The 144,179-nt window shown below is 42.7% G+C and overlaps 2 long non-coding RNA genes across 4 annotated transcripts; one reads left to right on the top strand and one right to left on the bottom strand.

Moving 5' to 3' along the window:
* Positions 1 to 60,552: 60,552 nt before the first annotated feature.
* Positions 60,553 to 109,173, bottom strand: LOC128342570 (uncharacterized). 3 transcript variants are annotated; one of them, XR_008315086.1, is made up of 8 exons: positions 109,036 to 109,173; positions 102,191 to 102,300; positions 84,586 to 84,687; positions 72,117 to 72,260; positions 71,884 to 71,945; positions 69,966 to 70,020; positions 61,046 to 61,148; positions 60,553 to 60,727 (listed from the first exon to the last, which is right to left on the bottom strand). It is a non-coding gene; the product is annotated as an uncharacterized LOC128342570 (long non-coding RNA). The 3 variants fall into 3 exon arrangements; XR_008315085.1 differs by lacking the exon at positions 61,046 to 61,148; XR_008315087.1 differs by lacking the exons at positions 61,046 to 61,148; positions 71,884 to 71,945.
* A 4-nt stretch (positions 109,174 to 109,177) lies between these two features.
* Positions 109,178 to 114,338, top strand: LOC128342572 (uncharacterized). Its single transcript, XR_008315088.1, has 3 exons — positions 109,178 to 109,478; positions 111,493 to 111,563; positions 113,946 to 114,338. It is a non-coding gene; the product is annotated as an uncharacterized LOC128342572 (long non-coding RNA).
* The last annotated feature ends 29,841 nt before the right edge of the window (positions 114,339 to 144,179 follow it).

Genomic DNA, 144,179 nt, shown 5'->3' with positions numbered 1-144,179 from the left:
CACAGCTGCCGCACACTGAATAGACACTTCCAATGAGCTGCCCACCACGACCCCAAGATCTCTCTCCTGGTCAGTCACTAACAGCTCTGATCCCATCAGTGTATATGTGTGTGGGGGGGTGTGGTCTGCCCCAATATGCATCACTGTACACTTAATTTGAACCACATTTGCCATTTTGTCGCCCATTCCCCCAGTATAGAGAGATCTTTTTGGAGCTCCTCACAGTCTGTTGTGGATTTCGCTACCGTTAAATAGTTTGATGTCATCTGCAAATTTGGCCACTTGGCTGCTAACCCCAACTTCTAGCTCATTTATGAACAGGTTAAAGAGCACTGGTCCCAGTAGCGATCCCTGGGTCACCCCACTTCCTACCTACCTCCATTGTGAAAACTGTCCATTTATTCCTACTCTCTGTTTCCTGTCCTTCAACCAGTTTCCAGTCCATACATGAACCTGTCCCCTTATCCCATGACTGCTAAATTGACTCAAGAGCCTTTGGTGGGGAACTTTGTCAAAAGCTTTTTGGAAGTCCAAGTATACTATGTCAACCGGATCATCTTTATCCATATGCCTGTTGACACTCTCAAAGAACTTCAAAAGGTTAGTGAGGCAAGACCTGCCCTTGCAGAAGCCATGCTGGTTCTCCTTCAGCAAGCCCTGTTCTTCTATATGTTTAACAATTTTGTCCTTAAGTTTTCTTTCAATCAATTTACCTGGCACTGAAGTTAAGCTGACTGACCTGTAATTTCCCAGCTCCATTCTGGATCCCTTTTTGAAAATCGGAGTTACATTGGTTACTTCCCATCCTCTGGTACAAAGCCTGATTGTAGGGACAAGTGACATATTTTTGCTAGGAGATCAGCAATTTCACATCTGTTCTGAGTTCTTTCAGAACTCTTGGGTGGGTGCCATCTGGCCTTGGAGATTTGTTAACTTTTAGTTTTTCAAGAAGAACATCTTCCCTTGTCACCTCAAATTGACCTAGTTCTTCAGCCACAACACCTGAAAAGATCAATTCCAGAGAGGATATATGGTCAATATCCTCCACCATGAAGACAGATGCAAAAAAAATCATTCAGCTTCTCTGCAGTCTCCTTATCCTCCTTAATAATCCCTTTCATGTCCTCATCACCTAAGGGGCCAACTGCCTCCATGGCAGGTTTTCTGCTTCTGATATATTTAGAGAAGTTTTTGTTATTCCCCTTGATGCTTCCAGCTATATGCTCCTCAAACTCTCTCTTTGCATCCCTTATTGTTTCCTTGCATTTCTTTTGCCAGAGTTTATGTTCCTTTATGTTCTCTTCATTTGGTCAGGACTTCCATTTTCTGAATGCAGTCTTCTTCCCTTTTATAGCTTCCCTGATTCTACTGGTTAGCCATGCTGGTGTCCTCCTGAACCTGGTGGTACCTTTCCTCCTTCTTGGTATACCTTCTAACTGAGCTTTTAGTATTGTGATTTTAAATAAGTTCCATGCTTTCTGGAGTGATTTGACCCTCCTGGCTTTCCCTTTCAACTTCATTTCCCTTTCAACTCCCCTCCTTTTTGAGAATTTTCCTTTTCTGAAGTTCAATGCATCTGTGTTGGATTTCCTTGACAATTTTCCACTTGAATATATGCTGAATTGGGTCACACTATGGTCATTGCTACCCAGGGGTTTTGCAACTCTGACATCTCACACCAGCTCCTGGGCACCACTCAGGATTAAGTTCAAGGCCTCCATCTCTCTGGTTGGTTCAGCGACTAACTGTTCTAAGGCACAGTCATTGAGCACATCTAGAAATCTGGCCTCTCTTTCATTACATGAATTTGAATTTACCCAGAGTACGTGTGGGTAGTTGAAATCACCCATTATTACTGCTCTGTCTCTCTTTGACACCTCTTTTATTTGCTTGTCCAACTCCAGGAGAGATATTGCATTTACATTGCTTCTAAATATTGCATTTATTACATTTATTTAAAAACATATATTGGATTTATAAATATTTATTACAATATTGCAAAGCAGGGATTGTTGATTGCATGGTAAATGTGTCATGGGATACAATCTGTATTGGGTTCAATTTTCACAGTACTGAGTTGTGGCCATTTATAATCTCACTGCATGCCTGGCAGCCAGGCATCTGTGACTGACCAGATAGCAAAGATGATGTTACAGCCCTCTTTTTACCCATAATCAGAATGACATTTTACAATAGGCTAAGACACAGTGTGCTAAATTCACTTTTACATCTCTGTGTGTAACTCTTTGCTTAAAATATAAATGCATTGAGGTAATCCAAATTCTGTGCCAAGAAAAACTGAAGTATGTGATCTGTATGCATTAGGCAGCATAATCTGTAAGAAAAAGTCAAAGCGATGGCTTAGTCAATACATCTATCAGTTCATCCTAATTGCATGGGATTGTAGCATGGACATGCACGTCCCCCTCCCTTCTGATATGTTCATCCTAATAACATGTGGGCAGTTTGAATTGCCCCACAATGCACAGATCCAGGGGCGTAACTATAATAGGGCAAGGGGAGACAGTTGTCTGGGGGCCCACTGCCTTGGTGGGGCCCCCAGAGGCAAGTCACATGACTTACTCCCCCAGCCGTGCACCCGCCCGGGCTTCCTTCAGTTGTATTCATCCTCCGAAATTGATGTGAGTGTTAAGACCTGGAGCTACCAGAACAGCATGTCTTTCTCTAAAATCTTGTCTCTGGGCCCACTCCAACCTTGCTACACCCCTGCACAGATTCATGCATTGAGGAGCAATTCAGACAAAAAGCCTCCCCCATGTGCAATTAGGTGAATGTGGGACAGCACACCAGATGATAGAGAGATGTGCACGCACACACACACACACATGCTTTTTTTCTCACGTGGTTAAGACAGGCTAGCTAACTCTATCATCTGAACTGACCCATGGCCAATGACAGGTGAGAATGCAAACCTAAAAGTGTTAGCATCATTATTTTCAACCAGCCCCGAGTCTGTCTGCAGCTCTTTCTGCTTCCTCCCTTGGGTGGAAAGCACCTGGACTGTATTTGCAACTAGCAGGGGCCAGAAAAGACTGCCCCCTCTGTGGTGATTATCACAGTACAGGGTTAACATTTTGTTTTTGCAGTGCTAGAGAGTTTGGAATCTAGAAAGCTATCAAACAAAATAGGAGTGAAAAAGACAATTGAAACAACAGTAAAACAGTAAGAGTTTGGGGAACGGGGAGAGAAAGACTCTGGTAAGAATCTCTCTTCGGGCTCAAAGAAAAGTCAGCTTTATGCATAAGGAAGGGCTTGAAGTGATCTTTCTTGGTACATGTGGTGAATAACCTATGAATCAGTGAGGCTATTCACACGAGCAGCCCAACCCAGGGGTTTCCACCCCCTCTAACCTGGCTTTTTAACACAACATTTAGCTGACGTTAAACAAGCCTGCGGTTCATTTAACCTTGGCAGGTAGTTGTGAGAACCATCACCACCAGATTAGAAGGCTTCCTGCAGCCCGCCACCATTTCTGGCAGCAATCTGGGGGGAAGGAGCAGCTACATCGAATGCAGTGGCTGCTCTAATGAGAGCAGCTGCCATGCTCGTACTGTGTGGCACTCTGGGATGCAGAGTGTCCTTCCACTCCCAGTTCCTGTTGCTGCTGTGTTGCTGCTCATGTGGGCACACAGCGCAGTGGAGGAGAGGGTGGCCGCTGCTTGTCTGCTGGGGATGGCAGGCACACACATCCTTCCCCACAGCCCTCAGCAGCAGCAGCTGGAGGTCATGTGCACAACCACAAGATCTGTTACATGGAAATCTAAATATCAGTAAAGTTAAAGAAGTTGTGAAGCAAGCCAAATAAGTTTGGGTGATGAATTAATTTTCTATGCTTGGGTTAGTGGAGTACTGTCCTTGTGCTGTGACAAAAGAAATGTGGTAACAAGCAAGCATAAACACCCTACGGTTTTGTAGCAAAACAAATCTCATTGAAAACCTTCTGTTTAAAAACTTTTTTCTATTTACACCAGACTGAGTGATGTAACGCTACCTACGCTAATGCTAAGTTACGCAAACCCAATTCAGTGTTATAAATACCAAGGCTTGAAGTGAATTTTAAGGTGGCAGCCAGTATAAAGTCTAACTGAAATCTTCAGGAACATTTATAAATCATAAATAATAGTGAATATAACCTCCTAATGGCACTGGGACGTGAGTCTCACACATATCTACAATCATTGTCTCTTGTATAGAATTTAATTGTAGACCACAATGGAAACAGATTTTGGCTAAGAAATGGGATATATATGTGTGCATGAATAAATAAATAAGTACTAGCATGAAACTAATGAGGCTGTTCTCACACTCAGCCTAACGCAGGCTAGGGAAGCCAAGCCTGGGTTAGGCTGTGTGTGAGAACCACCAGGATAGGGCCCGATCCGGTGAGGAAGCACTGCCTAGCCCCGTTTTCAAACACGTCCCTTATCCAGGGTAAAGGGGTCAAGCAAGCCCTTAACCCAGGCTCTGGGATCATGTGTTCGCTGGAGATATGTTTAGCCCCAGCAGACAAAGAGATAGGCGCCTAGAGCACCTGTCTCCCGGGGGAATCCCCCAATGCATTGTGCATGTCACACAGTGCACTGTGGGATCCCCAGAGGCCAGGACGCAGCATACCAGCCTTCGTGCTCATCTGGGAGCATGGTCCACACCCCCAGAAACAAGCCATTGCTCATCCGGCGGGGAGGGGGAAGGTAGGCTTAACCAGCCTCCCCACCCACCCACCCACCCGGTCATATGAACAACCTCAATGTATTCCAGAAAGTGTATTTATATTAATTATTTATTTTAAAAAATATTTCTATACCGCCCAAAATTTGCGTCTCTAGGTAGTTTACAATTAAAATCATTTAAAACATTAAAATCATTTAAAGCCAACATTAAAGTTATGTTGGTGTCCTCAGTTCCTTATTTTATTTATCCATCATATTTGAGAGTTACTATTTGGTCATACCTAGGCATGGCAAGTCAAACCAAGGTCACCAAAGCCAAGAGTCAGGAGCTAGGAATCAGTCCATCCAGGACAAGCAAGGTCAAAGTCAAGCAAGCAAAGGGTCAGAAGCCAGAGGTCAGTCCATCAGGAGTAAGAACAGTCAATGTCAGATAAGCACAGGTCAGAAGCTAGGAATCAAAGAAGAGCAAGGAACAGGAACAAGGCAAAACACGCCCACATTACAGTTGTTTTAGCAAAGAGCAGAGCCAAACTGAAGCCTTAACTACAGAATCGGCAATACAGCCCTGCCCATACCTGGAATGTCCCTTTGAGTCATCATTGTCAAGGTCAGGCCCAGGGTTTATGACCACTTCATCCTGAGACTACTTAGTGTCAGATTTGGGATTCATGACCCCTTCCTCCAAGGAACTCAGGCCAGCACGTGTGGATTTGTCTTATGTTGTGCTCACAACAACCCTGTGAGGTATGTTAGGCTGAGAGGCAGCAGTTTCCTCAAGGCCATTCCCATTCTGAACCATGGCTGTTGAACCTGGATTCCATGTTCATACCTTTATACCACACTTGCTCTCATTATACTTGAATCACACGACACCAAAATAACGGGAATTGTTTTAAATCATATGACCCTGAAATAATGGAAATTGTTTACAAGTTAGCTTATTTAGGAATGGTGGCCAGCATCCTCACTAATGCTGCATGTGTGCAGAAGCAACAACAACAACAACAACAAAAAGCACATGACCAGCACATGTGTACCTGCTTCTGAAGGATGTTATGGGTGCTCACACAGGGAGGAAGGGCAATTTCCCTCTATACAGTTTTCCATCCTTCACTTGGAAGTGCTCTGTGCAACACACAAATATTTCCCTGGTGGTTACTTATCCCTCAGGGGGATATTTGTGTGTTGCATGGAACACTTCTGGGGGAAAGAGACAGGCAGAAATCATCCCCAGCCTGCAGAGAAGCACCTGCCCTTCAGAAGTGGGAATGAATCTTCTACATGTGCGCTTCTTGGGGCTGCACATGTGCAGCATTAGGATGCTGGCCAGTCTCTTGCAATTTTAATAAAACTAAAAGCAAAAAACATCTCCAGGGTAGATGTTAATGTTTGATTTATACTCACATGAAGACCTCCAGCCCTTTAGCTTCATGAGATGAATTTTAAGCTCTGCCTCCAGGGACACGCAGGAGACTATCTAAAGTTCTGCTCATAAAGAGAGAAACAGAGGTTCCATTATACCTAGGGCAGGGTCATCTTGGACACAAAAGATTTGTCCTTCACTCTTTTTATGCCTGTGTTCTTGAGATCTTATCTTGACACTATCAGAGTAGAATAATTTCCTCTTACAAACAGTGTAAAGAAACAAAAGACTTTTGCTGACTGCTATCTCGGCGGCAGCACCCTCATGCTTTGGAGACCTCAGATCAGATCACCTAATTAATTAAATTATTAAACAGTGAAATAGATAATAGATTATTTTAAAACTTGTCCAGAAGAGTTACATGCATCACACCATGCTATGAAGGAATACTACGGTGTACAAGGACAAGGAGCACTCACTCCCTATTCTTTTTTGAAGATCGGATTTACTTTGGAGTTCTTGGCTTTAATGCTTTCCCTAAGGTCTGTCAGAGCCAGCAGTGACAAAAATGGCACCTGCAATTTGTTTATCAGATTAAATCAGTTTATCTGGCTGTCCCTGTGCTGCTTTCATGAAGCCATTTGTCCACAGAGTTTGAGAGAAAGGTAGTCATATTATCATAGCCCTGCTAACTGGGCAAAGAGGCACCTTTTAAAGTGATGGCACTCTTATATGTTGTAGGAACAGATCAACTATCATTCCTCCCAGGGTAGTGTCCATCCCAGTGGCTATTGCTGGTGTCTATCTTGTGTCCCTTTTCAGTTTGTGCAGTTCTCTGGGACAGGGAATCATTTTCTTACCCCTTTGGCTATATAAACCACTTTGTGAACTTTTGGAGTTGCATAGATGTCAGTGTTCCCTGTTACAGGGATTCCCAGACATTGTTGACTACAATTCCCAGCATCCTCAGCTACAATGGCCTTTGACTGGGGATTATAAGAGATGTAGTCAACAACATCTGGGAATCCCTGCAAAAGGGAACGCTGATAGCAATGTGTTGCTGCTGCATTTGATAACAATCATATATCAAAGTGTTGACTTTTATTTATAAGGTCCTTAATGACCTGGGCAGTCCTCCACAAACACACACACACACACACACACACACACACACAGGCGTAGCAAGGTTAGAGTGGGCCCAGAGACAAGATTTTAAAATGCCCCCCCCTCACTGAAGCTCAGCTCATGAAGTAAAGAAATCTTAAATGAGGCTGAATAGTGGTAACAAAAAGCATATATACTAGGGAAAGACATGCTGTTCTGGTAGCTCCAGGTCTTAACACTCACATCAATTTTGGAGGATGAATGGAACTGAAGGAAGCCCGGGCGGGTGCGTAGCTGGGGGAGTAAGTCATGTGACTTGCCTCTGGGGGGCCCCCAAGGCAGTGTGCCCCCAGAGAACTGTCTCCCCTTGCCCTATTATAGTTACGCCCATGTGTATGTGTATGTGTGTATATATGTGTGTGTGTGTATTTGTGCCATTACAATAACAGCCTCCATTTAAAGGATGACAGCTTGTTTTAAGGACAATTGCAGTTAAAAACAAGGAGGAAAGTGGTGACCTCCCCCTTCCCCCTCTTTTGGAAGTGGGGGTGGGTGGGTGGGGACGGGATTTGGCCTGCACTGTGTGCCAGCAAAAGTAGACAAATAAGTAAAAGTAAGCCCCCCATCATAAGTAAAGCTAGCTATAGGGCTGAATCTGAGACCACAGTTCCCAAAGGACTGCCTCCTCCTATATGAACCTTCCTATACATCTATTCACTCATCTTTGGAAGCCCTGCTTCTGGTCACCCTGCTTTTGGAGTTTAGGTGGAGTTTAGAGATTGACTATAGAATAGAACCCCCTGGAAATATGTGTTCATCTTTTGTTTGGCCTTAAGGCAGCAAGTTAAAACCATTTTATTTGCTTGGGCTTTTGATGAATGATTTTGCTCTCTGCTCTGCTGCTGTTAATTGGTTTATTTTAGGACCAAACTACATATTACCTTACATTTGTTATTAACAGATGAGCTGAAAGCAGAGAATGGAGAGGAAGTGGTTCTTTTAAGTCACAAAACAGTTGTGTGGCCCTGCTTTTGGCAGGAGTACAATGTTCAATGAGGGGAGAGTTGGACACTCCATTTTCGTGCGGAAATATTCTCCCCCCTCCCTTTGAGGGAGCAGGATTTGATATGGAAATGGTAAGAGGGGAAGGTTAACTTTCCCCCCACCCCGCACATGCCATATCTCGGGATGGGGCTGTAGCTCAGTGGCAGATAATCTGCTTTCCATACAGAAGTTCCCATGTTCAAACCCACTATCTCCAGGAAGCTTTTCACACGGGGCTTTTGAAGCCCTTTAACTCACATCTCCCCTGGAATGGAGGCGGTGCATTCACATATCGGCTAGATTTACCCCGAAGTCCCTGCAAGTTATTGGGGAGCAGTTCACACACAATTCAGGTTTTTCACTGTGCTTTGGAGTGTAACCTGATTTATATCCGGGGTGAAAGGATCCACTATTTTTGTCGGGGTTTTGAGACAACTTCGAGTTCGCAGTAAAGCCTCCCCGTAAATCTGCAGTAAAGCCTGCTGTGCGCAAAAGCCCCAGGTAAGGCTACTACTAGTACAACTACAAATATTTATAGACAGGAGGACCTCATAACTCACAGAACTAGCATCTGTAGTTTTGCTTATCTGTGGCCAAGTAATTGACACCAGACCACGGTATTTGTTTGGGGGGGGGCTCAGGGAGTGGGAGGGTTAAACCTGCAAGTCCGTGGATCAGGGTGGCTGGAAATAACCTCAGAGGTCATTTCCAGCTGCCATTTTGAGCTCAGAAACCATTTTATGGCTCGTTTTAAAAACATTTTTAAAATGTGATTTTTTGCCCAAAACATGGCAGAATTGAGACTCTTGGGAGGTATTGGGCTGGTCCCCAGCTGGATCGCTGGGGACCAGTGGAGCACAGTAGGCCACATCCCCCTTCGTTTCTAAAGCCATTTTTGCCAATTTCTTCTTCTTCTTCTTTTTGCGAATCTAACCCCTGAGATCCTATAGATATAATGATTCAGGATTCACAGTTTCATTATCCTCAGTAATTGTGGAGACTGGAACCCCTGCAGATACTGAGGTCCTCATTTACCATTTTCCAACCCAAATTAAAAATAAATGATAAATAAGATGGTACCCTATCCCCAAAGGGCTCAAGATCTTGAGCGCGCGCGCACACACACACACACACTGCTGCACTGGGGTTGAACAGGGCCAGATGCTCTCCCCCTGGTAAATAAAAATGAATTACCACTTTTGAAGGTGACTCTTTGCTCAATTAGCAGAGGATTGGGAAAGACTCCTGCTTGATACTTGGGGAACTGCTGCCAGTAAGAGTAGACAGTACTGAGCTATATGGATTAATGGTCTGCCTCAATATAAGGCAGCTCCCTGTGTTCTAGTACCAAACAGGGGCTCCCTGTAGATGTTTTGGGGTTTAAAAGGAGTATTTCATGTCCACTGTCTGCTTTAGGTCTTTTTAATAACAGAAGTAAGTAATGTATAATATGGCCCTCAATTATGGTTGTTATGAGATTTTATTGTATAGGATTTTATTAACTGATCTCCAGTTCTGTCCTTGTCCCTCAAGAAGTTGTCCCTGGAAGCTATATTTTTTGCCAGTTATTTTACCTTTGGAAAAAGTGAAGGACAGGCATATTAACATGGCGGCTGAAAATGCTCACAGGCAACACCACCACATGAATATCGGGAGCAAGGCCCAGCGTGCCTATTGTTTGTTTCATTCTGGCCTTAATTGTTTATTTTATTCTGGCTTTCATGTAGAAAATATCTGGGTCTCTTGACACTGCTCATGCAAATCCTCCCTAAAAGAATAAGCCCTGAGTTTTTAAAGGAAACACATCAGTCAAAAGCAAAACGTAATAAACTCAGGAAGTCTTTATGAGGAATATTAAATTCATATTGTTTGATGAAGTAAATCGGAAGGAAAGGCCTGCCAGTCTTGAAATTTCTGTTTTAAAAACTGCATTATGACACAATGACCTTTCTGTGGTTCCACTGCAAGTGTTCACAAAAGAAGCATCTTTCTTCCCTTCAAGCATTAATCACACAAGTCCCACTGTGTCACCTGTCTTAATTAAAAAGAAAAATACAGACTCCTCTATGAGCTTTTGGATAATAACACTGCATTGAAAGCTGTCGAAGAGAAACGAAAATACTCAGTGCATTTCAGGAAAGAACGATTATAAAATAAATCTTATTTTGCCACTGGCAAAAAGAGAAAAAAAGATTTAGGGGGAAAATACAGAAAAGTAATAATTGAACAACTTATCTTTACTGAATGTGACAGTATTTTTCCTGTGCATTAACCTGCATAGATATTGTTCATGTTCATTTAAGAAGGTGGAGGGGGCATGTTACATTGAAGCCATCAGCCTCTCCAAGGACATAAAATGAAAAATGTGGAAAAAGCAGCTCTGTAAAATCAGCTAAAACCTAGCAGAAGCAGAAGATGAATCTTGCTTCTAAGTCACTCAAATTATTCACAGTTTTCAAACACATTTCCTAAACTCATCTCCTTGATCTAAGGACATTTCTCTTCTTTCCAGCCCTCTCACCTATCTTAATTGACCTCATCTCCTATTCTCTGCATGAAATATCTGGGGGTAAGTGCCTTCTAGAAGCATCTTTGTTGGCTAGGATTAGCACATGCAAAATATATTAGGAATAATTCTAGGAAGTATTAGATTTTGTACACAGAAAAACAGCAGCAACAACAACAATAATACCACCCCCAGTGAGGCACTACCTTGGAGTGGTTATGGGGCTTGCATGCTCTGAGGAAGGTGACAGCTATGCCAGAGATCCAAACATACTGGACAGGTCTCACCAGAGGAGCCATACGAAGAGTGCCTCTCCCATCAACAATATGATGAGACCGCACCAGGTGCTGGAGTCCCTGGACATCTGGTGGCAAGTGGGCTACAGGACTCAGGATCTTCAGTTGAGCAACCAGGGCTGGAGACTGCAGGGTTACTGGAAGAAACGTCGCTTAACCGAAAAAAATATACAGAAAATGCCAACAAGGAAATAATGATCTGCTATTACAAGTCTAGTCCAACTAGAAGAGATTATTTAAAAAGAATGTACCAAATCTGGAAAGAGAAGCATCCAGATACAGAAATAACAGAACAAAGGCTAGCAGACCAGAGAAGATACATAATAAGAAATAAAGTATTCACAGGAGTTGAGCTGGAAGAACTGCAAAGAGCAACACAGGCTCAAGATATGGAAGAAGAATTACCACCAACTGAAGAAGTTGCTCAGGTGCAGGTAGAGGAGGTGTTGGAAATAGAGGATGCCACTGTTGCTGAACTCTTTCAAAATCAAAACTAGGCAACCTCCCCTTTGCCTTCACCTCAAAAACCCAAATGCCTTTTAAAAGAAAGGCAACAAGAACTAAAGCAAAAAATAACTGAACACATGAACCAAACAACCACCAGGGTTCGACTTCCAGCTCTAAAAACAACCAATAATTTGCAAGAAACAAACCAACTAATGTACAGTGCAGTGCAGCAACAATAACAACACAAGAACTCGGATATAAGATCAGTAGACCTGTAAAAAAAGAAAGTAGTACATCACCTAAATGGAAGATTAGATTAGAAAATAAAATCTCCAGGCTTAGAACAGATGCTAGTAAATTGAAAGATATGAAAGACAAGAAGCTGAAGAATGAAAACACCAAACAGTATCTGATCCAAAAATACCACCTAGATTCAAGGAAAATTAGAGAAGTCTTGGAAATAATAAAGCAGCAAATAACGACAGTGTCAAAGAAGATTAGCAGATATGAAGCCAGAATTACACAACACAGGCAGAATCTCCAATTCCAATCGAATCAGAGACGTTTCTACCAAAGCATAGAAGGAGAAACTACAAGAAACAAAGAAACACCAAATAAAGATGAAAGAGTGCAATTCTGGGGGAAATTATGGGACAATCCAATGGATTATAATAAAAAAGCAGGCTGGGTGAAAGAGGTCAAAAAATGTAAAAAACAAATGCAAGATCTAATAATAACACCAGAATTAATAAGCGAAAGAGCAAATAAAATTAAAAATTGGATTGTACCAGGCGACAATGAACTGCATGGCTTTTGGCTTAAACAACTAACAAGCCTTCATAAACAACTATCAAAACAGTTCAATCACATTTTGCAAGGAGGTGATATTGAACAATGCCTAACAACTGGGAAAACTCATCTCATCATGAAAGACCCAGCAAAAGGTGCAGTTCCAAGTAATTATAGACCGATAACCTGCCTGCCAACCATGTTCAAATTATTAACTGGAATAAAAGAAGATGAAGTAATACAACACTTATTAACAAACAAAGAGCTTCCAGTTGAACAGAAAGAAAATTGCCCGAACACCAGAGGCACAAAAGACCAGCTGCTGATTGACAAAATGATTTTAGAAAATTGCATGAAAAGAAAAACAGATCTAAGTGTTGCATGGATTGACTACAAGAAAGCCTTCAACTCATTGACTCACACATGGATACTAAAATGTTTAGAAACAACTGGTGTCAGCAAAAACATTCAGATATTTATTTAAAAAGCAATGAGCATGTCGAGTACACAGGTAACAATCAATGGTAAGACACTTGGACAGGTTAGCATTAGAAGAGGTATTTTTCAAGGGGACTCACTGCCCCCTCTGTTGTTTGTGATCGCCATGACTCCACTTTCACAAATACTGAACAAAACAGTCCTCAGATTCCAAACATCTAGAACATCCAGTAAAATCAACCATCTGCTGTACATGGACGATCTGAAGTTGTATGGAAAGTCCCAGTCAGAAATCGAATCACTGCTAAACACTGTCCGTATATGCAGTAGCGATATAGCAATGGAGTTTGGACTAGACAAGTGTGCTGCATTAATAATGAATAGAGGAAAAATAAGAAAAACAGAAGGAATAGAACTGCCCAATGGAAGCAACATCAAGAACCTGGAAGAGAAAGAACATTACAAATACTTGGGCATTCTCCAGGCTGATAACATCGCACACACTGAAGTTAAAAGAAAAATGGGAAGTGAATACATCAGGAGAGTTAGAAAAATCCTCAAGTCCAAACTCAATGGCGGGAACACCATACAAGCCATAAACACCTGGGCTATACCTGTTATCAGATCCACTGCAGGAATAATAGACTGGACCCAGGCAGAGCTAGAGACGCTAGATTGTAAGACCAGGAAAATCATGACCATCAATCATGCTCTGCACCCCCGCAGTGATGTAGATAGGCTATACCTCCCTTGCAGCTCAGTTGGAAGAGGAATGCTGAAAGTCCATCAAACAGTAGAGGAGGAGAAAAGAGGCCTTGAAGAATATATCAAGGACAGTGAAGAAGATGCACTTCAAATGGTCAAGAACAAGAAACTATTCAACACCAATGAAACAAAGCAGGACTACAAGAAAGAACAGGTCAAGAACCAAGCAGAAAAATGGAGAAATAAGCCCCTGCATGGTCAATATTTGCACATTATAAGTGGAAAATCAGACATCACCAAGACCTGGCAATGGCTTAAGAATGGCAACTTGAAGAAAGAAACAGAGGGTTTAATACTGGCTGCACAAGAACAGGCACTAAGAACAAATGCAATAAGAGCAAAAGTTGAAAAATCAACCACAAACAGCAAGTGCCACCTTTGTAAAGAAGCAGATGAAACAGTGGACCACCAAATCATCTGTTGTAAAAAGATCGCACAGACTGACTACAAACAAAGGCATGACAAAGTAGCAGGGATGATACACTGGAACATCTGCAAAAAATATAAGCTACCTGTAGCCAAACATTGTAGCCAAACATTGACCATAAAATTGAAAAAGTTGAAGAAAATGAAGATGTAAAAATATTATGGGACTTCCGACTACAAACAGACAAACATCTGCCACACAATACACCAGATATAACTGTAGTCGAGAAGAAAGAAAAACAAGTTAAAATAATCGACATAGCAATACCAGGTGATAGCAGAATAGAAGACAAAGAAATAGAAAAAAATCACCAAATACAAAGATCTACAAATTGAAATTGAAAGGCTGTGGCAGAAAAAGACCCAAACAATCCCAGTGGTAATTGGCACCCTGGGTGCAGTTCCAAAACACCTTGAAGAGCACCTCAACACCATAGGGGCCACAGAAATCACCATCAGCCAATTACAAAAAGCCACTTTACTGGGAACAGCCTATATTCTGCGACAATATCTATAATAACAGCAACAACATTGATAATAAAATTCAGCCATCCAAGGTCCTTGGAAAGGACTCATTGTCTGGATAAAACAAACCAGTCAATAACACTTGTCTGACTGTGTAAATAAATTATAATAATAATAAAAGCTATATTTGTTAGCCACTCCATAATAAATCATTCTCTTGGTAGCTCACAGCATTAACACATCAAGTAAACACATGAAATTGCAACACACCCAAAAAAATGCAATACAAATGCATAACAATATAAAACAATGCAATACAATTAAAAAACTTTTTAGAATTCAATTTTAAAAATCAAATGCAAAGTTGGCAACAACAACAATATATATACCATTTTTCAACAATATTTTCCAAAGTGATTTACATAGAGAAATAATACATAAATAAGATGGCAATGAGTAGTCAGTCTGGTTCTGCAGATGCAATAGAATATATAATCTTTCCAATCAAAACTCAGTTCCCACTTTCAGCATACTAAATTGTATCAAATGAACAAGGATACTAGTTGTGCTAGTAGTAGTAGCAGAGGAAGAAGTAGTAGTAGTAGATGACTCATACACAGCAATTCCACTAGTTGTACTGTCAAAACTGAGGATAAGATTTTGCCCAGTGAATAGAACTGTCTCTGGTCAATTTCAAACACGTGTTTGTTTGGTGCTAATGCACCAGACACATATTGAAGCTATTCTCATGAGTGAGCAAAACTGGGCTAAGGGAGCCGAGCCCAGCCCAGTTTTGCTCGCTCATGAGAACCACCAGGCTCACCGGCTCCACGGCGGCAAGTTCACCTAAATATCCTCCCCCTTAAATGAGGTTAACGGGGCAAACGCTCCGTTAAACTCTTTTCTGCAATTGTTTGTCAGCTGCACCTGCTCACAGCCGTGGCAGGCACACTTGGGGAGGGGGGATCCCAGGAATGCACTGCACACTCCCGCGATGCATTACTGGGGCTCCAGGCGGCAGGACGCAGTGCGGAAGCGCTTTTTTTTTGCCTGAAACTCAGAGCTGCCAGGTGAGCCGTAGCCGGGTGCGGGAGCACCAGAGCCAAGCCACCGCTCATCTGGGTGGGCAATCCACCCACCTGAGGAGGGGTAAGTGATTTTCATTCACTATAATTTTTAATAGACACATTTATTCACCCAGCCTTTTAATTGGATTTATGGTTTTTAATAATTTTAATACTGTGTTTTAAATGTTTTTAATCTTTTAAATGATTTTCATCGTAAACCGCCCAGAGATGAATGTGTTGGGCAGTATAGAAATATATTAAATAAATAAATAAAATAAATAAATAATGCAGCCTTGCGTCTAAAGATAGCAACAGTGACTGACATCCTTGCCGCTGTGTTTGCACAACTTACAAATTTGCCCTAGCACAACAAGATCACATAGCTGTGTGAAATCAACAGGGATGTTAGAGATTGCACTATTGTGCATAAGGTTCCCTGCAAAACATATGTGGTATGGCAGAAGTTGTAGACCTTGTTGTCCAATCACAAAGATGTTTGTCCTTGAGCAACACTAGTCTAGAATGCAGGCTCCAGACGTCGTGCAGCTAAACTTCTACAACAGCCTTTCTCTAGTACAATCTCCTTGTGTAAGTGCTGCATTAGTCAGGATGTCAGTCATCCCACAGGGTGTGCACAAACCAGTTCGAGCACCGGTTTGGCACGGCAGGGGAGGGGAGCGGGGAGCAGGAGCTTTAAGAAAGTGAAGAGCTGATCCTTACCTGCTCTCTGCTGCTCCCTGCAGCTTCCTGATGGGGCAGCATTTGGCCCAAGTACCTTCGTGTGGCACCAGCATGCGCAGGCACCATTTGTGTAGTCAGCATCGTATTGCCAAACTATTGCTCAAACTGTAGTTCATGCACACCCCCATCATTGAATCTTGTTGCAAAATACTTTGAGCATTAATTAATTAATTAATTAATTACATTTTGATACCATCACACACAAATGACTCATGGAGGTTTACAAACATAAAACAACAAAACCACAGTTAAAAGCCACACATTAAAACAGTTTAAAATTTAAAAACAGCAATAACAACAATAAAATCAACTTACAACTGGGTAAAAACTTGATTAAATAAATGATTCTTAAGAGCTCTTTTGAAGGCTATCAGAGATGGGGAGGCTCTTACACCCGCAACGAGTTCATTTCAAAACTTTGGGGCAGCTATAGAAAAGGTCCAGCCTTGAGTCGTCACGAAACGAGCTGAAGGCAACTGCAGGCAGACTTCTACAGAAGATCTTTTAATAAGGATTTTTATTAAGAAGTAAACCAAAGGAAACAGAGACAAATCACCATAAAGATGGTATAAAACAAATCTTTTTCATAATGAAAAACATCATTTTTCTAATTAATTGCATCAGTAAAGAAAAGATATCTAGAGCAAGACAAAGCAAAAGAAATTCAGACTCTTAGAGAGTTGTAAAATCTCATCAGCTTCTTGTCAATTACATATCGAGAACACTATAAATCAAATCCAGAAAATGGGAACAAATTTTGACCATACCGGATATTATAATTTATAAAGGGTTCCCAGACAGACATGAATGATTCAGTAGATATACCATGTACATAAGCTGAGACTTTTGAAATTGAAGCATAATCCCACACTTTCAAAAACCAATCATTTAAGGAGGGGATTTCTAAAATACGCCAATTAGGAGCATATATAATCCTAGCCGCTGCAATCATATATAAAAACAATTTGTTTAATTTGGCAGGAATAGAAGGTTTTATCATACTTAAAAGAAAGATTTCTGGAAGAAAGGGAATCTTAACTTCTAAGATTTGTTCAATTTTATATGAATTTGTTTCCAAAACTGTTGAGCTTTACCACAACTCCACCACATATGGTAAAATGAACCTAAATGTGAGTTACATTTCCAACATTTCTTAGAAAAGGAATCATCTATTTTGTTAATAGTCAAAGGAGTTATATACCATCTAAAGAACATGTTATACTAACTTTTAGGGGTGTGCATTTTGGAATTTTCTTGTTTCGATTTGTATCCAAATCGAAACACCCCCATTTTGTTTTGTACCCAAATTTTCTGAATCCAAATCAGCCTGTTTTGTTTTGTAGCCGAAATTCCCGAATCCGAATCGATTTGGATTTTTTAAAAGGGTCCCAGGGCAAAAAGAGTGGGTGGGGCTGGTAGTGTCCAATGGGTGGAAGCTACCACCCAAATTTCAAAGGAATTAGGCAAAGGGCTGATTTTTTGTGAATTTTTTAAGTTTACACATCTTTAAGAATTTTCACATTGGGAATAATGGGGATTCCAGCAAATGTATCGCTTCAAATCAAGGGGAAAGGGATGACCCAGAGCAGAGTGTGGTGGGTGGTAGTGCCCAATGGGGGCAAGGAAACTTCCAGAATTATCTCAAAAGAATTAGGAACATAGGAAACTGCCATATACTGAGTCAGACCATTGGTCTATCTAGCTCAGTATTGTCTTCACAGACTGGCAGCGGCTTCTCCAAGGTTGCAGGCAGGAATCTCTCTCAGCCCTATCTTGGAGAAGCCAGGGAGGGAACTTGAAAGCTTCTGCTCTTCCCAGAGCAGCTTCATCCCCTGAGGGGAATATCTTGCAGTGCTCACACATCAAGTCTCCCATTCATATGCAACCAGGGCAGATCCTGCTTAGCTATGGAGACAAGTCATGCTCAACCACAAGACCAGTTCTCCTCTCCATTGGGCAAAGGGCTGATCTTTTGTGAATTGTTGAAGTTTATGTGTCTTTTAAGATTTCTCCCATAGGGAATAATGGAGGTTTCAGCAGCCCCATAATTCCACTGGGGGGGCACTGGGGTTTCCCAGAGCAAGGGGTTGTGTAGTGCACATAGGATGCCAACCACCTCCATACCCACAAGCCCTTGGGGTACTGGGTTTTGTGTTTCTGAGGTGTTCATTGTAGATTCTCTGGTAGTGAAAAACAAGAATCCACTCTCATATGCTACCAGAGAATCTACACTCAGAACACCACAGAAACAACAGAACCCAGCACCCCATGGGTTAGCAACCCTTCCCCTGGCCAATGTGGGGTCAGTAAAGAGTGGCAAGAAGCAAAAGAGCCAATGGGGAAAAAGGAGGGAATTGTCAGCAGGTCAGCCCATGCTTTAGGTCACCGATCAGAAGGCTGGAAGGGTGGGAAATTCAAAGAGATGTCAAACACAAAATGGAGACTGACTCAGAGATCACTACAAAATGGAGGTCCGAAACAACAAAACGTTTTGTAGCCGAAACAGGGACGTTTTGTTTTGTATACAAAACTTTTGTATCTGGAAAATGGGTGTTTTGTCTTGTCTACAAAACACCCGAAACAGGCTGTTTTGGGTACAAAATGTTTTGTATCCGAAATGTTTCGCACATCCCTACTAACTTTCCCTTAGATTGGTACACAAAGTAAATTTAACATTCTTTTCCCATTGGTATTCCCAATCAGAGATATCGATCAATCTATTACAGTTCTGCATCCATTTTATCATACATTATTTGATCTGCTCAGTCTCCGTCTCATACTTCAGTAGTAGCTTATAAATTCTGCCTAACAAATGATCAGTATTTTGGGTGATTAATTCTTCAAAATCTGTCAAATCTCTAAGTTTCCCACCCTGTAACTTTAATTCTTTCCAAACTATTGAGCTGATCCAAGCTTGTTGGAACCAGGATGGTTGTTGAGTTGATTGCCCAGAGGAAATTGATTTGTCCAAAGCTAAATATTGGGCCAAGCTTTGTAGAGAGTATAGACTGCCTCTCCAGAAATTATACTTAGAAGAAAATTCTTCTTCATGAAAATAAACATTCAGTATTGAGGCCAAGGGTGATAATCTGGGGCTTATTATTTTCTGATATTTGTCCCAAACATTAAAAAGACTATGTCGGAAAGTATGTTGTTGTATCTCCAAATCTTTCCTCAAACCAGAAATCCATAAGTAGTTATGCAATCCTCTAGTAAGACCAAATTCCTCCATTCGAGTAAAACTTCCATGAGGAGATAAAATCCAGTTCGAGATCCAAGTCAAGCTACTGGCATGATAATAAAGCTTCAAATTAGGAACTCCAAGACCACCTCTTTTGCATCACCTTAAATAGAATCCTGGGTTTTTAATAATTCCAGATGAATGAATTGAGATGACTCTGCCATTTGTTCAGTAGCTTGTCATCTATCTTTATAGGGATCATTTGAAAAAGAAAGTTCATCTTAGGTAATACATTCATTTTTACCGCAGAGATTCTACCAAGCCAAGATAGAGTTAGCCTCTTCCATCTATTCAGATCAGCCATGATTGATTTCCAAATTGGAACATAGTTATTCTTAAACAAATATTTATTGCTCCTCGTAAAATTAATCCCCAAATATTTTATTTGTTTCTTCGTTACTTGTAATCTTAAAACTCTAGAGAAGTATTGTATTTCTCCTTCAGAAAGATTCCATGTCATAATCTGAGTTTTATTTCTGTTAATCTTATAGCCAGAAACTGAACCATACTGATGTATCTGTGTTATTAATGTATCCAGGGAGTCTTTGACTTGCGTGACAGTAAGCAATACTTCATCAGCATATAGTTTTATTTTATGTTCACAATCACTTATTTTAATACCTTGAATCTGCTGCTCTTGTCTAATTTTAGCTGCCAAAGGTTCAAGAGCAAGTATAAACAGCAACAGAGAAAGTGGACATCCTTGTCTAGTACTCTGGGCCACCCCAGTGACCGTCAAGTGGAGTTATGGGACTGCAGAAACCTCCATTATACCCTACGAGGAAAATCTGAAAGACACGTAAGTTCATTAATTCTTTAAAAATCAGCCCTTTGCCAAATTCCTCTGAAAAAATTGTGGTAGATTCCTTGTACCAACTGGGCACTACCACCAACCACACTCCACACTGGGCCACCCCACCCCCCGCCGGCGTGAAGCTATACTTTTCCTGAAACCTCCATCATACCCTATGAGGAAAATCTGAAACACATGCAAACTTCAAAAATTCACCAAAAATCAGCTATTTGCCCAATTCCTTTGAAAATTTTGGGGTAGCTTCCACTCATTGGGCACTATAACCCTCACCCACTCTTTTGACCATGTGACCAATTTTTTAATCTGAATTAATTCAGATTTGGATTAATTTGGATACAAAACAAAACTGGGGTGATTCAGAAGGCTTAATTTCAGACAAAATACAAGATGGAGTTGATTCAGATTTGGTACAAATCGAAACAGAAAAAATACAAAAGGCACAACCCTACTAATAATGTATCTGGCTTACTACCTTTCTCAAAATATCTCTGTTTCACGTAAGTCATATTCCTAAATGTCTCTTTGGATTCTATGAGATCCATTTGCTTACGAAGTTCTCTAATATTTTGCCAAATATCTTGGGAATTATTAATCTTGTGAAGAGCTTCTAAATGGGATAGATCTTAAGAAGTGGTCAGGGTCTTGAAGCAGAAGGCACTCTCTTAACTACCAAGGAATTTAGAGCTTTATATGTAATAAGGAAGCAAGAGTCACCATGAATTCATACAACTATTGCTTTGATATTTGATAAGCTCTTTTTTCTTTAGCCTATGGTGCCGGGATTTTTTTTTTTAAGGTGTGGCCAATCTTGAGGTTGTTCCATGGTTTCCCTTTCTCCTGACTAGATTAATAAGACAGCTAAAGCTAAGCTCTAGCAATGGCTGAAATCCAGAGGATCCCATGTGCTTACAGAAAGGACTTGTGCTTCTCAAGCCCACCCCTCCCTTTTCATAAATTATCCCCTCCTGCTGCAGCCTCCATGCCAGATCCCATAAACTGACAATCCCTTGATCCTCGGGTGCAGCTATTTGGAGGCACAGGGAAAACCAGGAAAGCTTCATTGCACAAGTAGGGCTCCACTTGTGATTCTCTGTATTCCTCTAGGGCAGGGATGGGGAACCTTGGCACTCCAGCTGTTTTTGGACTACAACTCCCATAATCCCCAGCCACAGAGGCCAATAGCTAGGGATTATGGGAATTGTAGGCCAACATCTGCAGGAGTGCCAAAGTTCCCCATCCCTGCTCTAGGGCCAGCCTAAGGAATGTATGAGCTGGGTAACCAACCAACCAGCCAACCAACCAACCAGAGGGGGTGCCAAACTGAGCTTGCACAACCCACACAACTCAGCAGCAATAATAAACTAACCGGGGTGGGGGGGCAGTGGTGGCTGGTGCAGGCACTGCTGGAGGGTGGAGGCACCTCTAAGTGTAAATTAGTAGGAGCTTACCTCCTGAACTGCCACACCTGAAAGTTCTCCACTGCAGCAGTGCACCACCCAGCACACACTGTGGCAGAGATCGGCTCCACCACTCAGCTGGCAGAGGCCATTTACATGGCTAGCAAATGGCCTTCATGCATGTGCAGAGGTCAGCTGAATGGCAGAGCAAATCCTCCACCACAGCAGGTGCTGGGGCCACGCTGCTGCTGGGGAGAGCTTTCAGCTGCAGCAGTTTGGGAGGTAAGCACTTACTAATTTACACTTAAAGGTGCTTATGTTGGGGACACCCTGACCCCAACATTAGACCCAGAGGTACCAACCCAGAATTATATGGAATTCAGGCCTGTGTCTGATTCCATTTAATTAAGGAATCAATTAATGCCTGAACTCAAGGTGAACTGACACCCAGGTCTCATGACTGCCTCTGCTAACTGCTCTGTGAAGGAAAAGGCAATCCAGCATTGTATTGTGAAATGGGTACTCAAAGAAACACAAAGGCCAGGCCTGGTCTATCCAAATGCTAAAATTTAACTTACTATCAGATAATGTCTGTGGAAGAGGCAAGGAGCTGAGCTCCCATTTCCTCCTGCAAGAAGTCTATGTTAATCCTTGTCAGTGATTGCTCTGCTATGCCCAAAGGGGATACTCAATTGCTGTCTATAGAAATTCCACTCTAGGTAGAGGCACACAAAGAAAACACCTATAGATTTTAATTCTTATTTTATTAACAGCTTTTAACACCTTCTGGGACCAGGCACCAGAAATCTGGAGACAAGAGAAGATGCCCATTTGCAGCTCAGAGATGCAGATTTGCTTTGGGCGAAATAGGACATCCCCTCCCCAAGATAGCAGCTAACAGAAGATGGGATTCAGATCTCCCTGGACTGAGCTAATAGCCTGAATAATTAAAAGACAATATCCAGAAGGTAACAGCAAATGGTCACCTTTTGGGGACCCAGGAAGGATGAGGACATTTTGAATAGATTCTATGGAGATCAAAGGGAGAAGCAACTACAAAAATGGAGCAAGCCAAACAGAGAGCTAGCAATCTTTGCCTAACAAGCATACTTGCTCAAGATCCATCCCCGAGTTTGCTGCCTAAACCACAGGGCAACAAGCAGGAACTCTGTCCATAGACAGGAACTGTCTGTGACTTCTGCTGCACAGTGAGAAGTCAAGACTTCCCCAGCCATGGTACTCTCACTCTCTGCCTCGCTCTGAGCAAACTGCCTGCTTGACCAGCCTACTTGACTGCTAGAAGCCTGCATCTCTCCCAAGTTCCTGTTCTCCAGCTACAGCATCTCTTCTTCAGCTGAGCCTCACCGCTCCCAAACCTCTGACCCTGGTAATATGCTGCTTCCACAAGCCTTGGATCCCTCTTCCCTCCTCCCTACTAATCACTGCCATCCCTTTCCTAAGCCTCCCTTCCTTCTTTCTCTGCTTCTCTCTAAATGTTTTTTTAGGATTTGTTAGATTATTAGATAGCTGTAATTACTGGTTGCATACACTTATGTTAGTTAGGCACATTACACTACACTTTGAATCGGAAACATGTTTTTAATTTGGATTATTTTATCCTGATGAGCAACTTAGGGAACATAGGAACATAGGAAACTGCCATATACTGAGTCAGACCATTGGTCTATCTAGCTCAGTATTTTCTTCACAGACTGGCAGCGGCTTCTCCAAGGTTGCAGGCAGGAATCTCTCTCGGCCCTATCTTGGAGAAGCCAGGGAGGGAACTTGAAACCTTCTTCTCTTCCCAGAGCAGATTCATACCCTGAGGGGAATATCTTGCAGTGCTCACACATCAAGGACCGGGTATCACAATCAGTCAGACCCGGTTTCGTCCGGTGAGCAGGAAGAGCGGGCTAAGCCTGCTCTCCCCACTCACGAGCGAGCAGGGAGCCCTGGGTGGCTGGATCGACTGCCCACACAATGGCCAGCTCCGAGATGGAGCCGGCGGGGGCCGGAGAGCTCGGGGGCCGTGCAGCCACTGGAAGCCCCAGTATGCCCTGCACAAGCACGCAGGGCATACTGGGGAGACCCCCGATCCGGGAGTCTACTTGTGAGAAGGCACAGCACGAAGCCATGCCATGGCTACTCACGAGCCTAAAAAGCAGGTTTGCTAGAGCGCTCGCTCCGCAAACCTGCTTTTTAGCAGGGGTTCTCGAGCGGGTTACCCGCTCAAGAACCACCAGGCTCGGCTGCGAGCCCGGTGATTCTTACGACCAACAAAAATCGGGCTAGGCTCTCCTAGCCCGATTTTTGTTGGTCGTGAGAATCGCCCCCAAGTCTCCCATTCGTATGTAACCAGGGCAGACCCTGCTTAGCTATGGGGACAAGTCATGCTTGCTACCACAAGACCAGCTCTCCTCTGCTTCCTATAATAAAGCCCATTGAACTTTCTGAGTGTGTCTCCCTCTATCTCTGTTTGCACGCCCAAATCCTACATGATCACCATCTCCAAGAACCAATTCAGTGTGTATCTGATATGACTTTGCCTCTTTCCCTCTGAGCATATACAGAGTGCAAAACCAGGTGTAGTTCACAACACTTCCCCTCTGGTGGCACCCGCTTCAGCCGCCACTGGGGTGGGGGGGTGCACATTGAAGACACTCCTTGCCCAGGGCACTATTCATCCTAGGGCTGGGCCTGGATCCATCCCATAGTATTTTTTCTATATATGTGATGCCAATTGGCTAGAAGACACTTATATTTTTACTGCTGCTGCTTTTATCTTTCATTTTTTCACAGTTGGGTTTTCATATCTATTTTCAAAAATACAAGTGTGTGCTTGTATTATTCCTGTTCATTTCAATGGATTCTTCACAGGATAGGTTCAATATGAGCTGTGTCCTACGAGACTCTGATAAGGTCATCCTGTTTCCACTCTGTTCAGTTGATTCATGCTCTCTAAGTGGGCATTTGCTCTGAATGAAAGTGTGCTTACATTTTACCTACAGGAATTGCATGATCTAAGGGAGTAATTAGTAATTGCTATAACATGACATTAATTTTTTTTCCCCAGTGGAAGTACTTAGATGTACTGTATATATAAGAACCTAATCCACATTTCATCATATAAATCAGAGCTGCAGAGTTCATGAAAAGTGAATAATTTTGGAAGGGTTCTTTCCCAAGATGAATTCATCTATCTTGCTTTCTCAGACCTCTCTTTCTGTCTCAGTTACTCACTCACTCACTCCAGGCATAAGATAACTGATGAAGTATCACAGAAACAGTCTATATGCTTTTCTTTTATACACAAATTGTAATCCCAACTCAATACATCACGAGGCCCAAATGAAAATATAACATATATGTTTATATTAATATCAAAGGTTAATTTGGTGTCTATTCATCTTGCAAGCACAACACATATAATTTAAAAGTTTTCCCACACATGGGTCTCTAAGCTTAGGAGATTTTCAGAGTGTCTTTCAATAGATTCAGGAAAGACTATAACAGAACACAGCAAATTTCACAGCAATGAACACAGCAAACTTCACAGAACACAGCAAACATCCTTCAGAATTGATCTTGCATTGCAATGTTAAAGTCTACATTAATATGTGTCATAGTCTAAGAATGTTTACATTTTACCAAACATAATAATGATAATTTTATTGCTCTAATACTTTCCAGCCATAATCATAGAAAAGAGGGGTGGGGTTGAGTTTTTTTCCCCTTTCAATTTTTAAAAAATCAATATAATATGAAAGAAATTTATGGAAAGATTCCTCATACCTTAGATGAGTGGCTTTTGACTCAACATGTTCCTCTTGCTCCTATGCAGTCAGTGTAGTTCCACTCTCTTTGTAGTCTCATGTAGATTGCCATGATATTCCCTCTCCCATAAGCATTCGTACCTGGGCTGCTTGCTGCTGTTAGTCCTGCAGTAGTCAGCCATCTTATCTACCAACATACGTTCCCAGTTTCTGAGGGCCCAACTAGACATTGCATTAAGCTCATTATGTTAGTGCTGCTAAACTTAACTTCTCTTTCCAAATTAACGCTTGCAGGGCGACCCAATCCAAATTGGGAGGCCTAGGTGGCCAGATTTGGCTTGTAAAAAGCCAAATTCTGGCTTATGGCCCATTTGACTCACGAGTACAGTGGTCCCTCGACTTACGTAAATAATCCATTCCGAACGCACGTTCGGAGGTCGAAATTTTCGTAAGTCGAGGAGCGCACCACGGAAGTCTCAAAACACTCGTAATTCGAGGAAGCCGCATCTAAACATTCGTAGGTCGAGTAAGCTGATTCTAAACCGGCAACTACTTCCGGTCTTTTTTGTCGCTCGTAACTCGAAAAAAACGTAAGTTGAGTAGTTCGTAGGTCGAGGGATTACTGTATACCCCTTAGGTTCTGGCAACCCCAATTTGGGACCATGGCAGATGGAAGGGGATTTGTTTGTCTCTGCTATGGTCCAAGTCTGTATCAGTCCCACTGCAGCTGCTATTTGAAAAGTTGGGGGACGCTTCCATTGGCACCAATGAGTGGCTTTCCCCCTTGCCAAGTAGAAAATACAGTCGGACTGATCCCGCGTAGGACTGTGGTGGGGGGCAAAAAGGTAAAGCCATCTCCTTTCCGCCGCCCTCCACCATCCAGTTTGGGATCAGGGCCTCCATGCAGCTGTTATTTTTGGAAGAAAAGTTTGGCACTAATCACAGACTTAGCACAATATATAGTTTAGATTCTTAGAGGATCTTGCCATTCAAGCTTTGCCCCCACTTTGGCTAGCCCTTTGCTCTGCTCACATATAACCAATACAGGTTGTAGAGCCTGGTTAAATGCTGTTTAACTGCAGCAGTTTAAATGGGATTTCCTGGAAATTCTGGGTTCTCATATTCATGGTCCATAGGCACATGTGGAGCTTGCCAGTCCCAGTTAACTCTTTAACTGCACTCCTCATCATTGTGAGAATGTGGCCAGAGAACAACATCACTGAAAACAATGTGACAGAAAACATAAACATGTAAAATAATTACAAGCATCACATCAAACGAGCACATAGCATCATCTTAGCCTTAAAACACAACTGTCAGAGGTCAAAAGGCTGCTGAAACAAGGCAGTCCTGATTTCCCATCTGAAAAGAAGCAGCCTGGTAGATCTTTCCAAGGGGAGGATTCTGCAGTTTAGTTATGCCTGACCACCACAGCTCTAGCGCCAACCTCTGGAGTCATTGGATTACAACATTACTGAGAATAGTATGGATCAAAAATTAAAGCATTCATATTATAACAAGGTAGAGTATTGTTTGTTTGTTTGTTACATTTCTATACCGCCTCATACCAATGTCTCATGGTGGTTTACAAATTAGACAATAAAACCAAAATTAAAACCAAACATTAAAGCAGTTAAAAATTTAAAACAATCATTTAAAACAACAGTAGCAACAACAATAAAAACCTATAGCTGATCAAAAGCTTGATGGAATAAATGCATTTTGAGCACTTTTTAAAAAACTGCCAGACATGGGGAGGCTCTTACAACAACAGGGAATTTGATCCAGGGCCTTGAGGCAGCAATAGAAAAGACCCGGCCCTGAGTCAACTCATCAAGCAGATGAGTTGGGGGCAGATATTAATATGAGGCGGGAGTCCTGAAGCAGAAGGCGCTCTCTGAAATACCCTGAGCCCAAGCTGTTTAGGGCCTTATAGGTAATCACCAACACTTTATAATTTGCCCAGAAATATATGGACAACCAGTGTCATGTCATGTCGTGTCATGTAGACTAAGATCCATGCAAAATGTTTTATTTTGTTTAAGCATGGTTTAAACAAATATATATATGCCAATTATTTCAATAGAAGTATGTAACATCTGCTGCTAAGTACTTGTCCACCTGGGAAGTTTTCCTTTTGGGGCATGTCCTAAGAAAAGCACAGGGCTCTGTAGGCGCCAAGAGTTGAAATTGACTTGACGGCACTTTACCTTTACCTAATTGTGTAATTCTTTTGAAATGCTTGATCTGGCATTGTAGATGGGGTGAACACCTAAGATCAGTGATGAATGACCGCTATGCTGCTTTTAAAAGGGCTTTAAATGCCAAGGTCAGTCTAACTACAAGATCAATGCTGAGGTGTCTCAGCTGTTGCCATCTTTCAGCCAATGCTGGTTAGCCATTTGGTCAGTCCCTCCTCTCCAAAATGACCAAAGATCTACGATCAGCTATGATCTCATGCACTTTTAGCATACAATGAAACTCTTGTTTAGGTCTCCCTTTCCATGTTCATGATGTTCTACCTTATTTCCGTATTTAAATGTGTGTGCTATGCATCCTTTAAGCAAGGCTTTGCGTTGTAGGTTTGCTGTTTCTTTCTCTGTCTGTCTGCCTTGCTTCTGTTTCTGTTGCCAGCGTATTGCACACTTGACTGAGCCAGGAACTCAGCCAGTGTAAAATCTATCTAGCTCCATTGACTTTGATTTACACCAGCTGATGATCTGACTTGATTAACTCTCAATCCATCAACCATGAGAACAAGGGGGAAAATTACTAGTAAGATGGCAGCTGCAAGCCACCAAACCCTGATTCTGCAGTAGTCTTGGGGCTAATTCTGACAATGCAGTTTTCTATCCACAATTTGACATTCATGTAAGGAAATGCATCAACTCAAATGTCTGCATTTGGGGGAGCTGTGGCTTTTCAAAAAACATGTCATGAACATGTCTCTCAAGGCTGATCCCAACTTCTAAATCCAGGGGTTTATACTGGGCTGAACAAATGAACGAAAATATGGAAATATATCATCAGGAGCAGCCAGCCCTCCAGAAGCTGCTCTGACATCTTTGGGAATGCTTTTGTGAGTCACATCTGCTAGGAGAACTAGACAGAGAATTGCTGAGAATGTTTAGTAGCTATAACAAGCAATATTCTAAGTTATCAAATCAGATCCCCTAATGATCTGACTTTATTCAACATCTGCACCTTTAGCAAGAACATTCCTAGAGGTTTTTGATTCAGTGCATCTCAGAGGATTGCAAGTTGATAGTGACTTTAAAAACCCAGGAGAGAGAGAGAGAGAAAGAGAGAGAGAGAGATCAGATGAATGCTTAAATCTAAACCCACGAGCTATATTTGTGAGCTTAATCTTTTGTCTTATCATTGAAAACATAGTAATCTACTGAAAACAGGGCGGAATGATGTTCTAACAAATAAGAGGTGATCTCCCTCAATTTAACCAGTTGCTTTCATGATTTTATAATTATACCACAATTGATGGGCATTTATTTTCTTCTCTCTGTCGATGGAGACTCAATGGGAATTGAAATGGTCTATCCTGTGCTGAAAGGAAGGACCACCCACCCAGCCACCCAACTTTTCTACCCCCTAACTAATATATTCCAGACCAAATTGTGCCATATTCCTAAGAGAATGGCTGCTTCCCACTGTCCACTGAGGTCATCTGTGGAGGTCTGCCTGCAGTTGCCACCAGCTCATTTAGTTGCCACCAGCTCATTCAACCCATGACTATGGGTTGGCCTTCTCTGTAGCCATCTCAGGGCTTTGGAATACATTCTCTGTCAAGATATGAGGGTTGAAATCTTTGGTGGCCCATAAGAAGGCCTTGAAAACATATTTCTTCTATCAGGTGGTATACAGATGTACTAAATAAATAAAGGCAGGGTATAAAAATAAGTAAATAATAAATATTTAAAATCATTAGCTTCTCTTCAGAAAAGGTGGTGGTAGAACAACTAGTTCCAGATGACTGAAATCCAGCAGTACACAAGGAAAGACATCTTTGTATTCTTCCAAAGATTTACTTCTGCACTTTTAGTAACAGGGAGCAAAGTAAACATGAAATAAGGGGGCAGGGGGAATATTGGTGGCAACTTTTAAAAAACTACTTGTTTATGTATTTTAAAAAATGCATCTTGCCTTGCTTTAGAAAAAGGCCACAAGATAGCTAACAATAATTAATATCTAAAACAAATATAAAATTAACTATGATACTCATAACTGTTTTTACTGTAACTCTAATGAATGGAAATTGGGGGGGAATGGAAAAGAGCTCATAAAAATTATCAGGGTTTTTAATTTTATTTTTAAATATTACTTTTTAAAAAAAAACTAGGCACATAACTAAAATGTATATATACAAGGATATTTATTTATTTATTTATTTATTTATTTATTTGCATTATAGATGTCCTGCTTTTTAAGCTAATTTTCAAAAGTGGCTAATATTAAAAATGAAGATATAATAGCAGCAAAATACAACTGAAAAATCAAACTAAAACACTAAAAATACACAGTAGCATTAAAATCCTGCAGAACACATTGGCTGACATCCATACTAATACAGAGTGGACGCTGCAGGAGAGGGACAATTTTCACATATATCTCCTTCCCTCTGAAGCCCATTGTGCCTCCCAAAAATATGTCCCTGAAGGTTGTGTAGTCCTCAGGGACATACTTCTCAGAAGGCACAATGGGCTTGAGATGGAAGGGAAATCCAGCAAAAAAACACAATGCCCTTCCCCCATAGCACCAGCGCTGCATTAGTCTAGATGTCAGCTACTAAACATGCAGAATCAGTCATAAATCACTTCTGGAATAAAAATGTTTTCAAGCACTGTCTAAAACCAGGAACAGAAGGAGTTTTTGGAATCTCCCAGGAGAGAGAATGCCACAGTTCTTGCACTGAAAAGACACTGTCCCTGGTACTTACCAATCAGAGTTCTGCTAATAATGGGCCAGAGAGTAGGGCCTCTGATGCTGATCTTAAAGCTTATAATTTAAATCTAGAGTCAGCAAGTCAACACTACAAACTGAAACTGCTGTGATGATTTATTGTCAAGTGTTCATTCCTAAAGTCTTCCTGTTAACATTAAGCCATTAAACCTTTGCACTACTTGGAATCAAAGCAACATCTGTCTCAGGCTCTATTCTCCTTCATCACCAAGTGACTGAAACAAAAACCCTTTGTCCTTCAGCTAAAAACCTTATATAAATAGTTTTATTGTTGGGATAAAAATCTTTAAATTGAAATCACCTGTAAACAATTGATTTTTGTTTTAAGGCTGAAGTAATTGGGTTTAACTGCTTATTTGTACAGAGTATATCAAGGAAAAGATGAAAACAGACACAAGAGTTATGAAAACAGTCAGACACAACTGTGATCAGTTTTTTGTCTCCATCTTTCTGATATTTTCTAAACACATTATCACACAGCTTGACAAATATATTGCATAGATGCTTATCTGAACCAGGATATTTAGTTATAAGCCAAAATGCAAACTCAACCTTAGTAATTTTTTCCTTCAAAGTAATCCTCAAAAAAGAAATAAATATTTCTGGAAAACAATAGTATTTCTGCCCCCTGCACCTTCACTCACTAGAAAAACTGGTTTCTCCCTTTCTTGAATTATTATCTAACTTCTCCACTATGTCTAGCACATCTATACAGACAACACTTCCATATCCACTTTCTTATCTGTATCTAGCTTCTTATACTTTTTCATAAATCTTATACTTATTTTATTCGTATAAATTGCTACTATTAAAGCAGTCCAGGCAGAAATGTAGGAATTAGCTAGCCCAGGATGCCATAATCACCTGAGCCAATAATCTCAATGGTAAAGGAGAATGGTAAAAGCAAGTAACAGCCCTCTCTTGGTCTTGTTTAGTCCCACCATTGATTTAAAAACAAACAAGTCATTTGACACTGGCTTGTTTGAATGATTTGTTGTTTCTCTACTCCAGTTTTAAGCGTCTGCCTTAACTCAGTTTGATGGGAAGAGTGAATCATGGCCATCAATGTGTCCATTCCACTCCTCCAAACTCTGATGACCTTCTGCTGCCAGGTGAAGACATGTTGGCCTCACTAGATGGGGTACTGCTGTTTTATCCGCTTTTAGCAGCTGCTGATTTTGTTGTTGTTCCACTGCTCTTTTTAGTGAGTTTTTATCTGGCTTTAATTCTTTGCTGTAATATGAACATTGTTAGCAACCTGGTTAGCAACTGGACAACCACTGGATAGGAGGGTGAAATGCAAATTAAGTAATGTTATCATAAAGAGGAAATCTGTAATGCTAATATAAATAATAAAATATGAGTGACTGTCATTTACAGTTGTAAAGAATCATGAGTATTCATGTGAGAGATCTTTGCTTTAGTGGAATTATCGGATATAGATAATCTTTACAGTTACAGTTTATATCCTCATTATTCCTCTTCCTTCCTTCTCCCTCTCTCTCATATATATACATGGACCCTTTCTTCTGTATTTCAAAATTACTGAATAACAAAAAATAAATTCCAATTATTACTTCTGCTTCTATGTCTAACTTTCTTTTTTGCAGGTGAGCAGTGAGCGTGCATGTGCATGTTGTGTATGAGAAAAAGAGGGAGCAGCCAGTATTACAAGGAGTGCAGGAACCCATGACCTCCGCCTTCATCCTGCTGCAAAGAATTTTTCTGAACAAAGGTTATCCTGCTATTAAAATAACAAAAAATCAAGTCGCATTAAGCATTCACACTCATATGGGGAAGAAATGGCTCAGTGCTTTTAGAAAATCTGATTAGCCAACCATACTCAGCCGAGGCTGCCTGCCTCTATTGTGTGAAGCCTGCTGGCTGGCTGCCAATGTTCACCTTCCTATGACACAAACCAGCAGGGACCTCTGTGCATCCAGACTGAAATTAATTCCACATTACAGTGAACAAAAAAGGGAACAAAACCCTTATTACAACACACATTAAGCTCATTATTATAGAAATCCCTTTTTGGAAGAGGAAGCTAATCCTCTGTCTCTAAATATTAAACCTAACACTGATATTACAGTAGAGAGATAATACCCTTCCCTTCATCGTGGTCAGCCCTTGTCATTTTAATGAGGCAACAAATGTAGGAGTCTGGGTGTCCATGAATGAAAGAGGCCTCACACTAGATGAGGAATCAGATTCCTTTATCAAGCCAACCCTCATTCTCACACAACAGTGTACTGCAACTAAGAAAAGAAGGAGTGCCTTGCTGGATCAGACAACTGAAGGCCCTCCAAGTCAGTCCAGCATCCTGTCTCCCTCAATGGCCAACCAGGTAGCCAATATTTGGGAAGTCCACAAGCCAGACAGGAAGGAAATAGCCCTCTCCCCTGCTACTCACCAGCATCTGGTATTCAGAAACATACTGCTGGAGATGGCATTCAGCTCTCATGACTAGAAGCTGTCTAGTTCTTTCTGTTCTTTTTGGTCTCCTCATTTTTGACATTTTTGAAAGAATAAATTCAATTTCTGAAGACTGTCTGCTGTAAGTTCTTTGACTCTGATTGCTTGCTAACCATGCTCACAACCTCTTGAACTTGATGGTATTCATTTAGCAGAATTTGTATTAATGTGGTTTTAAATAGGGGTATGGAGACTGGTTCGAATTGAACCAGAATTCGAGTTAAACCAGCCTGGTTTGACCGGCTGGAACTCGAACTAGACCGGCCCTCCAGAAGCAGGGGCCAGTCTGAGCTCGAGCCCAACCGGGCCTGGTTTGGCCAGTTCTAGAGCTTGTAAGGGTTAGGGTTACATACATACATACATACATACATACATACATACATACATACATAAGGGGTATATTTTAAAATATTTATTGGAAGGGTTTGACAACTATCATCCCACACATGCAATGAGCAGAAGAATGAACTCTATGTGGGGCCAACCTTGAAAATATTCCAGAAACTACTACAACCGCTGCAAAAAAAAAAAAAAAAAAAGGCAGCTTCTTGTCTATTGACTAGAAAGAAGAAATCATATCCTGCCATTCCATTGTCAGCCACATGGCTTAATTAAAGTTTGCCTGTTCTGAATGTAGTTTAACCTTTTTTTGATCTTCTAGCTATTTTAATACTTAATGGACCACATTTTAAATTGAAATGTGCCAGTATCTTCAACAATAAAAAGATGTAAATAATAAACTTTTAAATATCTTGACATTCTGAAAAGCATCCAAAGAACCATGAGCAGAATGAAAATGGGCACTAGTGCTATTCCATAAACACTTATTTATTTATTACATTTTTATACTTCCCAGCCTAATAGCCCTGGATGGTTTACAACTTGTACTAGAGTTCATGCAGTGCTATAACAAGTAGGCTCTAGAGTAGTTCTCATGCTGCATATGTAAAAGGTTCCACAAGTGGAAGACTGTCTTTGGATTTAGTTTCACTTTTCTCATCTGTGCTCTAGCTCAAGGTATAAAACACCTCTGTGAGTGGAGGCCTCCTTCCATATGCTGACTGCACCTTCCCCCCTGCTAACTGAGCAAAGAGCCACCTTTTAAAAGTTGTGATTATTTTGATTTAGCAGGAGGAGAGCAACTGACCCTGCCCACCCCCAGCATAGCATCTTTCCAGTTGCTGGTGTCTATCTTAAGGTTCAGGGATATAGATAGATAGATAGACAGATATACAGGTAGATATAGATATCTCCTAGGATTGCAACATATATATATAACCCTTATGGGCTTAGAACCGATATATCTCCAGGATCGCCTCTCTTGGCTGGTTGTATTCCATCCTGTGAGGTCTTCTCAGCTGGCCCTCCTTAGTGTCCCGGGCCCTGGTGTAGTGCCTGGGCCCATAGGAGGGCCTTCTCTGTGGCTGCCCCTCTTCATTGGAATATGCTTCCCCCCCAGATTCATTCAGACCCATCCCTAGCTGCAGTTAAGGCCCCTTTTAAGGGAACTTCTGTTGGAAAGCGGTATATAAATATTCATCATATATGCAGAAGCGTGCCTTTGGATCCAAGCCTTATTTGGTTGGTTGTTACAAAATCATCCAAAAGAGAGAGAAAAATCCATATAATTAAAATCTGTTGTTCGTAGTTATTTGGTCTTGATTCACAGTCCAGTCTTCTGTCTTTATCCAGGTAAGTAAGAAGACTAGAGCTTAAAAAAAAGCCCTAGCAAATAACTTGTCCACTATTTATTTCCTGGGGATGAAAATATATTAGGCTGAATCCAAAAGTGCCTTGAGTGGGCCGAAAAGCAGCTTTGCTTGTGTGAGGCCTCCCTCCAAAATCCCACCCATTCCCCCCTCCTATTGCAGCCCACCTATAGCAGAAACCCACCTCATTCTGTTGAGAGCTGAGGGATCCCTTGTAGGGGTGTACACAGAACCAGCTAGTCTGGTTTGAGTCCAAACTGGACCTGAACCAGATTGGGCCAGTTCAGTCCTGCACCCACTCAAGCCCCCTCCCCCGTCTGGTCTGGAGAGGGTTGCAAGTTATTTATTTGTTTGTTTGTTTGTTTGTTTGTTTGTTTTCTAAATTTACTCCCTCTGGGGGAGTTGTCCAAGGCAGAGGGGGGGACTGTGGTGGTCCCCCCCTCCCCCACCGGCCTCCCTTATTTCAGAAATCGGCCACTCTTCAGCCTTTCCCCCTCAGAGTAGTGGCCATTTTGCCAGACCATGCAGAGGCCCATTGAGCAGGTGTGGCGGCCTCCAAAAAAGCCACTGCACTGAGGAGGAAAGGCCAAAGAGCGGCTGAAGAGCGGCAAAACAGCCAATTTCTGAAATAAGGGAGGCTGGCGGGGGAAGGGGGAACCTCAGCAGTCTCCCCCCGCCACCTCAGACAACTTCCCCAGAAGGGGCAAATTATACACACACACACACACACACACACACACACACACACACACACACAACTTGTGAACCCCCATGGTGGTTTGGTTCGGAAATCGGCCACTCTTCAGTCAGACTGAACAGGGGGTGGTTCGGTTTGACCCTGAACAGTTGAACTGAACTGGTTTGACGTTGAACACGTTCTACGTTGAACCTGCTTGCCTATCCCTAATCCCTTGATCCCCGACAGTGAATTTTTAGGTGCCAGAGGGGGCTGCAGTGGGGAGGAGGGGCAGAAATTCCATGCTTCTCTGGATCCTGCCCATTCTTTGGAAATATCAGCTAGGAAGTAAGCCAGGAATGTGAGGGTTTATTCCTCTGTGTTTCACACTTGGTTGTGCACTGCTGGTATCCTTCAAATAGGCTGCCAATCGCACTGGAGAAAACAGTGCATCACTCTCAATTTGCCATTTTATTGTAATAACAATTATATGACTTGTTTGCCAAGATAAAATATTTGTGGGACAAGCAGCTAATTTAAAACAGGACCCTAAAATGAAAGCAAGTGGCATAGCTAGGTCAGAGGGACAAAATACATATACTGTATCAAACTTTTGCTTAAAAGCTAACTAAAGCATTTTTGTGCCCATGCACCTCTGTATTTGTATCTGATGGAAGAGAAACCACACAAGAGCAATGGCAATGGTTCTTAGACGGTACACCTAGATTGTTAACCTTGTTAACATTATAATAGCCCTTTACAGCTGAGCTACTGCTGATAATGACTTTTGATTATATGTCTGTTCAATTACAAGAAGTGTCAGTCTTGTTCTTTGGTGTGTTTTCTCTTTCCCCCATGGCTCACATTTTTAATACTTTGGCTGTGATTGAAAATCTCTGTCTTGGCCAATGAAATCGGGTCATATATTCCAGGCTAGACGGAGGACTTGCAGCATAAAACAAGCACTGTAAAGAAGGACCAAGAGCTTCATGGCATCCAGTGCGGGTAAACATAAATCACTGTGTCACTAGGAGGGTCTAGTGACTGGGAACCCAGCATTTTTGTGTTTGTAGTGAGTCCATTCCTTGATCCAGGCTAGGTTCTAGATTAGTTACAGTTTTAGTTCAGACAAGAGGCAGGGCAGACAGACAACAAGCAGCAGAAGAATAGAAAGCAGCCTGCACTTGCCTTTCTGAAATCAAGACTTCTTTCATTAAACTATTAATGTTTTTAATTATATTCCACTGCCTGGTCTTTGTGTGCTATAACCCTTACATAGGAAACTGCCATATACTGAGTCAGACCATTGGTCTATCTAGCTCAGTATTTTCTTCACAGACTGGCATCGGCTTCTCCAAGGTTGAAGGCAGGAATCTCTCTCAGCCCTATCTTGGAGAAGCCAGGGAGGGAACTTGAAACCTTCTGCTCTTCCCAGAGCGGCTTCATCCCCTGAGGAGAATGCTCACACATCAAGTCTCCCATTCAGATGCAACCAGGGCAGACCCTGCTTAGCTATAGGGACAAGTCATGCTTGCTACCACAAGACCAGCTCTCCTCTCTCTCCCTTCTCTCTCTGAATTCTACACACATGCACACAGTTTCTGTACATCTACAGTACATCTGAATGCAAATAAAAACCACTTACACAATTTCTGTTGAATGAGTGTAGGTATCAAAATGGGCAGTGGGCAGCCATCACAGAGTAGTTAAGAAATTCAAATTTGGGATTCAGTGGACTAAGCAGGGAACCAGGAGCAGAGGTGCACCAAGGCAATTTTGGAGCCTGGACCTAAAGGCCTTTGGAGCCACCCCCCATCCCCTGCAGATTAAATGTCATCATGCTTGGCTGGGCAACCACACCACCCAGCACAGACTATAGAGGATTTGGGGGGGGGGCAGGGATTGTGGAGGCCCTGGACATTGGTCCAGAAGTCCAGGGGTAAGAGTGCCTCTGACCAGGAGTAAGGGAACATAACAGGAGCTGCAGTCAGGAGGCAACCCAGAAGTCACAGCCAAGCGGACAAACCAACAACCATGATCAGTCAATAAGCCATAAGTCAGAGCTAAAGCCTAGGGTCAAAGCCAAGCAGACAAACTAGGATCACAGACAGCAATGCAGTAGGACAGAAAGAAGAAGAAAAAGGTATTGAGGCACAGCCTCAAAAAGGAAGGTTTTGTGCCCTTCCTGTTCCAGAGAGATCCAATGAACAGCTTGGCTGAACCATTCAGTCCAGAGACTGAGAGCTCTCTGTTCTGAATGTGGTTCAGCAGTCTGTCATATGAGGCAGCTGTCTATGGCTCTCAGTGTCAACCCTGGCAGTTTCTTACAATAGGCTACAGGTGAGATCAGTAGGATCTCACTGCTTCCCTCTCACGTCATTCCCTAGTGAAGGTAAACTGTGTAGCTCCTCAGGGGTAGTTCTGATTTTACTTCATATATTCTAGACCCCAGTGAGCTCCAGCTTGAATCAATCCATAGATCTTTGACAATATTTTGGAGTTCTCAACCCAAATATAATCTGGAATGAGTTGGAAACAAAGAATTTGTTCAATCGAACAGCTACAGGAAACCTGGGTGGTGATATGCAATGTAGGAATAAGAAAAGGTGCCCTCAGGCAGAGCAGGAATGAGCTAACAGGAGTTCAGAGCTGAAATATCTCAGGTGCTGAAGGCAGAGAGGGATGCATTTATGAATATCAAGGGAAATGAGGAACCAAATGGAGGCTACAGCTCATTAGCCACTATCCGCCCAAAGTGCCAAGGGGCCAAAATGCTGAAAATGTTCCTCAGAAGCACCAGTAATGCTGGTACAAGACACACAAGGATCTCTAGCGCTTATATTTAGGCAGCTAATAAATGGCCCTGAGCATGTCCAAATAACAAATTGCATGTGAGCATACAAATATGCTCCTGACTTTACCAGTCTGGTCCATATAGTTGCTATTAATAATAATTAACCTATTAACTGCTTTTCATGGAAAAAAAATCTGCTAAAACGTACAAAGGACTGGTTAGCCAGTGGGGATTGCCATGATAAATGCTGCTACAAGACGGGATGTAGTCTTCAGATGTAAAGACAATGTTGTCAGAAACCAGTCTACCTCAACTTGCCCTCTGTTCAACACTACTCTTGGGATGCACTAAATGCTTCCTCAGCTGTAACAAGTGAATAATTCATCTACTGTATTTCCTCCCACAGACTAACATGAAAGAGAAAAGGGTCTTAGAAAGTTCACTAGCTAGTGAATAATGAAAGTGCTTACAAATGGGATGCACTGCAATGCTTATTAAATATGCAGTGATAGTGTCATGAATCTCATTTCATTTGAGCCTGAGTTGGTTGCTGGCTCCTTGAAGCACGGCACTTTGATTCATAAAGCTAGTCTTATCACCACTAGTAGTGGTTTCCTGGAGAATTTTAAAGCAGCCAAGAAGGGGTTACAAACATATACATTTTATTGAAAGAAATTCCATGGGGGTAGCAAGACAGTGAAAGAGAGAAATATTTCTCTGCCTCAAAATGATAAAACTCTGGGGCATCCAACATTACTTATAGGCAGTAGATTCATGACAAACAAAATGAAGTAATTATTCACCCAATGAATAATTAACTCATGGGTTTCATTGCTACAAGATGTTGCTGCAGTGAGTGACCACTAGTTCCAGTGGCAGTAGAAAAGAATTCGCTAATTATGTCTATTAACACATACATACCAAATAGTATTTGGACAAAGTATCAGGAATAGCAGTCTTCATAGTGCTCTGCTTACGAGCTTCCTAGTAACATCTGTTGACACTATTGGAGGTGGAATGGCAGACCAGAGATACTTGCTTTAGTTCAGCAAGTCAACTGTTATATTGTTTGGCTTTCTAGAATTTAAGAAAGGGACGTGACTCAATCCAGAACTTCGAAAGGATAAAGTTCTGAAAACTGATAACGTACAACTAACCTTTTACAAAAAAACAATGTAAAGATTTTTGTTTTTTACAGAATATGGATTGATATGAGCCTGCTTAAATGAGCCCTCTTCAAAGAAAGCTCAAAGTTTTAAGGAAAACAATATTAAAGTATGGATCTCACACATTCTAAAAAGGGCAGGTTTCCAGCAGTCTAATCTGGGGACACGAATCTGGCAGCAATCTAATGTGGGAGGTCCACTTTATCAAAATTTCAGGGAAGTCAACCTAATTTGGTTCAGCATCCAATTATTGATCCTTTGGTCCCAAGCACACACACACCCCCAGATTTATCTTCATATCCTGAGAGTGAAATACCATATTTGATTAAACCACGACTACACAATTAGCACAATGGATGCTGGTAGGAACTGCTAGTATTTACATTCTGCACAGTGAGCTATCCATTGAAGAAGCTTCCGCACCAACCAACAGCCCATCTGCACTGCTAACAGAGTTGGGGGCTGCTCTGTGCCTATTAAGCTATATGTCAGTGTAGTTGTGACTTATTCCCATCATTCCCAATGGGAAAATGTCACAACTGTGCTGATGTATTGCTAAGTAGGCATAAAGCAGGCCCACTTTTTCTAGCAGCATGGACGGGCTGTGGTTGGCATGGAAGCAGCAAGCACGCCTCCCTCTTTGACGGGCAGTTTGCTGTGCAGAATGTGAGCCAGTATTAGTTTGTATTCAATCCAATTTTAGACAAGTAGGTCCGATTTCTGTGTGCAATACTTCAACAACTTTTGCAAGCATCAGGGGAATAGTAACACATCCGCTCTTGAAGATACTTCTCAAATGCAGGCCCCTGCATTCTGTCAATATTTAACCACCTGAGCCCTTAGGAAAAGAGCAAGTAAATTAAAAAAAGGTACTAGATTGGCTGCAATCCAGAGCACCACATGCGCATGGAATTTCCACTGCTTTGGTAGATAGAGTTCTGTCCTGGTGGAAGGTGCTTTTCCCTGCCATCACTGAGTGTGAACGATCACTGTTTGCATATATGAGGCTGCATTGCTGAACTGGGACCTTTTTTAAAATTTCTATCGAGTCTTCAGAAACCACAGTGCAGGCACATTTTTCATTTCAACGACCATTCATGCCAACTTAAGCCAATGTACATTTAGGAGACTTGCAAAGGAACCCATTCTAGACTCTGTCTTTTTCTACAAGTAGTAAATCAGAACCTTGCATCCATCTAGCCATCTCTCTTTATAAACACGCTTTGTACATACACAGAGTGAGAGAGATACTGCTGTTTATTAGTTCATTACATATAAATGAGATAATATTTCTAATGCGCTGCTCTTCAGGTTAATAAGGCAAAATTGGCTGGTCTAGAGCCTAATGAGTTGGCTTAGTGCATGCAACTTTGATGGTGCTAAATTAATTCACATGAGTGGAAACCTCAGATTTCATGTGTTCCAAGTGCTGAGACTGTCAGCAAGCAATGGAAAGCTCTGAGAAGCATTTTTGTATTAGGATGTTGCAAGCTTAACCAAGTTCCTCTTTTAGTCTTTTGGATTCCATGGAAAAGGATTGCATGTCATGAAGTCTTCAAAGCCCATCAAGCATTTAAAAATGATGCAAAAATGAAGTTCCAGCAACTGGAGAAATGAAAGTCATCTGCAGGGTACACAGTGATGAAAAATTAAAGAAAGAGCCAGCACATAAACTGAGAAAACTTACTAGGGAGCCCTGAGGGGGCTCTTAGCAAGATGAACATAACCAAAATGCAAAAGCCATAATGTGACATGATATCATTATAATGTCTAAAATAAGTTAGTTAATTACATTGTTCCACCAGGGCTTCAGAATCCAATGCATAAAAAGGCACTTAAAGATTCAAAATGCTTCATCACAATCAGCCAAAGAAAGCAAAAATGCTTTCCTTTAGAAGCAGCATTTTTGACACCATTCCCTGAGAGAGTTAAAGTTTATCATATCTTTGCATTCTGTAATAGTAGCTGTAGTCCCCTACAGTCCTTCCTAGTAGCTAGGAGGGAACTGACTAGTTATAATTCTGTCTTATTATATGTTGGGACAACACCAGAACAAATGAGGTAATGATAGCAAAATGAATGAACTAATAAAATTAGTATACTCTTAGAAGTCATAAGGGCAAGGGTTCAATGAGCAGATGGTGAAAGCATCTGCTAAAATACTTGGACAAGCTCCAGGAAAGATCTTTAGAAACCTACTAAAATAATTCATTTCTATCCAACAAAGTCTCTAAAGCAACTAATAATCAACAAAATGACTATCATAGCCAATTTTCACATACTGTTAATCACAGAAATGAGCTGGTCTTGTGGTAGCAAGCATGACTTGTCCCATTAGCTAAGCAGGGTCTGCCCTGGTTGCATGTGAATGGGAGACTTGATGTGTGAGCACTGCAAGATATTCCCCTCAGGGAATGAAGCCACTCTGGGAAGAGCAGAAGGTTTCAAGTTCCCTCCCTGGCTTCTCCAAGATAGGGCTGAGAGAGATTCCTGCCTTCAACCTTGGAGAAGCCACTGCCAGTCTGTGAAGACAATACTGAGCTAGATAGACCAATGGTCTGACTCAGTATATGGCAGCTTCCTATGTTCCTATGTTCCTATGAGATTTGGACAAAATAGTTATTCAAATAGAAGAACTTCCCTTGAGAACCAGAATTCTGAAACTGTAACTCTTTTTTTGGTGAAAAACTCGATCATGTGGTTTCCCCACCTTCCATTTTAAGTCCAGACAATTATTCTAGTTACTGTCCTATTCCAAAGACGTCGTCTGTCAAGCTAGAATGAGACACTATGGCCAAATTCAGATGTAACATGAAACTGGAGTTAAACAGGGCAGAGGTTGGAAATCCATTATGTCTGAATTCGTGCAACTGTGGTTTTGAACCAAAAGCGACATACGGTTCGCCTCACCAAACTCCAGTTTGAACCTTCAGTTTGCACAAAGGTTCTCCGCCAAGACCTCCAGTTTGGCTGCCGAAGGGTTACGTCTAAATCCATATGCCACCCATTTTGGAACTACAATTACAGAGAGGGGGGCATAGACTTTCTTCGATCATGAGAAAGGGTTCATTGGTTTATAATATCAGTGTGTGTGTGTGTTAGAGAGAGAGAGAGAGAGAGAGAATGAGAATTAGGCCAAGGTCACACATATTTTCTCAGCAGAATGTTTGCAACCCTGCACAGAGTTTCTCATTGTTCTTAGACTTAAGGTATTTGTGAGATGAATTGTATATTTCCCAGCTGATGATGTTGCCTTAATTCCATTTTCTTGTTCCGTCTCCAAAAGTCAGAGATGATTGCTGAGATTCCACACAAAGATATTTTTTTTCCCTGAAGGGTATCCTTGACTTCATGGCAAAGACTTCAGTAACACATGACTTCAATTTTCTAGTTAAACTAAAATATCAGCCAATATTCTTACTCTCAGTGGATACATTGGTCTTTGCTAGCTTGACTACTCACGGTTATTACTCTCCTTCAAGTATTTGTATATGTTGACAGACACCGTCTATTTGGGCGTCTCTGGCTGGCATGATATGCAGCCTTATGAAGGTGGAGCAAGAGCTCCCTCCTTGCCAACTGCCTAAAAACTCGGTGCAGGCAAGGCTTGCCTCACAAGCACAGAGTGCAGGGAGCAGAGGCAATTATCGCTCCCCTCCCCTCCCTGCAAAAGGCCTTTTCATTGCCAGGAATATGTTTCCTTCAAGCCCCATTCAAGGTCTGGACAAGCTTTCTAAGCCTAGCCTACTTCAAAGAGTACTTGTGAGAATAAAATTGAGGCACCCATTGGCATCACGAATGGAGTTACTTGAAAGAAGAGGAGAGAAAAAAGTGTGCAAAATTCCCGAGTGCATTTCACCACTGTGAATGCTTTGTGGTGCTTTCTGTGCCTAGTACTACATGTGATTTATAAGATATCTGCACAATAGGAGGTGATATAGCTCAGTGGTACAGCACATGTGTCTTGCAATACATGCAGAAGATCTCATTTCCTGGTATCTCCAGGTACAGCTGGGAGAAACTCCTGCCTGGAACCTTGGAAATGAAAAAAGCAGGAGGCACCCAAACAGACAAGCAAAAAAGGAGACACTTCACGGTGCTGTGAAGCATTGATTGAAGCCCAAAGCGTTTCAGCCTAGAGGCCTTCTTCAGGGGCAATACCAAAATAACCAATGGTCCAACTCCTTATAAGGTAGCTTCATATGCTAATTTTCAAAAATAAATTTTAAAGGAGAACTAATGACTGTTATGTTATTTTCTTCCTCCATGTTCTCAAAATTAACCAAAATCTCCTAGTTTTTGAACACATAGGAAATGCAGATTTGCTTTTCACAAATCATTATAGATGAGTTAATGGAAGCTATATGCAGTATTTCCCAATACTGAATCATGGTAAATTTAAGAGAAATCCCCATGCCCCCAGAAGTATCTGGTCTATCCAATAATCTGCTCACTCACTCTGAATACTGTATTTAATTGACTCCAGGGTCTTTCCCAAATGGTGGCTTTACCACAGGATAAACTGGGGTAAAACAGAGCATGTTATGAGGGCATATGTTAGCCACTTATACGTACAGTAAAGATAATTTGGAGAAAACTAGGGAAAGTTCACATTGGTGTTGTTTTAATAGGGTTCCTCTCCATTTCTTTCAATTTTTTTCTAAGCAACATTCATACCATTTAGGCAGATCTGGCCACAATTACCCATACCTTGGTCACATCATGGCTGAATTACTGTAACAAGCTCTACGTGGGGCTGCCCTTGAAGAATATTCGGAAACATGCGGCATCTAGGATTTTATCTGGAGCTGCCTGCTGGGATCACATCACACCCATGTGGCAAGAGCAGCACTGGCTGCCAATCTGTTTCTGGGTTCAACGTGCTGGTTTTGGCCTTTAAAGCCCTTAATGGATACCTGAGGGACCACCTGCCAAAGGTTGCTGCCCACTTGATGAGGTCATCTGGGGGGTCTCTGCTCTGGTTGCCGACAATGAGGGAGGCTCAGCTGTTGTGCACGCAGGACAGGGCCTTCTCAGTTGTTGTCTCCAGACTCTGGAATGATCTCCCAGTGGCCATCTGCTCATCAGTCTACACCACAGTTTTTAGAAAATATTGGCTTTTTGCCCAGGCTTTTATGTGATGGTTCCTGTTGCTGTTGCTTTGTATCTTGTGTGGTTATATTGCACTTGTTTTTTAATCTTTTAACCAGATCTGTATTTTTATATTCAAGCTGATATTTATTGTGTACTTTTTATGTAATTTTTGTAGTCTTGTTTTTAACTTTTGTGTGGACTGCCTTGAGATTGTTTTAATGAAAGTGGTATAGAAATTTAACAATAAATAAAACATAATAAAATTTACTCCCCAGTCTTTCTCTGGCCCCTTCTGGCCAATTGCTTACTAGAGGATAGGGATACGCAAATTGATTCAGGTACAAATCAATTTGTACCCAAATCTAGCTGATGCGGGTGATCTGCAGACAAAACAAAGCACCCCTGTGGTCCATTGGCTAGATTCGGGTACAAATTGAATCATGCCTGATTCAATACAAATCAATTTGAGATTCTGATCCCTCCTATTAATTCCCTCAGATTCCCAGCTTTCATTTTTTTAAAAGCTAAGCTCTAGCCCTTGTAGAAGTGGAGTTATGGAGCAAAATGTGTGGTCACTGTTTTTCAAGTGTTTGGATTCTTTGGTGTATAACTTTTCCTCAATGAATCCCTATGAGGATTCATTACACACCTTCATGTTTTACTGTCTTTTTGACAGTGACAACTGTCAACTGCCATGTGCCTGCCAACTACACCCCACTCCCATCTGCAAGGTAGTGAGGTACTACTCAGTTTATGTTCTAGGATTTTCTCCAAGTGTTTAGCTCTTTGTTGTCTAATAACCTCTCCTCATAATGAATCTCTATGAGGATTAATTACACACCAAAGAGTCTAAACACCTCAAAAATTCCTAAAATATAAACTGTGGGGTAGTTGGAACATGGGATGCCACTAATCCCCCATCCTCACATACAAAGTAGTGGGGTCAAAATGAACAGAAGAAATGAAGGTGTGTAATGAAGACACCAAAGAATCTAAACATTTCAAAAATACCTTTAAAATAAACTGAGTACGTGTGTGTGTGTGTGTGTGTGTGTGTGTGTGTGTGTGTGTGTGTGTAGTTGACACATGGCAGCTGATAGTCACTGGAGGTACTGTGCTGGGGGTGGATGGGGTCACTTGCTCTCCCCCTGCTAAATAAAGAGAATTGCCACATTAAAAAGGTGCCTCATTGCCCAGTTAGCAGGGGACAGCTGGGATGACATTCCTCCTCTTTCCTTTCTGTGCACGTGTGGCATGTGTCTTTGGAAATTTTCATCTGGACCCCTGAACATTTATTTCAATTTCCTTTTTACAAACAAAAAACCATTTGTGGGGAGACTTCCACAAGACTGATGACTTGCCTGATCAACCAGGTCTTGTTCCTGGTCTTGTGGTAGCAAGCATGACTTGCCCCCTTAGCTAAGCAGGGTCCACCCTAGTTGCATATGAATGGGAGACTAGAAGTGTGAGCACTGTCAGATATCCCCCTCAGGGATGAAGCCGCTCTGGGAAGAGCAGAAAGTTTCACGTTCCCTCCCTGGCCTCTCCAAGATAGGGCTGAGAGAGATTCCTGCCTGCAACCTTAGAGAAGCCACTGCCAGTCTGTGAAGACAATCCTGAGCTAGATAGACTATTGGTCTGACTCAGTATATGACAACTTCCTATGTTCCTAACCACATGGACACATTTTCCCTGGTCATAAAGCCTGCAGTAAAAATTCTGTCTATTGCCAGCAGGTGACACTCTTCCAGGGGCAAATCTGTAATCTGGCACTTGGCGGCGGCCCATAGCACCCCTTTTCTCCCCGACATTCATGGCAGGGTCAACTGCAGTGCCAAGGGAGGCAGCAGTCCGAGATAGGCTGCCCTTCACCCGCCACTCAGCCGCCACCGCAGAAGCCACTGGCAATTCATCACACATGCAGGTTCCAGTCTGATATTGCCTTACACTTGCGGGTGGGGGGGGGCACATATAGGCCTCCTTGCACATGCCCTTTCCTTGCTGACTCTTGGGTGTGCTTGCATATACTGCTTCTTCTCATTACATACATACACATACGTATCTTCTTCTTCTGCTGCCGGCACAGGGTGTCCCTTCTGTCCCTGCGACACACACGGTGGCACAAGAGGTGGCAGCTGAGCAGTGAGGGCAAGACAGCCTACCCAGGGTTGCTCCCTCAGGGGGGAGAGAGAGAGGCACCATAGAGGGGGCACCACCAGGTTGGAGGGAGGTTGGGCAGCCTGAACATAGGCTGCCTATGCCCTCCCTACTCCATTGCATTCTTCTGCTGGGTTTTGTGTTTGGATAGATTTATCTGAGTTTCTACCCCCCCCCTTGCTCTTTTTTTTCTTTTTTGCCTTTTTGCTCTTGTTTCTTTTTGCCTTCAGGCACTCAATCTTGTGGAAGATCGCCAAGATAAGTGGGTGCATTGTTCCTCCTTCAGGCAGTCAATCTTCCACAAGAGCACCAAGTAAATCTTTTTTTTTTTTTTTTAAGTGAGGCTAAGCTCCAGTGCACAGAGGAAAATCCGAATCGTGATTGGAGGGCACCTTGATGTCTCACAAGGACTAAGGTAAATCCCCCCCACCCCCACCATGTATGAATGCACACTCACCCTTACTGTGGTGAAATGAAGTAAAATCACCACTTGGGAAGGATCCAGGACTAGGTTTTCCCCATGTGTTTTGATATTAGAAATCAGGAACTCGTCTTAAATTCAGAATCCTGGTCCTTTCGAGTAAATGCAAGTATAACTTGTATTTAACCTCTACTTTTTAAGGGGGCCATCTTAAATTCAGAGTCGACTTTGATTTGGGTAAATACGGTAACTACCAAAACAATAATGTCCTTCATTCCAGTATCTGAGTGCTTTATAATGGAGACACCTGAAGCAACTTTAAACAATAATCTCTGGTATTCATGAAACCTTAAGAAGGGCAATTTTAGTAGATATTTTTAAAGCACATAGATGACATAGTTTAGTAGGAAGATATTTTCCCATTTCCAGTGCCTTTTCTTTACTATAGACAAGCAATCCTGGCTAACACACTATATCTATCTATCTATCCATATGACATTTACTGCCTGTAATATTAGATAAAGGCTAAAACCAATAACATGTTGAACCACAAGAAAAATAATATTCTCCCAAATTATTAGATTTTGTATGACTTATTTATTTTTCACCAACACTGTTCACTTGAATATTTTGAGGTGTGAAATTTTCCCCCAAGGATCCCCCGCCCCCGATTCCTCCTGCAATTAAAAAAAATATATATCCTTCTTCCTGGTTCTTTTATATCATCTTTCAGACCATGATCACTTTTACAGTGACAACCTGCATTTGTATCTGTTCCTTCTTCAGGACTTTTTTCTGAAGAAAGTTGCTAATTGCCTTTCTGCCATTCCATCATGAACATCTGGGCATGTTCATAAATTTAACCTTGTTTTCCCGTCTGCACTCACCTGTTTCTCTGTGCTTTTGAACTTTATCTATCTTATCAGTCAGCCTTCCACTCAAGAATATAACCTTGGCACAAGTTTTGAGTCCTCTTCATCCTTCACTCCTCCGATTCAATCCACTACAAAAACTTGCCACTTCCATCTACACAATATCTGTAAAATGCTTTCTTTGCATTGATACTGCGCTTATAGTGGCTGTCTCTCTTGCTGTTTCACACCTGAACTGGGTTTTTCTTTTTTCTTTCTTTTTTCTTTCTTTTTAAGCAACTTTTTTTTACCACCTGACTTCCTTAGACTCAAGCTGGTTTACATAAATGTACAGATGTAAAACTGTTGCAATATTCTGTTCACTGGCCTACCTGTTTTGCACATCTAGCCTCTCATTGTGTTTGACCCCTGCTAACTGGGCAAAGAGGCACATTTTTAACATGGTGATTCTCTTTATTTAGCAGGGGGAGAGTAACTGGCCCTATCCACCCCCAGCACAGTACCTCCAGTGACTTTTGCTGGTGTTTATCTGATGTTTCTTTTTAGATTATGAGCCCTTTGTGGACAGGGAGCCATCTTATTTATTTATTTATTATTTCTCTGTATAGACTGCTAACTTGGCAAAGAGGCACCTTTTAACGTGGTGATTCTCTTTATTTAGCAGGGGGAGAGTAAGTGGCCCTGTCCACCCCCAGCACAGTACCTCCAGTGACTGTTGCTGGTGTTTATCTGATGTTTCTTTTTAGATTGTGAGCCCTTTGGGGACAGGGATCCATCTTATTTATTTATTATTTCTCTGTGTAAACCGCCCTGAGCCATTTTTGGAAGGGCAGTATAGAAATCCAATCCAATCCAATCCAATCAATCAATCAAATAAACCGCTTTGGAAACTTTTATTGAAAAGCGGTATATAAATAGTTGTTATTATTGTTTTCCTTCTGCTGCTCAGCTTGCCTTTTCTACTCTATGTTTAGCAACTCTGCTCTGTTTCTCCATCTTCATGGCTTCCTTATTCTTTTGTATGGAATGTATTAATTTGCTTTTTATCAGGATCAGCTTCACCTTCTGTAGCAATCGGCCCTCTATAACCCTAAAGAGTTAACCAGAAGTGAACCCTGTCCTGACTGACAGGCTAGGGAGCAGCCACTCAGCACATGGTGGGCGGGCTCTTGCAGCAGAAAGAAAGGGGGTTCTTTGTCCTCAGCTGGAACCAGGTAGGGTGGCAACCAGGAGGATTGTAAGGGCCAGAACTCTCTGCCATGGATTTGGTGAGTTCAGGAGAGAAGTCAGGGCTTTGGCTTCAGCTTCAGGGAAATGCTTAATCTAGGGAACAGTTTGTTAGTTAGCTCACATTAGACTTCTTATTTACTTTGGTGTACTTTTCAAATCCTTACAACTGGTCTATTGAGTTTTATCTGTAACATAACAAACTAAGAAGCACTAGCCTGTGCCCTTTCTATCCATCCAGGAGTGTTGAAAAAGTTGCTGTAACCTTTGAAGGTGCTTTTACAGGTTCCTATATTCCCTGTTCCTTGCAACAGGGGTGCTTTTTAAAAGTATTGTTGTAACTACTGAGTATCTTTACCTGTAACTAAAAGCTGAAAAAGCCTCAGACTGAAGCAGTCTGTAGTATTTTGTATAAAGTTTTATATTTTTGTTATTTGTATTTTCCCTGCCTATGAGTGGATTTTTAACTCAGGGAAAGGGGTTTTACTCTGGTGCAAATGTCTCAATGTTAATTGCTCAGCAACCTACCAGTTTTTCTTACCACGTGGAAGCTGCACATGGAGGGTTTTTTTGGGTCCACCCTGGTTGCATATGAATGGGAGACTAGAAGCGTGAGCACTGGAAGATCTTCCCCTCAGGGGACGGAGCTGCTCTGGGAAGAGCAGGAGGTTTCAAGTTCCCTCCCTGGCTTCTCCAAGATAGGGCTGAAAGGGATTCCTGCCTGCAACCTTGGAGAAGCTGCTGCCAGTCTGTGAAGACAATACTGAGCTAGATAGACCAACGGTCTGACTCAGTTTATGGCAGCTTCCTATGTTCCTATGTATTTTTTCCATTGGCAAAGAGAAAGAGAGTTTCCCTGGAATTACACCCACACCAGTGGCGGGGGGATAAACTCTGTTAAAGAGTGGGTGTGGTGGCAGTGATTGGACTACTAAAGGGACTGCCTTTGTTGAGCAAACATGGAGGGAATGATTCAGAATTTTTGCCCCCCCCCCCCCCGCCCATGTGGCCTTGCTCTGAGACAAAGCCTGGGCTTAAATCTGCTACACCTTCAATCAAACGGTCCATCTAATCCAGTAATGCCTGCTCTGGACTGGATGTATTACACAGGCACAGGAATCCTGTGTGTATTAAAGGTGAATGGGTAGAGATGTAAAACAACATTCTATAATGTTATTTCACCCAACAGCAGAAGTTGAAAAGCACATATGAAACCCCAACACCAATTATACCCAGTTGGTGGTGAATATCCAACAAACCTCTTGGGTCAGCAATGTAAAGATGCACTGCTCAGGTAGCTAGCTAGCTTACAGGGTTGTTGCCGGGGATAACCAGGGAGTGGAAGGAAACCAGACATAAGCAGTATATTTTCTCTTTCTGGCTAAGTTACCTTACAAGTTTGTTGTTGGGGATAAGTCATAGTTTGGGTATTTTTGTTTTGTTTTGATAATCCAAGTGTAAAGAAGCAGTAGTTTGCCCTGTTATTGTGAGGTGTGGGGGGGGGGGCAGGGTTGAAACCCAATAGTAACCTAGGGTCCTTATAGTGTTATCACAGTAATATTATTATTTAAAAACTATTTAAAAATTATTTTTAAAAAATTAAAACAATGCAACCAATCAAAAATGCATTGTGTGGACATTTGCCATACAGTAAGTATAAGCATATTTCACTTTTGTTATGTATGACGCACAGGGCAGTAGTTAATGTACTCTTGGACACCATTTAACCTTCACGAGATGTCATGAAAATGCAAACGTTGTTGTTATGTTGTGGGGTAACTATGTATCCCAAACCCGACATTGTTCTGATTATGGGGTAATGACCTCTCACACTTAGCCAATGAAAAACCAGTGACAGTATTAAGTAACCCGGCGGGGGGGGGGACTTTATTGTCTTAGAACTAACTAACCAATGAGAACACATTAACATTTTTTCATTAACTCATTAAAAAACATAATTTCCAGGAGAAAGTTTCTTAGCAAAATAGCACAAAAATATTAGAAAAAACACATTAAGAATATTAAATTATTAGCAGTAACAATTCAGAGGGGGAAAACTTATGTCAGAAACACAAATCAATACTTCTGTTTTACAGTCAGCACACAGCTGCATTGTATTGAGGTGAACAACAAAAACAGCTTTAGACTTCCTGGGTACATAGGAAACCATGTACACTTCCCCATCAAAAGCAAAAATAGATAAAAACTGCTCCCTTCTGGAACTTGGATGCATTTCATTAAGCCAGGTATTCCTTTAGCAGACTTTCTGCTCTGTACTGGTGAAAAAATTATCACCCACCACTTTCCTTCCTGAATGGTACCATGGCTGAACAGGTTTTTCTACAACACAGGTACCTAGGTGTTTTCCATCCTGCTCTCCAGGGGTGTCCAGGGGTGACACAGGAGTCAGATGTTAGGTCAGGTGCTGTTAGGTGTTAAGGGGTAGAAATTCTGAGATTGTTCCAAAGTTGCCATTATGGTTAACTTTGAATGCACCCCTGACCAATAGATCACCTTCAAAACATATTGAGGGGTTACACAAGGGGCGGTCATTGCTAGGTGCCAAGAGGTAAACATTCCAAACATTATGGTTAACTTTGAATGAACCCTGACCCATATGTCAACCAAATAAAACTTGCAGAGGCAAACCAAGTCCTAGAATAATATATTGCATTAAGATAGTGGGTATTATGCAAGTCAAATAACTCAGGAGTATGACTGTACCCCTAATGGGGCACGCTTGTACCCCAGATATTTTTTCTTTAAATCATGGTGGCAGAACCATTTATGGTAATAACCTGCTCTTTGCAGGTTTTGTTTACTGGGGTGTCACTGACAATGTCCTGAATTGACAAAAGTTTAGAATTAAGAACTAACAATTAATTGTTTTGAGCTTCTATGAAAACTGAAATACCCCATGCTAGCTGGTGAAGTTTAAGACAAGCCACAACTTTATTTGATGTTCGTCAAATAAAGTTGTGGCTTGTTTAAACCCGAGCATTCATGGCTGCCTCTTTATTACACCTGGCAATACTAAAGCAGTATTTTCACTTTCCTTGTACTGAAGACATTTATATGAAATGTGGTGCATATGGGATCCTCCATTTTAAAAAGTGAGGAAATTAAATAAAAGCAAAAACATTTATTTTATGAGGATAGTTATAGGAGCTCCAACTGAACTGCAAAAAGTGAGGAAATTCAATGGCCCATGACATTTGTGCCAAGAAGGTATGAGATCTGATCTCCAGTCTGAGATATTGTACTGGCCGAAAAAGTCATAACCATGGAAATGCAATTTGGCTAGGTCCTCCATGCTCCAATCCACTACCTGCATAGGTTGGTGTCAACAGCAAAAGGTGAGGCATCTGTTTTCATGTGCCTGAGCTTATGGTGAGTGAAATTACCTCTCTTATTAATTGTGCTGATTGTAGTTGTTGCCTACTAAGGTAAAAGCATTTACCATATGCTCAGAGGCACACATAACCAAATTCTTCTTAAACATTGCTTTAACATTAATCCCTAGTTATGATTCTGTAGGCCAGGAATGCCTACACTTGACTGGAAGTATTCACCATTAAAAAAGCCAGCATGGTGTAGTGGTTGGACTAGGACTGGGGAGACCCAAGTTCAAATCCCCATTCAGCCACGATACTTGCTGGGTGACTCTGGGCCAGTCACCTCTCTCTCAACCTAACCTACTTCACGAGGTTGTTGTGAGGAGAAACTTAAGTATGTAGTACACCGTTCTGGGCTCCTTCAAGGAAGAGCAGAATATAAAACGTAAAAAATAAAATAAATAAATAAATAATAAAGTTCTTAATGTTTAGATCTCTCGACTTTCTTGCTTTCTTCTGTTTGTCCTCCTTTCCTTTTATATCCCTTCTAATTCTCTTCATTCTGTTAGTTCTAATAATCTTCTTAAATCCTCTCTGTTCCTTTTCACCAGTTTCTTTCTACTGTGACGTCTTACTTACAGAATGCCCTTCCGGAATATTTGCACTGCTTCATTCATTCTTAATACTTTCTTTCTCATATTTTTTCCTATTTGAATTTTTTTTCCATATCTTTGTTCCCCTCTTCTCAGACCCTTATCTTGTTTTCACTCTTCCTCACAAATCCCCCTCAAGCGTTTTGTCTACTCTAGCTTGTAAACCAGTGGAAGGAGAGCCCCGTTTGGACATAATCCCAAACCAGAGGAAAATATACTAAAGGTTTGAGTTTGTGGTAATCCGAAAGCATGAAGCCACAGTTTCATCACCCAACCGCAGTTCCATTTTCACACCCAAACCTGAATTTGAACCCTTGGTTTGTAGTGAGTTTTGCTGCAGAAACCCGAGGTTAGAAGGCAGCATTGTGTCATCAGAATTTTGTCAGTGCTAAAAGCTGAGTTTTCTGTGCAAGCTCCTCTTGCCACCAGAAAGAGGCCATCTCAGAGCATCCCAGAAATGCTTCAGTTCTATGGCAGCCACGTTTCTTGCTGGCTGCCTCTTGGAGCTGATGCTGTGCCCTCTGCCATCTCCTTGTTCTTCCTGTCACTGCTTGGCAACAGGGATGCAGTTCTTGCACTTAAAGGGATGGAAGAGTATTGGGGAAAGCATGCTTTAAATACAAGAAGGAAAACAGACAAATGTGCAAGGAGCCCTTTCATTGACCTAACACCTGGTCTAGCCCTGTTCCTGGGCCTCTCAGATGTTACCAATGGAGTGTAGTTCATTGGTCTTTATGTACACTAATGTGTGGAAGGGAGAGGAACCAGACCAAGAGACATGCCCAAGAATCCCAGGGGAAGACTGTCCCCAAAGGGCTCACAGTCTAAAAAGAAACATAAGATAGACACCGACAACAGTCACTGGAGGTACTGTGCTGGGGGTAGATAGGGCCAGTTACTCTTCCCCTGCTAATCAAAGAGAATCACCACATTAGAAGGTGCCTCTTTGCCAAGTTAGCAGGGGTTATTGAGGTTAAGCAGAATCTCGGCTGGTGGTTAAAACAATGTTTAAAAATCAACACAGGTTAAAATACACGAAACAAGAAACACAGTAGCATAAAACAATGATTAAAATTAATTCTAATTAAAAGCCTATGAGAACAGGTGAGTCTTGAGGGTCTTCCTGAAAACAAACAGAGAAGAAGATTCTCTTATTTCAGCAGGGAGCATATGCCAAAGCCCCAGGGCAGCCACAGTGAAAGCCCAGTACTAGGTTGCCACCAAACGAGCCGGTGGCAACTGTAACCGGATCTCTCCAAGATCGTAACAAGCAGCAGGGCTCATGTCAAAGGAGGTGCTCTTAAATACCCTGGACCCAAGCCCTTAAGGGCTTTATAGTAATAACCAGCACTTTGTTTTTCACCTGGATAATTATTGGCAGCCAGTGCATTTATTTCAAAAATGGTGTTATATAGTCTCTTCGTGTTGTCCCAGAGACCAGTCTGGCTGCCACATTCTGTATCAATTGTGATTTCTGGACTATGTACAAAGGCATCCCCACGTAGAGTGCATTACAGTAGTCAAGCCTGGAAGTTACCAGCATATGTACCAGTTTTAAGGTCATTTACCTCCAGAAATGGACGTAGCTGATGTATCAGCTGAAGCTAATAAAAAGCGTTTCTGTACACTTCCTCAACCTGAGAAACCAGGGAGTGCTTTCAGTCCAGAAGCACTCCCAAGCTACGTACCTGATCTTTCAGCCAAAGAAACAGAAATCATTTCAATAGTACTCATCATCTACTCCTTCCCCTTCCACCCCATCCTTCCAGACTTCCAAGTAGTCCAGGCCACCTTGGGTGTTTGAGTGGTTTCGGGTTGGGTGGGCAGACAAGTAGAGACAGGGGATGAATCCCACATCCCAAGTTGGGCTCAATGCTGTGGTGAATGCAAACAAGCTACCATGGTGCACTCTTGGACAGGACACCCTAGGATTAGAATGGTCCCTGGCTAGCCAGGTGACTGTGAGAAGTTAAACTGAGCATGGAGATATGTTGCAGGAAGACAGGACTCTTTAAAGGAGCACTTATATTATTGGTTCCCAGCAGTCACCAGGACAGGGAGTGGTGTTGTTGAGGGTTGCTTTCCCGGACTTGTGCAAGACAGTGGTCTAAATTGTCTTTGCCCTGCTGAGGGCAGGCAGACACTGCCAGAAAAGCATGACTGCACTGAGCACAACCCCTCTAACATCATAGCCAATGGCTGCAGCTTCTCTGGAATGCTGATGCCTTGTCCACAGTCTGGCGACATGAGCGGAACAAAGTTTGCAGGGATGCAGCCTAGCTGGACAAGGAAGAGGGAAGGGTTCCTCTGCCCAGAAGCAGGAGGTTGCAAAACTGCAGTTGAATGATCTGTGGCACGATTCCTGGCTTTACAAATTTACCACAGCTTTGTCCACCTGAGGTTTCACACTATGTCCAAATGGGGCCCTTGTCTACTTACTTGTTCTATGTACACCCTGTAGAAAGATGTTTGGAAATTTTTAAAACCAGTTTAAATGCTATAGATTCGTGTTTCTCAATGTTTTGGGAGTCATGGGCTGGTAGATTATCCATGCATAGGTTCCTGGACCAGCAGTTAGTAAGGGGGTCACTCCCCTTGCCCCCAACCCCAGGCACCCCCCCTCAAAAAAAAAAAACAAAAAACCGGTTTTGGGCAGTTCTCTGGAGCTCATTTCCAGGCAGCCCTCACTGCTGGATAATGTTCATTTCGAGGAAGTGAAATTGATGTTATCCAGCAGCAAGGGCTGCCTGGAAATGAGCTCTGAAGAGCTACCGGTGATCCCTGCTGGCCCAACATTGGGTTTTTTTTGGGGGGGGGAGGTATTAGTGATGCCTCACGGACCAGTATGCAATGCCTCGCGGACTGGCACTGGTCCACAGAACGGTGGTTGAGAAACACTGCTATATATCATATTATAGATTATATTACTGTCCTATACACTCAACTTAAAACCCAAGATGTTATAATTCAAGAGGAGTGAAACAAGTGTTATATGTGTATGTCAGATTTTGGCAAATGAAACTTGCTTCTAGCTGATTGTGTGGAGAGAAAAGGGGAGCTGTCAATTGTTCACAGAGAATAACTTGCTTGTAGCTAGAAACCAGAGTATTCTTTCCTAAGATAAACATATTCCTTCGTTCTATATCTGTCTGATTAAATAAGTCTCTGTATTGCTCTGTACACCTCTTGTCTCAATTAAGAGTGACTTGCTTTCTTGGAATCCTTTCATCCCCTGATTCAGTTATACTTTACTGTCTACTTCAGTTCAACTTATTGGCAAGACTAGATGAACAGAGGACAAAGCCAGAAAAGAAGAAGAGAAGGTTTCTATAATACCAAATATTGCAACCCAGCTATTCGCCCCCCCCTTTCACTCCATTAAAATGTGAATCCAATCTAACATCACAGCATCTGTCTTATTTCCCATTCTTATTACTGTATATAGAATAGATTGCACTTCTGCACATTTTCTCTCAGCTGTTGCATCAATAAATAGATTACTCTTTTGCAGATATTTATAATCTAGCCAAAAATAGAGTGGATATTATTTTTATTTGATTGCAGTTATGCACAATTCACAGGCCAATCACTAAAGAAAACTCTTAGTGTATTCTGATTTTTATGTTTGTCATGGAAAGCACTTCTCTCAATTTTGCACACATAGGACATAATCCACTGAAATGTAAGGGAGCCCTAGAGCAACTCATGTAGTAAAGTCATCCCCCTTTCTTTCTATAAAGGCCTCTAAGCTTTAGTCCAATGACCAGTTGCTTTTTAAGCCTCCAAATTTTAGAAAGCCACTTATGAGGCATGGGAAAGAAGGAAGAGCTTGCTGCAAAGAAAAAAGGAAGGAACTGTGTAAGCACATTGCACATTATATGGCAACTATAGCATGGATCCACTCAATTAAAAGATAGCAAAATGGCAAAAATACATGTAACACCCTGACATCATTCACACAATTGAAATCTGTGTTCTACCCAGGTTTGGTAGCTGTGTGTGCTCCCAATTTTTGGTTGTTAAGCTAAGAGGAAACCCTGTATAGAAGTGATTGTGTTGAAGCAAGGCAGGAAGAAAAGCTACCTAGATTTTGTTGGAGCTAGGACCCTGGCAGGATCAGTTCCCAGCTGCAATCTCTCATAGTGACCACTGGGAGGCAGGGGGGGTTAGAGACATGGATAAAAGTGCTGGACTCCTCCCTTCTTTGTTCTTCCAGTGTTAGTCTCCATTTTGTCTCTCCAGAGATGGCTGTTTGTTTTGGTCTCTTTCCTCAGCCATGAGCTACAGCTGAAATTAAGCTGCAGGCTTATTCACATTTGTTTGTAACCTTTTCCTTAAATAAATCCTTGTAGTCCTTCAATACTAAAGAACTGTCTCAAGACCTCTTGCGTTGCTGCATTCTCACCAAACTGATTTTGCTTTGCTATTTGAAGACTGAACTGCTATTCTTCCCCTACAAACGGTTATGAAGCCCAGAAGCCAGTAAATAAGAGAAAAGCCTAGAGAGTTAAATAGAAAGCAAAGAGAAAGACTTTGAAAATGGAGACAGCACAAGGATTCCATATGACTGAGAAGTTGCAAGGTCCTGAGTATGAGTCTTTCAAGATGGAGTTGCTCCTCAAGAGTCACGGACATGGCAGTGTTCTGCCATGCAATTTGTTCATGCAATGGTTTTCAGACACTATTTCAGACACTTTTGGAGTGTGAGGACACAAATTGAAGTATATGCGCTCTTGCACAACAGTGAAAGAATGCTGGCACTTTGTTAAGAGCCTGCAGCAGTGTGGGTGGATCAGCACCACCTGCATTATGGTGTGCAATATTTGGGCCAAAGCCTTTTCTGCCAGTGAAGCTTGGCAAGCTTGGGCCTGGTTATACATGTTAAGGCTTATAATGCTCACCTCAAGAAGAGGTGATATTTACAGAGCCTCTGAATTCTTTTCCAGTTCAGACTGAAATTAAAGCTAAAGAATTATTCCTGACTTATCTACTCCACAGCCTCCCAACCTATCAACCTCCTGCTCACCCTGCCCCCAAATCAGCAAAATGTCATCTCCTTCCTTTAAAACAACATTTACCCAACTGGGAAAGCACAACATTCCATCCACAGGAAGCGGGAAGTGTATTCCTCCATGCCATTTCCAGAAAAATTGAGGTGCTTAGAATGAAAGGCCCTGGTAACAAGACCCTGGTCGCCCTTGGAAAGTATCATTCCCATAAGGGCTACTGCAACACTTCAGGGGCTGAAATGGGGTTTGAAATAAGTCAGGCAATTTCCCCTGATGCAGAAAATTATAAAATGGAACACAGTTTAGCATATTTCCAACCCAACCCAAGGTGGACTAGGTCGATGATGTATTTTTCTAGTCCCTTTCCCCACTATATTCAGCAGACACAGGCATCTGTATTGTTTACATACCAATAAAACACATGTGTTCATCTAAACTTTCAAGAGTGTTTGACTAACACAATGAAGTCATTCGCACAATCAGAAACTGTGTTCTACCCAGGTTTGGGAGCTGGGTAGCTTTTCCTCCTACTTTGCTTCCACACAATCACTTCTACCCAGGTTTTCCTCCTACCTTGCTTCCACACAAGTGATAATTGGGAGCATACACAGCTCCCAAACCTGGGTAGAACACAGTTTTGATTGTGTGAATGACCACTAGATCAATTAATCTTGTAGCTTCTCTGTTGTTCATTGAGGCTCTAGGCATGGTGAAGTTGATTATTGATTCTTTTCTGTGGCTCCTCTACTTGACTGATTGTTGGATTATGTTGTTGTTTTAATGCATTGTATTGTTTAATTTTGTCAGCCACATTGGGGACCCAAATTGGTTGGAAAGATAGGGTATAAATAAATATTGATGGGGGTATAAATGATGGGGTATAAATATTTTAAATAAATACTGCTTGCAGATAATAAGAAGGCCATGTGGTATCATATCTAACTCTCCATTTATTTATTTTTCAAGCCACCAAGTTTTAACATGATGATAAAAGCTATAGGACAGTAAAGGAGAAGACTAGGCATAAACTAAGTAAAGGGCACTGCAAGAAGAAGAATGCACCAATTATTTCTGAAATCAGCTGCACCGATAGTGAATGGACTAAATGGTCATTCTAAATTTTAATTGAAGGTAATGAGGGGTGAAATGGTTTCTTGGTGTTGGATGGAGTAAGCATGCAACAAGGGGGTAATCTGAATGTGAAGAAAAGAGAACACTGAGAAAGCAAAGGAAGATATAAGAAGGAAAGGAGAAAAGCGGGGGAGACAATAAGCTACATCCTATGCAGTCTCCCATTGACGCTGAGAACCCACCGGGGCTGCTGCACAACTTCAACAGCAGCCCTGATGGTGTAGCGATGGGGCTGCTGTGCCATGACTTCAAAGCAGCACAGCGCTTTCCCTCCATTGGTTCCCAATATTTGGAAATGCATCTTTGTCCTCTCCATCAGCAGCAGCCCTGATGGATCCTTAGCATTGGCAGGGGACTGTGCAGAGTGTGCCGAGTATCTGATGGTGTGACATGTGAGGAGAAAGAAAAACAGAGGTGGGAAATAGAGCACAGTGTGGTGGTGGTGGTGGTGGTGTGTACAGAGGCGCTCTTCCCCCTGGACTTCCAGGCCTCCACACCCCCTAGGGCCCCAAAATCCTCTTTAGTCTGTCCCAGGTGATTTGGTCTCAGCGCTGGCGGCCTCTGCTACACTGGGCAACCAAGCGTGACTGTGACCTGTGCTGGGCGGCCAAGAGTGGCCTCTGCTTAGAGCGGGGAGTGGGATGGGAATATGTGGGATGGGAATATGTTAAGTTGCATGTTGAAATGTTTCTGCTAATGCATATTTGCATAAATATACCTGTTTTACATTCGTTCATTCTCGTGAGTGCAGTTGCTGTTTGTGCCCTCAAGAACCCACATGCTAAAAATCTCTCTCTGTGTGTGTGAAGGGATGATGCTTAACTTGTGGGGTGGGGTGAGGGGCTCCAAAGGCCTTTAGGTCCAGACTCCCAAATTACCTAGGTGCACCTCTGGGAGTATATGCGAAAACAAACAATACTCAAGCAGCACCCACATTTCATGGGTGATGAATAATTTCCTTCAAGTGGTAATTCATTAGACAAAACCAGAGCTGCTTTCTCCACACAGTGAGAGTGATCCACAGTCCCAACCTATGGAAAGGCTCATCCATCTCCTCTTTGAAAGGAAACAGCCCATGCATAAAGTGGGCAATTGTGTGCCATGGCTTACTGGGCACCCAGTCTTTTGCACTCCTGGTTAAGAGCATGCTCTCAGAGATCATGGTGGGAGGAGGAGGTTATCTCATACCTGCCATGTCCCTATTTTCCCATGTACCTGAATGGGAAAATAGGGACATGTTGGTAGGTATGTTATCTGTAACACAGATGTGGGGCCAACCCAATTTACTTTTTTGTAGATCAAAACCTGCTTTTATTTACTGTTATATTTCAAAGTGTCAGCCATGCCAAACATTTTGGATTGAAGGAGCAGTGATCCTTTCAGTAAAGCTGATAGAATCTCTAACAAGAAGGTTGCATTAATATGGTTTTCACTAACACACATTTTTATTTCATTTATAACTTAAAGTAGAAAAATATTTATTAAAGTGGATACATTTTCTAAAGAGTGCTACAGAAACCTGTACCATGGTCATTTTCTCTTTAACAAAAGGCAGTCTCTTATTCAACAAGATTTTGGGATTGAAAATGTAAATGAGGTCTCTTTCAATTACAGATTATTTCTCCATTCCATGCTGTACGCAGATACCATAGCCTTATTTCACAATTCTGTAATAAAACCCATAGAAAGTTGATATGCTAATTTATCTAATGTAAAAAAAAAAAGATGTTATTATACACAACATTAGTGTGGTCTATTTCAATTCAATCATAAGAGCAGAATGTTATTTTATAATAAAGAGGGCTTACAGCGCTAATTAACGGTGTAGCACTTTCAATAAAATCTGCTAAGTACATTCTACTGCACATTTAATTTAAATTGAAAGTGATAAATACTGTAGGTTAAATCAATACTAATTAACTCTTACAAAACATCTGCCAACTAACAAATCTTAGGTTGTAGATGAAGTTAAGGCAAAAGCAAACCTGTTTCGCAGCTCCTTATAAGGAGCAGTGATTGTAAGGTGGGTAGACTCCTTTACGGAAGAGCACTTTTGTCACAGGGCAAGACATCAATCCATATTTCAACCTGTGAGAATGCTATCATTAGTCAGGCCATGTGTGCCTTGACATCAATTATTGTAATTAGAGTAAAATTAAACCATTAGAAATGGGTGTGAAGACCCAAGAATTATTTACAGCTTTAGACACCTGCCCACACAAGCAGATTGTGCCAGAAAACCAGCTTGTCTTTCATAAGATTAATAACTTCAGCAAGTTTTTATTTGGTGCTCCAGTACCATAAAACATGCACTCAAGTTGAGTTCAGCATCAGAAGTGTGTATCATACACAGACTCTGATTTCGACTAAACTAGCCTAATACCTGTAAAGAAAAAGGTCACATGAGCAATAACCTATCAATCAATCGTTTATTTCGATCAAAGATCAAATACTGTACGATTACCATATGAAAAGTTTATACATTTCTTAGCTCCCATATATTCAAGCAGCAGCAGTGAATGAAAGTTAAGGGTTGATGATGGGCATCAAAAATGAATTAACTTTGGGAAGAATTTCCTTCCTTCCTTTTGATGTGTAGACTGCCTTCTCCCAAGGCATTCAGCATGTGACTATATTATTAACAAAGTAGTCACATATATATCACCTGCATGGAACTTTTAGCCTGCCTACCAGAAAGAACAATAGTGTGAGGAACAGTACCTGAGAAACGGGGATGCAGGCTGATGTGCAGTGCAATCTTACAGGGGTGGAGCAAGAGCTCCATCCTTGCAAGCAACCAGTAAACTAGCTGCATGCATAAACTAGCTTGGCTTGCAGCCCAGTGTGGGCAGAGGGGGAGGGGAAAGTGATCTTTGCTTCTCTCTCTTCCCTGCAAATGCTCATTTCTCTGCCAGGAATATGTCCCTGAGGGTCACGCAGCCCTTAAAGACATATTCCTGGACACAACTGCTCTTGAAGAGAGTGAAGTGAAGCAAATAGCTTCCCCCTCCCCCTCCACTATCCCAGCACTGTGAAACAAGCAGTTAGTTATATTGCTCCTTGTGAGGAGAGAGCTTTTGCTCCACCATCGTAAGGCTGTGCAGCATGTCAGCCACACTGTGGCACAAACCTTCACATTCAGGGCTGGTGTTAGGAGTGCAACTGCCAAGAGCCCAGGGCCTCCGGAAGAGCTGACCACTGATCTCGTAGACCACCTCTGTGGTCTCCTGTGCAATGGTACTTAAGGGAGGTGCCTTGCCAGAGCTGGGCTGGGAGGGGCTGCTGTGTTACTTGGGCTTGTTGACACCTGGAAGCTGCAGTGAGCTCATTCTACCCCTCCCCTCTGCAGGTAACAGGACTTAAGGGAAGTAGTGTAGTGTACTTACGGGAAGTACAAAGGCTCTTAGCCTGGGGCTCACAGCCTGAGGCACAGAGGTTGAAGAGTGGTAGTATCACTAGGGAACACCTGTGGTCTGCAAGGATGGTGATAACAACATGATAAGCAATCCTGCTCATCAAGTAATACATCTGATGCATGCAGGAACCCACTTCCCAGTGGTCTGGGGGGTGAATAGGACGTTTGCTTTTAGTACAGTCTCTGTACTATTAATTGTACTTTGCCTTTTAATTCTGTCCACTTGTGGTGTTCTAGTATGTGCCTGGGAGAGCAGGGAACTGGAGGTAGTCTGGGGGCCACTATTTCTCGAGTGACGGGCAAAGGGAGATATGGCGGTGAGAGCTGCACAGGGTCATTACAGGGGGAAATGGTCTAGGCAACGGAGGCCTATTCCCTTTCCCAGCTCTTTTCTCAATCCTATAGCTCCAGGGAGTTCTGGGAACGCTCCCTCAAGGATTAGGGTTCTGTTGTTGAATGCCAGGTCAGTAAATGCAAAAACATCTCTCATCCATGATTTAATTGTGGGTGAGAATGCTGACCTGGTATGTGTGACTGAGGCCTGGTTGGGTGAGCTCGGTGGCATGGCTCTTTCCCAGTAATGCCCCTCCAGGTTTCATGATCCTACAGCAGCCCTGCCTTGAGGGGCGGGGAGGCCCACCCTCAGGGGCAAACACTCAAAATTCTGATATTGTCTAACTGGGCATCTGGAAAAGAGATGACATGCCTCGGCAACCATCTGGTCTGATTGTGATGGATTTTTTTCAGTTAGTGCAGCCTGAGGAAGTGGACAAGATCCTAGGCAGTGTGTAGGCAATAGCATGCACTCTGCACCCTTGTTCTGCATGGCCAGCAAAATCTGCTAGCTAATGGACAGGTAAGTGGTTGGAGCCAATTATTAATGTTTCAATAAGAGAGGGCAATATGCCATCGAGCCTCAAGCAGGTGGTGCTAAGAAAAAAACCTCGCTTGATTCCACCAATTTTGATAACTATCAATCTGTTTCTAACCTTCCCTTTTAAAGCAAGGTGATAGAGCATGTGGGGAAGGTAACAGGGGAGCAGGGTTATTCCATCTACCTTGCTGGGACCTACCATCTAGCCCCTTTGCCTCCTGTGGACATTCCAGCTCAGACGGAGTGCAGCCCGCTTGTTGGCTGCCAAGTTCCAGTTGGCTGGTTGCCAGCCTCCCAGCTTACTGAAGATTGCTGAAGTTCCATCACCTGCCGCCTGTCCTGGGAGCTGCTTGTGTGAGGAGTGGCTTCTGGGGCTTGCAGTGTGGGACTGAGGGCTGGGGGGTTGGGTTGGGCCAGGCCTCTTGCAGACATGTGTTTGGGCTCTCTTGGGGGGGGGATGGTGCTGGGGGTGTGCCTAGCAGTTCAGGGGCAGCTATTACTGTAGTGGTGGGGAATAGAAGAATTGGCGCTGGCAGAGCAGCTGGCCGTTACAGGGGAAGGGAAGTCAGTAATTTAATAACTGTTTCCAATTCAAACTGTTCTGTCAACTCTTCGGCCTTGGGAAGCAGCTCCAATGACCAACAGAATCTGGCCTTGCTCCTTTGCAATGCCAAGTCAGTTCAGAATAAGACCGAAATTTTCCACGATCTGATCGTGGATGAGGGAGCTGACCTGGCATGTATAACGGAGACCTGGTTGGGGGAGGCGAGTGGTCCAGTGTGGGCTCAGCTTCTCTCACCAGGTTACTCTGTCGTGGAACAGGCCAAGGGAAGTGGGCGGGGGTGTGTGTGGAGTGGCTGTGGTCCATAAGAATACAATTTCACTTACCAGGGCCCCTGTGAGACAGCTGACTTATATTGAGTGCATATTTTTGAGGCTGGGAACTAGGGATAGATTGGGGATTCTGTTGGTGTACCGTCCACCCCGCTGCCCAACTGACTCCCTAACTGAGCTGACGGAGCTGGTCGCGGAGTTGGTGTTGGAGTCTCCTAGACCTTTGGTGCTGGGGGACTTCAATATCCACTTTGGGGCTGGCTTGTCTGGTGCAGCTCAGGAGTTCATAGCAACCATGACAACTATGGGCCTATCTCAACTAGTTTCTGAACCAACTCACGTTGCCGGCCATGCACTCGATTTGGTCTTCTGTTTGGATCAGGGGGGTGTTCCGTGGGTGGGAAATCCAGTGGTTTCCCCAATGTCATGGACGGACCACTACCTGGTTAAGGTTGGTCTCACAGCTGCAATCCACCCCTGCAGGGGTGGTGGACCTATTAGGATGGTCCGTCCGAAAAGGCTGCTGGACCCAGTGGGATTTCAAAAGGCCTTGGAGGATTTTGACGTTGGTGCGGCCGGTGATTCTGTTGATGCCCTGGTGGGAACCTGGAACAGGGAACTCAACAGGGCAGTAGACACGATTGCTCCTAAGCGTCCCTTCCGACCTGCTGCAAAAAGGGCCCCTTGGTATACTGAGGAGCTGCGGGGGCTGAAGCGGTTGGGTAGGCGACTAGAGCGCAAGTGGAGAAGAACTCGGTTCGAATCTGACAGGATTCAGCACGTGACCCATTTGAAGGCTTATGTGGTGGCAGTGTGCGCAGCGAAAAAGAGATTCTGGTCTGCGCGCATTGCAGCTGCAGGTTCATGCTCGGCAGAGCTATCCCGGGTTGTGAGGAGTTTGGTTTCTGCTCCTTCTACTTCCAATCAGTCCCCGGGGTTGCTCTGCTGTGATGCCTTTAATGGGTTCTTTGCGAATAAGATCTCCTGTATTCGGGCTGACTTGGACGCCACTATTTTTGCAAGGTCTATGGAGAAGGTGTCCAGCAATCCTTCTTGCAGTATTAGATTGGATCAGTTTCAATCTGTGACTCCTGAGGATGTGGACAAGCTGCTTGGGGCGGTGCGGCCTACCACCTGTTCTCTGGATCCTTGCCCGACTTGGCTGCTTCTATCTAGCAGGGAGATTGTTGGAGATGGCCTAATTATTATCATAAATGCATCACTGAGGGAGGGTAGGGTGCCCCCCTGCCTGAAGGAGGCAATGATTAGACCACTCTTAAAGAAGGCTTCCCTAGACCCCTTAGCGATGGACAGCTACAGGCCACTCTCCAATCTCCCTTGGTTGGGCAAGGTGATTGAGAGGGTGGTGGCTGACCAGCTCCAGGCAGTCTTGGAGGAAACTGATTATCTAGACCCATTTCAAACTGGCTTTAGAACGGGCTATGGAGTTGAGACAGCCTTGGTCAGCCTGATGGATGACCTTTACTGGGGAATCGACAGAGGGAGTGTGACTCTGCTGGTTCTTCTGGATCTCTTGGCAGCGTTCGATACCATCGACCATGGTATCCTTCTGGATCGCCTGGGGGAGTTGGGGATAGGGGGCACTGCTTTGCAGTGGTTCCGTTCCTATCTCTCGGGCAGATTCCAGATGGTGGAGCTTGGTGACAGTTGCTCCTCAAAAAGGGAGCTGTTATATGGAGTCCCTCAGGGCTCCATTCTGTCACCAATGCTTTTTAACATTTACATGAAACCGCTGGGTGAGGTCATCAGGAGGTTTGGTGCTGGGTGTTATCAGTATGCTGATGACACCCAAATCTACTTCTCCTTTTCATCTTCCGGAAATGGCACTCACTCTTTAAATGCCTGCCTACAGGCAGTAATGGGCTGGATGAGGGAGAACAAATTGAAGCTGAATCCAAGCAAGGTGGAGGTGCTCATTGTGGGGGCTCAGAATCTGAGGGGTGAGTTAGATCTTCCTGTGCTGGGTGGGGTTACACTCCCCCAGAAGGAGCAGGTGCGTAGCTTGGGAGTATTCCTGGACCCAGGCCTCACCCTGGTATCTCAGGTGGAGGCCATGGCCAGGAGTGCTTTCTATCAGCTCCGGCTGATTCGACAGCTGCGCCCATTCCTCGAAGAGGATGACCTCAAAACAGTGGTGCATCAGCTGGTAACATCCCAGCTTGACTATTGCAATGCGCTCTACGTGGGGCTGCCTTTGTATGTAGTCCGGAAACTTCAGTTAGTTCAGAATGCGGCAGCCAGATTGGTCTCTGGGGCAACCCGGAGAGACCATATGATGCCTGTTTTAAAACAGTTACACTGGCTGCCAATATGTTTCCGGGCAAAATACAAAGTGCTGGTTATTACCTTTAAAGCCCTGTATGGCTTGGGTCCAAGATATCTTAGAGAGCGCCTTCTTTTACATGATTCCCACCGCACGTTAAGGTCATCTGGGGAGGTCCGTCTCCAGTTGTCACCGGTTCGTTTGGTGATGACTCAGAGGCGGGCCTTCTCTGTAGCTTCTCCTGGACTGTGGAATGCACTCCCAGTGGAAATTCATAATCTTGATTCTTTACTGTCCTTCAAGAGAGCCCTTAAAACCTATCTGTTTGGCCTGGGCTTTCAGGGTTTTTAATTACAGTGGTCCCTCGACTTACGTAAATAATCCATTCCGAACGCACGTTCGGAGGTTGAAATTTTCGTAAGTCGAGGAGCGCACCACGGAAGTCTCAAAGCACTCGTAATTCGAGGAAGCCGCATCTAAACATTCGTAGGTCGAGTAAGCAACTACTTCCGGTAAGCAACTACTTCTGGTCTTTTTGTCGCTCGTAACTCGAAAACAACGTAAGTTGAGTAATTCGTAGGTCGAGGGATTACTGTAGTTTTAATTGTTTTAATACCTGGTTTTCAGGGTTTTAATTGTTTTTTAAGTTGTTTTAAATTGGTATTTATATTTGTATCTCTGTTTTAATTGTTTTTAATGTTTCCTGTTTTAATTGTAAACCGCCCTGAGCCATTTCGGAAGGGCGGTATATAAATCAAATAAATAAATAAATAAATAATAAATATTCAGCTGCAAAGGGTCTTGGAAGATACAGATTATCTAGACTCTTTACAATCTGGCTGTTGCCCTGGGTTTGGGACTGCCACTGCTTTGGTCACCTGGTGGATGACCTTCACCAGGAACTAGAAAGGGGGAATGCATCCCTGTTGGTTCTGCTGGACCTCTCAGAGGCATTCAGTACCATCAACCATGGTATCCTTCTGGACCACCTCTCCGGTGTAGGGATCAGGGTTAGTGCATTGAAGTGGCTCCGGTCCTTTCTTGGGAGGAGGTTCCAGAAGGTGGTGCTGGGGGACTTCTGCTCTGTTCAACTCATTAGCCTCTGGCCTCTGAGGTCCCACAAGGTTCAGTATTGTCCCCCATGCTGTTTAACATCTACATGAAACTGCTCGGAGAGGTCATCAGGAGGTTTGGGCTGCAGTGTCATCAGTATGCAGATGACACTCAGCTCTACCTTTCCATGACATCAGATCCTAGGGAAGCAGTGGATGTCCTGAACCGAGGGCTGGATGTGGGCTGATAAACTGAGGTTGAATCCAGACAAGATGGAGATGCTGTTGGTCAGTAGGAAAACCAATTGGGATAGAGTGATTCAATCAGCTCCGGAGGTGGTTGCACTCCCCTTGAAAGAGCAAGTGTGCAGCTTGGGGGTGCTGCTGGATCCGGCTCTGCTTTTGGATGCTCAGGTGGAGGTGTTGGCCAGGCTTGCCTTTGCACAGCTTTGGCTAGCATACCACCTGTAGTCCTTTCTTGAGAAGGCAGATCTGGCCATGGTTACCCATGCCTTAGCCATGCCACAACTGGAAAACTGCAATGCGCTCTATGTGGGGCTAGCCTTGAAAAATATTCAGAAGCTTCAATTGGTACAGAATGCAGCTGCCAGGGTTATCTCTGGAATTGCTTGCTCAGAGCATATTACACCTATTCTGAAAGAACTGCACCAGTTGCCAATTTGTTTCTGGATCCAATTCAAGGTGCTGATTATTATCTTTAAAGCCCTTAATGGTATGGGCCTTGAATACCTGAAGGCCCACTTGCTTCCAAGGGTTTCTGCCCACTCAACAAGATCATTACGTGGGCCTTTGCTCTGTGTGCCAACAGAGCCAAAACGGATTGTGAGGAGCTCAAAAAGGATCTCTCCAAAATGGGTGAGTGGGCGACAAAATAACAAATGTGGTTCAGTGTTGGCAAGTATAAAGTGATGCACATTGGGACAAAAACCCCAATTTCAGGTATACGTGGATGGGATCTGAGCGGTCTGTGACTGACAAGGAGAGGGATCTTGGGGTCATGGTGAACAGCTCTTTGGAAGTGTCGACTCAATGTGCGGCAGCTGTGAAAAGGGCCAGTTCCATGCTAGGGATCATTAGGAAGGGGATTGAAAACAGAACTGCTAATATTATAATGCCCTTATACTAAAACGATGCTGCAGCCACACCTGGAATACTGCATACAGTTCTGGTCACCACATCTTAAAAAGGACATTGTAGAACTGGAAAAGGTGCAGAAGAGGGCAACCAAGATGATCAGGGGCCTAGAGCACCTTCCTTATGAGGCAAGACTAAAACACCTGGAGCTATTTAGTTTAGAAAAAAAGATGACTGCAGGGAGACATGATAGAGCTCTATAAAATCATGCATGGTGTGGAGAAAGTGGATAGAAAGAAATACTTCTCCCTCTCCCATAACACTAGAACCAGGGCTCATCCCATGAAATTGATTGCCAGGATATCTAGGACCAGCAAACAGAAGTACTTTTTCACACAATGCATAATCAACTTGTGGAATTCTCTGCCACAAGATGTGGTGACAGCCAACAACCTGGAAGGCTTTAAGAGGGGTTTGGATAACTTCATGGAGGAGAGTTCTGTGAACGGCTACTAGTCAGAGGGCTGTGGGCCATCTCCAGCCTCAAAGGCAGGATGCCTCTGAGTACCAGTTGCAGGAACAGCAGGAGAGAGGGCATGCCCTCAAGTCCTGCCTGGAGGCTTCCAGCAGCATCTGGTGGGCCACTGTGTGAAACAGGATGCTGGACTAGTTGGGCCTTGGACCTGATCCAGCAGGGCTGTTCTTATGTTCTTATGAGAGAGGCTAGATTATCGTGCACATGGGACAGGGCCTTCTCTGTTGTTGCCCCTAACTCTGGAATGCTTTCCCAGTAAACATTCTTTCTGTGACAACTGTGGCTGCTTTTTAAAAACAAAGACCTTTTTAATTTACTGAGGCTTTTACTTCCTAGGGATTCCAGGTTTCTTGGCTTTCTTGCATTTGTTTCTAACTGTTTCTTGTTTTATGGTTTTAATGCTTTCTCGATTTTAAGGTTTTAAATGTATTTAATGTATTTAATGTATTTAATGGAATTGTATAAATGGAATTTTTAACTTTTGTAAACCGCCTTGAGATGTGTTATGAAAAGTGGCATACAAATTGAACAATGAATATAAATAAATAAATAAATGGTGGCAGAGTAGGAGGTAGGAGGAGGTCCATGATGGGCAGTCTGCTGTGGGCCCCTTGAGGGCCCTATAAAACCTGCAGCCAGTCCTGGCTCCTTTCCCTAATTGTATTGTGCCTGAGTGCCATTTAGGGAGGGAGAGTACATCCTCCCCCATGTTTTAACACCATGTAATGATATGTCACGAGCACTTCTATCTCTGCCCAAGCCTCAGATCATTGAACACCTGTTGTTATAAATAATGAGATAGGCATATGTACTTACTATGTGTCCCAAAGGCACAGACTGCTTTCCCTCTTCAAATGGTGACCTCTTTGTCCTGTGTTGAAAACAGTACTATGCATATTACAAAGTAAAAATATAATCATAAGAAATACTCTTAAAATGTACTGCTTCTTCACAACTTCAGCATATCCTTTGGTCCTTGCTGAATCCTATTTACCAGACCAAAATGGCAGCCCACAATTTCCTGCATCCTTTCTTCACAGCATTGAAGACAAGCAGGGGAATCAGAGGTGTGTGTGCACTCGTGCTGTGTGGTTTGCAATTACTTGAAACATTGAATTGCTGCACATATACCTAACACAAATGGATATGCCCTTGCTCTCCCCTAAATTCCCATGCTGAACGTGGAAATATAAACGTGGGGAACTCCAAATGCTTACCAACTACTAACTGTTTAACCCCTGCTAACTGAGCAAAGAGGCATCTTTTAAAAGTAGTGATTCTCTTTTATTTAGCAGGGGGAGAGCAACTGGCCTTATGGAACCCCAGCACAGTATCTCTCCAGTGGCTGTTGCTGGTGTCAACCTTATGTTTGTTTCTCATTCATTCATTCATTCATTCATTATAAATCTTTTTATTGTTTTTCAACAAAATAACAGAAATGAACAGGAAACATAGAAAAGGAAGGAAAAGGTAATTTTACAATTAGCAGTTCTTAAACATCTCATAATTACATACATCAGTCGAGAGGTCCAGCAATTGTGTTTCTTTTTAGATTGTGAGCCCTTTGGGGATGGGACCATCGTGTGTGTGTGTGTGTGTGTGTGTGTGTGTGTGTGTAAACCACTTTGAAGACTTTGGTTGAAGGCAGTATATAAATATCTGTAGTAGTAATAGTAATGGTAACTAGAAGGAAGTGGGGCTTATTAATTATTTTGCCTTCATGAAAATGCTTTTGATATTTTTCTGGGTATCATGCAAAGAGGAAAAATAAGGGTTTTCCTATTCTCTCTCATCTGCACAGCCCTTGAAGACATATTTTCAGGTGTAAGTATGTGCTACAGAGGGAAGATGTGATCAGCAAAAACCGTCCTCCCCACATGAGCACCCACACTGCTCTACTCTTACATTGTACAGCAGTACAAAAAGAGATTAATACATGGTGAAAAGGGAAACAAACGTTCTTCATTTTGGAACATGAATTCAGATTACAGCAGGTGTTCATTGTTGGCATTCAAGCATTTGTCCTGCCTGGCAGATCATGCAAATTTTCAGTGGCAGAAACTTTTTCCTCTTGGATTAATAGAATGGAAATGATACTAATTTTGATTAAACTAAGGAAACAGTTTCTCTATCTGAAAGGCACAAGTTATTCTTGCACGTTGTGTCTTCTGGAAGTTTCCCCAGAATTTCAAGTTCCATAACACAAATGACGGTAATATGAAAGGCTGAGGGGGAGACATCATCCTTTGCACATTATTATCTTTTTTCCAAAGAACCTACATGAATTTTGTATGTGCATATTGATTGAGTTACTTTTTCTAGGCTACAGATCCTTTTAAGTTTTCATTGCTGGACCACTACATGCCTGAAGGATAGCATAATTAGCAAAGTTATCTAAACATCTTGGAGGGGAAAAAACAAACACATATGCTTTCCCAACTAAACTTTGCCATAAAATGCTTTAATCACTGAAATCATAAGGAAAGCAGTGTAACCTTAACAGAAGACAAGGTAATGATTCATTAGCTAAAAGAGCTCTCAGGGCATGCATATACCACAGAATTAGATTTGTTTTCCTGACTTCTCTAAATTTCAGTTATAGTTTGGATTGACGTACCAATTTGGCGTCATGCTGCATGCCCCCCTCAATTTGTTCTATTGCTTTATCATCCTATCACCATGTATTCCATGATGGAGAAACTACAAACACTAAATTACTTCTTGGGATACAAACCATTGCTCTGCTGCTTATTGCCGTTGACAGAAGAACGTTGACAGTGGTCCTCTTATCCTCACCTTAACAGAAAAGGGATAATAACACACCTTATAACTGCGACAAAATGTATTTTCTCTCTTTCTCTTCTGTCCAGTAAAATAGCCGGTTGAGGTTTGTGCAGTGGCAATACAGGTGAGGGCACTATAATGACTGGATGAATAAAGATTGCATTAGGCTCTGTAAGAACTCACCTGCTATGGAAAGTAAGTTGGTTTCGGACAGACCAGTAGTTTGTCTGTCTATGCAAATTTGTCTAGCCCTCTCCCCGCTTCCATGGAAGTCTTCTATTGGAAGTATTCTGGATCATTAAGGGAATGTTAGCTTCTTCTTATGATCTGGTTCCAAGGCAAAACCGTAGTCAGAGGTCACTTAGAATAATCAGATACCAAGCTTGTAACAATCATCCTCTTGCCAGGATCTTCACTCAAGCATCCTAAGCATGTTTGCACCTATTTCTGTGATCATCAGGCTGGGCTGTCTCTGGCAGGGGAAGCGGGTGAGAACACACTTAGGGCACACACCTCTTCAAATAAGAACATAAGAACAACTCTGCTGGATCAGGCCCAAGGCCCAACTAGTCCAGCATCCTGTTTCACACAGTGGCCCACCAGATGTAACTCGAAGCCACAGGCAGGAGTTGAGGACATGTCCTCCCTCCTGCTGTTACTCCCTTGAAACTGGTACTCAGAGGCATCGTGCCTTTGAGGCTGGAGGTGGCCTATAGCCCTCCGACTACTAGCTGACCTCTCCTCCAAGGAGTTATCCAAACCCCTCCTAAAGCCATCCAAGTTGTTGGCTGTCACCACATCTTATGGCAGAGAATAACACAAGTTGATTATGTGTTGTGTGAAAAAGTACCTCCATTTGTTGGTCCTAAATTTCCTGGCAATCAATTTTCCCTGGTTCTAGTGTTATGTGAGAGGGAGAAGAATTTCACTTTCTGCACAACATGCATGATTTTGGCCCCTGATCAGTGATCATCTTGGTTGCCCTCTTCTGCACCTTTTCCAGTTCTACAACGTCCCTTTTTAGATGTGGTGACCAGGGGCGTATCTAGGGTAGGGCAGGCAGGGCACGTGCCCTGGGCGCCACTTGAAGGGGGGCGCCATTTTTAAAAATTAAAAAATTGTAAAAAATGGCCACCGAAAACAAAATGGCCACTGTGCATGCTCAAATGGCCTCTGTGAGGCCCTAGGCCATGCCAGGCCTCACAGAGGCTATTTGAGCATGCATGGCAGGCATTTTGTTTTCAGCGGCCATTTGAATATATATATATATATATATATATATATATATATATATATATAGCCACCGCACATGCTCAAATGGTCCCTGCAAAGCCCTAGAGGCCAGCGAGGGGCGGGGGAACCTTTGCAGACCCACTCCACAGACTTTAGGAAGCCCCCAAAGGGGCTATAGCTCGTTGAAAGTGTCAACTCAATGTGCGGCAGCTGTGAAAAAGGTAAATTCCATGCTAGGGATCATTAGGAAGGGGATTGAAAATAAAACTGCTAATATTATAATGCCCTTATACAAAACGATGGTGTGGCCACACCTGGAGTACTGCGTACAATTCTGGTCACCACCAGAGGCGTATCTAGGGAAAATAGCACCTAGGGCAAGCACTGAAATTGCACCCCATGTCCAAACATCCGCCACTCATCTTTCAGATAACTCTACCATAATATCAGCTGAAAAATACAAGTCAAGCTCGTTAATCTTTTAATATTTCAAGAACTATTTAGCTGTGGACATAACCAGACCAAAAAGTGCTGGAAAACTGCAAATTTCAGTATGCTGGGGCTCATGAAATACCCAAATACTATGTGGAGGTGTACTTGGAAAACTAATGTCTAATTCTCTACTATGCATTGTAGCATCACATAAGTTTTAAAAATAAATGGAGAATTTGACTTTTCCCAGATACTCTGAAAATAATTAAAGGATATGCAGAGTAAACTGTGTCACTGCTTGGAATATATTCTAATATTTCAGAAAGACAGTTAAAATGAGAGAAAGAGAGCAAGAAACTCCCAGTGGGTCTTAATACTAAGGATTTCACACTGATTCAAAGACAAATTCACCATTAATAGCCATATTATTAAGACATCACATTTAACTCACTTATCACATGAAGCAAAGTAAGAGAAAATGAATACAATCCTAGCTCATAAGCTTCAGCTCATTATTCACAAGCCCTGATTCTCTGTACATAGTGCCAAACTAAATATGTGTACAGTGATTTATATTATATTAAATTTTAAAAATACCTGTCCACCATGACCCCAAGATCCCTCTCCTGGTCAGTCACCGACAGCTCAGATCCCATCAGTGTATAATTGACGTTGGGGTTTTTTGTCCCAATGTACATCACTTTACACTTTACAAATGAATGCCCTAAGCATGAATAGCCTGATGGGAACAGGCTGTTGAACAGCCTGATGGGAACAATGCTGGGGACAGGATTTCTGGACTCTCTTTGGGCTCCTTACTCATGTTCAACAGCTTTATTTACTGAACAGACATATTAGTATTGTGATTTATGTTTACATTTTCACTCTTCTTCCAAGGAGCTCAGGCTGGTGGACATAATCATCACAAAAACTCTGTGAGGTAGCTTTGAAAGTGACTGGCCCAAGATCATGAAAGATCTAGAAGAATCAACATGGAATAGGCAAATACCTATTCCAGTTGTTCTCCAAATTTCAAGACCAGCATATTGGTCTTTGTGGGTTTGTACATCTGACCCAAAGTGTAACCCTCTTTATTCCCTAGTGTACTGTTCTCAGCAACTACTGCTAGCATCCCAGAGACCAATTAAAAGTACCTATCACTCACCAGTAGATCTTGGCCCACTATTCTGCAGTCACTGGAACATAGGAAAACAGGAAGCCACCTTATATCAACCTCAGACCCTTAGTACATCTAGCTTAGGCCTGCCAACAGTCCTGGATTGGCTGGGACATCCCTTAATTCTGGGGGGAAGTGCTTGTTCCATCCGGACCACTCTTTTCCCTGTATTTTGGGTGGCTGGGCATGGCACCAGTGGCAGCCAGCATGAGCTCCACACAATGCCTCTGACTCTTTCCTTGCTCATTGCTCCAGGCTGCTGTTCCTGAGCTGCTCTACCCCACCCACCTGACGACCAGCTGTTAGCTGGGTGGGCAGGGCTTGCACAAAAGCCTGCATGCGGCTCCTGATGCAAGGGCTGTTCAAGTGTTGCCTTTCTTAACATGAAAAAAGTGGTGTGCCTGCCAATCAACCCTGCAATGCAGAAGTTCCCCAAATGTGGATTTGTGAATGCCTCAATGGCCATTAAGTGCCCAAGGCAGCACAAGGAGGGAGTTTGCAGGTTGTTATGAGTTTCCTGCTTCTGTGACCTGCTGTTGCTGCTGTTGCTGTCCAGCGGGTTGGCGGGGCTTGCACAGAAGCCTGTGTGCAGCCCTTGGCCCCAGTCACTCCCCCCAGCCTCAGCCCCAAACCTGTGTCGCATTTTCGGGCAATGAAATGTTGGCAACTCTAATCTAGGTCAGCATTGTCTACACTGACTGACCACGACATCCCAAAGTTTTAGGCAGTGGATATTCATTACCTGGAGATGGCAGGGGCCGGACCTGAGTCCTTCTGAATGCAAAGGCTTGGGCTACATATGTTGTAGAATGAGACAATATCAGATGGTAGGCCTGACATGAGAAGAATGGGGTGACTGCTTTGCGGGGTTATGTTTTCTAATGCCTTCCTAACAGGGCACTGACTAAGCCAGATTCTTTGTTCTTTATGTGCTAGGATTTCTTTCTTTTTCTTTTCTTTTTTTTACTGGCAGGAAGTTTTTTTACTTGAGCAAGCAATCAAGAATGGTATCTCCCACCTACATCCTGAGGTGGTACAGTCCATGCTATCACCTCAGGATTTATCACCTCAAGTAGATCAAGCCTCGGCAGAGTAACTAACATATATTTCCATTTATGCTGGTGAGGTCAACAATAAGATGCTCATCTCTACCATAGTTGTTTCAGTATATTTCTCCTCCAGGGTAATTAAAGAATCACTGGCTGGAATTTTTTATTTTTTATTTTTAACCTGTTGATAACAGAAGTCCTGAGCTGATCTTTAATGCTTTTATCTGCTGATTTTTTGGCAATTAACTTCATTTCCATTTTGTACAAACAAGCCATTATCTGAACCAGCCAATCATATTTACTTTGATAATTAGAAGTATTTTAAAAAGCTAGAAAGAGAATGCATTTTAGTGTGTTAATGTGTGAATACTACTGAAAGAAAGAGAGAGTAAAATCCTGAAAGAAAGAGAGAGTAAAATCCTGGAATAAATATAGACAACTGGGGATATTGAACTTAGTCTGTTGGCTTTCATTTCCCTAATAGGAGGGCAACAGGCTGCATTATTGTAATTTATATGGGATGCAAGTTCAAATGTTTGTAATCTTTTAGGGGAATTACAAATGCAATTTGGTTCAGACATGAGCAGAACTAGACAAATTTAATTTGGTTAGTCAACAAACAAGCAGCTGCAGCAACAGTTCATTGCCTGCTCAGTTTCCAGTTGCCATTTTCAATTCAAATGCTCTGTGGCAGCTGCTCTCTGGCTCAACAGTAGGTATCTGCTCCAATCCAATAGAGCATTTTTGCAATGTGTTAAAAAAAACCCTCACCCAAATTGTAGTGGGAGTGGCCAAGTTATAGAAGAAGATGGCCGCATAAGCCATAAGGCCTAATCTGTACTAGTCCATATACCTATTCAGATGCCTAGAACTTGCCATAAACAGTACAAGAAGTTGTAGGAAAGAATAAAGACAAACTTTAAATATTACAGAGTACTGAAAACTCAGTGAAAGTAAGAAAATATAAATAGCAAGGACTCTTAACTTAGAAGCCAGAGAGAAATTACATCAGTACTTCAAGAATTGAAACTAGACAATATATTAAAATGACTGTGGCGAACCGGGAGAGGATTTCTGGTCCTGGGCCTCCCACTGGTTTATTTAAAAATCCTCCAGTAGAGCTGCCACCAGTCTCTTATGAGACAAAACTAACATTAAAACCTTCTATTTAGAATCAGGGTGAACTCAAGATATAGCAAAAATGCCTTAAAACCTCTTTAAAGATCATGTAGGCAGTGCAGACAGAACAGAGCATGTTTCCAGCCAGATCAAGTTGAAAACAACCAAAAGATAGTTTATTTAAAGTAGGTATAAAAATCAAGTCAGTTTACAGGCAAACAAAGCAAAATGGTTAAAATGCACAAGTGAGATACCTTTCTTCCTGTCTGGTGTTAGACAGGAGGCTCAGTAGTTAGGTCTTAAGTTGCAGTTCAGAAAACAACAGCTTGCATCATGGTGAAGTCTGCACGCTCCCACTGCCCAGAGCCTTTGGATGGGGCGGTTTATAAATGTAATTAATTATTATTATTGCTGTTGTTGTTTTTGTTGTTGTTGTTGTCTACACAGTCAGACAGGTGTTATTGACTTGTTTGTTTTATCCAGACATTGAGTCCTTCCCAAGGACCTGGGATGGCTGAATTTTATTATCAATATTGTTGCCGTTATTATTATAGATATCGTCGCAGAATATAGGCTGTTCCCAGTAAAGTTGCTTTTTGTAATTGGCTGATGGTGATTTCTGTGGCCCCTATGGTGTTGATGTGCTCTTCAAGGTGTTTTGGAATTGCACCTAGGGCGCCAAATACTACTGGGATTATTTTGGTCTTCTTCTGTCACAGCCTTTTAATTTCAATTTGTAGATCTTTATTATTTGAAGTTGTTGTTGTTGTTGTTGTTGTTTGTTATAATATAATTGGAAGAAAGTTGTATGGGGATTCTAATGGTGGAAGAGGAGCAGGCAGAGAGTCAGAATTCTCTGGGAAGTTTGGAGGCACAAGGAGGGGAGGAAAACCTGAGCCAGCAACAGCGTTTCCACTCAGATCTTGGATCTGTATCAACTCCAGAAGGGGTTTACTACCCAAAGGTGCAGGCACCTAGCAAACAGCCTGTCTGCCAGGCAGTAGTGGGGTTGGACCATCAGGAGACACAGAACCTACTCAAATCTGGGACAGAACTGGGCACAAATAAAACCTGTCAGGCAGTAGTGGGATCAGGCCATCAGGGGGACCCAGAACCTACTGGAATCTGGGGCAGAACCCAGTAACCTCAAATACGCTATAGAGGGAGTGAAGGCTTACTCAAGTGTAATGGATTGATTATTTGCCTATAGAAATCCAAAGAGGCTGAGAAGGAACAATTGCTTAATTTTCTCTGTGCCTAGATAGAAGATAGACCCAACTGCACTCATCTATGAATTTTAGACCTGTTTTGGATTTAAAAATGCATTGTTGTTGTTGTTGTTAACAAGGGCCTTTTTAGCCAAGAAGATGAAAAAACTCTGTAACCTTTTGAGTAACTGAAGTTGCATCTGAATGTTTAAACTGAAATTTTGAATATTGCATTATATCTTCTCTACGACTGCTCTTAATGTTCCAAAGTAATGTGCCTGTTTTGATTTACTTGTAGGAATAAGGGAAATACTTATATCTTTCAGTTTATATTGCTGAACAGGCTTTGCTATGCTTTTTTGGTGTTCATTATTTGGAAAGTGTTTGGGGACTATATTTGTTCTGATGCTTTATTTTTGTATTTATTGTGTATGAACCATTGTGTATGAACCATTGTGTATGAACCTAGTATGAACCATTGGCTGTGTAGTCTACATGATGACTTAGAGTATAGTATTCTCCAAAACTCACTGGTGATGTTTAAGCCATCTGACATTGTGGATGTCTCATTTTTGAAGTGTCTGGCCAAACACTTTCCCCACTGGTACAAATAAGGGGGAAGATGTGATGGAATATTTATTTATTTATTCATTCATTCATTCAAATGTGTACACTGCCCCAAACTTTCATTTCTGGGTGATTAACAATAGCATAAAATAATTTAAAAACATATACAAAAATAGGTCTTTGTTCAGCTTCAAAACGCTTTCAAGTTTCATATCAGAACTTTCCTCAGTTCCAAAATCCAATTTTGGCTGTTTCTTTGTGGATTTCTAATCTGTTAGGAATCTTGTTCCTATTGTTTGGAAGCCCGCTACCTTCAAGGAGAAACATTAAGCTTTTGATTGTTTTGCCTATCTCCAAGAGGACAATTGTAATCTCTAGGTAGTTTTCCCTCTTTCCCTTGCCAGACATTAAATTTGCAAATCTGTCTCTATAGAGGAACCAGCCAGCTTTTGAATAAGGGAAGTTAGGTGGGGTCAGTCATCGAAGCGACTCTTGAGTTTCTTTTTTCAACATGTTAATTTTGTATTAGTTTCGCTTTGTTAGCTGAGACCAGGCTGCATGGATCCTGGGAGCATGCAGACTTCACCATGATGCAAGCTGTTGTTTTCTGAACTGCAATTTAAGACCAAAGAACTGCCGAGCCTCTTGTCTAATACCAAACAGGTATTATCTCACTTGTGCATTTTAACCATTTTGCTTTGTTTGCCTGTAAACTGTCCTGATTTTTATTTCTATTTAAATAAACTATCTTTTGATTCTTTTTTCCAACTTGATCTGGCTAGAAATGTGCTCCATTTTGTCTCCTAACGTGCCTGCTCTGATTACACACTCTTTAAAGAGGTTTTAAGGCATTTCGACTATATTTTGAGTTCACCCTGGTTCTAGATAGCACAGAGAAGGTTTTAATGTTAGTTTTGTCTCATAAGAGACTGGTGGCAGCTCTACTGGAGGATTTTTTAATGAACCTGGGCGTGACCCAGGGCCAGAAACCCTCTCCTGGTTCACCACAATAAAGGTAAGATAATAAGGGAGAAATTGCATCACATGTTGTATCCTTAGGTGGGGAGGGATGATTTTATTCTGTGATGACGTGAGTGGTATGTATGTTCACTCTATGGAACTGGCAAGATAAAATAAGGGAACTTGTTAGAAAGGGGACAATATGGAAGGCTGATAATGAGACAGACTGGCCTGATTCACACAGTCATCAAACTCAGAGTAGAAGACAGGTACCCTGGTTTGCATGATCATGTGAACTCACAAAACCCCCTCCAATCCAGGTTGCTCAAAGCAGGGTAACCCAGATTTCCTACCCTGCTCTTAACTGAGGTAGGAGATAAGAGCTCTCCTACTTTGATTCTTCAGTCATGTGAACTTACTGACATCTTCTACTGGGCCACTGGGTCACAGAAGGGCCCTCCCTCATATGGAAACAACAGAGAGCTTTTGCTACAGCAGTTTCCATCCATGGACGTGCCATTCCGCAAACTACAGATCCTGTAGCTGGAGCAGTTTTAGAAGGAGCCCTTCTTGGAGGATTTTCCATATTTGCAACCATGGACACCGTGCCTGGTTTAATCCTGAGATTCCTGGGTTTGCTGAACAAAACAGAGGTTCTGGCTGTACGCAGCTAATGGGGTAGGGGCTTTCCAACCCACTCCCAAATGGTTGTGTGAACAGGCCTTATGACTTTCATTTGAAAAAAGGGGGAAGTCTAGAATGACTTAAATAGCATATCCTAGAGTTGACCAAATCTGATATAGTTGAAAAAGTCCCTAAAACATTCTCTCTCTCTCCCTCTCTCTCTCTCTCTCTCACACACACACACATACATTCTGGCTACCTCTATCAGGTCAGTGATCATGATTGCTACATATACCTTCTCAAAGGAAACAATTTGATATTATCCAAAAGCAGAGCTGGATTCATGCAGGATCAACCCTAGACCAAATGACGCCCCAGAAAAGGAATGGATTTAGTGCCCCCTCCACTTTTGAATACCTTGAGGCTATTCCCACAACTGCAGGAAAGTGGGCTAAGGGAGCCCAGTCCGCTTTCCTGTGGTTGTGGGAACCACAGCCCGCTTATGTCCCCCCCCACTTAAATGAGGTTAGCAGAGTGAGTGCTCTGCTAACTGCATTTTACTGATTGTGTGCCGCTGTGGCATGGCTCTGCACCATCACAATACCCTAGTAGACCCCCAACTGGGAGGCTACAAGCAGCCTCCTGGCCTCGGAAGTCTCCCCAGAATGCCCCATACACTCATGCAGGGCATCCTGGGACTCGGAGAGGAGAGCTGGTCTTGTGGTAGCAAGCATGACTTGTCCCCTTAGCTAAGCAGGGTCTGCCCTGGTTGCATATGAAAGGGAGATTAGAAGTGTGAGCACTGTCAGATGTTCCCCTCAGGAGATGGAGCTGCTCTGGGAAGAGCAGAAGGGTCCAAGTTCCCTCCCTGACTTCTCCAAGATAGGGCTGAGAGAGATTCCCGCCTGCAACCTTGGAGAAGCTGCTGCCAGTCTGTGTAGAAAATACTGAGCTAAATAGGTCAATTGTCTGACTCAATATATGGCAGCTTCCTATGTTCCTATGTCTGCGGGGAGAGCAGGCTAAGCCCACTCTCCCTGTAGAGCCTGGTAAGGCTCTCCACACTGCTCTTGTGGAGAGCCTCCTTGTTTTTTTATTACCTATTTAGCCCTTCTTACAATTTTAATGCATGATCTGCATGCATGATTTATTCCTGTCATCTAAAACAATAAATTTCCACACAGTGATCTCCAGGTCTGTATTTATCTATGCAATATATAAGCAAAGTAAAAGAAATTAGCATCCTCTATTCTTAATGAAGCTTTTTAATTTTAAGAATAACTGAAATGCCTGGTATCTCTCCAGTTCCAAACCTAGGGGAAGAAGTGGGGGCAGAACCAACCAAATGACCTTCTCTAAAGTAAAGGGCATACACATGAGCATTTTGAATTTCATCACGCACAGCTAAATCTAGTTTTATTCTGTTAATCCTCTTTTTGAGATGTTCAGATGCCTTTCAGTTACTGGAAGGGAACCATAAAAAGCAGAGAACCACAACACATTTGGAAGAGCTATTTTACTGAGCATTAAGTAATGATGGGGTAGAAATAGGACTTTAACATGTCTTGTATATTTTCCTTTCTTTTTCTTTCTTGATGGCTTCATTATACTACAGGAAACAGTCAAATGTTTTACTGAATGAACACATGTTTAAACCATCCAGCAAAATGAACAGCTCCTGAATAATAACTTAGAAATAACATTTTAGAATGATACCTTTTCTTTGGAGGCAAAATAAGGGGACAGAAATTTGGAATGCCATTCATTTTCATATTTAAAAATATGACTGACATCCTGACTAGGAAGATGTGACTATGCTACAGAGAGCTTTCTTAGCTCTGCACCACAATTTGTGTAGGGTGGGGGCATGATTTTGCCATTTCTCCCGTAAATGACCTGTGCCCTCAGAAAATATGTCCCTTGGGTCATGCTGTTCTCAGAGACATATTTTGAAAGCAATCAGTCCATTTCCCGGGGAAGCAGATACTGGCTGAAATCTTCCCCCAACCCTGACATGCTCTGTGCTGCAGAGCTCTGGAAGCCTTCTGCAGCATGGGTGTGTCTTCCCAGTGAATACCACTGCCTTCATCAGGAGGTCAGCCAATAATAATAAATGAAGTATATTGGCAACACGACTACTACAAGTGTCATCCCACCGACCCCCACCCCAATATTGAATCAGGAGTTATCATCATTAAACATTCAGATGGGCTGATATATTGATTGGTTAAAGCAGATACTGGAGAAAATATAAGCATCACACCTTATTATTTTATTATTTATTATTTATATTTTATATCCCGCTCTTCCTCCAAGGAGCCCAGAGCAGTGTACTACATAGTTAAGTTTCTCCTCACAACAGGTCTGTGAAGTAGGTTAGACTGAGAGAGAAGTGACTGGCCCAGAGTCACCCAGCAAGTATTATGGCTGAATGAGGAATTGAACTTGGGTCTCCCCGGTCCTAGTCCAGCACTCTAACCACTACACACCTTGGTAGAGGTTAATTGTAATCCCCTGCTAACTAGGCAAAGAGGCACCTTTCAAAGTAGTGATTCTCTTATATTTAGTGGGGGAGAGCAACTGTTCCTATGTAACTCCAGTACTGTGATCTCCAGTGGCTATTGTTGTTGTCCACTTTGTGTTTCTTCTTACACTGTGAGAGCCTCTGGTGGCGCAGTGGTAAAACTGCTGCCCTGTAACCAGAAGGTTACAAGTTCGATCCTGACCAGGGGCTCAAGGTTGACTCAGCCTTCCATCCTTCCGAGGTCAGTAAAATGAGTACCCAGAATGTTGGGGGCAATATGCTAAATCATTGTAAACCGCTTAGAGAGCTCTGGCTATAGAGCGGTATATAAATGTAAGTGCTATTGCTATTGCTATTGCTATCTACACAATCAAAAACTGTGTTCTATCTGAGTTTTGGAGCTGCGTGTGCTCCCAATTTCCAGTATCCAAAACCTGGGTATCCAAAACCTGGGTAGCTTTTCCTCCTACCTCGCTTCCACACAATCACTTCTACCCAGGTTTTCCTCTTACCTTGCTTCCACAACACCAAAAATTGGGAGCACACACAGCTCCTAAACCCGGGTAGAACACAGTTTTTGATTGTATGTGAGCCCATTGGGGACAGGAAACCCTCTTATTATTCTTGTTGTTTTTCGATGTAAGCTGCTTTGGAAACTTCTGTATTGAAAAGTATTTAATATTAATACTAATGGCTTTTTTCCTGCCTGTTTTTGTTTTCTATTTTTTATTTATTCTAAACTAAAACAAAGACATAATAAAAAGCTCCACTTTTACCAAGGTTTTCACCACAACAGTAGGAGCTGTAGTATAGATTCCATACTGAATGCAGCAGCACCCCAGAGGCAGTGTGGATTTTAAAAAATGGCCACTACCATGAAGAAAATGCCTGCTGCCATGCCACATTTTTGCATGTTAGTGGCCCATTTTTTACCCATATTGCCATGGGGCAATATATCTGTCAGGAGGCAGCTATGCAATATAGCTCCTGCTGCCGGTGACACAGGGAGGCAATTCTCACGACCATAGGAAAGTGGGCTAAGGGAGCCTGTCCCACTTTCCTGTGGTCATGTGCTGCAACGGGAGCCACGTGGCTCCCAGCAGCAAACCACAGTAAGTACCCCTCCCCTTAAACACAGTTAGCGGAGCGAGTGCTCTGCTAACCCCATTCATCTGATCGTGAGACGCTGCAGCGTGGCTCCACCCCATGGCGACTCATGAGACCACCCCATACCAGGAGGCTAACACAAGCTTTCTGGCCTTGGTGGGGTCTCCCTAGGATGCCCTGAGCACTCGCGCAGGGCATCCTGGGTCTTCCAGGCCCCGATCCCCTCTGCCCCTACTGGAGTCGGAGCTCTGGAGCTACTGGAGCCGGCAGTCATGTGGGTGGCCGATCCAGCCACCAGGGATGGTTCCCTGATCATCTGCAGGGAGAGCAGGCTTAGCCCGTTCTCCCTGCAAAGCCCAGTAAGGCTCCCTGCACTGCTCTCATGTGGAGAGCCTCAAAGGGTAGCAAAAGAAGGGTGCCTTTTTAAAAAGAAAGTGTTAAAAAACACCTCCAAATTAAGCTTTTCAAAAAAACACGCACACACCTAATCAGGACCCTCTGAATAGGTCCTGGAAGGAATGGCACAGGACTTGAATGGTTCCAGAATGAATGAAATGGTAATGAACAAAAACAATTGAAGTTTTTTGTACATGCTTACACCTAGCACTGCACTGGCACTGAAGCATAGGAGCAGATAATATTTTAACCATACCATTGCTGTGAGTAGATTTATGTAGGAACCATTCCAGACCAGCAGGAAGCATGTGGATACAGCATCCAATTAAAGTTATTCCAGCCAAGCATATTATTCTCCCTTTGAAGAAGAAGAAAATATTTCTAGAATGAATAAACAAGTATTTTTCTTTTATGAAAAGATAACAATATCTACTATAGAGAAGCAGCAGACAAGTCAGTCATATCACCTCAAAATGGAATGGTGCAAAGTATGACTGGAAATGGGTTTTGGAAAATCATTTTAGAAGGAAACAATAAAACACCCATCCCAGATGAATTTGGCCATTTGCTAAATGTAATCTGCTATTTATAAACTACTGCCAAGTGACTCAATAATCTGTCAAAGATGCTGTAGCAAATACAGTTGACTAAAGTGAAAAGTACTTAGGAAAGCAATGTTTGTATTCCACCTGGTACAAATATGCTACAGGGAAAGACAACTTGACTGGCCTAGATTTTAATTTTAGACCTCTAGTGAGAACAATGCCTGGAATCAGATTATTTCCATTTATTCAAAACAATCAAGAGGATAAGAGGATATGCATTTACCAAGTATATTAAATATATATGTAATTTCCTGTCTTCTTCAAATCTGTTTGATTTAACTGTGCCACCAGATGTACCTCCTACAGAAACATCAAGACAAGAGCTTATCCTAGCAAGAAAAGATCTTTAAAACTGGAGGCAGGGAGGGTGTTTCTGTCATTCAGTTTCCCTTCTTGTCAAATATGATGATATAAGCAGTTAGTTAAGCAATGTATTTCACAGTGCCTAGAATGAAATAATGTCATTTTCCATTTCATCAGAATTCTGAATTTAACTCATTAGATATCCCATATGATAGATCTTCATATCACTTTTGATCATTCTTTGTGGATTTGAAAGAACCTTTTTGGAACTGCTGGTCACATAAATAAACAAATTACTTGAGATATAGAATTTGCCATAGTCCAGTTCCTGGCAGGTTTTTAATCACACATTTCCCTCCCTTTTTTTAGATCAATAAAGCAGGTTTTGCCTGACAAAAAACAGATTGAGGACATACAGAATAAATGAAAGCACTTCAAAATAGAGGGTGCTCACCAAATGGGAGAGACCTCTGCTCCCAAGTAAGGTACCTCTGCCACATCTGAAGTATCCAGAGGAGAACATGTAGAGAAATATAGGTCTATAACTGCAAATGAGCATTAATAGTGTGGTGTTTCTGTTTAGTCGATTCCTTGATCCAAGCTGGCTCGTATTTGAACTTGTATGATTGTATGAACACAGCCTAATTTATTTATTACATTTTTATACCACCTAACAAAAAATATCTAGACAATTTACCAGTGTAATAAGAACAAAACAATTAAAATACCAAAATTAAAACAAAACATTTAAAAAACAGGTGAAATAAAACAACCATCAAAATGTCTGATTAAAAAGCTTTGTTTTCAAAGTGTTTTTAGAGGCAAGAGAGGGCAAAACTTGTATGTTGGCTGAGAGCATGTTCCAGATAAATTAGTTGTTTAAAATGGGAGCATAAGTCATTATGTTGTGAAATAGGTACAGTGTTTTTATGTTACAGTGAATGCACAAGATTTGGTGAATGCTGGCATTCACATGTGAATTAATACTGACAATCCCATGACAGTCTTAAAGTTAGCAATTTACTGGTGAAAATTCCAGTGGATGAATATTTCAGTCTCCCAGGACACTCTGATGCTGACCTGAAAGTTAAGCATCAACAAAAATGCCCAGGGAAACTCGTGTGAAATTGCAGAACTTCAACTTATTAGCAAGTTTGATACTAGTCATTTAGAACTCATTTGAGACCAATATTTTCTCTCCCATTGCAGATGTTAAACTAGCATAAGAAAGTTATGAAGACTGGGTTATCATTAATTACTGCCATTTTGAATGGTTCCTGTGCTTATCTTGGATGCATTTTAATTTTGCATAGAACTGTCACATTGTAGTTCTTGCATTTCATGGCTCCACTGTTCACATTTTCCCCCTCTATATCCATGTATGCATTACTCTACCTTCCAAGTGTGGATAATACTTAATGCATCCAGTGAAGTGGGCTTTAGTTCATGAAACCACAATAAAGTCTGTCTGTCTTTAAGGTGCTACTAGATGTTATTTGGTGTCTGCTGTAAGAGATCATCATGGCTACCCCTCTGGAACTGGTGCGTGTTGACACTGAACTACATGTAAATGTCAGCATACAGGTGTGTATAAAGTGGAAATATAAATATCTACAGTGCCAGTCCATGACATTTTGCTGCCAAAGTAGAGCACTAAATTGCACTCTGTACCTTCTCTCCTCTTTTTCTCCTCCCCACCCATTAGAACATAGGAACAACACAGGAACATAAGAAGCTGCCTTCGAGTAAGACCATTGGTCCATCTAGCTCAATATTGTCCACACAGTCTGGTAGGGCCTTCTCCAAGGTTAAAGGCAGGAGTCTCTCTCAGCCCTATCTGGAGATATCAGAGAGGGAACTTGGAATCTTCTGCAAAAGGGTGTGTATATGCTCTTCCCAGTGTGGCCAAATCCCCTAAGGAGAATATCTTACAGTGCTCACATGTAGTGTCCCATTCAAATGAAAACCAGGGTTGACCCTGCTTACCAAAGGAGACAATTCATGTTTGCTGACAAAAGACCAACTGGAGTCACACCTCCAGCTTCTTCTTTCTTTAAAATCTCATCCCTTCCTTTTCTATTAGGAAGCAAAGAAGAAAAACAGCATTTGGCATTTTATCTTCCTTCCTTTGTAGGCCATCCATGAGGGGTGTTGGTGGATTGCCACATGCTACCCCTGAGATCTGCCACCTAAAGTGGCCCACATCACCCCGCTTCATGGTAGGGCCAGCCCTGGATATCTGTGTTCACACATTCAGAAAACTCATTTGGGACTATCAGCATTCATATGTGAATGTTGATGCTTGCCAAATTTTAGACAGTCAGTTTAACATGAAATGCTACCAGTGCTGTGTGGAAGGAATAAGAGTTTCTTTTTGAATCACTTCCTGTAAGAAAGATTTATAAAAATCCAACAGAGGCAAGCTACTTTTCATGATGGCCATCTGCTAATAGCAGCTAGTTCCCACACTTGGCATCTGTTGTCCATTTGGGCAGCTGCTCAGGATGAAGAGAAACTGTTATCAGAGCATACAACATGATAAACAAATTAATATAATGACTCAATGCAGCAAGAACAGAGCCAACAGGGAGACCAAGCAATTCAGTAAGTGTATTTAGAGGAGATGCAGTGGGCCAAATTGTGTCCTTAGTTACATCTGGACAATTCCAACTGAGCACACTGGAGAGGCTGAGTTATAATTGGAAGCAGAATTTGGACCATTAGTGCACAAATTAACCCAACAGTTGTATCACTGCACTCTGATAAATTGGCTGTCTACAGACTGTGTATTAAGCTTCCAACAAAGCAGCTGTGATCATATGCAAACACCGGCATCCATTATTAAACAAACCTAAAAACCTCTGAAATTGTTGTTTCTGTTGTATAAGACAAAATATTCTTCTCAACTTATCGGTAGATTATAAAAGAGATTGGCATATGGAATAAATATCTGTCTGTCACTTTCTATGTTGACATTACAGCTGGTCAACAGCAACACTATGGCCAAGTTCAGACATAACACAGAACCACGGGTCCATTGGTTCCATGCCCCCGCTCCCTGCTCTCCTGTCCACATTCGGACATTGGGAAGAGGTGTGGGAGCTGGTTGTGCAGACTTCCTTCTTTCCTGAAGGACAGCCAATAGCAACCAGACCAAGGGAGGAGCTTTCTCCCTCAACTCCAGTTTGGGACAAGGCTAGCAGTGGTGCCAGCTTTCAGATGTAACGCTGGCCTCACCAAACTGAGGACAACGAAACTTAGAGAAAACTGAAGGTAACAAATGGAGTTTGGGGAGGGAATCCGCGGGTCCATTTTTTCCCCTTTAACTGCAGTTTGCCACGTTTGGACATTCAGTTAGTGAAACCAGAGGAGACAGGACCTCTGGTTTTGTGTTACATCTTAACCCGGCCATTAAAAAGAGCAAGCCAGTAGGGAATACATCTGGACATTTTTTTTAGAGTCCTTTAAAATGGCTGCTTTTATGGCCTCTCTAGAGTGAGGATAAGAGTAAACAGTCACTGGACCAATCAGGACAATATGGCTCAGCTAGCCCACCGCACATGATTAAGACATAAGCATGCATGCCTCCCCTTCAGTATGCTGTTCTTTAGTTCTGTGTAGGTGTTTCATCTGCTGTTCTATATGTGCTCCAAATACTCCTTGAGGGACCAGCATACTGAGAGAGGAGAGACAAAGGTCATTATTTCCTACTGCAGCAATAGAAACTAAGAAAGGAACATAGAAACGTATACTAAGTATAACAGCTCACAACAGTATCCCCATTTAGACATTTTTTAAAAGTGCCATTGTAATAGTGTATAGCAGTGCAGATGTGTCACAAGTAGGGATGTGCACTGATCCATTTGGCACTCCATTCTAGGAGCGCCGAACTGGTTCCGTCAACCAGCGTTTGAGCCAGTTTGGAGGGTAGGGGATTTCTTTAAGGGGCAGGAGAGGCACTGCCTACCTGTCAGACCCTACCCTCCATTTCCCCCTGCTGGCACTCTCACAAAAAGCGGGCACGCAGGGGTGCAGTGTGCCTCCCTGCAGCCCGGGTCAGCATCGCCATGCAAATGGCCAACTATCATCAATCAGGACCCGTCATAGTATTCCCCTCAGTTGACAGGTATATGGGTGCAAAGAAAAGTGCTGGAAATGTTGGAGTTAAATGATAACGAAATGCACGAGGTACAGTCTAGCATTCTATGTCAAGCTTAGATGTACAGAAAATAAGCACAGTGATAATTTACAACAGTGACAACTGGTGTAATACAATGTTCACAGCTTTGCTAAATTAATTAGCACCTGTAATGGGAAAGGAAACAATGAAACCCGATTCAGGAGGTATTCAGGAAACCCGATTCATTCTAATTCAATAGTTCCTTGCTGGAGTCTTCCTTCGAAATTTCTTTATTGAAGAATAGTGACTTTTACATCAACATCAACATGTCCTGAATGCCCAGCAAAGATCCTTATCATTGCTGCTGATGGGTCTTCTTATTGTTGCCAGGGCCTTGATCCACAAATCTCACCTGCTACTCTCTTATCATGTCACCCAAAGCCAAACTGGATACTGTTAAGTCCAGGCTGCCTTTTCACACAAACTGGAAATCCGCCATAAGAAGAAGGTTAGCCTAGCTTGAACACTCCCAGCCTCCCACAACATAATCTTAGATTTCAACACAGTTATTTCATTCCTCTTGCAAACCTCCAAATAGAGACCACAACCATCCACAGAGAGAAGTACCCCATCTGGTCACCCCACACAGTAACAACCACACCTAATGCTATTATGTTCAAAAACAAAACTCCCAAGAGTGACGATCCATTTGCAATGCCATCTGTTACCTTTCATACAAGTTGTGTCCACCTTAGCTGGATTCAAAGCCCTACACAACACTTACCTGGGCAACACCTGTGACCAAATAATAATGAGCACTCTGTTATTAGTAAAATCCACAAGAGCTCCAGTCATTAATTTAGTCTCAAATCATTGGTAGAACATTCTCAACAAGGTGATTATTCTCCAAAGTACTGAAGTACTTTGTGTCAAGAAACAGCATTAGAAAGTTTACTTCTCAATTCTCTAATTATGCTTGGTTGTAATGTTCAGTTTAGTTTTCAGAAAGCATTACCAGTCCAAAATCATTGAACTACAGGAGATGTCTGCTGAAAATCAGGCTATTTCTTTGGCTCCTTTTTTTGACACTTGATACATGTTCAAAAGCAGAATTGGGTTGTTGCTTGCTTGGTTGGCTATAGTTTACAGATGCCTATTGTATGCACATATACATATTGGCTCCGCTCTAACAAATAAAATTTAAGAACAGAACAAAAGGCACTTCAAGGAAAGAGGCCTCACAGAGGAAAATTACCTAGAGTGTTTTACTAAAAACCCAGTTTGATTCACATTTGTTATATACATTCATGCATTGTCCTTGACTCATGCCATATAGGTACAAATAGAGTATGTTAATAACAAGTAAGTGAGTCTGAAGTCCTAAGAGCAAGATGGAAGCAAGAAAGTATGGGAAAGCTGGTCTTTGATTAGCAAGTTGTCACTTCCTGTGCCCAACATCTGGAACATTCTTCTATTTTTTTCCCCATCAGGCATAGTGTTGTAATCCTGGTTGCCTTTGGTAAAGTGCTTTAAAGCACTGTGTTTAATTATTTACATTTTAAATATTCATGGATATTATAGTCTTTACCTGTAATTATATTTGTAATTAATAATTGAATGGACACATAACCATTCTCAGCTTCACCCGCCTCAGGACTTGCAAGAGGAAGATGTGAATGCTGATGAGTTTATTCCTGAGGAAAAAATTACTGTAGTCAATGGAACTAAAATGAACCAATAATAATAAATTTAAGAGCAAAATGGCCCCATTGAGGAGTTTATCCTATTAGAAATATACATACCTCAGTGACTGTGGTTTATAGCAATTCTGCTTCTAAAAACAGAGTTGTTCATGCTGCAGAAAAAATACATATCAAAACATAAGGATGGACAGTCAATGTATACAGATATTTGAAAGAGAAAATAAGCTCCATTCCTGCAATAGATCAAGGTATACTAATAAAACTGTGTTGGGAGTGAATGTTTAAACTGCAGAGAAGATCAGAACATTTCAAAAAGGAGTCTTTCCAATAATTATGAGACTTCTGTACATTGTTTCTCAAAGGTTCAAAAGCATATCTTGAACAAGTTCCTGAGCACTATTTAATGCCTTTACTGTATATTAAAAATGTATTTAAAACATACTTGGCTCACCCTGTGTTTTCAAAATTAATGCTTAACTTTCTCAGTGCAATTTTTATCTCCTTCCATGCACTCACTTGTTAAATCAATGCATACACAGCAGCAATTGAATATTGATGACTAGTATCAGGGAAATAGCATATAAAAATGACTAAGAAATTCACCATCCTCTTTGATACTGTTTATCGGTTCCCTTTGAACTTGTCTTTTTTACCAAATGCCTTATATGTCCACATGACATTTCTCAGTTACATCCTTGAACAGCAGTCATGACTGGAGGCAGGTGTGAGTGACACTGTAATTACTAGATAATTGGATGTCATTAATTTAACACAGTGAAATCTCACCTCAGGACCAAAACCTATTGTTTTTGTTTCGATGAGTTTTTTCAAGGTCACCAATCCTTGCTGCAAGGTTTTCCATTGGTTCTTATCAGAACCTTCCATTGTAAATTGAATTCTTGTGGCTACTAGTACATTATTCCTCTCCTCCTTGAAAGGGCATTCACTGTTTAAGTTGCCATACCTGGTCTTCTTGCTGTTAATACTTACTGAAGCATATACGATTTGCAATGAAGGCCACTTTTATGAATTATTGCCTACTACGAATGAGCTGTTCCAATCACTTAATAACATTGGGCCTATTCCTTGTGAACTTTTTGTCCCCTGCACTGTTGCCCCAGGGCTGCAGAAGCAAAGGGAATGGCATTCAAACCTCTGTCACAAGCCAGAAGATCATAGACCACAGACAGGGCCAGCTTGTCCACTAGGCAGTTGCCTACAGCACTGATTCATAGGGGCATATCAACAGTGCCAGAATAGAGCACTACTAATTACCATTTCTCTCCATGAAGTATTGCACAGTGGTGTAAGAATGCAATAGTGCACCCTGCTCTCCAAAGGATCTGCAATTTCCGCATCCCAAAATACAGAGATCATTCACACAAACGAAAACTGTGTTCTACCTGGGTTTGGGATTTGTGTGTGCTTCCAGTTTTCAGTTGTGTGGAAGCAAGGTAGGAGGAAAACCTGGGTAGCTGTCCCTCTTACCTTGCTTCCACATAATCACTTCTACCCAGGTTTTCCTCTTACCTTGCTTCCACTCAACTGAAAATTGAGAGCACACACAGCTCCCAGACCTGGGTAGAACACAGTTTTTGATTGTCTGAATGCCCTCACAGTCTTCTTCACTCATTACACATCCAACCCCAATAAACAGCTAGTCTCAGAAGTCACACTCCCTTTCTTGAATATGAATTGATTGCCTCAGCATTCATTTTTTTTAAAAAAAAATGTCTCAGACTGGATTTCCAAATTACAGCAGCATCGTTTCATCTCTAAAGTGTTAGAGTCATACACATACACACACACACACACACACACACACACACACACACACACACACACACAAAGACTGGGAAGACTCTCCTGCTGCATCCTCAAATCAGCACAGGCTAGTCATTTGCTGGTCATCATCTGCGTGGGCTGCTCATCTTACCTCACAAAGTTAAGTTGTGAAGTGTACCTCACAAAGTTGAGCCTCACAATGGCTCAAGTTAAAGCTGGGGCTTCTCACTTTGCAGCTCATGGGTTGGGTGCAGGGTGTGTGTGTGTGTGTGTCCAAGATTAAACATTGCTTGGGTGCCAAAAGCCTAGTCTGCATCTCTCATTCCCAGAAAAAACATGGCCAAAACAAAAAAAGGGAAGCTCAGCCTCATTCCACCTGCAAGGGAAGGAGAAGCTGCAAGGAGCTTACCAGTTGCCCAAACACTGCGGAGATGAGAAGAAAGGCGCTCTGAACCAAGCAAAGGACTATGGCTGGCTGGAGTTCAGCGGAGGAGTGAGCCAGGCAGCTCCCAGGAGCTGGGCGGCTTGGGTTCTTTGAACCCGTCTGCCCAATTATAGAGCTCTGTCCTTGTTGTAAATAGTTGTGCTCTTTCACAAGAGCACCCTTGCTTTGGAAGCGCAGTGGCTGGCACAGCAGCTAGCACTCAGCAATGCCAGCCCGGATGTCAACTATAATAATTTTAAAAACTTGTTTTAATAATTTTATTCTATTGTTTTTATTGTCATGTATTTTAATTTGCGACTTTTAAATATTTTAAATTTTGTACACTGCCTAGAGATATACATATCAGGTGGTATAAAATATGATAAATAAACTAATATTTGATTGGAAAGTGACCACCACAATACACTTGGTGAACACCCCGGGTGCCATGTACTGGATGGCATCGGCTTCAGTCTGTCAGCAGAGATACCTCTGGTGCTGAGATCAAATCAAAATGTGGAAATATGCATTGGTGAAATCCATGGAAACTAACCATGTCCCTCAGTACAGAAAATAGATGGTTTGAGTAGGGATCATGCCAAAGTGCCAAAGTGGAATGAAGGTCTTGACCCCACACAAATCATGTGTGGGGTGGTTTGTGGTTCCAAAAATAGGCCTCCATGTATACCCCTTTTTTCCTTAAGAAAAGTGTGCAGTCTGGACATACTTGCCCATAAAGGGGTGGGGGGTCCTAGTATGAGACAGTGCTTACCTCTGCAGCTAGAAGCCTCCTACGGAGACCAGCTAAGGAAGGAGCTTAGCAGCCACTCCTCATCTTAGGACAGCCAGGTCTAGGCACCCATATATCTCAAACCAGCTTCCCTTTGGAGACTTTGGCAGTCCTGAAGACCTAAGGACAAGGCAGCCAGGGCTCACCTTTTACCTGGTTATTCAGTTGCACTCCTGACTTGGGCACTGCTGCCACTTAATCTCTCAGACTAGTCTGATTCCCCAAAATCAACACTTTACATCCCTAGTCAACTCAACATCTTATGTCCACCTGAGGAAATCCAATCATCTAATAATAGCTAACTAGCCCAAAACCAATTTATTAGCTAGAAGCTTCCACAGGGAACCGTGAATCTGGAGGAGCACTGATTTACCCTTCACCACACAAAGCCTCGCATACCCTATACAACAGCCAGACAAAAGTCCCCCATCCCCCCACCCCGCAAACTGCACCCAACTGGGATTCATCCTAGAAGCCGAAGCCCCATGCTTCTCCATCATCACATCAAATCTTTGCAGAGGACCTTGCTTAGGTTAAGGCTAATGACTAGATGGATATGTAGAAGGCACTGCAACAGAAGATGGTTAATCCAAGGCAGGGGCGTATCTAGGGTGGAGCAGGCAGGGCACGTGCCCCGGGCGCCACTTGAAGGGGGGCGCCATTTTTAATAATTAAAATTTTTAAAAAATGGCCACCAAAAACAAAATGGCCACCGCGCATGCTCAAATGGCCTCTGTGAGGCCCTAGGCCATGCCAGGCCTTGCAGAGGCCATTTGAGCATGTGCAGTGGCCATTTTGTTTTCAGTGGCCATTTTAAAAAAAAAATTAAAAATGGCTAACACACATGCTCAAATGGTCCCTGTGAGGCCCTAGAGGCCAGCAGAGGGAGAGGTAACCTTTGGAGACCCCCACCACAGCCTTTAGGAAGCCCCCCAAAGGGGCTACAGGTAAAAAAGAATAATTTAATATAATATGTCACTGTATACATATTCAGATTGGCACTATGTACAGAGAATCAGGGCTTGTGAATACTGAGCTGAAGCTTAGGAGCTAGGATTGTATTCATTTGCTCTTACTTTGCTTATCACTAGCAAAGAAGTGAGTTAAATGTGATGTCTCAATAATATAGCTATTAATGGTGAATATGTCTTTGAATCAGTGTGAAATCCTTAGTATTAGGCCCACTGGGAGTTTCTTGCTCTCTTTCTCTCATTTTAACTTTCTTTCTGAAATACTCAAATATATGCCAAGCAGTGACACAGTTTGCTCTACATATCCTTTAATTATTTTCAGAGTATCTGGGAAATGTCAAATCTTCCATTTATTTTTAAAACTTATGTAATAGTGATGCTACAATGCATAGTAGAGAATTAGACAGGCACTTCTGTTTAGTTTTCCAAGTACACCTCCACATAGTATTTGGGTATTTCATGAGCCCCAGCATACTGAAATTTGTAGTTTCCCAACATTTTTTGGTCTGGCTATGTCCACTGCTAAATAGTTCTTGAAATATTAAAAGATTAACGAGCTTGACTTGTATTTTTCAGCTGATATTATGGTAAAGTTATCGGAAAGATGGGTGTCAGATGTGTGTCGGACAAGGGGCGCAATCTCAGTGCTTGCCCTAGGCGCTATTTTCCCTAGATACGCCTCTGATCCAAGGAGGAGGCTAACATGGACATATCCGAGGGGTGAACAGAATGGGAGGCCAGCTTATGTGAGGCCTCCAAAGCCTATTCACAGAGAAAGGCTCACAGACATGAAAAGTAATTTATCTAAGCCCTTTTCCTTAGGTACTGGCAATATGGACCTTATGTTCTTCACCCAAACAAAAAAAGCCCTTATTCTTCATTGTTTGCCCCCACAATAGACACACTTTAAAACGTGGTTTTAGCAGCCATAGGCCATGGCCACAACCAGAATAAGGCACTGGCAGAGAAGGGAGAAATGTGCAAAATAGAAAACTAGGACAAAAATGAAAACTAGGGGAAAGGAAAAATAAACATGAAAGAAAAGTACCAGACAGAAGGCCAAGCAGACTTACAGCACACATGTGACAAGAGTATTTTCAGTCAAGGTATTGCTGCTGTGATGAATGAAGAGAAGTTGAGGAGACCACATATACAGTGGTCCCTCGACTTACGAAGTTAATCCGTTCCGAATGCACGTTCGTAGGTCGAAAATTTCGTAAGTCGAAAAGCGCACCCACGGAGGTCTGAAAAAATTCGTAAGTCGAGTAAGCCGCATCTAAAAATTCGTAAGTCGAGGAAACCGCATCTAAACTGCCAACGGTTTCCGTTCGTAGCTCGAAAAATTCGTAATCGTGCGGCCATTTTTTTCGTTCGTAAGTCAAAAACATCGGATGTCGAGTAGTTCGTAAGTCGAGGGTCCACTGTATTCCATATTTGGACAGCATAGCTCATGCCAAAACTGGAGGCTAAAGCTCCAGAAGATTCCAATTAGGACTTAGTGAAGGTGCAGAAATCCATAGGTGTGAAGGCACAGAAACCACCAGGATTGTGGGGATGATGGATGCAGTTGGCTAATGTTTTATTTACGGAATGTATGTCCCACTTTTCTTCCATCATAGAACTCAGGTTAGCATGCAAAAGGCTCCCAAGTGGTCACCCATCCAGGTACTGACCAGAGCTAGGCCTACTTAGTTTCAACAAGGTAGTTGTAGCATGTGCTCTGGGACCTGATACATACAAGCAAACTACAAATTACTTATTAAACTCCTCTACACAGCCAGTGAATATTTTCATTGTGTATGAAAATCACAATTAGTTTAAACTGAGATTTTGTCCTTTGTCCTCCAAAGAGCATGTCAATTATAATCAACATTTTGCATGATAGTTAATAATTTAATTAGGTTTCAAGTCTGCTTCAAGCTGAAGGGTGGGAATAATTCACAATGCATTAAAAGCATTTGTAAAAAAAACAATTCTAATCAAATATGGAGGCTATTCTCACAAACAACTTAGCCCAAACTAGGGCAGCCTAGCCTGGGATAGGCTGCTTGTGTGGTGTGCCAGGATCCACGCGGATCCCGGGGCTCCCACCCAGCCTAGGCCCACTCTGAAGCCTGGCTCTTAGCCACGCTTAAGGGAGCAAGCACTTCCTTAACCCAGCTACCAGGCTCATGTGTCAAGGAGACACAGAGATGTGTGCCTAGAGTGTCTGTCTGATGGGGTATCCTATCAATGCACCTTGCTTGTGGCATGGTGCATTGTGGGATTTCTGGAGATACGGATATCTGGAGACATGTCATCCTAGCCTCTGGAGCTCCACACTGCGTGGCACAGTGCAGATCATCTGGGAGTGTGGTCTGCACTAGGGGTGTGCAATTCGGATTTTCGGTGATTCGGTTCGGGACCCGAACCAAATCACCCCTGTTCTGTTTTGTGCCCAAATATGGGCCACCCGAATCACCCTTGATTTGGTTCGGATTCGTATTTAACCCGAATCCAAATTGATTCGGGGGAAGGGTCCAGGGGCAAAATTTTAGGGTGGGGTGGTAGGGCCCAATGGGTGGAAGCTACCACCCCAATTTCAGGGGGATTGGGCAAAGGGCAGATTTTGGGGGAATATTTGAAGTTTTAGTGACTTTGGGGCAGTTTGGGGGCATAGAATGGGATCTGGGCAAAAAGAGTGAGGTGGGGTGGTAGTGCCTAATGGGTGCAGACTACCACCCCAATTTCAGGAGGATTGGGCAAAGGGACATTTTTGGGGAATTTCTGAATTTTTCATGTCTTTGGGGCAGTTTGGGGCAGATTGGGGCAGAAAGTGGGGCCTGGGGCAGAAGAGTGGGGTGGGGTGGTAGTGCCTAATGGGTGGAGGCGACCACCCCAATTTAAGGGAGATTGGACAAAGGGGTGATTTTTGGGGAATTTTTGAAGTTTTTGTGTCTTTGGGGCAGTTTGGGGGCAGAAAGTGTATCTGCCCCAAAAGGGTGGGGTGGAGTGGTAGTGCCTAATGGGTGGAGGCTAACACCCCAATTTCAGGGGGATTGGGCAGAGGGCTAATTTTTTGGGAATTTTTGAAGTTTTGGTGTCTTTGGGGCAGATTGGGGGCAGAAAGTGGATCTACCCCAAAAGAGTGGGGTCGGCTGGTAGATAGTGTCTAATGGGTGGAGGCTACCACCCGTCCCCAATTTCAGAGTGATTGGCCAGAGGGCTGGATTTTGTTGATTTTCTGAGGTTTTTCTTCATAAAGTGAAGTGTGGTAGATTGATTCATTCAATATTCATAGTAAGTGAGAGTGAGAAAAAAGTGAAAGTGGGGTCATGAGAGTTCTTTAATTGAAAAAAATCTCATTTGCTATCATTGAATGAGAATTCACACCTCAGAAGTTTTTCTGAAGGGATGTTATTCCCTTATTTTCTGAGGTGTGAATTCTCATTCAATGATCAAAAATCCAGCCCTCTGGCCAATCACTCTGAAATTGGGGACGGGTGGTAGCCTCCACCCATTAGGCACTATCTACCAGCCCACCCCACCCTTTTGGGGCAGATCCACTTTCTGCCCCCATCTGCCCCAAAGACACCAAAACTTCAAAAATTCCCAAAAAATCAGCCCTCTGCCCAATCCCCCTGAAATTGGGGTGATAGCCTCCACCCATTAGGCACTACCACCCCACCCCACTCTTCTGCCCCAGGCCCCACTTTCTGCCCCAAACTGCCCCAAAGACACCAAAACTTCAAAAATTCCCAAAAAATCAGCCCTCTGCCCAATCCCCCTGAAATTGGGGTGTTAGCCTCCACCCATTAGGCACTACCACTCCACCCCACCCTTTTGGGGCAGATACACTTTCTGCCCCCAAACTGCCCCAAAGACACAAAAACTTCAAAAATTCCCCAAAAATCACCCCTTTGTCCAATCCCCCTTAAATTGGGGTGGTCGCCTCCACCCATTAGGCACTACCACCCCACCCACTCTTCTGCCCCAGGCCCCACTTTCTGCTCCAATCTGCCCCAAACTGCCCCCCAAGACATGAAAACTTCAGAAATTCCCCAAAAATCACCCCTTTGCCCAATCCCCCTGAAATTGGGGTGGTAGCCTGCACCCATTAGGCACTACCACCCCACCCCACTCTTCTGCCCCAGGCCCCACTTTCTGCCCCAAACTGCCCCAAAGACACCAAAACTTCAAAAATTCCCAAAAAATCAGCCCTCTGCCCAATCCCCCTGAAATTGGGGTGTTAGCCTCCACCCATTAGGCACTACCACTCCACCCCACCCTTTTGGGGCAGATACACTTTCTGCCCCCAAACTGCCCCAAAGACACAAAAACTTCAAAAATTCCCCAAAAATCACCCCTTTGTCCAATCCCCCTTAAATTGGGGTGGTCGCCTCCACCCATTAGGCACTACCACCCCACCCACTCTTCTGCCCCAGGCCCCACTTTCTGCTCCAATCTGCCCCAAACTGCCCCCAAGACATGAAAACTTCAGAAATTCCCCAAAAATCACCCCTTTGCCCAATCCCCCTGAAATTGGGGTGGTAGCCTGCACCCATTAGGCACTACCACCCCACCCCACTCTTTTTGCCCAGATCCCTTTTCTATGCCCCCAAACTGCCCCAAAGTCACTAAAACTTCAAAAAATCCCCCAAAATCGGCCATGAGCCGAATCACCCGAATTTTTTGGCACCGAAATTCGGGTGATTCGGCTCGGCCCTGAAAAATATCGGGGGACATCGGGGGTGATTTGGTTCGGCCCCGAATCACCCGACATCTGTGCCCGAAATTTTTTGCACATCCCTAGTCTGCACTACCAGCAGCACTTTTGGGCTCATCTGGGGAGAAGGTGAGTTTGAACTTTCTCCCCACCCACCCAGTCATGTGAGTGGCCTGTTACTAAAATCCCATCCTCATTCCACCAGCCAGAATAAGGAAATCTTACAAGGGTAAGCTCAGGAGAGCATTCTGAGCTGATCTTTGAGAGCATCACAGGACATAAGACAGACATGTACATTGTGTACAGTTAATTTCTTCCCCCTCACCACTATCACGGCAATAGCTCTGATCCAGCATGATTACACTGGTAATTGTTTTCATGAAGTAAAGATTTTCTGGAAATAAAAGTATAATCTAATGAAGAGTTCAGTCTAATGAAGGAGCTAACTGGCACTATATTGCCAAATGTCTGTGTTATTTGGGGTAGGGGTATGTTAAGGATTCAATAAGGGAAAGGCTTGAACTAGTCAAACAGTTCAGCATTTGCAGATTTTGAAACAGCAACTTGGAACACCTCGACACTATTTTCTGAGGTGGAATAATGTGAAAATCTTGAAAATTTCTGAGCTGGTAAAACTCACAAATTTAATAAGCATACCTATAATGGATCTCAAATTAATAATAATTTCCAAAGAAGCTAGTCTATGATGAGAAATACTGGAGCAGAGTGGTACAATTTTTTCCCCTCTCTCTCTTTTTAAAATGTATTTACGGTAACCTCAAAGACAGAAAAAGATGAAATAACTTTTTTTAAAAAAATCATGTTGGTGGATCAATCAAGAAGGTTTTTAAGGCAGGTTGTGGAGTGTATGAAATCTGCCCTTGATTTCATACCCTTAGCATATGAAACTCAGCAGAAGTTAATTATAATTTTGCAAGACAGGACATTTTAATACAACTTCCAAGTGTTAAATTTTCATTTCATCCTCTAGCTGCAAGTTATGGCTAAACAAGTATTTCACTGCAGTATTTTGTTTGATCACACTGATATACTGGCTTTAGAGGAACTGATTTACAAAACATCAGGATATTAAAAATATATATTGCATAATTAAATAGCCTGTAGTATTCAAAATTCAATTCTAACCATAATGAACTATTCTTTGGCTAAAATAGTGGGATTTTTTCTGATACAGAAATCCAATCTAAAATAGATTACATCTTGCTATATAACCTTTTCAGTACTATTTTATTGTTTCCATACATTTTACTGACAAAGCAAATTTAGAATGACATTTCTAATATAGCTAATAATGAATGGAATGGTACCTTTATAGTACACCTGTGAATTTCCAGGCCAAGTTCATCCCTGATGTAATTGCATTGCTTTCAGATACAAGAGCATTGTCTTTCCAACTCAATATACCATTTCCTCTTTTTGAATTGAGAAGCAAGATAAGGACTGTGAACTGTTTTCACATTAAAAGGGACAGATACATCAATAATGATAAAAAATATTAAAAACAAATGGAATGCAATAACAATAATATATTATCCTTTCTGATAGAGCTGTAATATGTCTGTGTGTATTCCTAGTCACATGAAGTTATTTCGGCAGTGTAATGTTCGAACTGTTAGAAACGCATCCAAATTTTAGGGTCTCACCTAGAAATCAGCTTACCATGAAACAGCTCACACTCCTCTGAATTTTTATCTAGAACCATCAGAGCTGGAAACTTTGTTTTTGAATAGTAGTAATTAATTCCAAAGTCTACTCAAGTTACCTTGCATGGCATCAACATGCAGAATACATACTGTCCACTTTTGGAGCCACTGAATCAGAAGGGAAATAGGGCATCCTTGGCTGACATCGAGACTAACACTCCACTGTCACACAAGAGAGAAATTATTTTTGATGATCTCCACTCCCCTCTGAAGCTCACTGAAGCTCCCCTTAAAATATACCCCCAGGCCTTGTGCAGTCCTGAGGTACATATTTTTAGGAGGCACAGTTGGCTTCAGAAGGAAGGGCAGATGGTCAAAAATTGTCCCTCCTCTCTCATGCAATGTCACAGAGTTAGTTGAGATGTCAACCCTTAGCAATTGCCCAAGGATGCTCTTTCAGTAATTCAGCCCTGTACACTGTAATTCAACCCTGTACACAGCCCTGTACTCTTTCATTAATTCAGCCCTGTATAAAAGCTCTACTTTCAGAATTACAATGATATGAAAATCTGATACCTTCACTTAAAATAAACCAACTTGATCTGAGCTCAAGAATGGAGCATACCTACCACTGACACATCGCTCTAGGAAGTGCTGCACTGCAGTAGTTGCAGTCCACCAGGCAGATCCCAGAAGCTGGTACTGCCACCATTATAACACTTTTGCCGGAGGGGGCGGAATTACATGTGTCTTTTGCATGGGCCACTCTGTATTTCCATGAGCTTAGTTACCTTTCAAAAGTTACCTCTTCTTGCAGCCTTTTCTCCCTCTGCTACAATGTAACTCTTTTGGTAGGTGTGGCTTTAGGTGCAGGGGTATTCAAACCAGAACTCCTCAAAGTCTAAAATAAATAACCAGGCTTTTACTATACCAATAACATAAATGTTTCATTTCTGTTAACTGGTTTGTTATATACAGATAGTTACTTATATAAACAAATATACAATACTATTTATTATACTAAGAATTATTGAGCAATAGAAGCCAGGCTTTGTATAAAACAAACTGGGGGTGCAGGGTGTAGCATCCTATCCTTACTCTCTAACTAATACTCTTTCCCTAATTTAGCTGATTAATTCTAATCTTACTTAACCTCACTTAAGCAAAAACTAAACTAATTCAGATACATGCTTTCCTTTATCATATAATTTATGCTGCCAATCCTAATCAACACTTCTCTCTTATCAGCTGTCCATGGTAACTCTTTTAAGAACATAAGAACATAAGAACAGCCCTGCTAGATCAGGTCCAAGACCCATCTAGTCCAGTATCCTGTTTCACACAGTGGCCCACCAGATGCCTCTGAGAAGTCCACAGGCAAGAGGTATGTACATGCCTGCTCTCATGCTGTTGCTCCTCCACAACTGGTACTCATCCTGGTATGCATTCTGCCGTTGAGGCTGGAGGTGGCCTGCAGTCCTCCAATTAGTAGCTGATGGTAGACCTCTCCTCCATGAAGTTATACGAACCTCTCTTAAAGCCATCCAGGTTGTTGGATGTTACCACATCTCGTGGCAGAGAATTCCACAAGTTGATTATGCATTGTGTGAAAAAGTACTTCTGTTTGTTGGTCCTAAATTTCCTGGCAATCGATTTCATGGGATGACCCCTGGTTCTAGTGTTATCGGAGAGGGAGAAGAATGTATCTCTATCAACTTTCTCCACACCATGCATGATTTTATAGACCTCTATCATGTCTCCCCGCAGTCATCTTTTTTCTAAACTAAATAGCCCCAGGTGTTGTAGCCTTGCCTCTTAAGGAAGGTGCTCTAGGCCCCTGATCATCTTGGTTGCCCTCTTCTGCACCTTTTCCAGTTCTACAATGTCCTTTTAACTGTTTCTCAGAAGCCCTCTTCAGACATAAGTGCCATGGGTGCTTACGCTTACAACCACAAAGTTAGAGTGAGGGAGGAAGTCCCACTCCCACCCAATGAACATGCTTACAGTGCCACTTGTCTGAAGGGGAAGGTGCCATAATTAAGTGTGTTCACCAGCAATTTTGTGAGCCGGAACCGAGATTGACCCTGTGGCACACAAAACATATGAAGAGGGCTTAACTGTCACTATTCCCCTCAGAACCTTCATTCCCTGTCCACCCATCCTGACTACGAAACTCTTCAATAGGAAGCTGCGATACACAGAGTCAGACCATTGGTCTATCTAGCTCAGTATTGTCTTCACAGACCAGCAGTGGCTTCTCCAAGGTTGCAGACAGGAATCTCTCTCAGCCCTATTTTGGAGAAGCCAGGGAGAGAAGTTGGAACCAAGATGCTCTTCCCAGAGCAGCTCCATCCCCTGAGGGGAATCTCTTACAGTGCTCACACTTCTAGTCTCCCATTCATATGTAACCAGGGTGGACCCTGCTTAGCTAAGAGGACAAGTCATGCTTGCTACCACCAGACCAGCTCTCCTCTTGCCACTAGCTCCAACATGCTTGCCAAATCCTTTCTGCTGTAGCAGAGCTGTGGTAGGCAGGGAAAATGCTTGCCAGTAGAGAAAGAGGCAGAGAAAATGCTAAGGGTCTTCCCTCTCCATCACTGCTTCACTCCAGCTTCTCCCCTCTTGAAGTGCTATTTGTGGGTGCCTGTATTATAATTCCACTGCCCCTAAAACTAGCCATCATGCAATTAAATGGATTCAGGACAAACAAAAGTTAGCATTTCTTCATGCAATACATAATAGATGTTCCGTACTCACCAGAGTGATGCTGTTCGTTGGCAGCATTCCCATAGCAAACATAACCCAGCTCACAGTTGCAGACTAAGTCCTGCAATTAGCTATTGCTGGATTGGATCCATGGCTTCATGGCCAGAAGCTCTTCCTATTGACAGAAGATAGGTTGTGCTCATGGAAGGGGTTCTTCCATGAGAAGAAGTGGTCCTTTGTGGAGCACAGCTTCAAGAACAGAAAGAGCTGCTGGCTCTGAAGTGCTGCTGCATGGGAGGCTAGGATCCAACACACTGATCATTAATTCCTTGGTAGGCAAATCAATTTAGAAGAGTTCTTCCCTGAGTACTAGCATTTTGAAATTCATTTTTTCCCTAGACAATGGCCTCGTTCACACAATCTGAATCTAGGTTTAATGTGGAATACCAACATTAGTATGATTGTGCGAACTCATGGCAAGATGAGAATCTCTGGCTACAAACCACCTTGGCATGGGTTCACACAATCACTTCAATGTGCGTAACTCACATTAAACCTATATTGACATGACTGTGTGAACAAGCCAAATATATGCCTACCTGACCTCCACTGCCATCCATCCCTAATAGGAGGGGAACAAATTGTCTATAGCACATTCTTTTTAAAAAAACCAACATGTTTATATACTTAATACATTAGTTAGAACAAATGGGCTATTGCAATCCTTATTAAACATTCTAAAATAATGAAAAGCATCATTTTCAAAAGCCTATTAAACAATCCATGCGAAACACTCTTACCACATCTTTTTCAAGGAGTATACAGCAATTCCCACATCAATCACTTTTAGAATTGGCTATAACCCATGCCTTATCTTCTGGGGCCTTTGTGCCTCAAACTTATGTATGCTTTACTTCCCCTATAGTTGCAGAAGGGGAGGAACCAGAGTTTGCATAAGCAAAGACAAAACAGCTGTGAATCACTGCATCCAAAAGACAAAATTTGTCCAAGGTGAAAAACAGATGTTTCTCAAATTTATTTCCTCGTTCCTCATGACAATGAGGTAAGCCTCAATGCTGGAATCAGCTTTTCAGCCCAGATGGCCCATTGCCATAGGAATTGTGGCCAAGGACTCGTTTCACATGGAAAAGAGAGAGAGAGAGGAGAATGAGAATGCAATGGTACAGATCTCCTTACATACGAATCAGAACCTCGGGGCTCAGAAAAGCTCTGCCGAAGACATTCAGCAATCTGAAAACATATGCTGGGATATGATTGAGTAAGAAATGACATTCTTAAAAAAAAAAGTTAAACAGAGGCAATGAGGTCCACAGATGGGCTGATCTCATGCCTTGTGCTAAAGCCTTACATGCAATGAAAATAATTAACAGAACTCCTTTTGCTGTACTTACACCAGCAACACAAATGCCAGGTCACACTCTGATATGCCTCCTGTGTTTGCAGATTCCATTCCACCCTCCAAATACAATGATTTTCCTATCTTCCCTGTTTTTCAGCCAAATGAGGCAATTTGATATGAGTCCAATAGATCCTGTCCAAGCTTGTTTCTTGACTCAGAGTGGAATATTTGATCAAGCAGTTTCTCTTTTAAACTGTAAAACTTGGCAAGAAATGAATACCCTACCTTTTTTTTAAAAAAGGCAATGTAGCCACCACTACCAAAAAAAAAAAAAAAAAGGCTATGTAGCTAGGCTTGTAGGACACAAAATACATCCAGGCTACTCTATCCCAGCAAAACCAATGGGCAGAAAGACCTGCTAGCTAATCTCATTTGCTTTCTGGTGACCGTGTTTGATAATTAGTCTTGCAATGCAATTAAGAGAACATCAGACATTGAACTTGTGCAACATTAATTCCCATCTTCTCTGGTCTCCCTCATTTCCCAGGTTTTTCTCTCCATAAGCGTTTTGACCCATTCGTGAAAATCCAAAACAGTGAGCTTGGGGACAATTCTCTCATTCATCTGCCTCACTTAATGGCTCATTGCTCAGTGTGACAAACTGTTCAGTGCTTCACAGCTGAATGTGGGAATTGCCTTCACTGAAAAGTAAATGGGTCCAGCATAATGATGCCACCATCCTGGCAGTGGTGGCGGAGGAGAGAGGTAAGGTGAGAGGTAAGATGGGGGAGGTCCAGGGGGCCTGGGGCACCCCCCAAAACATTGGGGGCCTATGGCCCCTGGGCCCCCAATGATGCCATTGAATAAAATATTGTATTTTAAATACCTGCTGGCCAGCATGTTCTGCAAATAAATAATGCAGTCAGAGCTAATCCACTTGTGCTGATCTGATTTCCTAATCCGCAGTCTTGCACTTTTGTGCAGATCACAAGCAAAGTAGTGCTCCCATGCCTTGGAAGTACTTCGCAGATTGGAAACAAATTATTTGACTATGAGCAATGTGTTTGTTATCTAAGCAGCACTTCTAGAGGAGGGGTGTGCATGAACCGTGGTACAAACTGTGGTTTGAGCATCATTTGGGAGCAGGGACCAGGAGCTTTAAGAAAGAGGTGAGCAGGTCCTTACTTGCTCTCCACCACCACCCCATGCAGCTTCCTGCTGGGGTGATGAACGTCCCTAGAAGCCCCGCTCTGCGACAGCACACACATGGCGTCCGGGCATGAACAGGCACCATTTGCATGGTCAGCATGGTGTTACTGACCACACAAATGGCACCCGCACATGTGTGGATGCCATGTGCATGCTGGCACCACGTGGGGGTACTTGGGATGTGCGCTGCCCCAGCAGGAAGTTGTATGGAATGGCGGAGAGCAGGTAAGGACCCGCTTTCCTCGTACTTTAAACTCCCAGTCACCACTCCCAAGTGGTGCTTGAACCACAGTTCTTGCACAGTGCACTCTTTAACAATTTGCACTCCTGCACAAAAGCACAAAATCGTCAGTGGTTTGTTAGGAGCCCGCAGTAGTGTGGGTGGATTGGCTCCGCCTACAAAACATGCCAGTCACTGAGGCTATTCTCATGTGCCCTGGAAATTGGGCTAAGGGAGCCCAGCCTGGTTTTCAGTGCATCTGTGAACCTCCGGGAGCCGTGTGGCTCCTGCCAGCATGCACGCTTAATTCCCCCCCTAATCAAGGTTAGTGAAGCAAGCACTCCGCTGACCCCATTTGTCTGATCATGTGCCGCCACTGCGGCACAGCTCCGAGGCATGGTGATTTATGAGGAGACCCCTGACTGGGAGGCTATAACAAGCCTCCCAGTATCGGGGGGTTCCCCAGAATGAGACTTGTGGGGATCAGGAGGCCCCCAACCCCCACCACCCCTACTGGCTCTGTGACGGAGCTGGCAATCATGTGAGTGGCCAATCAGTGTGCAGGGAGAGCAGATCAAGCCCGCTCTCCGCACAAATCCCCTGCAGGCTCTCCACACTGCTTGTGTAGAGAGCCTCACTGTCTTGGAAACCTGGCCTCCACTGCCAGCTTGACTGATCAGTACCAAGGAGGAAGTCAGATTTAAAAGCGGTAAGGAAGAAAATAACTTTGCTCTTTCCCACTATATTGACAAGTATATGCGATATAGTAATACAAAACACACACCATTTGCAGAACGAAAGGAAAATATATATTCTTATTCGGGCAAGTCTGTGAAAATGCAGCTGTTGCAGATAATTTCCCTGTGTGAGCCAGAACTCTGGCTGACAAACATTGTGGATCATAACTTCAGCCATCACTTTTGTGCTTGAGTATGGATAGACCCTTTCACTTGGGCAACACACTCCATTAAATTATAGGCCGTAACAATTTTCTACGAAGAGATAGCAATAAAGAAGAAAGAAACTGAACGAAAACTAATACTTTTTACTTCTGCCCTAGTACAATAATAACTGCAGAGGCTGAAAGTTTAAAGTCTTTGGGAAAAATATATCCACCAATAATCTAGGTTCTTGCAGAATTGTCACCACTTTTGTAAACTTAAAGAATAAAAAATGCAGTGTAAGTTATTAGAGTCTAACATGTCTAAAGGAGGCACATGTTAGGGTTATTCAGGGGATTTGGCATCAGCAATGCTGACTTTGCACAACAGCTGTGGACCTGTTCTATAGCAATCCTGCTAGTCCATTTGGATTAACAGCAATCAACAATGGAATCATCCTCCTGCTTAGGTCGCTTTCCAGATTAGACCCTGCAATGGGTGCAATGTGGACACTTCAGAGATACGATGTGACCCCGTTGCAGGGTCTAATCTGGAAAGCGGCCTAAGCAGGAGGATGATTCCATTGTTGATTGCTGTTAATCAACAATGCCTCCTACCGGCATCACCATGCCTCCTACCCGAGCCAGAGGAGGAGGGGGGAATTCACTGGGGTTGAATCCTTGACTTAAAGGGTTCGAAGTAGGTTGCCACCATCCACTTCATTTTGCATTTTGATGTGATGCTTTGGTTTCTCTTCAGAGAGTATTATTATTATTATTATTATTATTATTATTATTATTATTATTATTTTACTAAAGATCCACAGAGAGGGACATTTATAAGTATTTTATGTTTTTATATTTTAGCTTAATATTTTAGTGGTATCATTTTCATAGTCTTGTCTTAATTTTCATGGGAATCGCCTTAGGATTATTTTAATGAAAGGCGGTATACAAATTTAACAATAAATAAATAAAATAAATGCCGGAAGACTCACTCTCCATATAAGGTTTTTTGGGGGTAAAGTGGTAAAACCCTGCCAAAAGGAGCTGAGCAGTCCTAGGCCTTCTGAGACGTGTGACTAAGGCAAGCCTGAATGAAAAATAGAACACTTAAACAAGGAAGGTTTATTATTAGATTTAAAGAAAAGTTTTGCAATATGAACAATTATAAGAGAGAGTTTTCAGTAACTTTCAAGTAATATAGAAAAGCAAAATAACTTGCCTAACGCATCTAGCTATACTAGTCCTTACTACTCACATGTGCGGCCTTCCCAAATCCCCAGCAGCTCAGCCTGCTGCTTCCTCAGGGTCCTCCTGGAGCAGACTGACTAACACAACAAAAGCATTCTCCCCTCCAGTCAGTGGCTGTGTGTATAGTTCCCACCCAGCCCTCTTCTGCAGGTCCTTCTGCAGGCCTAGCCCTCCCTCAAAGCCTCCCCATCACTGCAGCTTGAGAATACAGAGCACTTGCCTGCAGCCATGAGGTGGGGAAGCAGGAGATATATTGTCCTTCACTTCAGGCAGCAATATATCTCAGACCATTCTGGCCCAGTTGAATTTGTCAACACGCACATGGCACGTGCTGTGGCCATGTGAATGTCAACACTGCACACAAGCTGCAGGGAACAGCACCGCAGCCACATGCACCTTGGGTAGAGCAAGTGCCACACCTGGAAAAGCAACAAGATGGCAGCAGAGCAGGTAAGGACCTGCTTACCCACTTTTAAAGGGAACCGATCCCCACCCAGATGAGCTGGTTCGGCTGTGGGCGCCCAAGCCGGTTCAATGCTTCCCAAAGGAGGAGCCAAACCAGTTCATGCACATCCCTACTGCCAGTTTGTTACATTAAAATGTTACAGCTGCTTGACAAGGTGACATCTGGAAGCATCCGCTTTCTCACTCTTCTGTTTCTCAGGCCTTCTTCCTACTTGTCTTTGGTCTATCTCTATTCTCGTCTTCTTCCAGCCATCCTCTCCTCACAAGTTTCCCCCTCCTATTTCATCGATAAATTTCCTGAGGACTAGCTGTATTAGAGTGTTGCAGTAAAATCAAAAGAGTCTTGTGGTACCTTAAGGAGTAACAGATTTATTGCAGCATAAGCTTTCACAGACTATAGTGGATAGCTGTGCAGCTTCATGCATCTTCAACAGGCTCTCATCCACAAAAGCTTCTGCCTTGATAAATGTTATTCTTCAAGGTGCCATAAGACTCTTGGTTGCTGATCAAGTTGCATTCATGCATAAGTTAAAAAACCTGTGTCAGTTCATCCTTTGTTACCCGTGCCTTTCCCCCTGCCTCTCCCACTGTAACACTTTTGATTGTAAATACCATGTACAGTGTCATTGTATACATAACAATGAACACAGGAACATAGGAAGCCGCCATATACTGAATCAGAGCATTGGTCTATCTAGCTCAGTATTTTCTTCACAGACTGGCAGCGGCTTCTCCAAGGTTGCAGGCAGGAATCTCTCTCAGCCCTATCTTGGAGAAGCCAGAGAGGGAACTTGGAACCTTCTGCTCTTCCCAGAGCGGCTCCATCCCCCGAGAGGAATATCTTACAGTGCTCACACTTCTAGTTTCCCATTCATGTGCAACCAGGGTGGACCCAGCTTAGGTAAGGGGATAAATAATGCTTGCCACCACAAGACCAGCTCTCCTCCTAGTAGGATTTTCTCCTACTAATATTGTTCTGCCCATTTCTCTTCTCTTGATCATCATCATCATGCCTATGCCACCATTGTAGTTTACCATAAGGGGAGACACTAGCCTGGTATCCATGATGCTTGGGTACTCCCAGTATGCCCAGCTAGAAGAAGCCAAGGTACTATACAGCTGCTATTCCTGTGATTGCCAGGGTAAACAATGGGTCCATGGTGTTTCGTATAAATTTTGTCTAGACTTCTTCTGAGTCACTCAACCTTTCAGGGAAAATTATGCTTCTATAAATCAAATCTCTGTTGGCTTGATTGTCTGCTTGTCCTGGGCTTGTTTTCATGCGCCTCCTCCCCCAGTCAGCCTACTTTGTGGCTGTAATGTTTCTTATCTCAGTCCATTTCCTTTAGGTCACCATAGACTTGAATTGTTCCTCCCACTGATAAACAACAAACCTTTATTTTTACAAGTTCCTAAAACATAGTTTTTCTTTGCCTTTCCTCCTTGATTCTTCTTAACCTTTTACTGTAAAATGTAATGATGGAAATATATGCATGTTTGTATCATGTGGCTATAATCTCATCACACTGGTTCAGTTCAGACATCACAGCAAGCCATGGGCTTGTTGTGACAAGAATGAGCAGTAAGTCACGAACCTTGAGCTTGTGTGCTTCCCATCCAAACATGGGAAACTGTTGTTTGTTTAAACTACAGTTAACTAACAAACCAGGGTATCAAACCGGGAAGGAGTGAGAATAATAATGAATCTGAGACTCGTACCTGCTCGTCTCATCACACAACAAGCCATGGTTTGTTGAAGTATCTGAAAGACTGTGCCGCCGAGTCGGTGTTGACTCCTAGTGATCCCATTCCATGTGATTTTCTTGGTAGAATACAGGGGTGGTTTACCAGTGCCTCCTCCTGCGCAGTATGAGATGGTGCCTTTCAGCACCTCGCTGTATCATTGCTGCCCAATACAGGTGACTACAAATGTATTTACTAGGCACAGTCTGGGAAGCATACTGGTGGGAATTTGAACTAACAGCCTCTTGTGCTCTAGGCAAGCTGCTTCCCCGCTGCGCCACCACAGCTGATGAGGTATCTGAACAGGGCTACTACTTTCAAGACAAGGTACAATTGTTTGCATATCCTCCTGTATTTGTGTGTGTGTGTCAGCTGAGCAAGTCCCTCTGTTTATTATTCATAAAACATTTAGACTCTACACACACACACACCTCTCAAATACATGGAACTATCTATTCCTTTGCATTCCCATGGGAACCCTTTTTTTTTTTTTTTGCTTTCTCTGTTTTTGGGCAGACATGCTTCTTTCTAGGTGCAGCATTCAGGATACTGTGATCTCTAGCCATAAATCCATGTTGGCTGCAGCAAGTACTCTAGTTTTCCTTGGGTATAGGGGAAAAAATCAAATTAGTGTTTACTTTGCTAAATGTCACAGTAATTTTCAGTGCTAATCTATTTGTGCTGAGGTCAGGCATAAAACTTCCAAGCAGCAAAAGTTGGAAGTGAGCAGCTATTGCCATATTAATCTCTTTTTCACTTTGTTTGTTGTACTGGCTCCTACAAGGAAAGAGTAATAAAGATATATGTCCAGTGTATTTGAATCTGTAACAAGGAGCATTTACCTGGCGCTTCTAATTTTCTTACACAGCTGTACTTACAATAGGAAATGCTTCTGGTGCTGGTGAATTCTGTCAACTTTCAAATGAGTGTTGAAAGCATTCCAGTGCTACCGAATGGCCCATGGAGTGTGTCTACAAAAAGATGCCAAAAGGTATCTTTGATTCACCACATGTATGAGCTGCCTTTCCAGCACACGCTGAGAGTACTGTAACATTATTTTAAAAATCACAGTTAGGCTCCACATCACTTTTTAAAATAAAATAAAATAAAAAGGGGTTTTTAAGTGCAGAAAGGCAACCATAAAAATGAATTACTAAACAATTTATCTCAGCTAGGAAGGATGTCCTCCTCTGTTTACTGATGGCCCTAAAGGTAGGATGGCATGTAGTAGGGTGTCATATTTTTTTTTAAGAACACTGGGAGGCATATATGAGTAAAAATATACTGAGCCCAGCCCATATCGTATTCTCTTCTGTTTAGTTAGGTTTCATGACTAACTACAGGCTGTATGCAAAAAGAATGTTCAGTCCAGTCCTGTTTAAAAAAAATCAGAGTCAATTTTATAATTTCCTACAAGATGGGAAAGGTCCACTTCAGGCATACTTCTAGTAGAATCGATTCTGGCTTCAGCAAGCTCTAGATCTGGCGATTTTCCCAGACAGAGTCAACTCATATTACTCTCTTGTATTCTAATTTTTAAAAAATCCTTTATTAAACAAACTGTATTGGTACACTAATGTTGTAAAGTCGGTATTATCTAAACAATGAAAACTAAAAGATTACAAGCTCGTATCTAGAATTCTCAACCAAACAGAAGATAGTGAGTCCAAAAAATGACTCTTTAGTATAAGAAGAGAACCGAAGTAATCCAAGAGAAATTATGAAGTTAAAAAGTGTTTACAAAAGGCCTAACCAGGAGCTCATCAGCTGAAGTTCTGGAGAGAAAACCCTCCTCTCCTCTTAGACAAAGGCCTCCTTTGGATATAACACAGAACAGCAGGCCCAATGGACCCGCAGTTACTCACCCCCATTCCCCCCACTCTCCCATCTGCATTTGGATGAAAAGGAGAGCTTCTGACTGCAGAGAGGAGGGGGAACTGGATGTGCAGGCTTCCTTCTTTTATGAAGGACAGCCTACACAGCGAATAGTAGTGTGAGCGAGGGAGCTGGTTGCAGAGGGGGGGAAACTGCTGTGCCAGCGTTCAGATGTAACACTGGCACTGCATAACCAGAGTAAAAGGCACTAAAGACTCACTACAGACTGAAGGTACACATTACAGTTCAGAGAGGGGAAACCACAGGTCCATTTCTAGGCGGAACTGCAGTTCCCTGCTTTCAGACACACAGTTTACAAAACTAGAGGTGAAGGGACCTCTGGTTTCATATTACATGTGAATGCGGCCAAAGAAAGTCAAGATCACATGATCACAGAGGCACTTCTAGTGTAAAGATGATTACAGGTTAGCTTAGAAGTCCTGAAAAGATGAAAACAGATTTCAAGAACCAACTAAGCAGTTTTAACTAAAGCCATTTTATAATAATACATATATCTCAGCAATAACACAATGCTCTATTTCAGGGCAGAACAGGATCACATTAGTTTCTTAAATAAAAGGAAAAACATTTTAATTTCCAGGATCCAGCTTTACTTATGCATTTATTTTCTGGTGCAAGTGTAACCCCTGCTCCTTAAGGGTTAAAATATTAGATGCTATAGACTTGTCCAGTGTGGGCTGCAAAGCTGAGTAGGGACTACCATATTTAAAGAAAAAAGGTGCAATCTTCAGTGGATCCAGAGGGTCTGAAGGTGAAGGTCTCTGCCAAGAGAGTTCCTTTGAGAGCAGCTAAGCCTATACTTAATTATTTCAGATTGCAGTTGTACAAGAAGAGAAGGCAGCAGCAGAAGATTGCAACTCAGCACCACCCTGAAAGATCAGAAAATCAGAGAAACTGAGATACCAAGTTCTGGTTGGATACTTGTGAGAAAGCAAACTCAAAACAAAAGAGAATCTCAATTGAGACACATGACTCTGAATAAGTCTCTGTAATTTTTTTTTTAGGGGGAGGGTCAAATTATGTTGTTTGGTTTCATTAGAAGAGGAACTAAGTTCTGAGGTACAAATTCCTCAAATTCCCTGTCTAATTGTTGTTGTATTTGTAATCACTGTTGTAGAGGGGGAAGTGGGAGGGACACAAGGCAGGATCGTACTGCCATTGGAGAAAAACCCCTCCACATCTCACAATAAATTGTTACACATGCTTGAGTGGAAATCTTGCCAAGTGCATTCCGAAAATACAGTAATATAGAGTATAACTATGGAAGTAATAGCAACAGCAAACTATATCACAAACTGTAGTACAGTTGCTTAGGCTGCAGTCCCTTGCACAATTTCCTAGAATTAAATCCCAGTGAACACAGTGGGACTTACTTCTGAGTAAATCTATGCACTGGATTGGGCTGCAAAACACAGAACAATCTGATGTGTGTTTACTTGGAAGTTAAGTCCAACTCTATTCATTGAGGCTTACTCACAAGTAAGTCTGCTAAGGATTTCCACCTTAGAGTCTTCTTACAGTTTTTCCGCAGTTAGCTTTGATATAGAATAAACAATGTCACATTTTAATACCAGCAATGACTAGATTAATTTTCTTCCATTCATCTGCTAATCAAATTTCAAAAATCCTCACAGTAAAAATGTGAAACTTTTTGAACTGATGACTGACATCCAGCCTAACACAGCACTAGGCAAGAATGCTTGACAACTTACTTCCTGTGGCGAGGGAAGTAAGCAGGTGCTCACCATACGAGGAGGAGGTGGCAGCCTTTTGGAGAATGATGGCTGTTCCACCACTCTCCAAAGAGCCTCTCCAATGGCAGTGGGTGGTGGACAGTAGAGGGGAGGTAGGGCAGCAGAGAGGCATTTTTTTCTTTTATTCAATTACAATTATACAACATAAAATATCAAAATTAACTACACGAAAAAAGAGACACACATGTGCATGCACGTGTGTGTGTGCACGCACACACACGCACACACATATGCACACAGACCCAGGGGCGTAACAAGGCTGGAGTGGGCCCAGAGACAAAATTTTAAAATGGGCCCCCCGCTGATACACACACACTTCACAATATATAGTTACGTGACTTGCCTCTGGGGGGCCCCTTGAGGCATGGGGGCCCCCAGGCAGCCGCCTCCCCTTGCCCAATAGTAGTTACACCCCTGCACAGACCAATATATCAAGAAAGCAAAAAAAAAAAAAAAACCTTCTAAGGATATAACTCTTCACAATACATTCAGTTCATTAAATTTAGATCAAATAGCAGAAAATTCCTCTTCTTTACCATTCTATCTGAGGGCGGGGGGGGGACCACTTTGAAAGATAAGGAGCACATATCAGTTACCCACAATAGTAGATCAGGAGAAGATCTATCCTTCCTGTGTTGTGTAGCAACCCTTTTAGTGATTCCCCATGTCTGAAGGATCCATAACTCTTGATGCAAAGATAAATTCCATTCTTTGGGAATATGGCCCAAAGGTACATGAACATCTTTGACAGGTGTCTTTGACAGAGGGGCTCTTGCTGCTCCCATGGTATCCTACACAATTGCTGTTGGAGGCAATGGCCTCATCTTGCCTTATGGGAGAACAGTCCCTGGGGCAGGGTCCTTTGGGAATTTATGCACTGTGATATTAAAAAGTAATTTGGTTCCTGCAGACCTTATTCACTACATTAACACCCTCCTTCATCTCTGAAGAGCTCAAAGCAATTTATATATGCAGTCGCCATCCCAGAAGATTATAGCGTCAGTCTTGCTTTCTTCAGCTGCGGAATTGTGTCATGCGCATTCAGATCACTCTCTAGACCCTTTTAAGGTATCTGCTCAAACTTCTTCAATAAATGAACAAGTAATGCCTGATGGTAGATATTTATAAAAAGATAAACGTAGAGAAACCCATTGAATAAATGATATTTATGGATTTAATGGGAATTCTCATTCTCTCTCTCTCTCTCTCTCTCTCTCTCTCTCTCTCCCCCCCCCTCTCTTTCAAAAGGCGGGGATAGCAACCTATCTTACCATATTATCGGAAGAATTGGTGGGGTGACCCTTGAAATGAATTCTGATATATACTCTAAAAATATTTTGAATATTTTACAAATATTCATATTAATCATAAACATTGATCTCCTTTATAACTTATCTGAGATATTATAAAATGGCAGTTTGCCATTTTCATGGCACATGAAATATATGGCTTGGTTAGAGGGCACTTCTACTTTATTTACCATGACCTTTTTTATTTCTCAACAAAACATTAGAACTATAAAAGGAAGAAACATTATGCAAATCAATAGGGAGGAAGGGAGGGGGGGTGGTTTCTTCTTTTTGCTCTATTTGTGTGTCACCATTTCTTCTGTGAAAAACAAAATCTATAAATTAATATAAATTATAGGGAAAAATAGTTTCTGAATTTTAAAAAGTCCATGTTAACCATGCTGTTTGACCTAGAATATCATTAAAATGAACATTTAATCCAGAGTAGTTTAGGCAGCAATTAATCATGATTTCCTCTTTCCTTACTAGACATATTACAAGATTACTGTGTTTGAAAGACTTTGGAACCCTTTCTGTAATACCACATTATTTTGCCAAAACTCCAAAGTGAGTTTTAGTACTAGTCCTTAGCTACATGCTAAGGCTGAATTAAAATTTATAGACAGTTTGCACCTGGCAGATCAGGCTAGGTTTACATTCTAGCTTCTCATTCTATTAAGAGCAGATGGAAATTTGCCATCACAAATTTCCTCTCCCTGCATCTCTAAACAAGATAAGTCCACCTGAACTCAGCATAGCTATACAGGAGAGATAGTGGCTGCATTTACATATAACACAAAACCAGAGGTGGGCGAACTCATGGTTTTAATTTGAAACCATAATTTGCATTGCCGATGTCCATCCAACCATGGTCCGGCAACTTTCGGTTTCAGGAAAGGGGAGCCTCTCCCTCTTTCTGGTCCGCTGAGGCCACATCCCAACAAGCTCCATAGAGCTTGCGTCACCAGATAGTGGGCAAGGCGTCAGCATGTCACCAGTGCGGCCGCCATTGGCCACAACCTTAAACAGAATGGTCACGTGCAGTGGCCATGTGAAGGTCAACGTCATGCACAGGCTGCAGGGAACAGCACCGTGGCCACGTGCAAACTTGGGCAGAGCGATGGGATGCCTCTCTGTGACTTTGCCACTTGAAAGCTGACAAGCTTGGGATGGGACATGTCCCTGTTGCCAAACAAATGCTTTGTTGGATTGAAAACAGGAGGGGTGGGGCAAGTGCTTGGAGAGGTGGCCAGCGAGGAGTGCTGCAGACATGGAGCAGGCCTGATCCTCGGTGGGTCTATAACGCCCTGTCTATGATTGTGGTTCCAAACACTGCATGGAACTGCAGTTATGGTGCCATCCACATTTGGTTGTAACACTTCAGTGGCCGAACCTCAGGTTTCAGAGACAACCCTTACTGCAAACTGAAGGTTTGTGATTGCACAAATTTGTATGTAACAGAGTTCCAACCTCTGCCCCGTGTAACTCCAGTTTCACGTTAATTCCAAATTCAGCCAGTGTTAATCTTTCATGCACAATGCTTCATTGCTAACAGCTCTAGAATTTGTCTGACTTTAATTTCTGCTTCTCTTCACCATTGATGCACATTTCTTCATCACTTATTACTGCAAGTTCTAATATTCATTCTGGCTTTCCTAAACAGGCCTTATTCTCTTAAACAGTAGATGAAGAACTTGTTCCTTGATTATGCTATTTCAGGCTGTGGGTAGGGCCATGAATTCTTTCCTTCCTACAAATAAAAAACTAGATGTTCAGAGAAGAGTTTGGCCCTTGTCTTCTCACAGACATGCTAGTGTGTAGGAATGGAATGTTTTGAGAGGAGGGGTAAAACATTCCCCATCACCACCTGCAGTCTGAAATGGTACTATTTAAGCTTACTGTAACCCAGAAATCAGCATTTAAAATATCTAAAACTGAAAAGTTCTATCACTTCCAAGTAAAGGGTTTTTTGAGACTGAGAGTAGAGTAGATCCAAGGCTGAATTCTCTCCATCAGGATACCAGGGCTACCAAAAACATTGCTGTAGATCTTACAGTGCTAAAATGATTGAATAAAATATAGTATTTGTGAGAGGCGATCGTGCAGATTTTCAATTTGTCAAGCAATCAAAGAAAAATAATCCATATGATTTTAGATCTGTATCAAAGGCTGCACTACCAGTTACAATTAAGCACAGGAAATACCAGCATTAAAGCAGTGTTTTCTGTAGCTAAAGCATAAGTGTATAAATGAAATGTATTTGTGTTAGATTGTGCATTTGTGTATGAATGAAAACAAGAATGAACAAAACCAGGTCCATTCAGTTCGCTTCCCCACCACCACAGTAATGAATGGGGGACCAAAAGAAACCAATGACAGACACGGTTTTATATGGAACTCCATTCATTTTCATTAGGGAGAGGACTTCCCTTGCATTGCTTTTTTTCTTTCTAAAAATCTTGTATTACCATTAAACAGGCAGCAACTCCTTTCTCACCAATTTTAATTTGCATCCTGCAGTGGTTGGGTGTTGCATTGGTCAGGGGCTTTGTGAGGGGGGAGTGGCAGCTACCACAAAAACATGAAACAGTGGACACAAACCACTGGCAGAAACCAGGTGTCCCCCACAATGCCCCAGGACATGGGGAGGGGGGGAGGGGATGATGGTCTCCACCACTGTGGAACGGTGCTCCACCACTGATGACCCATTTAAAAAGTTAGAAAAGTTTAAAAGAGAAAAGGGGAAATCTGTCACACACACAGAAACCATACACTGCAATATTTCAGTGATGGAAATAGGGACTAGGGATGTTCAAATATGTTCAACATCAAATCGGTTCAGTTCAACAGTTCAGGGTCAAACTGAACTAGTCCGATTGGTCTGACTCCAGAATGAAACACACACACACCCAACTGTTCAGGGGGTTTCACAAGTCAATATTTTTTTTTTTTTTTTAGTATTTCCCCCCCTCTGGGAGGGCTTCTCTGAGGCCAAGGGGGAATCCACCGGCCTTTCTCGTGGCAAAAATCACCTGGTTCAGGCATTCTTTGGGCCTTTCCGGGCTTTCCCCCATCACAGCACCCATTTTGGAGGCTGCTGTGCATGCGCAACGGTCTGCATGGCCCAGAGGCCAATTGCACATACACGGCAGCCTCCAAAATGGCCACCGCAAGGGGGAAAGGCCCAGTAAAGGCCAAAGAGCACTCAAACTGGGCAATTTTTGCCACGAGGAAGGCGGATGGGGGGAGGGGGAACTGCCACGGATCTCCCCCCCCCGTGTGATCTCGGAGTAGTCTCCAGAGGGTATAAGTACTAAAGCAATTTTTTTGAAAAAATGACCCACAAACACACCCTGAACCAAGCCCAGGGGTGTTCGATGGAGGGCAAAACCAAACTGGTGCAGTCCTGTTTGAGTCCTGTTCGGACTTGAACTGAACTGGGCCAGCCAGTTATGTGTACACCCCTAATAGGGATATGCTTGTAACATCTCCATTATTATACCAAATGTTACTTCATGAGCCACGCCCCCTCCATTTGTACACATTGGGCAGCATCCTGACTAGCAGTTCTGTGAGTGGAAGATGTTCCACTCGCACAAGGGGAGGGGTGATTCTCACCAATTGCACTTCCTCCTGCTGCCCTTTTGATACTGTGCTCCCCAGGCATGTGTAGTTGTTTAAACTTAAATATGCATGTGTATATATCATCTACACTTGGGGGCAGGGTGTTTGCTCCAGTTATGGGGCCTTCTCCCTGTGGGTGTAGAGAGGAGGATATTTGCTCAGAGATAGTAGACACATGCTGGTATGCCATTTGTCCAATCAGCTTCAACCCTTTTTAGCCTACTTTCAAGTAGGCTTATGAGATCACCCAGTATTCCGTGTGTCCATGTGTCCGTGGGTGTGTGCCCGCCATCAACTTCACAATGCCTGGACCAATATAAACCAAATTGGGTACAGTTGTAGGGACTCATAGGGACACCTCAATAGTGTGGTTTGTGATGATGTCATGCACCCCAATTCATGACGGTGGATGTATGAACATTTGAGATGGAAGTGGACTATCTTGTGGACTTTCTAACTGATTTGAACCAAATGACGTACAGTTGTCGTGAGTGACAAATAGGGACACCTCAATGGTGTAGTTTGTAATGATGTCATCCACCCCAGTCCAAGACAGCGGGCGCGTGAACATTTGACGTGCAAGGTCTATCTTGTGGACCTCAATTTGAACCAAATTTAGTCCATTTATAAAGATAGTGAAAGGAAAGTAGGCAGATTAGTTCTTACTAGAACAACTTGTTTCCTCATGATATAGGGTGAGACATGGGAAGGCAGAGTTTTTTATGTTGTAGGCCATTTTGTGGCTCCTCAGTTAAACTTCGGGTGGGGTCATGAATGTCCTCACCCATCCTCCCTTCCAATTCATGTTCCCCATCCTGAGTTCTGCTTATTGTCCTTTATGGGGTCCATGGGGGAACTTTGCCTATCTATTCTGATTGGCCTTTGAGTAGGTAGATTTCCACCCTCACCAGGACTTGGGAATGTTTTATAGTTTACTTCATGTCACAATTTCTTACGTTGGTGGGGTTCGCTGGATGGCAGCAGAGGGTAAGGCTGTTGGAGAAGGTCTCGGGGGCTCTCTGGGGTCATTTGAAAATCAGAGCATGACCCGGGGCGGTGAGAGACCTCTGGCTCCCAGGATCCCTCACAGTAGCTGAAATTGAGGAAGACTTCAGTTGGGTGGCTGGGCTTTGCCTTGAGCCTCTTCAATGGTGTGTCATTAGGAGGATGCTGGGGCAGTAGTATTGTAGCCTTTTAGTATTGTAGCCGTTGGGTAAGGGGGTGGGGGTGGGGGTGAGCATCAACAATTCTGTCTGTTTCCCATTGGGAGAGAAATATGTTAGGCTCTGTCATCCAGCTACAAAACCTTGTTATTTTCTGTTGTTATATTTAATAAAATTATGGCCAAGCATTTTGCTGCACCATTTTATCCACATTAACTGTGTTGTGTCTTTATTGGTCTCAGTGCAAACACCAACATAACACTAAGGTCCACACAGCAGGGAAATGCTTGACTAACAAGCAGAAAGTTGGAGGTTCAGATCCCCACTGGTACTATATTGGGCAGCAGCGATATAGGAAGATGCTGAAAGGCATCATCATCTCATAATGTGCGGGAGGAGGCAATGGTAAACCCTTCCTGTATTCTACCAAATAAAAACACAGGGCTCTGTGGGCGCCAAGAGTTGAAATCGTCTTGACGGCACACTTTACCTTATACACAACAAACACTTGGTGTGTAAACTGCAGAATCACGATTATAAGAGATTCCAAAAGCAATCAGCCTGTCCTTATATTTTGGTACAGAATAAACAACTTCATAAAGTGAACTCTGAATTAAGTTGCTATGGTGTTATTTGCCCTCTGCAGAGCTATGAGAGTTTAATAAAGGAAATGCACCTAAGCCTTGAACTACATGCTCATAAAGTGGTTGCCTTCAGCTATCAATGGGACTTTTGCTAGACAGTACAGAAGCAGAAAATGAATAAAGGAGCATATAAATTAGCCTACTGTGAAACTGACAAATGTTTCACAATTCCAGTAAAGTCTAGCACAATTAATATCATGTCAAAATGAGTCAAAATAAATCATAAACAGGAAAAGCTATAATACAAGAAAAACCATCCCAACTTAGTACGTTCTGGAAATGCTTCTTTTTCACACAATGCATAATCAACTTGCGGTATTCTCTGCCACAAGATGTGGTGACAGCCAACAACCTGGATGGCTTTAAGAGGGGATAACTTCATTTAGGAGAGGTCTATCATCAGCTACTAGTCTGAGGGCTATGGGCCACCTCCAGCCTCAGAGGCAGGATGCCTCTGAGTACCAGTTGCAGGGGAGTAACAGCAGGAGAGAGGGCATGTCCTCAACTACTGCCTGTAGGCTTCCAGCGGCATCTGGTGGGCCACTGTGTGAAACAGGATGCTGAACTAGATGGGCCTTGGGCCTGATCCAGCAGGGCTGTTCTTATGTTCTTTCCCACAGTCTACTGCAGTCTAGCCAAGGGTGGCATTTTATTTAGCTCATTAAGAAGGTTGTCAAGTAGTTTTGGGTAGAACTGTGGCATTGACTGAACTCCATCTAGTACATTCTATTCTGTCTTCTCCAAACAAGATGTTAGCATTTTCATAGACAGATGTTCCAGTCCTTATCTTGGAGGGTGGTATTTTTCAGAAGATTGGGCACACCATCTATTCTCTCCATGATGGATAGGATGGCATAAAACCAGGATTCCAACTGGTTTCTAAGTTCCACTGTGATAATGTTTTATCTCTATTTAGCAGGGGGAGAGTAACTGGCTCTATCCACCCCAGCACAGTACCTCTAGTGACTGTTGCTGGTGTCTATCTTGTTTGGTTTTTTTAGAATGTGAGCCCTTTGGGGACAGGGAGCCATCTTATTTATTATTTTTCTGTGTAAACCACCCTGAGCCATTTTTGGAAGGGCGGTATAGAAATTGAATTAATAATAATAATAATAATAATAATAATAATAATAATAATAATAATAATAATAATGGCAATTACAAAAAGCAACTTTACTGGGAACAGCCTATATTCTGCGACGATGTCTATAACAATTGACAATAAAATTCAGCCATCCCAGGTCCTTGGGAAGGACTCGATGTCTGGATAAAACAAGCCAGTCAATAACACCTGTCTGACTGTGTAAACAAGAGAAAATAATGTTAACAGAGACAATAACGCTCTGTTAAGCAAAGCAACAATTTTTTTAACTTTAAAAAAAGCAATAGTAACAATAACTGTTATTGTTACCACAGCATTCCAGGCAGAGGTGTCTTGTTATATGCAGTTTCCAAAGTACCTCATATCTATACTAATGATTTGGGCACCCTGGGAAAATAAAATTTTCCAGAGTCTCTAACTCCAGCTGTGCTCCCTTTTCAGTATTCAAAGCACCAGAAAGGAAGGCTTCCAGCAAGCCTTTCAAACCACTAAAGTGGTTACTGCTGCCACTAGGCCAAGAAAGTGGGAAATAGGGATGTACACAAATTGATTTTTAAAATTTGATTTGTGCCCAAAACAAATTACCCCTGGTTTGTTTTGTAGCCAAATCAACCCCCTACAAATCACCCCAGATTCGATTTGTATTTTCTTTGATTCAATTTGGATTTGGATAAATTCAGACCATTTAACAAGGTCCTAGGGGCACCAGATTTGGGTGGTGGGTAGGTCCCCATAGGTGCCACCTACCATCCAGATTTCAAGGCTGTGGATACTTGATTGATTTTTAATGATTCTTCCCCCCCCCCCCCGTTTTTACTGATTTGGAGACAATGGGGATTCGAAGTTTTACTGATAGGGAACAATGGGGATTCGAAGTTGCCATATCCTAACCCTAACACGGATCCCCAGATTCATTTTTTTTAAAGCTAAACTCTAGCCCTTGTACAAGTGAAGTTATGGAGCAAAATGTGCAGTCATTATTCAAGTGTTTGGATTTTTTGGTGTATAATAACATTTCCTCATAATGAATCCCTATGAAGATTCATTGCACACCTTCATTTCTTCTGTTCATTTTGACTGTCACTGGACAGTGCCAACTGTCAACTGCCATGTGCCAACTACACCCCACCACCACCACCTGCAAGGCAGTGGGGCACTCATTTTAATTTTTAGGAATACTGAAATGTTTAGATTCTTTGGTGTCTAATAACTTTTCCTCATAATGAATCCCTATGAGGATTCATTATATGCCTTCATTTCTTCTGTTCATTTTGACTACCATTGGACAGTGCAAGCTGTCAACTGCCATGTGTCAACTACACCACACACACACAGACACACACAGACACACAGAGACACACACAGATACACAGACACAGACACAGACACAGACACACACACACACACACACACACACACACACACGGGTACTCTGTTTATTTTTTAGGTATTTTTGAAGTGTTTAGATTCTTTGGTGTCTTCATTACACATCTTCATTTCTTCTGTTCATTTTGACCCCACTGCTTTGCAAGTGGGGGTGGGGAATTTGTGGCATCCCATGTTCCAACTACCCCGCAACCCACAAGCCACTGGGTAGTCAGTTTTTATTTTAGGAATTTTTGAGGTGTTTAGACTCTTTGGTGTGTAATGAATCCTCATAGGGATTCATTATGAGGAAAGGTTATTAGAAACCAAGGAGCCTAAACACTTTGAAAAAAATCCTAGAACATGAGTAGTACCCCACTGAGTAGTACCCCACTGAGTAGTACCCCACTGCCTTGCGGGCGGGAGTGGGATGTAGTTGGCACATTGCAATTGGCAGTTGGCACTGTTGAAAAGACAATCAAAATGAATAGAAGAAATGAAGGTGTGTAATGAATCCTCATAGGGATTCATTGAGGGAAAGTTATTATACACCAAAGAATCCAAGCACTTGAAAAAGAGTGACCACACATTTTGCTCCATAACTCCACTTCTACAAGGGCTAGAGCTTAGCTTAAAAAAAAAAGGGAAAGCTGGGAATCCAGGGGAATTACTAGGAAGGATCCAAATCTTGAATTGATTTGAATCAAATCAGGCATGATTCGATTTGTATCTGAATTTAGCCAGTGGACCACAGGGGTGCTTTGTTTTGTCTCCAAATCACTCGAATCAGATACTGTAGATCAGATACTGTAGATGTAAATAAATTTGTACCCGAATCATTTTGCACATCCCTAGAGGGAAAGGAAGAGAATGTAGATTACAGGAGTTTATAAAGCTTGTGAGGCTCATGGGGATGGGGAGGCAGTCCTTTGGACACCATCACGTTCCCAAAAATGTCATGAGGCATATGGTGGGATATAAATTCTTTACCGAGCCAGGAAAAAATTGGTAATTTTTTCCATTTCTTTGGGGAAATAGCTCAGCTTGCTGAACCTTTTCAAAATCTAGCTGAAGGAGTTTGCCCACCATTAGGTGTGGGTGTGTTTTAATGTGTGGATCCAAACATATCCATAGATATAGTCTGGATGTCTGGCAGACATATACTGTATACATATTATTTCAATTGTGAACATGTCAATTATGCAAGTTAGTTGCAACTTTCCCCTCAAGATATTTTTTTTCTATAGTAAACTTTGGGTTTGAATCCTTGCCTGACTCAGTGTGACTTAACCAAAAATAGCCTGAAGATGCTTGTCACTACGAAGCTACACTCCCCACGGGGCTTGTTTCAATATTACATTTCTCTGCAAGGATTTCTTACTTCACAGAATCTTTCCCCATGGCTATCACTGAGATGCTTTTCCTGGGCAGCCAGCCAGCATTACCCTGACTCTCTGAGCATCCCCTGCCGGCATCACCAACATTGCTTACAGCAGAGAGTGATGTGAGTGGTCCTGTGAACAGTTTTCCAATCACCTTTCACTGGGAACTCTGGGATGCACTAGACCAATGTCAGAGAGGGGTGGAAATCATTAATAAAACATTGAGGGTTCATAGGAGCACATCCAGACAGTGACATCTCAGTTCCAAAAGAAGCATGCCACTACAAAAATTAAAAAAATCTAACCCTTTTCTTTTTCTTCACAGACACTTTATAGCAGATGTTCCAGAGGAATTGTGAAATATCTTAAAGGGGGCCAGGAATATTGTCTCATTGTGTGCCAGTAGAGATTTTCTTGCCCTTGTAACATTTATTCTATTTTAAAAGAATGAGTGGAATAAGTTTGTCACCAACATGTGTGCAAATAAGTAAACATGTTGTACAAACTTAGCTTACTAACTTAAGCTTGTTAAAATTAGATTTACTTTACAGCTGAAAAGTAGAGAGGAACAACTGTATAACTGTGACCTGTATGTGTGCAATATGCTAAAGCATCCTGTATAAACTATAATCTCAGTTAAAGTTATGTTAAAGTTGTTCAAATTTAAGTAAATTGAAAACTTTTCTAATCTGTTCACAGTTAATTAGTTTAGTAGTTGTAGTTCTGTTTTTTCAAAGAATGTTGAAGTCGTGTTCAGTGCTGTATTTACCTGAATCCAAGACTAGGTTTTTTCCAAGTTCTTTAATGATAGAAATCAGGGCCTGGGGTCATCTTAAATTCAGAGCCCTGTTCCTTTCAGGTAAATATAATAGAACCTGTATTTAAGCTGTATTTTTAAGGGGCTCATCTTAAATTCAGAGTCATCTTTGATTCAGGTAAATATGGTACTATTCACTGAAGCTATTATACTGGATGAGTACAACTTAGTAGGGATATTTCTGTTTTCTTTTTTTTAATATCCCACTCTTCCTCCAAGGAACCCAGAGCATCATACTACATACTTAAGTTTCTCCTCACAACAACCCTGTGAAGTAGGTTAGGCTGAGAGAGAAGTGACTGGCCCAGAGTCACCCAGCAAGTATAGCAATAGCAATAGCACTTACATTTATATACCGCTTTATAGCCGGAGCTCTCTAAGCGGTTTACAATGATTTTAGCATATTGCCCCCAACATTCTGGGTATCATGGCTGAATGGGGATTTGAACTCCGGTCTCCCCAGTCCTAGTCCAGCACTCTAACCACTACACCACGCTGGCTCTTATGCACATCCGGGGCAGTGGAGAGGGCGCACTTTAAAAGGAGAAAGGCTGGTCTTACCTGCTCCTCCGTTGCCCACCACCATCCCAGAGTGACACTGATGTATGAAGCAGCTGAGCTCTCTGTTGCTGACCATTCAAGATGGCATCCACATATGCTCAGACACCATTTCATGCTGGGAACAGGGAAATTCCTGTTCCTAAGCAAATGCAGCGAGCAAACAGAGAGCCCGGCTGCTTCATACAAACAGTGCCACGTTGGGGTGGCAGGGGACAGCTGCCGCAGAGGGGCAGGTAAGACCTGCCTTCCTCCTTTTAAAGTGCCTGTCACCCCCAGCCAAAACGATTCATTTCAGCACCTGGAAATAGAGGTGCAAAATGCTTTGAGTACTTCCCTATAATTAAGATAAGTTGTGGGATATTAAGAGATGAAATCAGGGGCATAACTATAATAGGGCAAGGGGAGACAGTTGTCTGGGGGCCCACTGCCTTGTGGGGGCCCCCAGAGGCAAGTCACATGACTGACTCCCCCAGCCGCGCACCGCCTGGGCTTCCTTCCATTGTATTCATCCTCCGAAATTGATGTGAGTGTTAAGACCTGGAGCTACCAGAACAGCATGTCTTTCTCTAGTAACATTAAATGACTTGCATCGTCCACAATTCACAAAACCTTTTAAAAAATAATTTAGAATGGTGTTCTATTTTGGCACATAGGTTGTCTGTGTGTGTGTGTGTGTGTGTGTGTGTGTGTGTGTGTGTGTGTGTGTACACACACACACTATGCTTTTTGTTGCCAATATTCAGCCTCATTTAAGATTTACTTACTTTATGAGCTGAGCTTCAGTGATGAGGGGCCATTTAAAATCTTGTCTCTGGGCCCACTCCAACCTTGCTACGCCCCTGGATGAAATACTCATTTAAGAGCTGAGGAACTCTACTGCCAGCATCTGGAGGATAATTCTTCCACCAGAGCATTTTTTACACAGGGCATTTAACTTGCTTGTCCTCCAGAATGGAGGGTATGCATTCACGTATCAGCCAGATTTACCCCAAAGTCCCTGCGAGCTATCAGGGAGCACTTCACACATAATTCCGTTTTTTCATCGCATGTTAGAGTGTAGCCTGATTTATATCCAGGGTTAAAAAATTCACCGGGTGGGCGCAACTTCCAACTTACAGTAAAGCCTTGCAGTAAACTGACGGTAAAGCCTGCTGTGTGAAAAACACCCAGGAAAAGGGTGAAATCAATCTAGCAACCAACCAGATCAGAACAAAAACGTACTGCCAAATAGGCAGAACATAAAATTTACAATTTATTGCTAATGTAAAAATGGCACACACATGCATGCATGCACGCGCACACACACACGCACACACAATATCTAGTACAAGTTGTTAGTGGTCAGGGCCACATCATGTTTGGTTTGGGCTGAAATTAATATAGCTTAGCTACATCAAATATAATGTTACACTACGAGGCGATTCTCACGACCACCAAAAAGCAGGCTAAGGGAGCCTAGACCGCTTTTTGGCAGTCGTGTGCTGTCACAGGAGCCGTGGCTCCCGGCAGCAAACCGCCCTAACTACCTCTCCCCTAAGCCCAGGTTAGCGGAGTGAGCGCTCCGCTAACTAGGGTTAACGGATCGTGTGTTGCCGCGGCACTGTTCCGCACTGTAACAACTCACAAGGAGACCCCCGACCGGGAGGCTAAAAAGCAGCCTCCCAGCTCGGGAGTCTCCCCAGCATGCTCTGTGCACTCGTGCAGAGCATGCTGGAAATTCTGGGGGCTGCGTGGCCCCCGAACTTGCAAGTCCCCACCGGCTCCGTAACGGAGCCGGTAGTCATGTGGGCGGCCCATCTGGCCGCACATGGCAGACTGCAGGATCGTCTCTGGGGAGAGCGGGCTAAGCCCACTCTCCCCGCTGAACCCCATCTGGCGGTTCCTGCTGATCGTGGGAACCGCCTCTATGTCACAGGTTTTTCCTACTGTATCACTTAAAGAAGGGGAAATCCTCCTGGGAGGAGGAGGGAGTTCCTTATTTTCATACATTCACTTTCCAAGATCTCCCATATTTGTGCAAAGTCCATCCCCTGTACAGCAAGCATGTACATAAATGTTCCTCTAGGATCCATGACACCTGAAAGGGAAAGTAACTGTAGCCTGCTTCAGATGTTCTAGTTAAGGATGATGTACTGTGCAAAGCAGGAATAGGAGTTCTGCCCCCCCACCCTCAGCATGAACATTGTTCCCCTCAATTCCCCTCCTGTGCTGCTCACACTTACAGCCTTCATCCAAAGTGTTGGTGACACAAGCCTGTCAATAACAGAAGTGCCCACCATCCCCTTATAGTCTTCACTGCTTTATACAAAGGCTGTAAGTGTGAGTGTCATGGGAAGGGGAGTGAGGGGGATGGAAGGTGGCGGGACTCCCGTTCCTGCTTTGGAGAGTCTATGCAAGTACAATAATGTACATGTGTATAATGTTTGAAGAGGGCTTTTGAGTTACTAAAATCCAGCTGATCCTTAAATCCTGCACCCCAAAACTGCCCCTAGCCTTCCCAGCCCAATGCCCTAGAATTCTCTCCTCCAAGTGGATCCCATGTCACCTCACCCTCCCCAGTCTCCTATGTCATGCCCCAAGAAACACCACTCACTTCAACAGCCTTCTCCTGTACCCCAAAATGCTGACCCTTCCAAGAGGATCCCATTTCCACCCCACTTCTATTGCCAGAAAAAGAGCTACCATTGTACTACCATGATGACAAATATCGATATACTTTGAGAACAGAAAATGTTCTCAGAGCCATTTACATAGAAAATAAGAGGACTCCCTGTTCCAGAAGGGCGTACAATATAAAAGGCAATAGCAGGCAGACACCAGCAACAACTAAAGTAAAGGGTGCCATCGAGTCGGTTTCGACTCCTGGCAACCACAAAGCCCTGTGGTTGTCTTTGGTAGAATACATGATGGGTTTACCATTGCCATCTCCTGTGCATTATGAAATGATGCCTTTCAGTATCTTCCTATATTGCTGCTGCCCGATATAGGCATTGCCCATAGTCTGGGAAACATACCAGCAAGGCTTTGAACTGGCAACCTCTGGCTTGATAATCAAGTCATTTTCCCGCTGTGCCATTAGGTGGCTAGCAACAACTACTGGTGGGATTATAAGAAGCTTCTACCACCACCACTGCAAGTTGTCCACCATGGCTTCCAGCATAATGTCTGGCAACATTTTATTTCTAGAAGCCATTTTTGCCCACACTTGAGGCCTGTGGTAACTTGCCAAAATGGACAGGGCCCTTTTAGCATTCAGCTTACGTGTTCACAAACAGTGTTTATCCTCGAACACTATCCAAATATTCCATTAGACCTCCCACAGTTATCTCCCCTAATTTGTGGGCAGTAGTTATCAAGCGTCCTTCTCATTCATATGTGCATTTCTTAATGATAGAGAATTTGCCTAGCAAATCCTTTAGAACACACTTTGGAGAAATATGACTGAAGGGCTCATACATATAAAATTACATATCTCAACACAGCCTATAATACGTGAGGCATCCACATTTTAATATAATTTGAACAGGCAAGCAATAAGAAACTACAGGAAGATTTCATTTAGAAATCCCTCTGAAAGAAAACTTTGCAATTCATATTTTCCAGAATTACAGAGAAAAACGTCTGTTCAGCACAAACTTTTTGTCTTTTTAAAGAACAACTCAAAAAACTTTTTTATCATTTGCTTTCCTTGGCTTTGTCAGCTTCATTGGAGCTTCATGCAGGGGCACATCATTATCTTGGAAGTGCCATCACCATTTTTATCTTTTGGATTCATGAAGGCAGAAATGCTTGACTTTTAACCCACAGGGATGGCATCTATAATCAGAGCAGATATACCTTTAATGCAGAACTGGCCATTTACCTGTTTCATTAGTAGGAAAGTGATGGGCTTTTGGAAGGAGAAACAAGTTCTTATTTGCTTCACTGCATTGGTCCTAAGCACAAGTCCACAGCAGTTTCCCAAGGGTGGGGAAAAGGATAGGGAAAGTAAAATGAAATCTCCAAGAGTATGATGATAACTTAGCATTATAAAAAGGATGATATCAGACTCCCAGGGGACAAGGTGGGCTTCTGGCCCTTCTCCAGAATGACTGGCTAGGCACAGAAAATACGCTGGGAGAGGTCATCCGGGGACTTGGACTGAGTTGTCAGCAATATGCGGATGACACTCAGCTCTATCTCTCCTTGTCATCTGATCCTAGGGAGGCGGTGGATGTCCTGAATCTAGGGCTGGAGGCCGTGATGGGTTGGATGTGGGCTAATAAACTGAAACTGAATCCGGACAAGACGGAGGTACTGTTGGTCAGTAGGAGAGCCAATTGGGATGAGGAGATTTTACCGGTTCTGGATGGGGTTGCACTTCCCTTGAAGGAGAAAATGCGCAGGTTGGGGCTACTGCTGGACCTGGCTCTGCTTTTGGAAGCTCCGGTGGAGGCGGTGGCCAGGGGTACCTTTGCACGGCTTCGGCTAGTGCACCAGCTGTGTCCCTTTCTCAAGAAGGCAGATCTGGCCACGGTTACCCATGCCTTAGTCACGCAACGGCTGGATTACTGTAATGCACTCTATGTGGGGCTGCCCTTGAAGAATATCCGGAAACTGCAGCTAGTGCAAAACACGGCAGCTAGGGTTTTATCCGGAGCTGCCCGATGGGAGCACATCACACCCATTCTGAAAAAGTTGCACTGGCTGCCAGTTCGTTTCCGGGTCCAATTCAAGGTGCTGATTTTGACCTTTAAAGCCCCTAACGGTTTGGGCCCGGGGTACCGCCTGCTCCCAAGGGTTGCTGCCTGCTCGATGAGGTCATCTGAGGCGGCTCTGCTCCGGGTGCCGACAATGAGGGAGGCTTGGCTGCTGTGCACTCAGGACAGGGCCTTCTCTGTTGCTGCCCCCAGACTCTGGAATGCTCTCCCAGTGGCCATTCGCTCCTCAGACTCCATCACAGTTTTTAGAAAGCTTGTTAAATCTTGGCTTTTTATCCAGGCTTGTACATGATTCTTTTTATTGCTGCTTCTATGTGTTTTTACCTGTTGATAGTTTTTATGCTTGTATTTTATATATTTTTAAATTTGGTTTGTTTTTATATTTTTAGCTTAATATTCTTGTCATTTTATTGTATGTTTTTTAACTTTTGTAAACCGCCTTAATGAAAGGCAGTATATGAGAACAGAGATAGAAATGTTAAAATAAAATAAAATAAAATAAAATAAAATAAAATAAAGCAAGCCTCCCCATAAACTCTTGGTAAAACCTGCTGTGCGCAGTGCAGAGCTGACAGGGCTTAAAGCCTACTTCCAGCCCCGCCCCTTCCTGATCGTGCTTCCTGTTTCCTGCCTTACCCAACCTAGCTGACTCCCTGGAGCTGTTCTCTGCAGCTCTCCCTGCCTTGCCCTCTCAACCCCACTGGGATCCAACCAGCCTGGACCCTTCACACCCCTGCCACCCCCTGACGGGAACAGAAGCCCCAAAGGAGGGATGCCACACTCCTCTGGACTCCACACAGGGCCACACAGGCAACCAGCTAACATGGCCTCACAGATTATTAGTATTAGTATTAGTATTATCATCATTTACATTTTATATCCCGTTCTTCCTCCAAGGAGCCCAGAGCAGTGTACAAGGTTAAGTGTCTCCTCACAACAACCCTGTGAAGTAGGTTAGGCTGAGAGAGAAGTGACTGGCCCAGAGTCACCCAGCAAGTATCATGGCTGAATGGGGATTTGAACTCGGGTCTCCCCGGTCCTAGTCCAGCACTCTAACCACTACACCATGCTGGTTCTCGTGAGTCATCTGACTCAGAAGAAGAAGAAAAGTCAAAGCAGATATTATGAAAAATGGATGTGGGAATCTCCTGAACCCTCTCCTAAAGCCCAATGGAACACAAGGGAAGAGGATCACTTACAGCTCCTATCTTCAGCACCCCGGAAGAAAATGGAAGTGCAGGAGCAGAGTCTGCAGCACAAGACTCAGAGTGGCCAGCAGCTCCTGTGGGGGAAAGGCGAACATTAGGATGGGAAGAGGAACTCAGGCAAGAATGGGATTGAGTGATGGGCTAAAACGGAAACAGGGAAGAGGGATGACAAGAACAAAATGTTCTGCTAACTTTGGCAAAGAGGCTCCTTTTAACGTGGTGATTTTCTTTATTTAGCAGGAAGAGCGTAACTGGCCCTATCCACCCCCAGCACAGTACTTCCAGTGACTGTTGCTGGGGTCTATCTTGTGTTTCTTTTTAGATTGTGAGCCCTTTGGGGACAGGGATCCAACTTATTTATCTATTATTTCTCTGTGTAAACCACCCTGAGCCATTTCTGGAAGGGCGGTATAGAAATCGTATAAATAAATAAATAAAAATAAAATGGAGCATATGCGGGAAAGTGGGCCAGGGATGAGATTGGCTGCTGAGCCTGAGGTCTGGGTCACCTGGAGAGTTGGCAGGCGGAAGAAAGACCAACTACAGCCAGGAGAGGAGGAGGGAAGAGGGTGCTGTAAACCCCCTCCCCTCTAACTCTGCCTCTGCCTCTAGGTTTGGGGGCAGGAGCTTCAGGGCGGGACACTGATATACATTAACACATTTTTATCTTTTTTAAAAAAAATAGCAGCCATGGAGGACCCCTGATTAGGATCATGCATAGGGTGTAGGCGTGGAAGGAGGCAATGGTAAACTCCTCCTGTATTCTACCAAATAAAACGATATGGCTCTGTGACCGCCAGGAGTCGACACTTACTTGAGGGCACAACTTTACCTTTACTTTTAGGTGAAAGGAAAGTAAATGCCATTTCAACTCCCATGGCATTTATCTAACAAAAATCACCCCCAAGCTGCTATTTGCCCTGGGAGGGAAGTTGCTATTTGTGTGCTTTTTCCTCCTGGGACTTTTTTATGCCCTTGGGGAGGGAAAATATTTTCAGTGGGGAAATGGCATGGGGGAAAGCGTTGAACATTCCAGGTCAGAGCCCTCCAAAGACTATTTTGAGAAAAGATGGGAAATCTTTTCTAAACCCCTGTGGCAAACCCCTACCACTTCCTCACATGCTGCCATTATGGATGGCAGTAGCAGATCCCATTTAAGGGTTATGGTAAAAAAAAATAAAAAATCAGCCCTCCATTACAAAATGCTCATGCCGTTATAGGCTGTTTTAACAGAAGCATATAAAAGAAATTCAAGTAGTACGCTCCACTTTTGAATTTTTTTTTGTCAATCTGACTTCAAGCACAGTCATCCATCATTCATTTAGCGTGAGCAATCTCTTTTTTTTTTACACATAGTAAAAAGTGGTGATACGGTGATCAAAAATAAGGTGATGATGACACAAAGAAAACTGTAGTGTCATCTGCACAACAAAATCAACACATCTCAAACTACTTCTTTAATTGTGCATGCTACAATACATTTTACTCCATTTTCATGCCGTCAATTTACCTTCATCATATCTAATCAAAGTCAGTCGTTCCAAGTGAGTCAGTTCTTCATTAACGAGTTTTAGTTGGTGGAGGAACAACATTCTGTAAACCTATAAAAAAAATTCCTAATACTAGAAATGCTGAATAAACTCATGTGTTTAAGTCAGTGATGTTTCATGACCAGTCTTGAATCCAGCATTCTCCCAACTAGCTTGAGACCAGTTGAATTCAAAGTAGCATATGAAAGGCTCTGATGATTTTCACTCCCCCAGAATTGGCCTGTGTGACTAGGAAGGAGAACAAACCGAGAGTGCACTCATCCTGAAATCTTCTGAAAAACTCATCCTGAAAAACTCATCCTGAAAAACTCATCCTGATGCCTTCCTGGCACATTCCTTTATCACGTGGGGGTGGTTCATCCAAACTATGGGACAAATACTAGTTTCAATTAGTTCAGAGAAACTGTCTCCTACCTGTGATAAAAGAATGTGCCAACACATCATCAGGGTGCTCCCTTCGTAATCACATGGGTTAGTTTGGGAGTGGGGAAGGTATCATCTGAACTGGCCCATCAGGTATCATCTGAACTGGCAGGTATCATCTGAACTGGCAGGGGTGAAGTGGAGGGGGGACGTAGAGGGATGGAGCGCTGGTATTTCTCAGCTTCTCTGCCATGGCCATGGGGGCTGTCATGGAGAGCGCCTGCATTCTGAATTGGCAACTACATCACTGCCCATAAGGTTAACACACAGTTTAGTACTATGGTTAGCTGTGATTAGTCAGATCCAGGTTTGAGGAGGCCCTCAGCAAGGTGGACTCTGCTGGTCTCCCAACCTGGGGAGTCCCCTCTGCTTGGGCATGCAGCAAGTGCAGGCAACAGTACTGCTGTGTTCAGCTGCAGCCACCATCGGCAGCTCTTACAGCTACCCAGCCTAGGGTCGCCAACCCTCCAGCATTGGCCTGGGTTCTCCAGGAAGCAGCATCAATCTTCAGGTGATTCTTGTAAGGAAACTTGGGCGTTTTAATGGCTGGATATTTCAAAAACGATGTTGGGAAAATCTACATGGGGTGGGGGGATCTCCAGAAATTGTTTCAATCTAGGTTGGCAATCCTAGGCCTGCCACAGTGGTATAATGACAGAGATGGCTGTGGCAGCAACAGATCTAATCAGCAAGCAGGAAAGCAGCCATGCTGCTGTACGTCCGCCTCCTCCTCCTCCTCCTCGCTCACACATTCAGGTTGTGTTTTTTTAAGGGAGTAAAAAGAAGAAGAGGAGGCAGGACAGGAGGAGCGAGTATGATGCCACACACCTTCTCATTGGTAAGGTGAGGGGCAAAGGGTCCCCAGACAGCAGCAGCCACCAGCTGATAGCTGGGCCCACTTCTCCCTGGTCCAAGGCATCAGCAGTGAGCCTCTACAAGGTTCTGAGCCAGCTCCTTAATTTTTATTTTTAATAGGAAAAGATGTGCTTGGCTTCAAACCTGCCATTCTCATTTTCCTTGACAAGGAAGCTCTTTTCCATGTTCCCAGTTGTAAGTACTTGGTGGTGAAAGTAGGTCACTTTGCAGATCCCTGCTCACTGGGTAAAGAAGCACCTTTTAAAAGTGGTGATTCTCTTTATTTAGCAGCTGGGGGAGCAACTGGCTCTATCCAACCTCCAGCACAGCATCCCTCCAGTGACTGTTGCTGGAGTCTATCTTATGTTTCTTTTTAGACTGTGAGCCGTTTGGGGAGAGGGATCCATCTTGTTTGTTTGTTTGCTTATTTCTCTTTGTAAACCACTTTGGGAATTTTTGTTGAAAAGCAGTATATCAATTGTAGTTGTTGTTCTAGATACTCGGATGTAGCCCCTTCTTCATTATTACATTCACAGGTTCAAGGACTGAGCCCAGGCAACTCAAAGAAGGTTTAGAAGCAAAGCCGCAGAGAGCTACATTAAGCTGTAGCAACTTTCAGAAAGCAGCACCATGAAGTCCAGTGGGCCTAATCTGCTCCCTCTCTTGCATGGCAATGAATCATTCAAAGCCAGTGTAGGGAAAGTCGAGGAGCTGCTTCTACGCTTATCTCCCTGCCTGAATCATGCAGACTCGCTCTAGCTCTCTCACCTCATTGTCTAATGCGAACCTATGACAATCTGACTTGGTTCATTTCTCTCCCTAATAATTTGTCCAGAGAACAAACTGTTTAACTTTCTAATCCATTAAGTGCAAACTGATTAACACAAATAGGAGTTTTTATTATCATTAACCATGGCTCTGTACAGCCCACAAATCTATTAATCCTTCCCACACTGGCACCAAGCAATTTCATGGAAGGCCCTCTGGTCCACTATCTAATCAAATCAACTCTGAACATACGCCTCCATTTCTAAGTAAATCCCCCATGCATTGCTGCACAGATGCAGAAGCTTTACTGGAAAGAACCAACCGATTTAATTGCATCAGTTTAATGACAGTTCTACTAAAGGAAGGGCAGGAAGGTTGGTTTTCAAACTGTTAACTTTCTGCCTCCATTTTTCTAGCAAGAATTTGAAATGTGACGTGCTCTCTCTCTCTCTCTCTCTCTCTCACACACACACACACACACACACACACACACACAGAGCTTTTAATATAATGCCTTGTCTTTTCATCAATTGACATATTGTTTAATCCCACCAGTAACAAAGCACTGGGCTCTTCAGACATGCCAGCATTTGTCTCACCTATAGAAGCAGCAGCAAACGAGCCAACAAGGTATTTCCCCCCTAAGTTTCCCTTTGTTCACAAAGTCACTATTAAGCCAAAATGTCTGGCAAAGTGAATCTCTCCCCCCCCCCCACTTTCTAAGCCTGCTAACAAGAGCGATCCACTCCCAACTAGCTTTTCTGCAGTGTGATTACTAGGACTGATTAAATATCGACATACTGTATATAGACAAAACCATATATGAATGCCACAGAAAATCCTAATATAGCATCTAGAAAAATACTCTTGTACTACTTCCTATAATATTAGCACACCAAAACTTCAAATATCACAAATCCTGGAAATCTCGATTGTATGAGCTGTGCTAAAACACATATACTGGCTGACATTCAGAGCAAAGAAGCACCAGTGCATTGAGGGGAGCAGCCTAACATGTCCAAACTAATTGCACTGGGGAAGGAGCAATTCTTGACAACGTCCACATTCCCAGGAAGCCCTTTGTGCCACCTGACTATATGTCTTCAACCCTCAGGGACATGTTTTCAGATGGCACAGACGGAACTCTTTTGAGGAAAGGGGAGGTGTCAAAATTGCCCCTTCCTCAATGCACTAGTGCTGTTAATCTCTCCTCTCACCATACCAATGCTTTCTTGCTCTGAATGTCAGCTACTAATAATTCTTTACATAGCAACATAGTTAATAGCTTAGCTGCTTGTATGCAATGGAATCTTTGCAATCATGCAAGAACTACTTCCTCCTGATAGTACCATCTGTAAACCAAAAGCAAATTGGTGGAAGTTCAGAGAGTACGGGGAGTGATCCTTGGTAGCTACTTCTCATGGTTGGAATTCTTTTTCTTCCAGAACTGACATGAAAAACATTTTATCAGGGTAAGCATTTAGTGGCTGGGAGGAAATAGGAAATAGGTTTAGAAGTGTGTGTGGGTGTGTGTATTGGCATGCTTATGTGAATCTGACAAAACAGAGCAAGTTGGGAAGGAAGGAAGGTTGGCTCACAAGATCACAAAATTTATGTTCCCTACAAGACATTTACTGAAGCAAAAAGAACCACTACCACACACATTTTTAGAAACAGTACTACTTGCAATCAAATCTGCTGTGTATCATTAAGTTTAATTCAAAAGCTTATAAATTGTGACATTTAGCCGGGTAATCCTACACAGGACACACTGGGCCATTTCAGAGAAATAGTGGCCCATTGCATAAGGAGAATGTGGGGAGCAGCCCAGCACTAATTCTAATCCACCCAGCATATCATCCAACTTTTGCATAATCATGTCAGGCTGGAACATCTGAAACAGCTCCTAACCACATTAAACACGACTTTAATGTGGTCCTTAAACCACATTATTATGGGCCAGTTTGGAAAATATTCTGGCCTCATGTGATCAAGTGGAGGCAAAGATGTCACATCAGTGGGTGAGGATGCAGCAGAATGCCCTCTTGTCCTCAAGTGATTGGCAACAGTCTGGCAGTACAAAGACAATATTGTCCAAACTGGACGATTAATATTGCCTTATCTGTTCCATCTTGGTCCTATGCATATCCTATGCATATCCAATGCATATTTACTCATTGGCAAGTCTCTCAGTATCCAGTGAGGCTTATTTCCAAATAGGTGTGCATAAGATTTTAACCTAACTATACAATGCTGTGCATATTTACTCAGAAGCAAGTTCCACTGCATTCAATGGGATTTACAGAAAACTGTACCATATAAATGCAACCTAAGTGGCTGGGCTGGAAATGAAATTTCTCCAGAGCAAAAAATGAAAGGGACTTCAAGGGTAAGTGGTTCTTTTTCTGTTTCTCAGTTGATCACATGCAGCAGATTTCTGAAAATCAGAATTTTGGAGAAAAATCAATAACTGTCTTGGATAAATATAACAAGGGACACAGCAAGTTTGAGAGAAAATTAAACCCATGTATCTCTTGAACTACTTCAGCAAAATCTTGACGTAACTTTTTATGGCCATGAGTTCCTCCCAAACACAAGGTTGGAAACGGAATAGTGGAAGGAAGGGGAATGAAACATATTGTCATCATGTACTTCTTTTATGAGCTTTTGGGACAGGCACTGGAATTGGTGTCAGCAAATCTAAACAAAAACTAATCCAGTGCTATTTTTCTGTTCAACACTATTTTCAGAAGGTTTTACAGTCTCACATTTTTATCACCCATCTGTTAATGCGTGTAAGTTTTTATGCTGCTATATTTGTGGCATAAATTTCCCAGCTTAGCACTGTATGATTTGCTCTGACATTTATTTGCCATTAGAAACAAGGCAAGTGACCACAGTGAGCTGTTCCATTAACTTAGCATCTATAAATAGCCATCCAAAAGAACATAGTTCTCTCACTTTGGGATGGGCATCCTTTATGTAACAGCTTGTTTTCCCAAAGATGTTAACCCAACATGATATGTCTTGTAATTTATGCTTGAAAGGACACCTGACCAAAGAGATAATCTAATTTCCTTGCCTGGTGAATATGCCGGAGGGATGTGCCACATAAAATATGAGGCAGGAGATATCTCCAGACCTTCTGCAGCCTGGGCAAGGGGTGAGGATGTGCCAATTAGGGTGCCTCCCTCACCTCTGTAGTTTGCAGGCATCCAGAGCTATGCAATAAGCTTATGACAAGACATGATTAGCTCATTACTAAGATGAAGTTTGAATTTTCAGACCTCCACTAACTGATTGAGTGGAAGCATGGATACTTTTTGTCTATTGTCCACTACCAGCTTTGTGGTTCATCTTGCACAGTCAAGGTAATTGGACTGGTTTGGTCCTAAATAGTAACTGGACTGGGCTGGTTCTAGATAGAATCACAGCTAGCAGGAGCACTGTGGGATAGGGTAGGTAAATGTAGGGTGCCCTGCTGAGCACCCCAAGACATTGGATTGGTGAGGGGAAGCTTACCTAAACCTTACTCTCAAAGCTTGTCCGTTTGACAGAATCTGGGATAGGAAATCATTTGGATTTATCAAACCCTAAGGCACACTGGGTGTCATGAACCTGGATACACACACACCCATTGGGAGATGAGGTGGACAGTTCAGTGGATGAGACAGGATGGGAAGAGCCTGCAAGCAGACCCAGGTGACACCTCACCACTGGAGGTCCCCACAGTAAGAGAACCAGAGGAGCCTGGACAAGCAAGCCCACCAGAACCTGAGGACATAGCCCAGACTTCATCTTCTGATTTGGAGGAGTCTCCTAAGGACCTGCCCAAACATCCCCCAGTACTGCTGAAACCAGTTCTTAGAAAACTGGGCAAGGCCCTTTAAGTAACAGAACCTTCTCCAAGGAAGCAGAGTCAGTTCCCTCTACCTGAGCAGCATCTATAAAAATGAGCAGTGTGCTTCAAGCAGCTGCAGAAGCAATGTCCCTCTTAGGTGGATATACCCAGCTCTTGTGTGTTCCTGCTTAGAGCTACCTGACCCCTTTCCTCTCAGAGTCGTCCGAGATCTGTGTCCTTCCATTATTTCCCAATAGGTATCATGTCATGCAGCTGTCTTTGCACAAATTTATATCTGAGCGAAACTGTCCTGTTCTGCAACAGCCCCAGTGGCAGTTACATACACACAGCAGTGTATAGGCAGGTGTTCCACTGCCTATGTTTTGCGGTGCAGTATGTCAGCCAGTGCTACGCAACTCTGTTTTAAGTATTCTGTTCGCTGGCATCTCCAGGTAGAGTGGGAAGAAATCCCTGAGCCTGAAACCCTGGCAAGCTGCTGCCTGTTAGCATAGGCAATACCCACTTAGATGAACCAATGGCCTGACTTAATATAAGACATCCTTGTATGTTCATAGCTAAGGATGTCAAAAGAGAAATGAATGTGGCTTAGATATTTTTGGTAGGACATCTGGTTGTGTGTGTGTGTGTGTGTGTGTGTGTGTGTGTGTGTGTGTGTGTGTTTCAGCTTTCATATTATGTGTTTTTTCTTTATCTTGTAATGCTGTGTTGTGAGCCGCTCAGAGAACAAAGAACAATTTGTTACAGGGTGGCTAACAATAAATTTAGTTAGTTAGTTAGTTATTATTAATTATTATTATGATTATTATTGCAAACATGAATTGTTGCCTTTGCTAAGCAGGGTCCACCCTGGTTTGAATTTGAATGGGGCACTACATGTGTGAGCACTGTAAGATAGTCCCCTTAGGGGATGGGGCCACTCTGGGAAGAGCATCTACATGCTTGCATGCAGAAGGTTCCAAGTTCCCTCCCTGGCATCTCCAGATAGGACTGAGAGAGACTCTTGCCTGCAACCTTGAAGAAGCTGCTGTCATTCTGTGTAGACAATATTGAGCTAGATGGACCAATGGTCTGGCTCGGTATATGACAACTTCCCATGTTCCTAAGGGTCCAATAGCACTCACTAACCTCCTCATTTCACATTCCTCCCACCCAAAGGAGGACTGATTTCCCCACTTTTCTTTTTTGCCCTCCAAACCTGCACCCATTTGCTCCTGCTGCGGCTTATGGTGAGAAACTTAGAAAAGTTGCTGGGAAATAACTACAAATCCCCTCAGCATGAATTTATTCCTTAACTGACTGTAAACCCAAGGTAGGGATGTGCATGAATCAAGATTCATGCACTGATTTCTAGCACAGATTTGGCACCTTTAAGGTGAGGAGAGCAGGTCCATACCTGCTCCCCTGCCACGCCATGCAGCTTCCTGCCTCACGTGGCAGAGGCGCAGTGGCACACACATGGCCTCCGCACATGCACAGCAGCCATTTCTGTGGTCAGCATCCATGCTGACCATGCAAATGGTCATCGTACATGCACAGGGAGCATGTGCGCGCCGCCACTGCACAAGAGCAGCTGGAGAGAGTGCTGCCACTGTGCATGGGCAGCTGAAGGCAATCATGCAATTATGCTGACCACACAAATGGCCACATGCATACACAGAGGCCATGTGTGTGCTGCCACCATGCCTTCACCACACGAAGGCAGCTGGGAGCACACGCCACAGCAGCAGCACCAAAAGCTTCATGGAGCAGCAGGGGAGCAGGTACAGGCCTGCTCTCCTCACTTTTAAAGGTACCAGATCTGTGCTACCAATCGGTGCACAAATCTCCATTTGTGCACACATCCCTAACTCAAGGTGGGCTGTCCTAGAGAAAGTTTACAGGCTACTGACTTCACCATCTTAACAGGGGTGAGAGGACTGTTTCTCATATATGGCATGTTCAGTAGGGTAACGTATTATTCAACTTATTTTTTTGCTAGGACACTTTCAAAACAAAATAATGGGAAACAATCTCTCTGAGTATTACATCTGCTACAGTATATGTGAAGAAGCCTTCACTTAATTCTCTGCAGAACCATCCTGTTCATTTTGCTCATAAACTATAACAAAAGTGTGTGTTGTTTTGCTTGGCTTAAGCATGTATTTTCTGCCTCCAGGGACCCAGTACATCATGCCTGCATATCATCTTGCAATAACATGTTCCCCTGACACCCACACTGGTTCTCAGAAAACCTGCAGGAATTGCCAGAAAGCCTGTGAGATGGAGCATACATTGTACAAGAATTAGGGTAACATTTGCAAGATGCTCCCCACAGGAGCTGTAAAACTGCAGGTGGTTCTGGCTGCCCTGATGTGGGGATTTGTGCTGATAGTCTACCCTTTAAAAAAAATGTTTTTTGATAGTGCAAAGAGAATTTTCACTGAGTACAGTTGGCCTGAATGCTAGATAGAACATAAAACTGTATAGATGTGCACATATTTTCAATATACACGATGTTCTTTGAAAATTAGAAAGCATTTCTTTACAGCCAGGGTTGTCCAGTTGATACAGTAACACCCCAGGTTGAAACGGATTGCTGCACATGTATTGGGATCTTCCAGCATAAATCAAATGCACATCTGGATGTGGAAGTTGTTCATCCACACATCATTGCTTTCAGTAGGATGTGCATTTACATGAGCAGCAGATCACACATTCATATACAAATATACCTGTAGATGGGAAGGCAGATTTGACAGGGAACATCTGAATGCACATCCGACCGATGCCTTCCATGTTCAAAGATGCATTCAGTTTACACCGGCAGTTCCCAATTTGCGTGTGAAAACTCTTTCTCTGGATTGGGGCATAAATTTATTGGATTACTTTGGAGCATTGCAGTCTCTGCTCTTTTTCATTTTTACTCCAGAGCATAAAGTGTGAGCAGTGAATGGCACTGAAGGAAGTGGTGCAGGAAGGTGGGGTCACCAACCAGACACAGATACTATGAATATGTATATACTGCTTTTCAACACAGTTCCCAAAGCGGTTAAGAAAGAAAGAAAGAAAGAAAGAAAGAAAGAAAGAAAGAAAGAAAGAAAGAAAGAAAGAAAGAAAGATTTAATTTAATTATTCCCTGTCCCCAAAGGGCTCACAGTCTAAAAAAAAAAACATAAGATAGACACCAGCAACAGCTACTGGAGGGATGCTGTGCTGGGGATGGAGAGTGCTAGTTCCCTCCCCCTGCTAAATAAAGAGAATCGCCACTTTTAAAAGATGCCTCTTCGCTGAGTTAGCAGGGGACATATGTTAGCAGATCCATCAACCACTCCCCTATACTAGGTGTGACACCCCAACTGTGCCAGTTCAGACCTGAAAAGACTCCTCTGCAAGTACATTTCAACAAAGAAAACTCAACACAAACCAGATTTGAAAAGATTAGAGGAGGGTGGATGGCAAGAGGATATCAACAATGATGTCTGGATGAGCTATAAAAATTGCGTGAATGAAGGATGGCAATTAAACATCTACTGTAGAAACAGCCTTAGACTAGAGAGCTGGGCTTCTTACACTGCTTGTTCTATGACAAAAGAGGCTGAAGAGAAAGATGGAGGAGGCAATGCAAATAAACTCCACTCTCTTATGAAACAAGAGGCTGAAATAATTTTCTGTTGGGTAAAAATAAGGTGGGGGGGATATTTAGTACTGCCATGGTGGTAATTGGAGCTAATGATCTTGCCACAGTGGTGGCAAATTCTTCCTAATTCTATCAACTCCTGACATTTTTAGGGAGAGGTCACCAAACTATGATCTCCTACATTCAGCACACAATTGCACCAAATGTGTGTGAAGCCTGAAACAGATTGTCAAAGTGAAAAATAATGAAACAAATATGGGCAAGTTAAGACAGTTTAGGAGTACTTGAATGAAACAAGTGGTATTATCTCTGTTGGAAGACTAAGGCAAACCACTTGCTGACATTTACATCTGTTTGTTGATAA

This window comes from Hemicordylus capensis, chromosome 2 (assembly GCF_027244095.1).
Source record: "Hemicordylus capensis ecotype Gifberg chromosome 2, rHemCap1.1.pri, whole genome shotgun sequence".
Taxonomy (NCBI): Eukaryota; Metazoa; Chordata; class Lepidosauria; order Squamata; family Cordylidae; genus Hemicordylus; species Hemicordylus capensis.
This window is presented reverse-complemented; position numbering and strand designations above follow the sequence as displayed.